The 144,179-nt window shown below is 40.6% G+C and overlaps 5 protein-coding genes and 1 long non-coding RNA gene across 8 annotated transcripts in view; 4 read left to right on the top strand and 2 right to left on the bottom strand.

The window, feature by feature from the left end:
• Positions 1-12,652, top strand: part of skd (mediator complex subunit skuld) — a 320,744-nt gene extending 308,092 nt beyond the window's left edge. For both annotated transcript variants that reach the window (XM_070079690.1, XM_070079689.1), the window contains 4 exons: positions 2,979-3,229; positions 4,226-4,646; positions 5,263-5,822; positions 9,162-12,652. In XM_070079690.1, the coding sequence (XP_069935791.1) occupies positions 2,979-3,229; positions 4,226-4,646; positions 5,263-5,822; positions 9,162-9,294 (1,365 nt within the window). In that variant the 3' untranslated portion in view covers positions 9,295-12,652. The remainder of the gene's footprint in view (positions 1-2,978; positions 3,230-4,225; positions 4,647-5,262; positions 5,823-9,161) is intronic.
• A 5,362-nt stretch (positions 12,653-18,014) lies between these two features.
• LOC128704555 (COMM domain-containing protein 8) lies at positions 18,015-36,129 on the bottom strand. The gene is made up of 4 exons (XM_053799678.2): positions 35,968-36,129; positions 31,205-31,357; positions 30,529-30,678; positions 18,015-18,361 (listed from the first exon to the last, which is right to left on the bottom strand). The coding sequence occupies exons 1-4, from the start codon at positions 36,112-36,114 to the stop codon at positions 18,170-18,172; spliced, it is 642 nt and encodes a 213-aa protein (XP_053655653.2). The 5' UTR covers positions 36,115-36,129; the 3' UTR covers positions 18,015-18,169.
• A 17,320-nt stretch (positions 36,130-53,449) lies between these two features.
• On the top strand, positions 53,450-53,766 carry LOC138851125 (uncharacterized). The gene is made up of 2 exons (XR_011390998.1): positions 53,450-53,511; positions 53,695-53,766. It is a non-coding gene; the product is annotated as an uncharacterized lncRNA (long non-coding RNA).
• Positions 53,767-65,366: 11,600 nt separating this feature from the next.
• ArgRS (arginine--tRNA ligase-like protein) lies at positions 65,367-98,514 on the top strand. 2 transcript variants are annotated; one of them, XM_070079687.1, is made up of 14 exons: positions 65,367-65,518; positions 67,063-67,212; positions 72,443-72,649; positions 74,809-74,946; positions 78,304-78,416; positions 80,928-81,048; positions 82,178-82,381; positions 83,375-83,497; positions 90,487-90,651; positions 91,173-91,290; positions 92,204-92,369; positions 94,243-94,349; positions 96,394-96,560; positions 98,264-98,514. In XM_070079687.1, the coding sequence occupies exons 1-14, from the start codon at positions 65,453-65,455 to the stop codon at positions 98,432-98,434; spliced, it is 2,016 nt and encodes a 671-aa protein (XP_069935788.1). In that variant the 5' UTR covers positions 65,367-65,452; the 3' UTR covers positions 98,435-98,514. The 2 variants fall into 2 exon arrangements, with proteins under 2 accessions (XP_069935788.1, XP_069935789.1); XM_070079688.1 differs by lacking the exons at positions 65,367-65,518; positions 67,063-67,212 and adding an exon at positions 69,575-69,786.
• A 3,147-nt stretch (positions 98,515-101,661) lies between these two features.
• On the bottom strand, positions 101,662-117,918 carry RpS3A (ribosomal protein S3A). Its single transcript, XM_070079686.1, has 5 exons — positions 117,817-117,918; positions 112,694-112,797; positions 108,666-108,862; positions 107,179-107,466; positions 101,662-101,832 (listed from the first exon to the last, which is right to left on the bottom strand). Exons 1-5 carry the CDS (start codon positions 117,876-117,878, stop codon positions 101,680-101,682), a joined length of 804 nt encoding a protein of 267 aa, XP_069935787.1. The 5' UTR covers positions 117,879-117,918; the 3' UTR covers positions 101,662-101,679.
• A 625-nt stretch (positions 117,919-118,543) lies between these two features.
• LOC128704561 (transmembrane protein 192) lies at positions 118,544-129,581 on the top strand. The gene is made up of 7 exons (XM_053799683.2): positions 118,544-118,631; positions 120,393-120,524; positions 123,045-123,158; positions 123,911-124,025; positions 126,114-126,278; positions 127,303-127,402; positions 129,235-129,581. Exons 1-7 carry the CDS (start codon positions 118,605-118,607, stop codon positions 129,356-129,358), a joined length of 777 nt encoding a protein of 258 aa, XP_053655658.1. The 5' UTR covers positions 118,544-118,604; the 3' UTR covers positions 129,359-129,581.
• The last annotated feature ends 14,598 nt before the right edge of the window (positions 129,582-144,179 follow it).

Below are 144,179 nucleotides of genomic sequence, written 5' to 3'. Positions count from 1 at the left end.
AAGATTGAATATCAGATTGGAGGGAGAGAGTATGGAGGAGGTGAACGTATTCAGATATTTGGGAGTGGACGTGTCAGCGGATGGGTCTATGAAAGATGAGGTGAATCATAGAATTGATGAGGGAAAAAGAGTGAGTGGTGCACTTAGGAGTCTGTGGAGACAAAGAACTTTGTCCTTGGAGGCAAAGAGGGGAATGTATGAGAGTATAGTTTTACCAACGCTCTTATATGGGTGTGAAGCGTGGGTGATGAATGTTGCAGCGAGGAGAAGGCTGGAGGCAGTGGAGATGTCATGTCTGAGGGCAATGTGTGGTGTGAATATAATGCAGAGAATTCGTAGTTTGGAAGTTAGGAGGAGGTGCGGGATTACCAAAACTGTTGTCCAGAGGGCTGAGGAAGGGTTGTTGAGGTGGTTCGGACATGTAGAGAGAATGGAGCGAAACAGAATGACTTCAAGAGTGTATCAGTCTGTAGTGGAAGGAAGGCGGGGTAGGGGTCGGCCTAGGAAGGGTTGGAGGGAGGGGGTAAAGGAGGTTTTGTGTGCGAGGGGCTTGGACTTCCAGCAGGCATGCATGAGCGTGTTTGATAGGAGTGAATGGAGACAAATGGTTTTTAATACTTGACGTGCTGTTGGAGTGTGAGCAAAGTAACATTTATGAAGGGATTCAGGGAAACCGGCAGGCCGGACTTGAGTCCTGGAGATGGGAAGTACAGTGCCTGCACTCTGAAGGAGGGGTGTTAATGTTGCAGTTTAAAAACTGTAGTGTAAAGCACCCTTCTGGCAAGACAGTGATGGAGTGAATGATGGTGAAAGTTTTTCTTTTTCGGGCCACCCTGCCTTGGTGGGAATCGGCCGGTGTGATAATAATAAAAAAAAAATAAATAACAAAAAAAGGCACAATACCGTGAGTGGAACGATACACAAATAACCCACACATAGAAGAGAGGAGCTTACGACGACGTTTTGGTCCGGCTTGGACCATTTACAAAGTCACACTAATAATTATATTAGCAAATTTCACTCTCTCTCTCTCTCTTACTTGCTGATGCCATTTTTCTTGACTTGCAAAACAGTGATAATGTGAATGATAGTAGTATTTTTTTTTTGGGGGGGAGGAGAGTGGGGCCACCCTACCTCGATGGGAGAAGGCCAGCATTTAAAAAAAAAAAAAAAAAAAAAAAAATTCAGTATTAATTTTTTCTAAGACACCTACCATCTCCCACCAAGGTAGGATGACCCAAAATAGTAGAAACACTTTCACAGTATGTCCACTAATACATCACTCATAATAGAGGTGTGCCAGATTATCAGTATCAGTGGGTATTGGTTAATTTTGATGGTGTGGGTATTGGCCTAAAACTTGAGTATCTGTACTGGGAAAAATTATGATATCATCCCATCTTTAGCTCATACTGAGTAGGCATTTGTAATGCTGCTTGCCTTGATTCTCACCAATTGCTGAAATATTTCAGAAACTTAAGTCTGATACATTTTAAAAAAAATTGTTGAAGCTTGCTGAAATGTTCAGTTTGAAGCAGTAATATTACTATACATGTTAACAAGTTTCAGGATACCTGGATTAGTGTATTGGAATGCACACTCTAAGTGATTGTCTTAGTGAAAACTTAGCTTAATTCTTAGACTGTCATCTTGTATAGAGATTAGGGAATATACACCTACCATCCGACTTACGACCAAGTTCGGTTCCGAGAAACCGGTCGTAAGTTGAAATGGTCGTAAGTCGAACTTTACTACTGAATATCAACATCACATTTTTGTAATGACTTTATTTTATTGTTTTATTTTGGTATTTCATGTTTTACTTTACTTTTTATGTTGTTAGTACTGTATTTTATACTGTAAGGTTTAGGATAAACACTGTGTACAACACAAATAGTTGTTTATTTCCCAGAAATTTGGCATAAAAAAAACGGTCGCAAGTTGAGTGGTCATAAGTCAAGCAGGTCGTAAGTCGGATGGTAGGTGTATTAGCTTTGTTTTTAGGTCATCATCTTGTACAGAGATTGGGGAATATGTTAGTGTAAGAAGTGATTTTTGCATTGCTCTGGAGGTACATGTAGTTGTTATGATTCACAGTGCCTTTTATTTCCTAGATTGTAATGATGAATGGACTTTGTAAACATAGCTCAGTGGTAGCACCAACTTAAAACTGAAGAACCCTGGGTTGATCGAGATGTATAGGCAACTGTTCTTTCATCTGTTGCCGTTGTTCACTTTCCAGTAAACAGGTACCTGGGTGTTGGTTGACTGTTATGGGTGTCTTCCTGTGGGGGTAGTAATATACAGTAGATAGGCTGGGTTTTGATGTTTGAAATAACCTGAGATACGGTGATGCAGCTTTTGAACTGTCGTATTGGCATGCTTCTGGCAAGACAGTGATGGTGAAAGTGTTTCTTCATTTCAGGGTCACCCTGCCTTGGTGGGAAACAGCCGAAGTGTTAGGGGGGGAAAAAAAAGGGTGAATTTTATCTCGATTCATTGGAGTATACACACAAATAAACCGCACTACTGCTACTATTTCCACCACCAACATTACCACTACCACTACTCTTATTTCCACTACCACATCTACTATTTCCACTACCATATCTACTATTTCTACCACCAGCATTACCACTACTACTATTTCCTCTTCTCTCTCTCTCTCTCTCTCTCTTATATATCTTGGCTCACTCACTCTCTTCTGTCAGTGTGACTTGTGAATAGTCCAAGTCAGACCAAAATGTCATGAGCTTTTCTCTCTCCTATGTGCAGGTTATTTGTATATTGTTCCAGTCACAGTATTCTGAATTTTTGTTCTTTATTGGAGTATATAATAAAGCTTGAGTTTAGATATGAGATGTAATACTCTCATATATGTTGCTGCAGGGGTCTAGTAATGGTGATTCAGTCTGCCTGCTTCCTGTTATATATCAGTGCCATGCTGCTTTGTATTGATATTTTTATTTCTACAACAGATTGCAGCAGAAGAGAAGCGGCTAGCGCCATATCATATCTTTTCTCCGGCATATATCCTGGCACCTATAAAGGAGAGCCGTGGCACCTACAAAGAGGCACAAGAGGCTTTAGGAGTGCCAAGGGAGAAATCCACTATACTAAATTGCACTTATTGTTTGTCTGAAGATCAAAGATGGCTACTGGCAACTGCCACAGATGAATTGGGAGAAATTTTAGAGACTGTAACCATCAGTATAGAAATTCCAAACAGGTAAACTGGCTGTAATATATGATAACATGTCACCATTTTTTAAGTATTGTTTATATTGTTTTTTGTTTTTCCTCAAAATTCCAAAGAAAGTAGCTGCCCTTTTTGAACCCTCTAGAGGCTATGACCTGGTATATAGTTTTCTTGGTTAAAATCTTGACACACCTTTATAAAAAAATAATACTGTACTTGAAATTATTTTTGCCTATTCATTCTCCCACCCTCTGCTCTGTTACCTTCCTCACCATTTTCTTGTGCTATGGTAGGTTCAGAGATTGGTAAAGGAATTTAAGAGAGTATGTACAAGAATCATTCCCATGTGTGTCTAACTGTAAGCTGATTGACCAACAACTGAGCTTCAGCTCATTTTTATGGACTCAAGAAATTGTAATGACACGATTGGAAACAGACCGCAGTACAGGTGGGGATTGAACTTGTATTTGTGGTCACAGTGGTGGCCCATAATACATTTCCTATGGTGTATAAATATACCTAGTTGGATTAATCTTATTGTAGCCAGCTGGCCCAGTGGCTTACGCACTGGCCTGGCGTTTTAAGACTCCTTGCCACAAGTTCCAACACCACCTGTACCGTGGTTCATTTTTTAAGGACTTCACAGGAAGTCTTGTCTTTCTAACCTTCAGGATCTCATTATATCTACTCTTAAAGCTAGGTGGGAGAGTTTGAGCAGGAAGGAGTAATTGGGATTGCATGCAGAGTTTCTGAAATAACAAGAGGTGAAGGAATATTATAGGTAAAGTAATATTAAATGAACAGTCGTGGAAAGTAAAGGTGGGATACTGCTGTTTCATTTCAAGGTTTAAATTAAGACTCCTCGTAAGAATCGCAGCACAGTGCATTTTCATCAATACAGTCTTAAAAAGAAGTAAATATCTATAACAAAATATAAAAGCTATATTCTTATAGGGCATTTTGAATGTTTCAGCTTGAATAATGTTCAAAGGTAGGTAGTTGTTAATTTTTTCTCTTCTGTTTTAGAACGAGAAGAAAGAAAGCTTCTGCACGTCGACATGGTCTGAAAAAGTTAATGGATTGGATACTAAGTGTTATGTCTATTGGTGTTCATCCTTGGCGTTTGGTTGTGGGCAGATTAGGAAGAATGGGACACGGAGAATTGAAAGGATGGTCGTCTTTGCTTTCTCGAAAGTCTCTGACACAAGCATCTAAAAATCTAAAGGAGATGTGCAAGCAGTGTGCTTACCTCTTTCCTGGAGATGCACCGTGTATACTCTCTGCTTGCTTAGTTTCTATGGAGCCCGATTCTTCATTTCGAATTATGCCAGATATGTTTACACCCGATGAAAGATTTGGCCAGAATAGTCAAAATTGCAGTCTGTCTACGCCACAGGACCTCACCTGTACTCACATACTGGTCTTCCCAACATCTGCTACAGCACAGGTGTGTATAAATAGACAAGAGTGTTTATCAGGGATATTTTTTTTTTTTTTGCTAGGATCAGTGTCCTAAACACTGGTGAAAAGTGAGAAGCCATGTGGACAAATATATTACAAGCATTTAGATCTGTATATTAGAGCCTCTATCAGAGAGACTTCATCAGATGAATAGTGTTTCTGAGGTCAAATTATACACAACTCTTATCTGCTCATTTTTCTGTCAAAATGATTTTTCACTTGTCATATTTTGTCCCCTTTAATTTCTTGTAAATAATAACCTTTTTTATTTTATATAATTGTATTGTAATGTATTCATTTTATCATAGTTTTTGGTTTTCACTTTTAGACTTTGGTTGTTTTTAGCATTTAAAAAAAAATTATTGCATTTATTTATCTGTTATTTCTTGCCAAATCAGTTAATTGGTCACTCAGCATTAGGTATTAAAATACTCTTAGAAATTTTTTTTTTTTACACAGTGGTCATCTCCCACTGAGGCAAATTGATCTGAAAAAGAAGAACTGTAAATTTTTCTTCTTTATACATTTGGTTTATTAGGTATTAAACATACCTTTGAAATTATAATTTGTTAGCATATATTAATAAATTTTTTTCCTTGCAGTCAGCACAGCAGAGATTCCAAGATGAGCAAGCTGTACATTTTGAAAATGTCGACTTGTTATTGGATGAAGATTTGCGAGATGATATGGGTGGCGGCATGGGTGATATTGGTATTGGAATGGGATTAAGCTTAAATGAAATTCTCATGCTTGATAACTGTCCAAATCAAGATGATCAGATGGATGATGGTAGTGGCCAGCGAGACTCGCTCTCTCAACCCGGTAGTCCAACTATGGGAGGAGGGGGTGGAACAAGTCCCTCGCAATTTTCCGGACAGGCTCGTAGCAATGGAGTGGTTTTGGTTGATCCGCAAGAAGACTCTAGTGGTTCTGTCTTGCAACAACCTCTTGCTCTTGGATATTATGTGTCGACGGCCTCCACCGGGCGACTCCCGAGATGGTTCTGGTCGTCCTGCCCACACCTTGAATCATCTTGCCCAGTATTTCTAAAGTCAGCCCTCCACCTCCATTCTCCAGGCATTACTCAGTCTGAGGAATTTTTGCATAGCACAAATAACAAAGTCCACCCTTTGGATTCTTCATATACCACTGATGTTCTCAGGTAAGATAATTTAACCTTTGTTTTATTTTAACAGGTACAGTAGATCCTTGAGCAACACTAAGGTTACAGTCCTGAAAATTGGCATTTAATTCAAATTAGCATCAGCCAAAGTGAAGAACTTTCTTTTGAAATAAAGAGACAAACTTTTTTAACCCGTAAGCGGTCCAAACGTATATATACGTTTTTTCAACATTTGAAAGTATGTAAAAAAAGTAGATCTTCTTTTTGTTTTTCTACATTTGAAAATGTGTAAAAAAAACTTTGATCTACTTTTTTTTGTTATATTTGAAAATATGTAAAAAAAACGTAGATCTACTTTTGTAGCACTACACATGTGAACGTAGATCTGCTTGGACCGTTTACGGGTTAAATTAGCCCCAAAAGCAATTTTATCTTGCTTCAAATTGTGACAGCTATTGTGCGTTAAAATGCAAGTGTGTGTGTGGAGAGGGCTGATGTGGCTCTCTACAATATCTCCACAAAACATTACTGACTACCACTTGCCTTCAACATTAATAAATATTTTTGAGTATCTTTATTGAGGAAACGTTTTGCCACACAGTGGCTTCATCAGTCCATACAAAGGAGAATCGTGAAGAACAGGAGGAGAATGAGGTAATCAGTCCCTCAACCTTGAGTCGATGTGGTCAGTCCATCAATCTTGAATAGAATACAGCATATGTGCGGAGAAGTAGCTTATATACCGTAGGCAGGAGAGGTGCAGCAGATGTAGGTGGTGTCACATTTGTTCAATGTGGAAGTAGGTCGTGCCCTAGGGTTAGGCAAGCGAAGAATTCCCAAGTATTAAGATCCCAAGAAGTTGCAGTGTCTGACAGGATTGCAGATGAATGGTTCAGAGAACCGACACGTTGATATATCAGACACGTGCAACTCTTGGGTATCTTTATTGAGGAAACGTTTTGCCACACAGTGGCTTCATCAGTCCATACAAAGGAGAATCGTGAAGAACAGGAGGAGAATGAGGTAATCAGTCCCTAAACCTTGAGTCGATGTGGTTTACCATACATGCAGTATGTAGCTCTGCTGAAGTCTCATTACTCAAGGGTTTACCATACCTTATCTTAAGCACAAATACCACTCAGCTACACCATACTATAATTTTTAGCATAACATGTATAGTAAAATTGTTTAGCATTTTTATCATCTTTCTTAAAATCTGAAGGTTATTTTATACAGTAGTTTGCTAGTAATTGCTGTACTATGTAACTGCTTATAATTACTGCATTATGTAGTTGTGGCTACAGAAATAATGCTATACTCAGTGTCCTGTCTTCAATTAATAATAGTGTATGTTTTTAATGTCCATTGGTTGTGATACTTTACTTCCTCTTTTAATCCAGTGCATTGTTTTTTCTGCTGTGAAGGAAAACTTTCTAGTATCCTTAAAAAATTGTCGGTATACTGTGGCTGGAACATAACACAAATAACCTGCGCATAGGAGAAAGAAACTTACGTCAACATATCAGTCCAACTTGTGCGGGTTATTTTTGTAATTTTAGTAAACTTTCAGCACAGTTTCTATTTTTTAGTTTACAACCTTGGCATCGTGTTCTTCATTATTTATTCATTCACATTCATTTCTAATCTTAGATGAGCTTATGTCTACTTCCTCTTAGAGGCATATATTGAAGGCTTTCAGATTTTTTGCAGCATGTCTTCAGATTTGTTAGTTTGTTCTTGTCATTTTTTAGTTGCAGACTTCATAGCAATACTGCATAAACTAATTTGAAGAGGGTTTTACAAAATCCTCATATACAGGTCGGCCATCACTAATCCGGTTCCATCATTAATCCAGCACTAATTTTTCCTAGCATAATTCCAAATTTCATTATTATACTGACTCAGAAATTGTGTAGATGGTTGTAAATTCACAGCAGCAAGCCAGTGGAGGAGAAAGCAGTGATGAAAATGAGGAAGATGTAGCAGAAATTAACCTGTTGATAGGTTAATTAAGTGTATTCTAACCTAACCACTCTAATCCAGCTAACTCGGTAGTCCGGCACACTGCAGGTCCCAGTGATGCTGGATTAGTGATGGCCGACCTGTATATGGTTTAAATTTTACTATTGTTGCAGCAGTTTGTTATATTCATGATTAAGTGTTAAACTTGTAGATCCTATACAGTGCCTGGGGAATGGGAGGTAATTATTATTACTCTTCATGCATCAGTCATCACTATGTGGTTAGCATTAATTAACTGCAAAGAAATAAACTTATTTATCTGTCTCAAGGTTAACAGAGAATTGAACCTTCACTCCTACAAATCTTATTACACCTGCAATTTTTTGCACTTTAAAGATTATACGGGGAAGTTTTTTGTGCTTCTAATGGCCATTAATTTCTTTGATTACTGCACATTGTTGTGTATGTATAAGTAATTTTACATGGTTTTTGTGCTCTATCTAATTTCTTAGTGCTCTCAGCTTTATACAGTTAAATTTAAAAGGCTGACTGCCTCCTTTGTGTGACCATCTTGTGCTGTCTGTTGAGATAATGCCTTGGTATTCATATTTAACTCCTTTCTTACAACGCACCAGCATATCCCACCGAAGCAGGGTGGACCAAAAGGAAAAACAGAAGTTTCTCTTTTTAACTTTAGTGATGTATACAAGAGGAGGAGTTACTAGCCTCTTGCTCCTGGCATTTTAGTCACCTCTTACAACACAGATGGGTTACGGAGGAAGAATTCTGTTCCACTTCCCCATTTAGCCTGATTTAACTGTTCTCTGTAATATGCATTTCTGTGTAAGCTACAAAGTGTAATTTGTTTGTATTAGGTTATTTACTAAAGATACTTAATTAAGATCTATTACACATGTATCTTTATACCTTTGAGTTTGGTATTTTCTAGAGCCAGGCTTGCCTGGTCAGTCAGGCTGTTGTTATTGCTGGTTGTCCACATATCCATCCTGGTTGATCTGCCACTTGGTGCAAGATACTTGTTCAATTGTCTCTCCAAGCCTACTATACTTGTCCTAGTAGTGTTTGTGGTATCTTTGGGTAAGATGTTGATACATTATTCTCTTGTTGTGCCCCACCCCTTGGTGGTAGATTTATATGATAATTATTGGTTGAATTTTGTGTTGGCTTAGTTCAGCAGTTCCCCATTGGAATTTTTTTCATATGGGAGAGGGAAAAGTATTATTTTAGAAGATTTAATGCAGTTGTTTCAGGAAATGCACTGTTGTACTAATTAGGACTTCCAAACTGTATGCTATCCATTATTATATTAAAAATAAGTCAGTTTTGATCCATCGTGGATCATTTTAATGCATGAAAATTGTTACAATAATGATATTAATTTATTTTAATTTTCAGATATGTTCTTGAAGGCTACAATGGGCTTTCGTGGCTAGTCCTAGATCCTGCTAAACAGGACAGAAGATCGTGCCTGCCACTACACATGCAAGTCCTGTCCCATCTCTACAATGTTATGGCAGCCCTTGTTTGATAGCCAGCCAATGAACTCTTGAAGAAATTTGGCCTGTTTTCATTCTTCTCGTCTTGCTTTCTTATCTCAATTCGCTCTGGTGCAATTCATGGGCTTTACATGGAGATATTATTAGGCCACACAGTTACATGACAAAGTGCCCTTCACACAAAATTGGTCTTGTTAAATATATGCAAGGTTGCTATTTCAAATAGTCGTATACTTTTGTATTCATATAAATTTTAATGTTTAAAGATTCTATAGTGACAAATATTCATAGAATCTCTAAAAAAAAAGTAGCTGTTTGTATTCAGAACCATTTAATACAGGGCATTATGTCCAGAAATTTGGCAACAGAAATCAATAATATATTATTATTGATAATGTAATTGATAATAGTAATAATTAAAATAATAGTATACAAATGAAAGGCCTTTCTTATTTGGTGAGGCCTATATAAATATTGATACACTAGCCAAAGCACACTTACTCATTTGTAATAAGTGTAGAGAAAGCCAGTGCCTGGGTGGACATGGAAAGTAAACATCAAGAATACTACTTAAGCAAATTATCTGAAGACAAGTGTATGAAGATTAGTGGATAGCAGTTTAACCAAAGCATTATTAAATAGGGCTGATGCATAATTTTTTTAAATGCTCAAAGAGAAGGTCATACCTCACAAAACTTGCATTATCTCTTAAGATCACTGTATATACTTAACTTATTATGGCCAGAAGTCCACCACAAAGCAATCAAAACAGACCTGCCTTATGATAATGAACAGATTTAAATTAATAGGTGGATAAACTTTTCAGGAGCACAAGTTTCATAAATTATTATGAAGTAAAATAATGCTCATTTTTCACAATGATATATTTTGGAATCACACAATGAATTACTTGCCAGAGCAAAACTAGGTGGGCCGTTTGTATCGTGGGCTGGGCGCAGTAAACCAGTGCATTGTTAGTGACTAGTATCCAAGCAGGATTGTCTGTGATAATGATAACAGATTGATTGTACTTCATAATTGGATATTTATGCCTTTTTATTATTAACACTCGTTTCAGCATAGCCTGGTGCTGATGACTTTAATAATGTAAATAAAGCAGTGGTGTTGTACAAGCTGGGTGGGTCAGATCTTTTAATGCCTTGATATGCTACTGCCCTGAGGCTCTCAGAGTAGTGTACAATGTAAGTTGTACCAATATGTGTACATATAGCCTCTTGCACCTGTAGCCAAATTGTAAATAATTATTATGGCAGGTGGCTCCTTAATGGAGCACGAGTAGGCAGTAGCATCTCAGTGGCACACAGGTTCCCCACCTCTCTCCCAGCCCCTCCCCCTCCCCCCCACTGCTCTTATGTACAGAATCTAGGTTACATGTACAGTGAGACACAAGTTTTACACCTCCTGACTGTTTATACAAGTTAAGTATTTTCCCCCTAATGCAACCACCTCCAAACTTTATGCAAATGGAGGGGTTGTGATGTATAATATTTCTGTCGGTAAATTCAATTGTTTATTTTGAGACTAACTTGAAAAAACATAAAAAATCAAGTAGCATGTAAGGTTAGATAGTTTAAAGAAAGTATTTTACAAATGAAACATTTGTACAAGGAGTGTATTTTAAAAAAGGTGAATAACCAAGTGGAAGATGGCAGAAACCTTCCATGGCAAGTATTGGCTTCACTCGTCCCAGGGCCTCAGGAGTTGGGCAATCAGGCAGCTAAGTACAGTAATCTCTTCCCTCAGCTGCAGTCTTGGTGTCATCTATCAGGTTTCTGTTGCACCAGCATTATGGCCATCTAATGTTTAAACAATATTATGGTGGTTGTTTCTACAATTGATAGTGAACAGCAGAGCTGTTTTTGTCCCCAGTTAGTTGCAATATTTGCAATGATGGGGTATTAAAATCCATGTATATGCTGCAGCCAAAGATATCAGAAACGTGCCTGAGGATGCCCAGTTGGGGCCAAAGGGATTGAGAATGAAGACAAAACTTAATGCACTTTTATGCATTCTTCTGAGGTTGGGACAGCCTTACGCCAGCCAGGGTGTGTGTGGAGCAATCTATTTATGTGCGTCTCGTTAATTCTGACCTGCCTACCTGTCTACCAAGTGGAATGTGTGAGAACCTAAGAGTTTTGTTAAATTTTTTAAGAAATTTGTATTTTACAGGAAAATTTTAGCATTTTATATGTAGAGTTTTATTTGTGTAAACAATTTTTGACTATGCAGTATTGTAGACAGAGTATTTGCTGGTGTTTCATCAGGTTATGAAAAACACTGACATTTATTAAGTGGTTGTTGATTCTCATTCCATTATTCAATTACAAAAAATATAATTTGTTTCATATATTTGAAAAAAATTATAAACACTGCAATAAGAAGACTGGATGCAATCACATGAAATAACAAGAAGTTAGCTTTGTATAGTGTAGACAGATTACAGGTCTTATTCTGCTGTGGGTCTAGTGGCAGCTCCCTTTCTTCCTTGCTCAATACTGTCATCATGTTCATTCTTATATCACATTCATGGATACAACACTTTGGCCAACTTCGTACAAAAGCATGCAAGTCATATACGTATGTCTATTGCTGCCTGAATCTTCTAAAAAAAACAACTCTTTCAAATACACACACAACTTTAGACAATGATATAGTGGAAGCTGTCTTATGGGAGTTCACAAGGACTCTTAGCACTGTGGTGCCTAACATCCCTCCCCCCCGTTACAGTACCCAGACATACACTGAAACCTTCACCCCCATTTCCTTCCCACTCATACTAACCCTACCACTCTTTGAAATGCATACCTCCTGTACTTTTAACAACCCCTTTCTTATTTCGGTGTCTGTTTCTGGGATGTTTCACCTGGATGGCGGGCTTCTTCAGTCAAATGCAGAAGTGAAAAATACATGGAGGCAGTTGAAGATGAGACTGAGGTACTCAGTCCCACAACCTTGAGAGATGTTCAGTTCCGTAGCATTGATCACTGATCAGTTCTGTGAAACCAAACGTCCTCCATCAGTGCTGAGGAACCGAACACCTTTATCTCTTCAACTGTCTCGAGTGTTTTAGTCATTTCTGTATTCACATCTGAAGAAGTGTTGCCCATGTGTCTTAATTCATTAACTTGTTGGTATTGTATATCATTGATATAAATCATGGAATGGGTGGGGATTGAACCCACACAAATGAGTCCTAAAACTTGTAGGCCAGTTGGCTTTAGTTATTAGAGCCAACTGGCCCCAGTGGTTAGCACACTTACCTCTGAGATTTAGGACTTGCTAGCCATGGGTCAGAGTCCCACCCATTCCATGATTTGTTTGCAATCATATTATTACGATTTTGTGAGTCATACCATTAATGTAACACCCTACACCACATCACCTTTACAAAGCAATTCCACCCTACACACTTCCCTACCATTACTCCCTCCCGTCACCAAACTTCCCTCCTGAACAGACTTGCTAAAAAAAAAAAATTGACAATATTATGTATACAATCACACCACATTGTGTAGACATAACTAAAGTCATTGTTATCAAAGTGTATTTATTAATTCCAACATAATCAAGAGAAGCTGACAAAAATATTTGTTTTTGGGGTCGTATGTTAATAGTAATGTACATGACTGACAACATACCCGTGACTGGTTTTGAGGGTATGCCTACCCTCACAGTTGGCCTGAGGCCACTCTGTAAGACATTACACCACTTGTGCATGAGCAGGCATTATATATTATTATATTGTTGTACCTATGCTGTAAGAAAAGCATAGTTTATTTTATAATTTTCTCACATCAGTCTGCACAATTATATAAAAAATTAATTGATTTGAAAGACCCATATTTTAATCTAATATGAACTGGAGAGTAGTTCTAATATATTGTATTTATAACTTTAGAACTGTATTCACTGTTAACACTCAAATGCGACACTTGGTCACTATTAATTTTATGCACTCAAAAATACTCTCTCTTTTTGTCAGAATGTCCTGTGCTGTTGTAATTATTTTACTTGTTTACACCATATCATACCTGTGTTTGTTATGGGTCGCTGCTCTAGCCTAAAGGCTGTGTGAATGTTCGTGCAAAAGTGACAGAGTGATTGTTGGGGAAGTAAGCTCCAACTTTCCCCACTCTCATTATTATCATTGGTATAAAATACAATTTTATGTGTAATATGAAGTTTTTTATCCTTATATCAACTTTGTAGTTTAGCACTTATTATAATAAAAAAACATTAATATACGACAAATGATACAGTTGCAGCATTGACCATTTACTAGATTGTCATGGCTATTTTCTTAATCTTGGAAGTGCTTTGATGCTGGTGATGGGCTCTTGATCCAAGGAATTGGACCTGTTCTCTCTTGGAATGAACCTGAGTGTCTCCCATCCTCAGAAAGGTTCCTCAATGATAGTAAGGGGGTTCTTGATCTAAGGAATTAGATCTGAACTCTGGATTGAGATTGATTACATAGTTAAAGTGCTGTAGGACCCTATGGGTTTAAAGCCTTCCCCTAAATAAAATATAAGTTAACTTGATCACATTCCAACATCACCCACAAAGTTTGCTGGAGGATGAAGCCTCTGAAATTCAAACCCTCTTTTTTATCTCACTGTTCCCAGGATGACCCCCAACCCTCCTACCTTCCATCCCAGATTTATACACCCTCATGATAATCTCTCTCCATTCTTTAATGAGTTGAGAGCATTTATGGATGACAGAGATTCAGTTAATTAAAGTGTCAACCTTAAATACATGGACACATTTGAGTGCAAGGAGTATGGCAAACAGTTGTCCGAAGGATAGAGGCCCAGTTATTGATGTGTGCTCCAATTTCTTTGAGCGCCATCACTGTGACAACAGCAGCACCAGTGGATGGTGAACAGAACCTCTATCTGGTTATATATTCTAGAAGAGACCCATCATGCAACTGCACCTCTATCAAGGAGGATGCCTATTGAATATAAGATTATTAACCCAAGGTCATGACACTAGGCTAATACATATATGGTTGGAGAATCTAGTGGTGTGAATCATTAGCAAAATTAATCATATAATGATGGGGCTGGCTAGGCATGGCATTAGTGAGACTGAGCATACCTCCCTGTGGGGTTTCTAATTCCAAATCTAGTTATATTTGTATGCCCCTGGAACAACACCCAAAACTATAGCCTTGAAGCCGCCATCTAATGTCCATTCTATTAAGTTTACTAATGATTACATGTCAGTTAGTTACATCAAAAGCAGAGAAGGTGGCTATGCAATGATGAGCTCTCCTTCCATGCATGAAACTAGGTAGATAAACATTATTTGATTCTGTATACAAGAATAATCTTTTCAAATGTTTTACACAAGCAGCTAGTAAGAGATATTGGGTTAGGAATTGTGATGGTGAGGCTGTTGGTCCAAGATAGAGGGAGCTCCCCGGTTACATAATTCAAGGAAAGGATTACCCAGTATTCAACACAGCAGTCTGAATATGTTATAAGTAATACCAGGCGACATGGAGATACCCTTAATGCAAGGAATGTTAGTCATCTTCCTTGCTGAGCATAAAACAAATTAATGTCTTGCTTTCATCATATTTGTCAATTAATTTTGCTTGTGTGGTACTGGGAAGATAATCTTAGCTAGATGTAGCAGTGATTAGGTCATTCACTCTATGTAAAGGATGAGGGTGTGCAATGTGACCAATTCTGTTACACTTCATTCTATTTATGTCCCTCCATGCTTGGCTAAGGGGTGTGACCACTGACAAATTTTTCCCCAGCAAGGTCAGTTTGAAAGAGCCTTAGCATTGCAGGGGTACCAGCTTTCTATAGGCTAGGCCTAGTCTGTGAGGAGTACGTTTGAGTGTTCGAAGTTTAGGATCATTGTAATAAATATTATTTTTACAAAGTTAATAGGGTTTAGAGTTCCAGGTTTCAGTGGCAGCTCTAAGAAGTTTTGAATACTGCTTACAAGGTCTCAACAGAAGAACACTCAGGAATTATACCAGTTAGTCACATGTGCAACAAAGTCATCATGCTGATCAGGGAAAATATTCAAACATTTCCTTTTGAATATCCCAGTAGGAAGGATAGTATTACCAATATCTAGCGAGGTTAGCCGTGGGAAATGATATATCTGTTATAATGGAAGACTCGCAGCAATAATGCTTAAGCCAGGGAAGTCTCCATAGATATATATGGGCTCAAGGTTACCTACAATTTGCAACATTATCATGATTATTTACAAGTGAGAACAATTGTTTACCAAAATGAATTTCCAATGGTTTTGTGTCTTGTATTATAATCACCAGTAATAAGAGCAGGTTCAGACTGAGCACAAGTTGGGAGCTCCAAATAATTAAACTTAAATGCTCATGATGATAAGTTAAATAAGTTGACAGGAGAATTCCCAATATACATCCTAGCACCATGATACTGTAGCTCCTGTTTTCTTATGTGTGAGAAGTGATTTTTTAATATATAGAATAAGTAGATTTGAGGTTATATGTAACAAATGATGGCAATTTAGGGGGTTGGGACTCGGCACTTGTACACACAATATCAATGGGTTCAATAGTTACTTTATGGTGAAGGTCAGAAAATATTTTAAGTGATAAAATATTTCAAAAAGTTTATACAAATTTTAATCCATTATAAAAATCCTGGGATCTTAGTTTCTCAGCATAATGAAAAAAAAAAATTGTTCATATAAATAGACCCCATCAATGTTACCGTGGTTCATGAGTTTTTCAAGTTCACTTCCAGTTGTAAGGCCTCATGGGAGTCTTCATTTACACAGAGCACAACACTGTTCATGTGTGAATATATGATAGGTGGCACTACCACTCACATTCCCTCCTCTACTAGCATTACACACATCACCAACATTTATCAGCAGTGTATAACAATGTCAATGTTGTTAACCTCACTACCACTTATATTGCCTCGTGGGAGTCTGTTTACAGAGGGCACGGCACTCTTTGTCTGTGAATGTATGGCAGGTGACTATCCCTCTCCACTATTATCACAGGTACCACTTCCCTCATCATTATGACCAGTGTTAAATAGAACATTATTGACAACCAGGCCATCTCCACACTCGGTATTTATCAATACATTACACTCATCATTTTTACTATCATGATGGTCACTACTGCCCTTAAGTGTTTTTTTTTTTTTTGGGGGGGGGGGGGGGGCACAGTAAACAGTGGATAACTAAAATTGTGGATACAGGGGTCCTACCATATATCCTTTACATCCATGTCTCTACTGTCCATCTATTGACCCCTTACCCCTATGATTCTCATTTCAAAAGGTCTGTCCCTGTATAATTAGTTGAAGTCTCAAGTGATTTATGGGTCATAACTAATCTCAAACCTCTAATCCTGTATAAATTATTAAATTTAAGAAGAAAAACTTTTCTTTTTCTTTTTAGGTCAGCCTGCCTTGGTGGGATATGGCTGGTGCATAAAAAAAAAACCTGACCCTCCTAATTTTCTCTTCTACAGTTGTCACTCGCTTCCTAAACCTCCCTCGTTGTGAGTGTGGATGTGGGAAATTTCAGCTATTTTGACTCGTGAAATCGTAATAACATGATTGCAAACAGACCATGGAACAGGTGGGGTTTCAACCCATGGTCTGCAGTTTTACGACTCACTCACCATGGGTTCTAACCCCACCCACTATTTTTTCACCTATCTGTTGGCTGTAGACTGCTACTGAAAAAAAAGGGTTGACAAAAGCTTCAAGAAAACTCGATTATCATTTAATTCAATGTGTCTCATTCCACTACATTATATTATCTTAACATTGTACAATAATCATTAGTGTTTCCCAAGAACATAAGAGTAAACTCATATGGGTCATTCTGTGCCTGGGAAATGGGATGTAATCAGGTTTACTCCAAGGAAGGAGAGAGCGGCTCTAATGTATATACTGAAATTTCAAATTTTTATTAAGGGGTAATTTAGATAAATTCTATTGTCAAAGATATTTATAAATTTTAGAAATTCTGTATACTTTCATTTCTCCCAATTACTATAATTTCAAAGTGTTCCACTAGTTTTTTTGACTTACAACTTGACCCATGTGTAGATCTGAATACTATATTAGGAGATAAAAGACATTTAGCTGGAAATTATTCACAGGTATTGTACAAAATAAATGGAATGTTCTCTCTACTGGGTTAAATTAAAGTCAGCCTGTGGTAAAATGGTAGAAAAATTACTTAGAGTAGAACAAACCTATGTCAGAGGATATTTTAAATCATGTAGAGATCCTTACAGAAAGGAGAATTCACTTTCCTGCTCTGATCTAGTATTCCTCCCAGTAGCAATGACTACACTGCTAGTGGGAGAATTCCTCCCACAGCAATCATTGTTATGAGACAGACTTTTCCTACACACAATTATTAAACAGTGGCCTTTTTTCAAATACAGGATGACCCAGCTGGTACGGCATCTTCTTGTCGGTGTTCCACATTTTTGCTGGATTCAAACTGAGCCAGTGTTCATTTTGTTCCACCTGCAGGTGACTCACTGGCAAGTGGAACAATGGCTGAACTGAAAACCAACAAGAATATGGGACACTGAAAAAAGGCGGTGTGTATTCAGGGCCATCTTGTACACCTTCACAAAGCTCTATACTAAGTACAGTGGACCCCCGGTTTAAGATATTATTTCATTCCAGAAGTATGTTCAGGTGCCAGTACTGAACGAATTTGTTCCCATAAGGAATGTTGTGAATTAGATTAGTCCATTTCAGACCCCCAAACATACATGTACAAATGCACTTACATAATTGGTCGCATTGGGAGGTGATCGTAAACCAGGGGTCCACTGTATTGACAATGCCTATCTTCCTTAACTAGAGTAAGTTATAAGAATGAATTAGTTTATTCAAGTGACAGTGCAGTAAGTGTGTCTTGTGCAGATTTAAGCTGAACTAACAAGCTGTCTACTTGAGGTGCAGTCATTTCAACACAGAGGTCACTGGTGCCTTTCATACTTTGAGGTGGAGATGTGTGGAGGTGGAGTGTTAGAAAGCACTCGTTCAGGTCTAGCACCTTGTCACTTGCAACACTCAGCTGCCAAAGAGAAAAATGAACAAGAATTAAAATTGTTTCACAGAAGATATTGCATCTTTCTTTCAACACACCGGCCGTATCCCGCCGAGGCGGGGCGGCCCAAAAGGAAAAACAAAAGTTTCTCCTTTTGCATTTAGTAATATATACAGGAGAAGGGGTTACTAGCCCCTTGCTCCTGGCATTTTAGTCGTCTCTTACAACACGCATGGCTTATGGAGAAAGAATTTTGTTCCACTTCCCCGAGGAAATAAACAAGAACAAGAACTAGAAAGAAAATAGCAGAAAACCCAGAGGGGTGTGTATATATATGCTTGTACATGTATGTGTAGTGTGACCTAATTGTAAGTAGAAGTAGCAAGACGTACCTGAAATCTTACATGTTTATGAGAAAGAAAAAAGGACACCAGCAATCCTGCCATCATGTAAAACAATTACGGGCTTTTGTTTTACACTCACTTGGCAGGACGGTAGTACCTCCCTGGGTGGTTGCTGTCTACCAACCTACTACCTAGGAAGATACTGTATATTTAATGTTATTATGGAGCTATCAGAAGGGAGACTTATACATAATTAAAATTTAACACTCCATAACGTATGTCTAGTTTTAAACCTTTCAGGGTCCAGAGGCCAAATTTCAAAGGGTGCACCAGTGTCCAGGAATTTTCAAAAAATAATTATTTTTTCTTACGAAATGGTAGAGAATCTTTTTCTGAAGGTAATAAAACAAAGTACGAAATTTGATGGAAAAATTGATGAAATTATGCTCTCACGAATTGCGATGTGTCAGTGATATTTATGCATCGGAGATTTGGCGGACTTTGACTCACATTTTAGGCCAATTACATTATTCCAGTCGACTAAATTCTTAGCTATTTCACTAGTATTACTTCTATTCTATCGACTGAGCACAAGAATTTGCAAAGTTAACTGTTTCAACTACAAAATAAAGTGATCGGAAATTAGCAACTTGGCCAATTTAATGCAAAGTTCAAAATACTTCAATTTCAAAACAGGGTCCAGAATAAACAATGCAGACATTCCTGGCACTAAACTAACATTTCCTCTGTTCATTAGTTACATTTTCAGGCTTTACTAATGAATTACATTTTGATTTTTTATTCACATAAACAATTTTTATTCAAACCAAACAATAGAAGATTTACTGTTATGCAATATTGTAATAATTGTATAAATAATATCAGAACATTTGTGAACATATATTAGACTCACCAGCTGGTGTGTATTAGACACGTGGGATCATTTGTTTACTCTTGAACATCGGCAAAAATTTAACATTTCCACTACTTTGAGCTCAGTTTCAAGCCATTTCCAGTACTAAAACCAATCAAAATCATCTCTATTTCTGTAATATATCTTCCATTCTATCAAATGGGACCAAGAAATCTTAAATACAACTATGAAAAAATACTGCAAAGTCGCCGTTTTAATCGAAAATTACAGTCTCAGTTTTTTTTCTCTCATTGTGCACTATGTGATACAGGATTTGTTTTATGTGGTGCACACACACCACATGTATGAATTCTCTCATATCTAGGCCAAAATTTACTGCTCACAGCTTATCAGACTGAGCTGAGCTCATGACGTAGATCTACAGTTTGGACCCTCAACAAAGCCGTAGATCTATGGCATGGACCCTCAAAGGGTTAACCCTTTCAGGGTTTCAGATGTATTAGTACGGCTTACGCACCAGGGTTTTTGACGTACTAGTATGCCTAAATTCTAGCGCCCTCAAATCTAGTGAGAGAAAGCTGGTAGGCCTACATATGAAAGAATGGGTCTGTGTGGGCAGTATAAAAAAAATCCTGCAGCACACAGTGTGTAATGAGAAAAAAAAAAACTGACCGTGTTTTTGGATTAAAACAGCGACTTTGCACTGTACAGTATTTTCATATGGCAATTATTGTATTCTAGTTTTCCTGGTCTCATTTTATAGAATAGAAGACATCTTACAGAAATTGAGATGATTTTCACTGGTTTTACAATCAAAAGTACCTTGAAATTGAGCTCAAAGTAGCAGAAATGTTCAATTTTTACCAAAGTTCAAAAGTAAACAAATCATGCTGAACATCGTCAACTGGTGAGTCTAATATTCTTTCACAAGTGCGCTGATATTATTTATACCATTTCTACACTAATGCAGTAGTCTGCATAACAATAAATCTTCTATTTTTTGTGAGAAAAATGCAAAGTGGAAAGAAAAAGAATGTAAGAGGGGCGTGGGGACGTGACTAATGAACAGAGGAAATGTTATTTTAGTGCCAGGAATGTCTTTCTTGTTTATTCTGGACCCTATTTGGAAATTGGCCTCTTTTGAAATTTGTGTGAAATTAGCAAAATTCTGACCACTGTACTGGATAATTGAAATCAGTAAATGGGTGGTTTCTTGTACTCATTTGATAGAAAAACGGAGTTCTAGTGAAATAGTTATGATTTTTGTGAACTAGTACACTGGAATTGGCTGAAAATAGGGCTCAAAGTGGGCAAAATCACCGATGCATAAGCATCGTCGAGACCGCTAACTTCGCAAGAGCATAATTCCATAAGTTTTCCATCAAATTTCATAATTTTGGTGTCATTATGATCGGGAAAAGATTCTCTATCTTTTCATAAGAATTTTTTTTTTTTTTTTTTTAATTTGGGCGACCCTGAGAACAAGTCTGGGAGAGGGCCTGGGGACCCTGAAAGGGTTAAGGGACATTTAGGATTTTTATCAGTCTAACATATGTGGGATATACTGTGTGTGGCTGGATTAGCAATGCTCTAGTCTCACACACAGTGTCCATGGTTCATTCCTTGGTACGGGTGGAAATGTTTCCTTACACCTACTATCCCTGTTCATCTAGCAGTAAGCAGGTACCTGGGTGTTACTTGTCTGGTGTGGGTGGCATCCTGGGAAACAAGATTAAAAGACCTTAAGAGTAATGGACAGAACATACCGCCTCCAGGCTGAGGGACTGATTATCTCAAACTCCTCATTTTCCACCTTTCCCTGCATTGGACTGAAGAAGCCACTGGATGGCGAAACATTTCCAGAATAATGATACAGTGGACCCCCGCCTAACGATATTATTTCAATCCAGAAGTCTGTTCGGGTGCCGTTATAGACCGAATTTGTTCCCATAAGGAATATTGTGAATTAGATTAGTCCGTTTCAGAACCCCAAAAATACACCTACAAAAGCACTTACAAAAATACACTTACATAATTGGTCGAGCTGGGAGCTGATCGTTAGGCGGGGGTCCACTGTGCTCAAATGTTACACAAATGTCTCATTTCTTAACCCCAATGCACTGACTTCCTTGGGTTATCCTGGATGGCTAACCCTCTGGGTTAAGAATCTCAACAAATCGTACCTTATCTCAATGTTGCTCTAGGGAAGGTTATCAGAACTGTGATGTATAAAACTGATAAAAGTTCATGTGTTTTTGTGTCACTCAAGCTTGGTGGAAAGCATTTAATATTAAAAAAAAAAAAAAAAAAAGGAGAGAGACACTGTAGATAATGATGGAACATCGTACAAACACAGATATTATTAGGAACAACACAAGGCTGTAATACTGTCAAGACTCGTCAGTAAGGGGAACCAACCCGCATGGTACCAAACACATACACAGTACATTGATCTACGTATTTTAACCTCAGATCAAATCAAAATATAGAGAATTAAACTTCATCCATGTCATTATCACCAGGTGGGTTAAAATTTATTTCTTTGCAAGTAGTACATTGAGATTATGTATTTACAATAATGGGTTGAGGTGCAAAGAGAGCCTCTATTATACCTAGGCTATCAAAACTTTGGAGTCCAGTCCCTGGACCAATTATGTACCTCTGTAATCTTTTGACTACCGCCCACAGGATGGGTATGGGGTGCATAATAAACATATTAAACTAACTAACTAACTATTATACCTAGGCATTTGGGCTGACTTAATTTAATGGCTTACTGACTACTTAACACTTAAGAAATTTATCATAGCTGTACAATAGCTCTATTAATTATAAATGAATCTAATTTATATAAACCAAAGGATATATTCATATATTCAAAAATGTTTTTTTTATGAGACATGATTCAATTATATTCCTGTCAACAATGGACAATATATTCAAAAGTAATTATTGAAATTATATTATGGGAATATAACAATGTGATTTGCTAAGAGTAGTTTACAGTATGAGAATGCTAACAATTTGGTGTAGGGCAATACTGTTTTGGGTAGGTATTTGTAGTAGGTATTTAGGTAGGTAGTAGGTTGGTAGACAGCAACCACCCAGGGAAGTACTACCGTCCTGCCAGATGACTGTGAAACAGAAACCTGTAACTGTTTTGCATGATGGTAGGATTGCTGGTTTCTTTTTCTGTCTCAAAAACACGCTAGATAACAGGGATATCTTGCTACTCCTACTTACACTTTGGTCACACTTCACAGACACGCACATGCATATATATATACATACATCTAGGTTTTTCTCCTTTTTCTAAATAGCTCTTGTTCTTCTTTATTTCTTCTATTGTCCATGGGGAAGTTGAAAAGAATCTTTCCTCCGTAAGCCATGCGTGTCGTATGAGGCGACTAAAATGCCGGGAGCAATGGGCTAGTAACCCCTTCTCCTGTAGACATTTACTAAAAAAGAGAAGAAGAAAAACTTTATAAAACTGGGATGCTTAAATGTGCGTGGATGTAGTGTGGATGACAAGAAACAGATGATTGCTGATGTTATGAATGAAAAGAAGTTGGATGTCCTGGCCCTAAGCGAAACAAAGCTGAAGGGGGTAGGGGAGTTCCAGTGGGGGGAAATAAATGGGATTAAATCTGGAGTATCTGAGAGAGTTAGAGCAAAGGAAGGGGTAGCAGTAATGTTGAAGGATCAGTTATAGATGGAGAAAAGAGAATATGAATGTGTAAATTCAAGAATTATGTGGATTAAAGTAAAGGTTGCATGCGAAAAGTGGGTCATAATAAGCGTGTATGCACCTGGAGAAGAGAGGAATGCAGAGGAGAGAGAGAGATTTTGGGAGATGTTAAGTGAATGTATAGGAGCCTTTGAACCAAGTGAGAGAGTAATTGTGGTAGGGGACCTGAATGCTAAAGTAGGAGAAACTTTTAGAGAGGGTGTGGTAGATAAGTTTGGGGTGCCAGGTGTAAATGATAGTGGGAGCCCTTTGATTGAACTTTGTATAGAAAGGGGTTTAGTTATAGGTAATACATATTTTAAGAAAAAGAGGATAAATAAGTATACAAGATATGATGTAGGGCGAAATGACAGTAGTTTGTTGGATTATGTATTGGTAGATAAAAGACTGTTGAGTAGACTTCAGGATGTACATGTTTATAGAGGGGCCACAGATATATCAGATCACTTTCTAGTTGTAGCTACACTGAGAGTAAAAGGTAGATGGGATACAAGGAGAATAGAGGCATCAGGGAAGAGAGAGGTGAAGGTTCATAAACTAAAAGAGGAGGCAGTTAGGGTAAGATATAAACAGCTATTGGAGGATTGATGGGCTAATGAGAGCATAGGCAATGGGGTCGAAGAGGTATGGGGTAGGTTTAAAAATGTAGTGTTAGTGTGTTCAGCAGAAGTTTGTGGTTACAGGAAAGTGGGTGCAGGAGGGAAGAGGAGCGATTGGTGGAATGATGATGTAAAGAGAGTAGTAAGGGAGAAAAAGTTAGCATATGAGAAGTTTTTACAAAGTAGAAGTGATGCAAGGAGGGAAGAGTATATGGAGAAAAAGAGAGAGGTTAAGAGAGTGGTGAAGCAATGTAAAAAGAGAGCAAATGAGAGAGTGGGTGAGATGGTATCAACAAATTTTGTTGAAAATAAGAAAAAGTTTTGGAGTGAGATTAACAAGTTAAGGAAGCCTAGAGAACAAATGGATTTGTCAGTTAAAAATAGGAGAGGAGAGTTATTAAATGGAGAGTTAGAGGTATTGGGAAGATGGAGGGAATATTTTGAGGAATTGTTAAATGTTGATGAAGATAGGGAAGCTGTGATTTCGTGTATAGGGCAAGGAGGAATAATAACATCTTGTAGGAGTGAGGAAGAGCCAGTTGTGAGTGTGGGGGAAGTTCGTGAGGCAGTAGGTAAAATGAAAGGGGGTAAGGCAGCCGAGATTGATGGGATAAAGATAGAAATGTTAAAAGCAGGTGGGGATATAGTTTTGGAGTGGTTGGTGCAATTATTTAATAAATGTATGAAAGAGGGTAAGGTACCTAGGGATTGGCAGAGAGCATGCATAGTTCCTTTGTATAAAGGAAAAGGGGACAAAAGAGAGTGCAAAAATTATAGGGGGATAAGTCTGTTGAGTATACCTGGTAAAGTGTATGGTAGAGTTATAATTGAAAGAATTAAGAGTAAGACGGAGAATAGGATAGCAGATGAACAAGGAGGCTTTAGGAAAGGTAGGGGGTGTGTGGACCAGGTGTTTACAGTGAAACATATAAGTGAACAGTATTTAGATAAGGCTAAAGAGGTTTTCATGGCATTTATGGATTTGGAAAAGGCGTATGACAGGGTGGATAGGGGGGCAATGTGGCAGGTGTATGGTGTAGGAGGTAGGTTACTGAGAGCAGTGAAGAGTTTTTACGAGGATAGTGAGGCTCAAGTTAGAGTATGTAGGAAAGAGGGAGATTATTTCCCAGTAAAAGTAGGCCTTAGACAAGTATGTGTGATGTCACCGTGGTTGTTTAATATATTTATAGATGGGGTTGTTAGAGAAGTAAATGCAAGGGTCTTGGCAAGAGGCGTGGAGTTAAAAGATAAAGAATCACACAAAGTGGGAGTTGTCATAGTTGCTCTTTGCTGATGACACTGTGCTCTTGGGAGATTCTGAAGAGAAGTTGCAGAGGTTGGTGGATGAATTTGGTAGGATATGTAAAAGAAGAAAATTAAAAGTGAATACAGGAAAGAGTAAGGTTATGATAACAAAAAGATTAGGTGATGAAAGATTGGATATCAGATTGGAGGGAGAGAGTATGGAGGAGGTGAATGTATTCAGATATTTGGGAGTGGACGTGTCAGTGGATGGGTCTATGAAAGATGAGGTGAATCATAGAATTGATGAGGGGAAAAGGGTGAGTGGTGCACTTAGGAGTCTGTGGAGACAAAGAACTTTGTCCATGGAGGCAAAGAGGGGAATGTATGGGAGTATAGTTTTACCATGGGTAATGAATGTTGCAGCGAGGAGAAGGCTGGAGGCAGTGGAGATGTCATGTCTGAGGGCAATGTGTGGTGTGAATATAATGCAGAGAATTCGTAGTTTGGAAGTTAGGAGGAGGTGCGGGATTGCCAAAACTGTTGTCCAGAGGGCTGAGGAAGGGTTGTTGAGGTGGTTCGGACATGTAGAGAGAATGGAGCGAAACAGAGTGACTTCAAGAGTGTATCAGTCTGTAGTGGAAGGAAGGCGGGGTAGGGGTCAGCCTTGGAAAGGTTGGAGGGAGGGGGTAAAGGAGGTTTTGTGTGCGAGGGGCTTGGACTTCCAGCGGGCATGCGTGACCGTGTTTGATAGGAGTGAATGGAGACAAATGGTTTTTAATACTTGACGTGCTGTTGGAGTGTGAGCAAAGTAACGTTTATGAAGGGATTCAGGGAAACCAGCAGGCCGGACTTGAGTCCTGGAGATGGGAAGTACAGTGCCTGCACTCTGAAGGAGGGGTGTTAATGTTGCAGTTTAAAAACTGTAGTGTAAAGCACCCTTCTGGCAAGACAGTGATGGAGTGAATGATGGTGAAAGTTTTTCTTTTTCGGGCCACCCTGCCTTGGTGGGAATCGGCCAGTGTGATAATAAAATAAAATAATAATTTATACTACTATGTAGTATTAGTCAATGTATGAACTTAGTCATCTAGTCTTGAAGTTTTAAGATCTAGGTGATGGGGAGATTTATTAGTGAAGTTAAATGTTGAGTATTTAGTCTAGGGTGATTACGTAAAGCTTTTGATACAGTTGACCATGACTTGCTCCACGTAAAATTGTCACACTATGGTATAAGAGGGCACTCCCTCAACTACCTCAAGTCATACCTCAGCAACAGAAGCCAATATGTGTACGCAAATGGGGCAAGCTCTTCCGCACAACCAATTACAGTTGGTATCCCACAGGGAAGTGTCCTTGGCCCTCTTCTCTTTCTCCTATACATAAATGACCTACCAAATGCTTCGCAATTACTCAAACCCACATTTTTTGCAGATGACACTACATACGTCTTCTCTCACCCGAGCCCAGTCATGCCAGCCAATACTGTAAACACCGAATTACAGAAAATATCTACCTGGATGAGGACTAACAAACTTACACTAAACATTGACAAAACCTACTTCATTCAGTTTGGTAACAGAGCTACAGATGTACCTCTTAACATAACGATAAACGGATCACCTATCACAAAGCTAACAGAGGGAAAATTCTTAGGAATCCACCTCGATAATAGACTCAAATTTCATACACATATACAACAAATTTCTAAGAAAATTTCCAAGACTGTAGGCATACTATCGAAGATACGGTACTATGTTCCACAGTCAGCCCTCCTGGCCCTCTATCACTCTCTTATTTACCCCTATCTTAACTATGGAATTTGTGCATGGGGCTCAACAACAACTAACCATCTCAGACCACTAATTACCCAACAAAAGGCTGCAGTTAGAATGATAACAAATTCTCAATACAGGCAGCACACTCCACCAATATTCAAAACACTCAACCTACTCACCATACAAAACATCCATACTTATTATTGCACTTATTACATACATAGAACACTTAACTCTGATATTAACCCTCCCCTCAAACATCTCCTTGCCAACCTCAACAGAACACATGACCATAACACAAGGCACAGATCACTCTTTGATGTTCCTCGTGTCCATCTCACGCTATGCAAAAACTCAATGCACATAAAAGGCCCTAAAATCTGGAATTCATTACCTGTAAATATAAAAGAAACACTACCTGTTTATAAATTCAAGTCTCTTCTCAAAGTTCACTTACTCACCCAAAACCAAATAAATACTGAATAACTGAACCTTATAAATTGTATATCCAAAATGTTACTCACAATTATATCACACAAATGTTAAACCTAACTTTGTTATTTTTTTTAAATACACTACCTAACAGAATACTCCATTCTACTGAATGTACAACAATGCATGCAAGCATATGACCTGTCTTTGTAATACTCATTTGTATTTTATAGTTATCTGTTTACAATAATGTCTTATCACTGATTTCATCATTGCTTAGTTAATCTTAAGTTAATTTTAAGCCAGCCCGTAATGCAATGCATATAAGTGGCTTTGGCATGCTGCTCTTACCTGTATTTTTTGTACCTCTGTATGTATGCTAAATTTCTAAATAAATAAATAAATAAATAAATAAATTAAGTGGCTTTTGAGAAGAGTCTTAAATTGATTTTCAGATTGGGTTTCTTTAGTATTTTCTGGTAATGTATTCCAAATTTTGGGGCCCTATATGTGCACAGAGTTTTTACACAGTGTGATATGGACATGGGGTACATCAAAAGATCTGTGTCTTGTGTTATGGTCGTGTGTCCTGTTAAACTTGGCGAGGAGAAGTTTGAGTGGAGGGTTTATGTTTGAGTGTAGTGTTCTATGTATGTAGTAGGCACATGAATAAGTATAGATGTTCTTTATGGTGAGCAGATTCAGCCTTTTGAATATTGGTGGAGTATGCTGTCGGGAGTGGGAATTTGTAATCATTCTGACTGCAGTCTTTTGCTGTGTTATTAGTGGTCTTAGGTGATTTATTGCCACTGCCACCATTTGTCGTAGGGGTTCTTAAAAGGAGATATCGAGGGTTGAAGGTAGACACACTTGTTGGATGGTAACGATATATTGTCAGACTCTGATGATGGGAGATGGAACCCAGCCTCTGTCTTGTCCTAGCCTGTGTCAAACGCCGACTGAGGAGGAGGCACAGGTACGAACGTACACATGCGTATCCTGTGACGTCACACCGTCACTCAGCCTAAGGGGTCTTCTATATAAACACATGGATAATACTATAATGCTCAGCTAATCTATACAACACATGTAAGGGGGTTCAGCAACTATGCTGACAATGACTCAAGAAATCGTAATGACACGATTGCAAATAAACCATACCCCCGGCCGTCATGTTGACGGCAGTGGGTTCAATCCCGGCCGGGGGTATGGTTTATGCTGACAATCATTCTGACTGCAGTCTTTTGCTGTGTTATTAGTGGTCTTAGGTGATTTATTGTTGTTGACCCCCATGCACAAATTCCATATGTGAGATAAGGGTATAAGAGTGAATGATACAGTGCAAGGAGAGCTGATTGTGGAACATAGTACCATATCTTTGATAGTATGCCAACTGTCTTAGAGATTTTCTTAGAAATTTGTTGTATGTGTGTCTGGAATTTGAGGCTACTGTCAAGGTGGATTCCTAGGAATTTTCCCTCTGCGAGTCTTGTGATGGGTGATCTGTTTAGCACTATGTTAAGTGGAACATTCGCACCTCTGTTTCCAAACTGAATGGAATAGGTTTTGTCAGTATTCAGAGTATGTAAGTTTATTAGTCATCATCCAGGCAGATATTTTCTGCAGTTTGGCACTGACAGTGTTGGCGAGTATGACTGGGTTTGGGAGGGAGAAGACATATGTTGTATCATCTGCAAATAATATGGGTTTGAGTAGCTGTGATGCATTTGGTAGGTCACTGATGTAGATGAGAAAGAGTAGTAGTCCAAGGACACTTCCCTGCGGGACTCCTACTGCGATTGGTTGAGTGGAAGAGTTTGCACCATTTGTGTACACATATTGGCTTCTGTTACTAAAGTATGATTAAGTAGTTGAGGGAGTGGCCTCTTATACCACAGTGTGTTAATTCTGTGTGCAGCAATTCATGGTCAACTGTATTAAAAGCTTTACGTAAATCAGTGAAAATGCCCAACAGAACTTCTTTCTTCTCAAGAGCAGTATATATTAGCTCTAGCAAGTACAGTGGACCCCCGGTTTACGATCAGCTCCCTATGCGACCAATTATGTAAGTATATTTATGTAAGTGCGTTTGTATGTGTATGTTTGGGGGTCTGAAATGGACTAATCTAATTCACAATATTCCTTATGGGAACAAATTCGGTCAGTACTGGCACCTGAGCATACTTCTGGAATGAAATAATATCGTAAACCGGCGGTCCACTGTATATGATAGCATCATTTGTACTTTTATTATTCCTGAATCCAAACTGACAGGGGTTTAGTATGTTGTGTGAGATGAGGTAGTAATAGATCCATCTATGAATTAATTTTTCAAAGATTTTAGAGAGCAGTTGTAAATTAGATATTAGTCTATAGTTATTCAAGTCAGTTTGGTCACCTCCTTTGTGGATTGGGGTGAGCCCTCGCTATTTTGAGAATTGCTGGGAAGGTGAAGGATTCAATGGATTTGTTAAAGAGCATTGCAATAACTGGTGACAATACTTGAGAAGCTTTTTGGTACATAAAAGTTGGCAAGTTATGTCTCCTGCCTTGTTTTTAAGGTTGTTGATGATGAATGAGACTTCTGCTGGGTTGGTAGGGGCTAGGAATAGTGTATTTGGGTAGGTGCCCAAGAGGTAGTCTGATGGACAGGTGTTTGAGCTTGGGATTTTGCTCGCTAGGTTCTTTCCTATAGTGGAGAAGAAAACACCGAGTCTGTTTGCTGTTTCAGTTGATGGGAGTTGGGGTTCATCAGATTTTGTTAATTTGACTGTTTTGTTTTTGGATATCTTTATAGTTCCTAGAATTTCTGATATGGTTTTCCAGGTCTTTTTCATATCAACTTTAATGTTATATAATCTGTTTTCATAATACAATTTTTTAGACCTTCTTATCAGGCTGGTAAGAGCGGACGAATAACGTTTGGACTGTTCTCTAGTTATCTGACCCATTCTGTACTTTTTTTTATGTTGGTGCTTTGTGTTAATGGATTTAAGGATGCTGGGTGTTAGCCAGGGACTATTCAGTCTCTTAACTGTGATCTGTTTAGTTTTTTAAGGGCAGTGCTTGTTATAGAGGCAGTGTTTTTTTTTTAGGAAATTATTAATACATGCATTCATGTCTGTATATGTGCAGTTAATTTATATATTGTACATTTTAATCAGTTAATAAACATACCCTAACATTCCAGTCAAAATCCTTCAGATGTTGAGTATTTTTCAGTGTTTCTCTCAACATGTGGTCAACAACCTCTGCGTTTCTTGCATTTACAATATGATAAACATTTTCTGCTGTCTTCTGACCGAGTGGCGACAGCAAACTTACAACCTGAAACAAAATACAATTATGCATAAAATAAAAATTATATAATTTATTTTTAACACACTGGCAGTCTCCCACTAAGGCTGGGTGACCTGAAAAAGAAACACTTTAACCATCATTCACACTATCACTGTGTTTGCAGAGGTGCCCAGATATTACAGTTTAAATATCACTCCAAACAGCCAATATCCAAAATCCCTCCTTTAAAGTGAAGACACTGTATTTCCCATCTCCAGGATTTAAGTCCGACTAACCGGATTCCCCAAATCCCTTCACAAAATATTACCCTGCTTGCTTTCCAACAGCTCGTCAGGTCCCCAAAAAACCATTCATCTCCACTCACTCCTATCTAACATGCTCACACATGCCTGCTGTATGTCCAAGCTCCTCTCACACAAAATCTCTTTGAACTCCTCCCTCCATCCTTTCCTGGGATGACCCCTACCCCCCCCTCCACTACAGATTTATACACTGCAGTGAATGACAAACACAACTTTAATACTACAATAAACACAGTTTCACTCATACTAACCTTTTCTTGTGTTAAGTTTCCTAATGTCACTTCCTGTGCAATAGTTTTAACTTGCTGTATAGCAAGCCAGAACTTATCAAGAGGACAGTCTTTGTACATCTCATGGGAGACACCCGGTCCACCACACATATAGTCAATTACATGATGAACAAACTGTTAGGGAGATAAGAATAACAAAAATAAGTACAGAAATCAATTTAATACAGCCTCTCCTCACTTGACGATGGAGTATCATTCCTACGAATTTGTTGGTGAGGATCATACTATAATGGTAGTGGGTTTGTGTAGGAATTTTTATTGACCTAAGAAAAGCTTTTGACACAGTAGACCACGGCATCCTACTCCACAAACTTGACCATTATTATGGTATAAGAGGCCATGCGCTTGCATATTTCAAATCTTGCCTGACTAATAGGTATCAGTATGTCACCATTAAAGACACAGCATCAACAACACAGCCACTTGATACTGGAGTTCCGCAGGGAAGTGTCCTTGGTCCCCTGCTCTTCCTCATATACATCAATGATCTTCCAAACGTATCTCAACACATGAACCCCATTCTCTTTGCTGACGACACGACTTATGTCATCTCTCACCCTAATCTTGCCACCCTCAACACCATTGTTAATGAGGAGCTGACCAAAATATCGACTTGGATGACAGCCAATAAACTTACGCTTAACACTGACAAAACCTACTACTTTATGTTTGGTAGCAGAGCAGGAGATGTGCAAATTAACATTAAGATCGACAACACTCTAATTGCCAGGCATAATGAGGGCAAATTCCTAGGCCTATACCTCAACAACAACCTGAACTTCAGCACCCATATCCAACACATAACCAAAAAAGTATCCAAAACGGTTGGGATCCTCTCCAAGATACAATACTACGTGCCGCAAACTGCCCTTCTCACACTATACCATTCACTTATATATCCATACCTCACCTATGCTTGCTATCTGTGCTTGGGGTTCAACTGCAGCAACACACCTAAAGCCACTAATAACCCAACAAAAAGCCACAGTAAGAATAATCACTAAATCCCATCCCTGGCAACACACCCCTCCACTCTTCATAGATCTAAACTTACTCCCAGTTCAGAACATCCACACTTACTACTGTGCAATCTACATCTACAGGACCTTAAATTCCAATATTAACCTTGACCTAAAACTCTTTCTTGATAGTTGTGACAGAACCCACAAGCACAACACCAGACACAAACATCTCTATGACATTCCCTGTGTCCGACTAAACCTTTACAAAAATTCAATGTATGTCAAAGGCCCTAAAATCTGGAACACCCTACCTGAAAATTCTAAAACTGCAGACACATTCATCACCTTCAAAACTACCATCAGAAAACATCTTATCTCCCTGATACACCCCGTCAACTAATTACACGAATACCACCTGGTGGTTAACACTTACACTCACTCACCCATTTGACCATAAACAGAAATATCAATCTCAATCTCAAAATAATGAATCTTAACTAGTTATAAGTTGGCCTGTGATACTCCAAAACTGAAACTATGTTTTATTATTAGTTATATTATCACACTGGCCGATTCCCACCAAGGCAGGGTGGCCCGAAAAAGAAAAACTTTCACCATCACTCACTCCATCACTGTCTTGCCAGAAGGGTGCTTTACACTACAGTTTTTAAACTGCAACATTAACACCCCTCCTTCAGAGTGCAGGCACTGTACTTCCCATCTCCAGGACTCAAGTCCGGCCTGCCGGTTTCCCTGAATCCCTTCATAAATGTTACTTTGCTCACACTCCAACAGCACGTCAAGTATTAAAATCCATTTGTCTCCATTCACTCCTATCAAACATGCTCACGCATGCCTGCTGGAAGTCCAAGCCCCTCGCACACAAAACCTCCTTTACCCCCTCCCTCCAACCTTTCCTAGGCTGACCCCTACCCCACCTTCCTTCCACTACAGACTGATACACTCTTGAAGTCACTCTTTTTCGCTCCATTCTCTCTACATGTCCGAACCACCTCAACAACCCTTCCTCAGCCCTCTGGACAACAGTTTTGGTAATCCCGCACCTCCTCCTAACTTCCAAACTATGAATTCTCTGCATTATATTCACACCACACATTGCCCTCTGACATGACATCTCCACTGCCTCCAGCCTTCTCCTCGCTGCAACATTCATCACCCATGCTTCACACCCATATAAGAGTGTTGGTAAAACTATACTCTCATACATTCCCCTCTTTGCCTCCAAGGACAAAGTTCTTTGTCTCCACAGACTCCTAAGTGCACCACTCACCCTTTTCCCCTCATCAATTCTATGATTCACCTCATCTTTCATAGACCCATCCGCTGACACGTCCACTCCCAAATATCTGAATACATTCACCTCCTCCATACTCTCTCCCTCCAATCTGATATTCAATCTTTCATCACCTAATCTTTTTATCCTCATAACCTTACTCTTTCCTGTATTCACTTTTAATTTTCTTCTTTTGCACACCCTACCAAATTCATCCACCAACCTCTGCAACTTCTCTTCAGAATCTCCCAAGAGCACAGTGTCATCAGCAAAGAGCAGCTGTGACAACTCCCACTTTATGTGTGATTCTTTATCTTTTAACTCCATGCCTCTTGCCAAGACCCTCGCATTTACTTCTCTTACAACCCCATCTATAAATATATTAAACAACCACGGTGACATCACACATCCTTGTCTAAGGCCTACTTTTACTGGGAAATAATTTCCCTCTTTCCTACATACTCTAACTTGAGCCTCACTATCCTCGTAAAAACTCTTCACTGCTCTCAGTAACCTACCTCCTACACCATACACCTGCAACATCTGCCACATTGCCCCCCTATCCACCCTGTCATACGCCTTTTCCAAATCCATAAATGCCACAAAGACCTCTTTAGCCTTATCTAAATACTGTTCACTTATATGTTTCACTGTAAACACCTGGTCCACACACCCCCTACCTTTCGTAAAGCCTCCTTGTTCATCTGCTATCCTATTCTCCGTCTTACTCTTAATTCTTTCAATAATAACTCTACCATACACTTTACCAGGTATACTCAACAGACTTATCCCCCTATAATTTTTGCACTCTCTTTTGTCCCCTTTGCCTTTATACAAAGGAACTATGCATGCTCTCTGCCAATCCCTAGGTACCTTACCCTCTTCCATACATTTATTAAATAATTGCACTAACCACACCAAAACTATATCCCTACCTGCTTTTAACATATCTATCTTTATCCCATCAATCCCGGCTGCCTTACCCCCTTTCATTTTACCTACTGCCTCACGAACTTCCCCCACACTCACAACTGGCTCTTCCTCACTCCTACAAGATGTTATTCCTCCTTGCCCTATACACGAAATCACAGCTTCCCTATCTTCATCAACATTTAACAATTCCTTAAAATATTCCCTCCATCTTCCCAATACCTCTAACTCTCCATTTAATAACTCTCCTCTCCTATTTTTAACTGACAAATCCACTTGTTCTCTAGGCTTCCCTAACTTGTTAATCTCACTCCAAAACTTTTTCTTATTTTCATTGGATATGGGAGGATATTCATGGGAAGCTTTGAGTAGGGGTCGTTTTGATAAGGACCTGCCTTGTATGGGCCATTAGGCCTTCTGCAGTGTTCCTCCATTCTTATGTTCTTATGTCTTATAACCAAGTAATGCAAATTACCCCACGACACAAGATCACCTTCTGACTACAACGAGTCATCAAATAACATCAACTGGCAAAACGAGCTAGTAATTACCCTCGATAATGTGCTAATATTTTTGTACAAAAAACTCAAAACCTCTATAAACATGCATTGGCCAATAAAGACTAAGAGACGAAACCCCTCGCTTCACACACACGGAGGGCCCGGGTTCGATTCCCGGCAGGGTTGAAACATTTCAATGTGTTTCCTTACACCTGTTGTCCTGTTCACCTAGCAGTAAGTAGGTACCTGGGTGTTAGGTAACTGGTGTGGGTGGCATCCTGGGGGACAAGATTAAAGACCACAATGGAAATAAGTTAGACAGTCCTGGATGACGCACTGACTTTCTTGGGTTATCCTAGGTGGCTAACCCTCCCCTGGGTTATCCTGGGTGGCTAACCCTCCCCTGGGTTATCCTGGGTGGCTAACCCTCCCCTGGGTTATCCTGGGTGGCTAACCCTCCCCTGGGTTATCCTGGGTGGCTAACCCTCCCCTGGGTTATCCTGGGTGGCTAACCCTCCCCTGGGTTATCCTGGGTGGCTAACCCTCCCCTGGGTTATCCTGGGTGGCTAACCCTCCCCGGGGTTATCCTGGGTGGCTAACCCTCCCCTGGGTTATCCTGGGTGGCTAACCCTCCCCTGGGTTATCCTGGGTGGCTAACCCTCCCCTGGGTTATCCTGGGTGGCTAACCCTCCGGGGTTAAAAACCCGTACGAAACCTAATCTTAACCCGACTTCCAAACATCCTCCTCTAATCTATTGATAAAAAACATGATTATTATTATTATTACATGAAAAACAGTATACAGAATGGGGGGAACTGGAGCTAATAAATCAAATAATCTGAGGGGCAGAAAAACATCACTCGTCAATACTAACTAATCTAATAAGGTCAAAAAACCTGTATCAAACCAGATTTCATGTCATAAAATGTGATATAAAAATGACCTGGAAAACTTTGTCTGAAATTCTAAGGTCTAAAAAGCTGTCTCAAAACAGAGTAACTTAATGCAAGTTACCTGTACCTGTAATAATAATGTACCTGTAATAAATACTGAGGTTGTATGAGAGTCAGAGGCACCGCCACACCCCCCTCCATGTTGTTGTTGTTGTTGTTAAGGGTCGCTAAAGTTCCTGGCTTATTGAACCCGGCTTGTCGGGTGTCCGGGAACAATACAGGACACCGCATATACAACACCTCTTTGTGATGTTCCACATTAAGATAAGATTTTGTTCTGATTTTTAACCCTGGTGGTTAGCCATCCAGAATAACCCAAGATAGTCAGTGCTTCATCAAGGACTGTCTTATTTCCATTGTGGTCCTTCAATCTTGTCCCCCAGGATGCCACCCACACCAGTCACCTAACACCCAGGTACGTACATACTGCTAGATGAACAGTGACAGCAGGTGTAAGGAAACTCGCCCAATGTTTCCACCCTTGCCGAGGATCGAACCACGGATACTCTTTCTGTGAGGCGAGAGCGTTGCCTAACAGGCCACGAGACACCCTAACTTAGATTATTATTATTATAATCAAAAAGAAGCGCTAAGCCACAAGGACTATACAGCGCTGCAGGGCAGGAAGGAAGCGAGGGCATCAGGTGGCAAAAGGGAGATGGATGAGCAACAGGTTACGGATAACAGCGGGGCAGTGGATGGTGAAAGGGTAAAGGGCAGCAAGAGACTGAACCAGAAAGGGCTGAGGGGAGTGCGAAAAGTATCATCAGAGTTTGTGGAGTAAATCAGTCGTTGTCAAGAAGTCAATGAGAGAGTCAGGATTAAAGGAGGGTCCATCAGCAAGAAGGGAAGGTAAAGAGAGAGTAGGAGAACGAAGACGACGTTGGAGGTAAATTCTGCGTGCTCGTTGATAGAGAGGGCAGTCTAACAGAATGTGGCTAATCGATACTGGAACTTGACACTGCTCACAGAGAGGAACAGGGTGCCTCTCCATGAGATACCCATGAGTAAGACGAGTGTGGCCAATGCGAAGGCGGGAGAGAGTGGTCTCCCAACCTCGGCACTGATGACAAGAAGACGGCCAGTAACCTATGCTCGGTTTAATAGAATGAAGTTTGTTACCGAGCAGAGTTGACCAACGTTGTTGCCAACGGGTGCGAAGGTGGGTAGCTATTGCAGCAAAATAGTCCAGAAATGGAACACCTCGATAGGAAATTGGTAGGTCATATACTGCTGACCGCGCAGCAGTGTCTGCCTGTTCATTGCCCTGTACGTCGACATGACCCCCTAACTTAGAGTTTTAGAGATAAGTAAGTAAAGTGTATTCAGGAACATGTATACATAAATACAGTTACATAAATTTGTCATACATAGCAGCATATATGTAGATTACCTACCAGGATAACCCCAAAAATAGTCTGACTTATTTCCATTGGGGTCAGGTGGATTTCCTTGCCAGAGCACAGACACCCGGAAGACACACAAACACTATAGTGGCCAGTACACCCTGGCACTGTAGTGAACACTATACCCAGGCATTGCTGTGGGCACTACACCCAGGCACTGTAGTGGACACTACAACCGGATACTTTGTTTAATATCTTTATTATGCACCTCATACCCATCCTGTAGGTCGTAGTCAAAAGATTACAGAGGTACATAATGGGCCCAAGAACTGTACCTCAACATTAGAAGTACATAATGGGTCCAGGGACTTTGGGGTAAAGTTATGATAGCTGAACTAGTTACAAAGGTAATGAACTCCAGGTAGATCTGGTCACAATCATGACAAGTTACAGAGGTAATGAATCATTCTCACTCCTATACATGGTTACAATGAACAAATTACGAAGTAATGAGCCACTGATATGTCCACACCTGGTCACAATTGTAGTAAGCTATAAATACAATGTTAAGTGGGTCATACACCCACACGAGCGCGCGCGCTTACACACACATTTCCGAGTTGTTTCTAAATTCATTAATTTTATCGCACTCCAGTACATAATGACGCAGGGTGTGACAATAATCCATCTGGCAAAGTTTACATTTCGTTTGGTCTACATCTGGTGGTGGTGATTTAACCTGCCAAAGATACTTGTAACCCAGCCGGAGCCGGGCAGTAGTGACATCCAAGAGTCTGCTTATTTTGTTGGATGCACCATAGACATGTGGCTCCTCCTGCATGATAGAATGATGATAGATGGACTCACTGGTGTCAATCTCCCTAAGTCTTAACTCAATAAAGTTCAATTGAGGCATTTTTTGGTTAGGTTATTAAATTGCATGAAGGAGAGAGGTGAGCTGGGTGAGAAGCAGGCAACGGCTGTCGTTGTATTGGTACCGAAGGGTAAGGGGCAGCATACGCTTCGGGATTACCGGGCGATCTCGTTGTTATGCGCAGATTATAAATTGTTTGCGAAGATTTTGGGAAATCGGGTCAAGTGTGTGGTAGGGCGGGTAGTATCAAAAACTCAGTTTGGTTTGCCAGGGAGGTCCATGGGGAGGGGCATGGGTACTTAGGGATTTCGTGGAGGCAAAAGGGGGGGGAGGGAGGGAGGGAGGTTTGGTGGCGCTCGATTGGCAAGGGGCATACGATAGAGTGGATCGGAAAGCATTGAAAGCCATCCTCAGAGGTCAGGGGTTTGGGGAAGAAATAGTGGGTTGGGTTGAGGCTTTGTATGGAGGTGCAATGGCGAGGGTACAGATTAATGGTCGATTGGGTGAGAAGATTGTAATGGGTAGGGGAATTAGGCAGGGGTGTCCTATGTCACAATTATTGTTTTCGTGCGTACAGGACCCCTTTTATAGATTGGTGGAGCAGCGTATGTGTCACGTAGAGGGACCAGGGTGTGAGGTTGCGAGGGTTTGGCCAGTTTTAATTGGGTATGTGGATGATACAACTGTTCTGATCAGGGAGGGGATGTCAATGGACACATTAGACGGGGTAGTAAAAATGTTCGCAGGGGCAACTGGTATGAGGGTAAATTCAGATAAATCCATGGTTACGGGGTTAGGAGCTTGGGCCGGTAGGGTTGATTGGGGTAGTGCAGTTGTGAGGAGGCAGGTGAATTCGTTAAAAATTTGCGGTCTGATTTATGCAGACGATCTAACTGTGGCACGCACGGAAAACTCGATTTTTTTTTATATTTTATTGAAAAACGCAATACATAGTTATACATGTAGACAATGTAATCAATGAAACGTATCCATTATATATAACAAAAGAAAACTCCACATTCCCTACCGTAGCACTAAACTTATACATAAGAACTAAACTAAAGACAGCCCACAGCTTCATATACAGGTGGGTTTATTACATCCAAAATTGCAGCCATAAACACAATATGCAATATAACCCAAAAAATGTCACAGGTATTGACATTTTACATAAAACTGTATGTACGAAGACATTCTCAATTATCCAAAAATTCTTTACACACTTATTATTGTTGTATATTAAACTTCATATCAAATACATAATACGTAACACCTCAATAATTACGAAACAAATAAAGGTTTGAAAATAATCTCCACACCTCACCACAGAAAAACTAAACACAGTACAATATAACAAATGATTCATCCCACCTCACTTCCATACACTACATTCGTCCCACCTCACTACCATACACTACATTCATCCCACCTCACTTCCATACACTACATTCATCACCACAAGCGAACTTACACAATCACGTATATTTAGTAATATTTTTCAAATATAATTTCCAGTTTTAAGTAACAAACTTCTTCTACTATATAATGAAATATACATAGTCATTACTATTAAACATTAACTTAAACAAGACTATATTCTTATTCTACAGACGGCAGCAGTTCTTGCCTCACCATCCTAACCCTACTTAACACATTGTACATCAACACATCCTTATATACCCATCACTCGTCAATAATATTCATTGAACTTCACCGAATACCAATATACAACCCATACTGAGTACATGAAATTCTCTTACATACTGCTATATACACTTTATGTATGATAAAAATCACACACATTACATTATCTCATTATTAGCAGTACATTTGGTACACAGACATATTTATCACGCCCTCATGTCCGTTGCTTAATACAACCACCAATCCTGATAATACATCACAACATATGCCAAATTTAACTGATCCATAACATACATCAGTATACCATTCTGAGTATGACCGTATACTTTTCACATGCACACAAATATTGCTCATTTCCATATCATAAAAATCTTAACTTTTCCCTTACAAACCACCACAAACTTACTTAAAACACACTCCACAACTACGCTGCCATTTCACACCATATCACGGAACTCCTCATACATTCCCAAATTCTGAGACGAGCCCGATGCAACCCCTGAAAATCCAAACACATCCCCCCCCCCTTTTTTTTTCCGTCCCTTACTCCGCCAACAAACCTCTGACATTCATACTTCGATATCCTTCAGGAAAAACCCTTTCCCATCTACTTCCATATATCCCCCTATTACGACTAAGTGTTTTGTACATTGTTGCAGCCAATACCTTCTTTCGCACCATCCAATCCCCATTACCCCTCATGGCCCATGATACGAAAACAAAATCAGTTATGATGTACACCAAAGCACGCTGCACAGACTCTTCCACACCTCCCACATCTAAACTCAATGCCCTTAATACCGATATCCCTCCCCCACCCACCCTCCTCAAAATCCCACCCATCCACTCCCGTATACACTCCAAATTTTTACAAAAATATACTACATGAAAAGCTGTCTCCCTATCCCCACACACCCTACATACGTCCTCCACCATCAACCCTCTCTCCCGAAGCACCACACCAGACGGCAATATTCCATGAAGGAAACGAAACATTACCTCTCTCACTCTTGGTCTTATGCGCACCAACCGCAACCTTACCCAAATGTCTCCCCATGCATACATTGGGTATATGCCCTCAACATTTGCAATCACCCTCACCCCTACAGCACGCTCCAGAACACCTACCCGTATCCTAGACGGATCTCTAACATACAATAAAGCTCGCAGCACATCCTCACACTCTCTCATCTCTGATCCTACCCACCACCTTCGTGCCTCCTCATATAATGCTTGCACACCCTTCCCCACACGACCGTCCACTCGGATAAACCCCCTCTTCAAATATATACACTTAACCCTTAATCTTATATCTATTAAACCCAATCCACCTTTGTCAACCGGTAGCATAACAACACTTCTACCCAACCAATCACACCCAGAACCCCATATATATCGAAAAACCTTTTTTAGCATTCTAGTTATGTCCGGTCCTGCCAACGGATATACTGCTGCCACATGCCAGACCATACTATATAACATCACATTCACCACTATTACACGTTGATGTATCGTCAAATGCAAGGGTCTCAAAACATTTAACCTACCCACCAACCTATCCACTGCCCTCCCAGAATTAAGCATCCGTGCCTCCCCGGCATTCCCCATATAAATTATCCCACACACCTTTAGTCTATCCACCACACACCAACGCACAGCTGTTTCCCATCGCGCCCTCCCTACCCAATTCCCTAAGACCAATAATTTCGATTTCTCCACATTCACTTTTAAACCTGTAACACCTTCAAAACCACCAATTACATCCTCCACCTCATGTAAACTTTCCTCCCTGCTCATTAGAATTGTTGTATCATCCACATACCCTATTATTCCCATCCCACCATTCTCCACACCACGTACCACCCCTAAACATCGCCCCACAGCCCTATAAAAAGGGTCCTGTATACAAGCAAACAACAGTTGAGACAGAGGACAACCCTGCCTTATGCCTCTACCCATTGAAACCCACTCACCCAATTTCCCATTCACCTGCACACGTACACCTACCCTATTATACAAAGTCTCAATCCAACGTACCATCTCTTCCCCAAAACCCTGCCTCCGTAAGATATGCCACAGTGCCTTTCGTTCTACGCAATCATACGCAGCCTGCCAATCCAATGCTAAGACACCTCCCCCCCTTTCATTCTCCCCCTCCATACTTTCCACAAAATCTTTTATTATTCCATGTCCCTCATACATCGTCCTTCCAGGCACCCCATACTGACCTCTCGCAACAACTCTATCTATCACGCACTTCAGCCTGTTCCCCAAGATTTTTGCGAATATCTTATAATCAGCACATAACAACGACAACGCCCTGTAGTTCTGCACTGTAGTAGGGCCTTCCCCTTTTGGAATCAATACTACTACTGCAGTACGCTGCAACTCGCCCATCCTCCCCTCACTTTTCATCACATTCATCAGGTTCACTAAAAAATCCTTCAACACACTCCAATTCTTCACATAGAATTCACAAGGTAACCCATCTATACCTGGCGCTTTACCTCTCGCCATATTCTCCAAAGCTCTCCATACCTCCCCCTCTTCAATATCCCCACCCAATGCCATACGATCACTTCCACTCAGCACACAAGATACATTCTCTCCCAATCTCTCTAAATCCTCACCGTTCACTCCTACACTCCTCAAATATTTTCCAAACCAACTATCCATAAAACCACTCATACCCTCAGTAGTTCTCAACTCCTGACCCTTCGTATACCCACCTAAGTCCTCGTGTACTACCAGCTTATCAATTTCCATTGCCAACCTGCGTCTCCGCTGACCCCGTAACACACAGGCTGACGGCCTGTCACCCCAAATCGCCTCCTCTAACCCACCTTGCACCCTCGCCTCATCAAATCTCTCATTGTGCATATCCCTTATCTGCCACTTTAATGCTTCAATTTCCTCCATTGGATACACACCTGTCACAGCACCCCTCTGATAACAACCCTGCAACCGCCCCTCTAAATACTGTTGAAGCCCAAATGTCATCCATGCCTCATTCTTTCCCCTTCGCACATAGTATTGCCTGATCCTCGTCTTTGCAACCCCATCCCACCACCCCAATAAATCGCTTGCACTCTTACCCCCACCCCATAAGTCCTCCCACAAACTTTCAAAATCCCCTCCCTCCACCCCCTCACCCAGTAGTCGTACATTCAGCTTCCAGTACCCCAAATATCTCTTAGGCAAACCGTCCCAATTTAAATCAGCATAAACCGCCCTATGATCTGAATAAACGACATTCACCGTCTGCACCCGCGTCACCCTCACTCCCCTTGTCACATACAACCTATCTAATCGTGCAGCATATCCCTTTCTATGAAAAGTGTGCTCTATCTCGCAATCCCCTCCATCAACTATATCCCTCAATCCCACACCTCTCAATAGATCCCCTAAACCTGCCAAAAAACACCCTGCCCCTCTCGGTTCCACATCCTTCCTGCGCACCACACAGTTCCAGTCGCCACCAACTATTGTCACTGACGGTAATGACCGCAAATAATATACCAATACGTTATTCACAAATTCATTCTTTACCCTTACATCATTCTCAGCCGGCACATACACACAAATGACTGCCATCCGCTCACCTCTCCACCACCCATCTATTCTTAACACACGACGCCCCCCCCCCCTTCACTCCTAAGAACAACAAACGGGCTCGTCTCTCGGATCAGGATTCCCACCCCTCCCTTCATTCGCTCCGAATACATCACAAACACTCTGTACCCATCCACCTCCAATTCCTTTCCCAGCTTGAAATTATGTTCCTGCACAAAAACAATGTCTATAGCATAACGTCTTAAAAATCCCTTTACCCACAGACGCTTCTCACTCGCACACAATCCATTAATATTCACTGTCATGCACCGGAAACCTACTTATGTGATTTCACCCTCTGCCCCTTTTCACCTTTCACTGACACGCTTTCAGTGTGTCTGCTTCGTCCACTTTTCTCTCCACTGCCCACTGGTGGCTTCCCCTTATCCAACACCTGACCAGGCGTACCTTTAGTGCTCTCACGCACCACATCAACCCATGGCTTTTTCCCCGGTCTCTGTGCCGGGGTCAAAACATCATCAGAGTCAGAATATGTCGCCGCCCTCTTACGGTTGACACACTCTGCATCCATTTCCAACTCACTGGATGCCTCCCTGTGAATCTCAGCAGTCACCTCAATCACTTCCACCACTCCTGGCGAGTCATCTGCCATGTTCGCCAATCTTCCAAGTTGCTCATCTTCAATCTGAACATTACTCCTCACCATACTCAAGTTATCCTCAGCAACCTGCTTCTCAAAGGATTTTTCCTGCACGTTCACCAGTAGGCCTTCCTCTACCCGCACGTCACCAATCTGCACAGTCTTCCCGTTCTCCATGGCAGATGCCTCACTTCCCACCAACTGTGACAGTGATGGGCTGGTACCCACCAGTGGCAGCTCACGCTCCACTTCCTCACTCCAGGAAGTGCCACTTCTATGTACAGGTGCCTCATCAGCATGACCCACCTCTGGTTCTGGCTCTTTCACCATCTCACTACCTAGGTCCTTTCTCCGCTGCCATCTCCCACACTGGGCCGCCATATGGTCATATGCACCACATAACCTACACGTCTTCTGCTGCCCAGCGTAGTACACCATTACCTGTGTCCTAAATGCGGCCAGTATGACGTAAGACGGGATGGCATGCCTCAACTCCATCTTGATCGTGAACGTACCATCCGGCAAACCGGCATACGCCCCATCCGTCCATTTACCAGCCATAGCCAGGTGTACAGGTCCATACTGTTCAAATACATACCGCAGATCATTCTCGTCCGCCTCAAATGGCACATTTCGGATTTTCACCCATGTGTAATGCTTAGACACGTCGATTAGGCGAACACGTATCGCTGAATTAACATCCACGCTCCTGTCCTGGTACTTGTCAACCAGCCGTTCATACACTCCAGCTGAACTCAGCTTGACGAAAATACGATAGGCACCATTTAGTGCCACACCATACAGTTCTTGATCCGCAACACCATAGGTGTCACGGATAATTTGCGGTAAAAGCACTTGTGCAGACTGAGGCGTTATTGCACCACGCAATAATTCAATGCACACCGTGTGCAAACGCCTTCTCACAGACTGCGCCATGTTGTGAAAATATGTCTCCTCCAATGGCCAGCAGAGGGCAGTAGTCACACGTCTGCACTCTGCGCAGGTCAAGCGGCGAATGGTCATGGGGTTAGGAGCTTGGGCGGGTTTTATGCAGACGATCTACCTGTGGCACGCATGGAAAACTCGCTTAGGATGGTAGAAAGGATTCAGGGACGCTTGGGTGCATTGCGACCTTATCATTTGACCCTTGTGCAGCGTGCCATTGTTGTTAATATCTTACTGTATAGCAAAGTATGGCACGTGGCAGCCGTGTTCCCATTAACTGGGCCAGCAATAACGAACATACTTAGGAAGGTTTTTAAATTCTTGTGGGGTTCGAGCTGTGATTGGATTAAGAGAGATGTGGTAATGTTACCTGTAAGTAAGGGGGGGCTGGGATTGCTGGACTTAAAGCGGAGGGTCAAATGTGTCTTCATTAAAAGGGAGGTGATGAGGGAAAGTGTGGGTGGGGGGTGGGGGGGGTTTGGCCAGGATTCATAACAGATTGCAACGGATGTATACAGGAGTTGAGTTGCATGAGTGTGAAACTGTGTTGAGGGCTCTGGCGTGGGATCGAGAGCCAGCAAAGGTTAAAATAGGTAGGTTGTGTAGATTGTTAGCCGGGAGGGTTGTAGCGCCTGTAGAGGGAATTTTCCCCATGTATGCATGGGGAAGTATATGGAATAGGTTGAGTAGGATGAGGTTGCAACCTCGTGTTCGGGATGTAATGTATCGTTTTCTGCACGGCATTTTACCGTCGGGTGTGGTTCTACGGGATAGACGAGTCGTTGACGGGGGGGAGTGTGGGATATGTGGTGGGGAGGAGTCGGCTTTTCATGTAGTATATTTTTGTGATGGACTGAGGAGTGTCAAGGGGTGGTTAAATAGGGTGATAAATAGGATAGGAGGTAAAGGAATTTCTGTATTGAGAGCATTAAGTCTCGACGTGGGGGGTTGGGAGGAACGTGTAATCAGAGCTGTGGGATACATTATGGCAGATTATATCTATATAGTGTGGGGATTGCGGGGGAAACAGGTTACTGAGGTGAAGAGGAGGGTGTTAGCGTTAACGTTCTATAAAACGGTATGTAGAAATAAGGAAATTTATGGGAGGAGGTGGGTGAAGGATTTTTCAGAGGGATATAGGCAACTTACGTTACAGGTTTTATTAGACTTGTAATATACGAGGGAGGGGAGGGTATGATTGGAAAGTGTTGCTGGGGTAGGGAAGTCATGGGTGAAAACAGGGTTGCCTCCCTGGTAATGGATAACAAAAGTGTTTGCGAGAGTGTTGGATGAGTGATGCATGAGTGAATAATATGTGGACCACGGGTGCTAGCACCTGTGGAGCTGGCCAGTTTTTGTGTGACATGGACTATATACTTATTATACATATTGCGTGTGGTAATATTGATTTACGGTAATGACATTGTAATTTGGAGATTTGCTATAATAATTGCATGTATTTGCTCCAACTTGTTTTCTAGGTGCCTTGCACTGCATAGTGTTGATGCTGTGATCATGCACGGTGTCCAGAGATATGATGTGATATGTTTGTATTAATGTCTGTGCATTATTGTTCGTCACTGGTGAGCTGCAATTTTCAGTTTTGTTTTGAGAGTAAAGAGTTTAATGTACGTCAGATAGTGTAAATAAAGTTGGGCAACAGTGGTGTTATAGGTTTTTGTGGTTAGGTGCGTGCTAGGCACAGTCTTTGTGTTACTTATGTCATGGTTATATTTTATGTTGTATTGTACTGTTGTCAATAGCACTATGTTATGTCCATATAAGCTGTATAGAGCTTGAATGTCATAGATGAAGCTGTTATTGTTTTTAACATTGGAATTGCATGTTTAAATGTGTAGAAGCTTACATGTGATGGATTTTGAGACTAAGTTTATACATATGGCTTTGTAGTCATTTTGTATGTCTTTGTGACTTTTCTATATCATCATTGTTGTGTAATACATATTGTTATGTACTTGAACCAATAGGACAATTACATAAAAAATTGTTTTGATCATTGCTGTGTGACATTAGATTAGGCAACATTCATTGTTAGCATGTTAGGTTGTAAATAGTGGGGTGGTTGGATAACCACTAGGGGGGGGTAATATGTCTGTATAATATGTTCAGTGCAATGAATTGCATGGTCTGCAATCGATTATTCAGTACCATTTCAAGGGATGTGTATATAAAAGTGTTGTTCATATCATGTAATTCTGTTGGGTAGCTCCAACAGGTTTGGGTTAAGTGATAGGATGAGGGAGCAGGGAGGGGGGGTGTACCCACACGGAGTTGTAAGTGTGGTGTGTAATGTTAGCTGTAGGTAGGATTGTGTTAATTTATACCCTAAAATGAGTTTTATAGATTATATTTTGTAATGTCATGTTTTAAATAAAAAAAAAAAAAAAAAAGCGTTGGTTCATTCACTGCCTGACCATGGTAGAGTGCGGTTGTGCGCTGCACCCCTCTGCTGTTTTCAGGCGAGCTACCTTGTATCAACATGGCGCTGAGTGTGAGGAGGCGCGTAAATACCATTGGTATTGAGCTGCTTCGTGGGGCGATTTCACCCTCTTCAGTGCAAGTCTTACTCCCAACAATCATTAGGGAGACCTATGGAATCCAGGACGATGAGGTGTATGGTGTAGCCCTGAATGGGGCTTATAGAATCTTCGTCAAACTGAATTCCACGTCCGTGTATGAGTCTTTGGTGACGAGATTCCAAGACGTGAGTCTTGACGCTACTCCAGCTGTGAAGGTGCGTTTGATCGACGTATCTCGCCACTTTACGTGGGTTAAGATACGTAATGTCCCATTTGAGGCAGATGAGGCTGACATAAGGAGTGTTTTTGAGACATATGGAACCGTACATCTGGCACAAAAGGGCAAGTGGACGGCAGGTGCTTACATGGGACGTCCGGAGGGTACCTTTTCCCTGAAGATGACTCTGAGACATCCCATACCGTCTTACGTCGTGTTGGAGGACTTCAGGACGCAAGTTATGGTATCGTATGCCGGACAGAGACGTACGTGCAGAATATGTGGGGCGTACGACCATATGGCGGCAGAGTGCGTGAAGCTGAGGAGGGCGCCAGCGCAAACTGGTGAAGCACCAGTTACCAGCGTGATAGCTGTTGAGAGCCCAGTGCGCAAGCAAGGGCCTGGGCGCTTGTGGAGTGAAGAGGTGGAGGATTCCAAAGAGGAGAATGGCATGTGTGAGGTAAGCTGTGATGTAAAAGGATCTGTTACTACACAAAGGAAAAGTACAGAAGTGCAAGTGCAGGAGGAGGTGCAGGCTCTAGAGGAAGAGCTTCAGGAAGTGTTAAGGACATTGACACCGCCTGCAGAGGATGTTGTTCCTGAGCTGGTGAGAGAGACGGCGTTGCCTGTAGAGGAATGTAAGGATAAAAAACATAGCAAGGTTGACGGGCCAACTAGTAAGAGAGAGTTGTCGCCGTGTGCTGTGGAACGGGGCGTGGTGGAGGTTGAGGTTCATCGTGAGGGAACCTCAGAAGATAACATGGATGTAGAGGGCATCACGAGGAAGAGAGCGGCGGCGTCAGACTCAGATGATGTCCTGACGCCGGCGCAGAGGTCTGGGAGGAAGGAAGAGCAATGTCGAAGCAGTCACGATAAGAGGCATCGCAAAAAAGGGGGAGGGGTTGATGGTGTGAAGCCTTGTGCTGGCTCTGGGGCAGGAGGCCCTGGGATGAATGAAGAGAGGAGGAAGGGTTGGAAACTATAAAGAGGCCTTAGGTGTATGACTGTGAACGTAAATGGACTGTGTAATAGTGTGAAGAAGGAATGGTTTCGAATGTTTCTGTATAAATATAGGGTGGATGTAGTGTTCCTGCAAGAACACAATTTCAAGGAGGGAAGAGTGCTCGAGGTGGAGGGGTTTCAGGTCATGACTCTGCCATCTGCACGTCTGAAAGGTGGTGTGGGTATATTGATCAGGGAGGCAAGCCCGTTTGTGTTGCTAAGAAGTGAGGGGGAGGGGGGGGGGAAGAGTATTGCGCGTGGATGGGTGGTGGATGGGACAGCGGGTATCTTTTGTATGTGTGTATGCACCAGCGGAAAATGATGTGAGGGTAAAAAGGGATTTTGTATGTGAAGAACTAGTTTTCTTCTTACGTGGTTTACCTGCAGTGGCCGTCGTTGGTGGCGACTGGAACTGCGTTATTAGGAGGGCTGACGTGGAACCAAAAGGGGCGGGGCACGTGTCGGCGGCCTTGCGAGATCTTTTGAGGGATATTCAGTTGCGGGATGCGGTTGGAGGAGGGGCGTGGGAGGTAGAGCACACTTTTGTAAGACGGGGTTACGCTGCTAGGTTGGATAGGCTGTATATATCTCAAGGGGTTGGGTTGACATTTTTCCGTACAATAGAAGTAGCTTATTCGGATCATCGGGCGGTAGTAGCAGAGGTGGCGTGGGAGTCACTAGCAGGTATATCTAGGGGATATTGGAAATTAAATACAAGTGTGTTAGGTGATGAGGAGGGGATAGAGGGATTTGCAACGCTGTGGGAGGGGTTACGTGCAGAGATAAAAGGGGTAGAGGATGTGGTGATGTGGTGGGATGGTGTGGCTAAAGAACGGATTAAGCAATATTACGTAAAGGAAGGGAAACGTATCAATTCTTTAAAATATGGGCTTGCTAACTATTTGGAGGATAGATTACGGGGTTGTTATGCGAGGGGGGCGGTGGCGGGCACTTATCCAATGGATGAAATTATGGCAATTAAAGGGAGGCTGCGTGAGGTACAGGATGAGAGGTTCCAAGCGGTGCGGGTACAGGCGGGGGTGGAAGAGGTGTTATGGGGCGATAGACCTTCATCGTGCGTATTGCGTAGGCAGAAACAAAGACAGCAGGCAATGACTATTCCATGGTTGGAGGTTCATGAATCGATAGGAGGGTACAGGGAGGGGCAGGTCATACAAGCTACGGAAGGAATGGGGGCGTTTGCTGACAAGTGGTATGAGAAGTACTGGCAACGAGAAGGGGTAGAGGATGGGGTTTTAGAACAGGTGTGTGGGAGTGTGGTATGTCAGTTGCGTAACAGTGATAGGGAAGCACTGGGTGGGGAAATAACTGAGGGGGAAATATGGAGGGCTTTAAGTGGAATGCGAAAGGGCAAAGCACCGGGAATTGATGGACTCCCGGCAGAGTTTTATCAGCAGCATTGGGAATTATTGAGGCATTTTCTGGTTAGGTTATTAAATTGCATGAAGGAGAGAGGTGAGCTGGGTGAGAAGCAGGCAACGGCTGTCGTTGTATTGGTACCGAAGGGTAAGGGGCAGCATACGCTTCGGGATTACCGGGCGATCTCGTTGTTATGCGCAGATTATAAATTGTTTGCGAAGATTTTGGGAAATCGGGTCAAGTGTGTGGTAGGGGCGGGTAGTATCAAAAACTCAGTTTGGTTTGCCAGGGAGGTCTATGGTGGAGGGGCATGGGTTACTTAGGGATTTCGTGGAGGCAAAAGGGGGGGGGGGAGGGAGGGAGGTTTGGTGGCGCTCGATTGGCAAGGGGCATACGATAGAGTGGATCGGAAAGCATTGAAAGCCATCCTCAGGGGTCAGGGGTTTGGGGAAGAAATAGTGGGCTGGGTTGAGGCGTTGTATGGAGGTGCAATGGCGAGGGTACAGATTAATGGTCGATTGGGTGGGAAGATTGTAATGGGTAGGGGACTTAGGCAGGGGTGTCCTATGTCACAATTATTGTTTGCGTGCGTACAGGACCCCTTTTATAGATTGATGGAGCAGCGTATGTGTCACGTAGAGGGACCAGGGTGTGAGGTTGCGAGGGTTTGGCCAGTTTTAATTGGGTATGTGGATGATACAACTGTTCTGATCAGGGAGGGGATGTCAATGGACACATTAGACGGGGTAGTACAAATGTTCGCAGGGGCAACTGGTATGAGGGTAAATTCAGATAAATCCATGGTCATGGGGTTAGGAGCTTGGGCGGGTAGGGTTGATTGGGGTAGTGCAGTTGTGAGGAGGCAGGTGCATTCGTTAAAAATCTGCGGTCTTATTTATGCAGACGATCTACCTGTGGCACGCATGGAAAACTCGCTTAGGATGGTAGAAAGGATTCAGGGACGCTTGGGTGCATTGCGACCTTATCATTTGACCCTTGTGCAGCGTGCCATTGTTGTTAATATCTTACTGTATAGCAAAGTATGGCACGTGGCAGCCGTGTTCCCATTAACTGGGCCAGCAATAACGAACATACTTAGGAAGGTTTTTAAATTCTTGTGGGGTTCGAGCTGTGATTGGATTAAGAGGGATGTGGTAATGTTACCTGTAAGTAAGGGGGGGGCTGGGATTGCTGGACTTAAAGCGGAGGGTCAAATGTGTCTTCATTAAAAGGGAGGTGATGAGGGAAAGTGTGGGTGGGGGGGGTTTGGCCAGGATCCATAACAGATTGCAACGGATGTATACAGGAGTTGAGTTGCATGAGTGTGAAACTGTGTTGAGGGCTCTGGCGTGGGATCGAGAGCCAGCAAAGGTTAAAATAGGTAGGTTGTGTAGATTGTTAGCCGGGAGGGTTGTAGCGCCTGTAGAGGGAATTTTCCCCATGTATGCATGGGGAAGTATATGGAATAGGTTGAGTAGGATGAGGTTGCAACCTCGTGTTCGGGATGTAATGTATCGTTTTCTGCACGGCATTTTACCGTCGGGTGTGGTTCTACGGGATAGACGAGTCGTTGACGGGGGGGAGTGTGGGATATGTGGTGGGGAGGAGTCGGCTTTTCATGTAGTATATTTTTGTGATGGACTGAGGAGTGTCAAGGGGTGGTTAAATAGGGTGATAAATAGGATAGGAGGTAAAGGAATTTCTGTATTGAGAGCATTAAGTCTCGACGTGGGGGGTTGGGAGGAAAGTGTAATCAGAGCTGTGGGGTACATTATGGCAGATTATATCTATATAGTGTGGGGATTGCGGGGCAAACAGGTTACTGAGGTGAAGAGGAGGGTGTTAGCGTTAACGTTCTATAAAACGGTATGTAGAAATAAGGAAATTTATGGGAGGAGGTGGGTGAAGGATTTTTCAGAGGGATATAGGCAACTTACGTTACAGGTTTTATTAGACTTGTAATATACGAGGGAGGGGAGGGTATGATTGGAAAGTGTTGCTGGGGTAGGGAAGTCAGGGGTGAAAACAGGGTTGCCTCCCTGGTAATGGATAACAAAAGTTTTGCGAGAGTGTTGGATGAGTGATGCATGAGTGAATAATATGTGGACCACGGGTGCTTGCACCTGTGGAGCTGGCCAGTTTTTGTGTGAATGGACTTTATACTTATTATACATATTGTGTGTGGTAATATTGATTTACGGTAATGACATTGTATTTTGGAGATTTGCTATAATAATTGCATGTATTTGCTCCAACTTGTTTTCTAGGTGCCTTGCACTGCATAGTGTTGATGCTGTGATCATGCACGGTGTCCAGAGATATGATGTGATATGTTTGTATTAATGTCTGTGCATAATTGTTCGTCACTGGTGTTCTGCAATTCAGTTTTGTTTTGAGAGTAAAGAGGTTAATGCACGTCAGATAGTGTAATAAAGTTGGGCAACAGTGGTGTTATAGGTTTTTGTGGTTAGGTGCGTGCTAGGCACAGTCTTTATGTGTTACTTATGTCATGGTTATATTTTATGTTGTATTGTACTGTTGTCAATAGTACTATGTAATGTCCATATAAGCTGTATAGAGCTTGAATGTCATAGTTGAAGCTGTGTTATTGTTTTAACACTGGAATTGCATGTTTAAATGTGTAAAGGCTTACATGTGTTGGATTTTGAGACTAAGTTTATTCTTATGGTTTTGTAGTAATTTTGTATGTCTTTGTGACTTTTCTATATCACCATTGTTATGTAATACATATTGTTATGTAACTGAACCATTAGGACAATTACATAAATTAATGTTGGATCATTGCTGTGTGACTTTCGATTAGGCAACATTCATTGTTTATAGTATGTTAGGTTGTAAATAGTGGGGTGGTTGGATAACCACGGAGGGGGGGGGGGGGTAATATGTCTGTATAATATGTTCAGTGCAATGCATTGTATGGTCTGTAGTCGATTATTAAGTACCATTTCGAGGGATGTGTATATAAAAGTGTTGTTCATATCAGGTAATTCTGTTGGGTAGCTCCAACAGGTTTGGGTTAAGTGATAGGATGAGGGAGCAGGGAGGGGGGGGGGGTGTACCCACACGGAGTTGTAAGTGTGGTGTGTAATATTAGATGTAGGGAGGATTGTGTTAATTATCGACTTAAATGAGTTTTACATATTATATTTTGTAATGTCATGTTTTAAATAAAATATAAAAAAAAAAAAAAAAAATTACCAAGTGATACACATCCCCCCCCCTCCCACCAGTAGCAACTACTCACCCCTCCACCAGCAGCCCACCCTCCTACCCTTCCCCTAACAACCTTCCCCTCCCCACAAACAAGCACTGACGTCATCACCCCCTCCTGCAGGTCAGTGGCGCCATTAAGCCTTAGAGGTCAAGAATAGTGGCGCCACTAGTCACTTGTCTGCCATCCACCACACCATCAACACCTCCAGCTCCTCCAGTTACATCAACCTGAGGTAATGTAAAAAACTTTAATTATTCCAATGTTATGGTAATTTTTGATAGATCAGCTTGGAAAATGTTATTGCGATTTTTATTCTTACAGAATATTGAAGGAAACATTGTAAATATATATTAAGACTTATAACTATTAAACAGTAATGTAGTTTATCTAGTGATGTACATACTTATGTTGGCAGACATTGTGTTGGTGCTGCTGATGACATCTCTGAAGACTTGTAGCTGCCCACCACAGTGACTTTACCACACAGCAGCTGCCCACCACAGTGACTTCACCGCACAGCAGCTGCCCACCACAGTGACTTCACCGCACAGCAGCTGCCCACCACAGTGACTTTACCACACAGCAGCTGCCCACCACAGTGACTTCACCGCACAGCAGCTGCCCACCACAGTGACTTCACCGCACAGCAGCTGCCCACCACAGTGACTTCACCGCACAGCAGCTGCCCACCACACTGTCTTCACCACACAGCAGCTGCCCACCACAGTGACTTCACCGCACAGCAGCTGCCCACCACACGGTCTTCACCGCACAGCAGCTGCCCACCACACGGTCTTCACCGCACAGCAGCTGCCCACCACACGGTCTTCACCGCACAGCAGCTGCCCACCACAGTGACTTCACCGCACAGCAGCTGCCCACCACACGGTCTTCACCACACAGCAGCTGCCCACCACACTGTCTTCACCACACAGCAGCTGCCCACCACAGTGACTTCACCGCACAGCAGCTGCCCACCACACTGTCTTCACCGCACAGCAGCTGCCCACCACAGTGTCTTCACCGCACAGCAGCTGCCCACCACAGTGTCTTCACCGCACAGCAGCTGCCCACCACAGTGTCTTCACCGCACAGCAGCTGCCCACCACAGTGACTTCACCGCACAGCAGCTGCCCACCACAGTGTCTTCACCGCACAGCAGCTGCCCACCACAGTGTCTTCACCGCACAGCAGCTGCCCACCACAGTGACTTCACCGCACAGCAGCTGCCCACCACAGTGTCTTCACCGCACAGCAGCTGCCCACCACAGTGTCTTCACCGCACAGCAGCTGCCCACCACAGTGTCTTCACCGCACAGCAGCTGCCCACCACAGTGTCTTCACCGCACAGCAGCTGCCCACCACACTGTCTTCACCACACAGCAGAAAGTCTTCAACCTACAACATTCGATAAACTTCAGCATTAAAATATAATAAATATAATAAAATAAACTGTCTTTGTTGTGATAAACAAAAATGTTCGTTGAACATACCTACATACACAGTGTTCATGGAACACAAAAGAAAATAACAGAGACAAGCCTCAACTGCTGTATTTGTCAGCAGGACAACATTCACACAATTCGGGAGCTTTAAGCTCGGGGAAAAAAAAAAAATATACCTACCCCAACCCTACTAACAACAGTAGTAATGAGACTATCCGTCTCAATACTGCCATTATTAATAGTTTGAGGTATGATACATTTTTTAAATTTCATGACCTGGTGGAAAGTTTCCTGACAATGCAAAGTGTTGCGACGCTGGACAGTCCAGTGTTTTACCTTAGTGTTTAGCTAAACTGTAACGTCCACAAGTCTACTAGCCTGTGTTATAACACTGGAGACAGGAAGTGATCACGTCTTGTCAGGATGATTCTGCTGCAAGTAAACAAAAGTTGGAGGGTAAACTCCCAAACAGGTACATTACAACTAAAGCAAACCTACTCCTAATATCCCCAAGACACCTGTTTAACTGGGGAGAAAAAAAAATCTTGATAGTCAATCAGATTGGAGTAGTGCAAGTTGACTTTCATGGACTTGTCCCCTCGAGATTACCGCCGCCGCCCCTTCACCATTCAAACTATATTTTACATACATGCCCTTGTGGCTTAGCGCTTCTTTTTTTATTATAATAATAATTACATACATGCACAATTACCCAAATAAATTTTACCGTAACTAGATAATAGATGTATCTATAGGGGTTATACATAGCTTTTGGAATGTTAGACAATCAGGTTTGATCCAGGGAAGGAGTGGGTACTCGCAACTGCTTGTATCAAGATACCTTTCACTGGTACAAAAACGCCTCTTGAAGGGCATCCAAATTTAACAAGATGGAAGTGAGTGCATTTCCCTACACTCATTACACGCTAGACTAACACTACCACCATGTTCCTCATAACACTAGGTAGTGTGCTATCACGTCCCTCATAGCACACTAGACTGACAACCAACACTATGGGTTATCTAACCAGTTGGAGCTCTGCCGTCTACCAGTCTCCTAACACACTACTATGTTAGCCTGAATTAACCTACCTTACCTGCAAGTTATGGCTGGCATCCTAGACACAACCTAAGGACCACTACATTCAAGCCCCAACCCTCTCTACCTCTATTTGTCTGGGTTTCTAACCCAGCAGGGTTAATAATCACTCACTAATACCAATCTAACTCACTCCCCCCTAACTATACTCATCAGCATCAGATGGTAGTGAAATTTTTCTGCTGACTAACACTGCACTTCAGATCACATTAGTTTTCATTAACGTCTGCTGCCATAAGTGTTAGTGAAGTGTAACACTTATGGTAGCAGACGTTAATGATAGTGAAGTGTAACACTTATGGCAGCAGACGTTAATGATAGTGAAGTGTAACACTTATGGCAGCAGACGTTAATGATAGTGAAGTATATCATTAACGTCTGCTGCCATAAGTGTTACACTTCACTATCATTAACGTCTGCTGCCATAAGTGTTACACTTCACTATCATTAACGTCTGGAGAGTTTACCTGGAGAGAGTTCCGGGGGTCAACGCCCCCGCGGCCCGGTCTGAGACCAGGCCTCCTGGTGGATCAGAGCCTGATCAACCAGGCTGTTGCTGCTGGCTGCACGCAAACCAACATACGAGCCACAGCCGGGCTGATCCGGAACTGACTTTAGGTGCTTGTCCAGTGCCAGCTTGAAGACTGCCAGGGGTCTGTTGGTAATCCCCCATATGTGTGCTGGGAGGCAGTTGAACAGTCTCGGGCCCCTGACACTTATTGTATGGTCTCTTAACGTGCTAGTGACACCCCTGCTTTTCATTGGGGGGATGGTGCATCGTCTGCCAAGTCTTTTGCTTTCGTAGTGGGTGATTTTCGTGTGCAAGTTCGGTACTAGTCCCTCTAGGATTTTCCAGGTGTATATAATCATGTATCTCTCCCTCCTGCGTTCCAGGGAATACAGGTTTAGGAACCTCAAGCGCTCCCAATAATTGAGGTGTTTTATCTCCGTTATGCGCGCCGTGAAAGTTCTCTGTACATTTTCTAGGTCGGCAATTTCACCTGCCTTGAAAGGTGTCTGCTGCCATAAGTGTTACACTTCACTACTTAAACTATCAAACCAACTGTAATTCTGAACGATAATACGTTTATATTCCCAGGAACCTGAACGACGCTTAAATTTTCCAAAATGATGAAATTGTGTTAACTCAATGAATCAATATTTAACTTGGCAGTTTGGCCAAAGGCATAAAAAACGTAGAACACCCACCACAACCGCTACCCAAACCCGGAACCCACCAAAATCCCCACGGAAACCACATGCAATAACAGATTGCAGACAGCTACTGAAGGTCGTTGGTGGGTTCCCAGGTCAACAGTTCTACGTAATCTATGCCTTCAGGGGAGATTACTCTCCCCTGCTATATGCATTCTTAATGCATATAGCAGATGCTCCAGTTTTATACCTTACCTATCCTACTTAAACTAATTCTATAAGTTATTTTGATAGAAACTAAATAATTGTAGACCTACAGTGTTATATACAGCACAACTATGTAGCATACTCCAGGTATAGGCCTTACTGATTTGTAGAGCAATGGTGGTGCAAGGTGGGGATGATGGGAGGTAAAGTTAAGATCAAGGTGTTCTAGGCGAGATCAAGGGGTCTAGGTAAGATCAAGAAGAACTAGGTAAGCTCAACAGGGGTCTAGGTAAGATCAAAGGGGTCTAAAGCTTCCTAACCTATAATCAGTCTTCAGTTCTAAGCTTTACAACCCATTTCTCCCATTTTTATCTACACCCCATTCAAGTTAACTTATAAAATGCATTTCTTATTATTTCCCGACCAGAGATTTCATCTCTGGTCGGGAGATAATGGTCGGGAGATAACCTAATACTTCCCACTAAGTTACTTTTGATATCAGTTCCTTATAATCTTAACTATATTCTCCCCACCAGCCTACCACCTAATACAATTATCTGCTTCAATAACTAAACTTTAGAGGACTTGTAATCTGGAAATACCTTACAAGTGGACCCCGCCCACCTCTGACGACGTCTCCAGCTGCTGCATCTCCACATACCTGGCGTAACCCTCTCCAGGTATAACACTAAATGCTATGAGTCAGATCATTTACTAGTGGTTGTCTCCACTCCTCAGACTGGTCAATGTTGCAGCAGACAGCACTCTTCAGACTGGTCAATGTTGCAGCAGACAGCACTCCTCAGACTGGTCAATGTTGCAGCAGACAGCACTCCTCACACTGGTCAATGTTGCAGCAGACAGCACTCCTCAGACTGGTCAATGTTGCAGCAGACAGCACTCCTCAGACTGGTCAATGTTGCAGCAGACAGCACTCCTCACACTGGTCAATGTTGCAGCAGACAGCACTCCTCAGACTGGTCAATGTTGCAGCAGACAGCACTCCTCAGACTGGTCAATGTTGCAGCAGACAGCACTCCTCAGACTGGTCAATGTTGCAGCAGACAGCACTCCTCAGACTGGTCAATGTTGCAGCAGACAGCACTCCTCAGACTGGTCAATGTTGCAGCAGACAGCACTCCTCAGACTGGTCAATGTTGCAGCAGACAGCACTCCTCACACTGGTCAACGTTGCAGCAGACAGCACTCCTCAGACTGGTCAACGTTGCAGCAGACAGCACTCCTCAGACTGGTCAATGTTGCAGCAGACAGCACTCCTCACACTGGTCAATGTTGCAGCAGACAGCACTCCTCACACTGGTCAATGTTGCAGCAGACAGCACTCCTCACACTGGTCAATGTTGCAGCAGACAGCACTCCTCACACTGGTCAATGTTGCAGCAGACAGCACTCCCCAGACTGGTCAATGTTGCAGCAGACAGCACTCCTCAGACTGGTCAATGTTGCAGCAGACAGCACTCCTCACACTGGTCAATGTTGCAGCAGACAGCACCCCTCAGACTGGTCAATGTTGCAGCAGACAGCACTCCTCACACTGGTCAATGTTGCAGCAGACAGCACTCCTCAGACTGGTCAATGTTGCAGCAGACAGCACTCCTCAGACTGGTCAATGTTGCAGCAGACAGCACTCCTCACACTGGTCAATGTTGCAGCAGACAGCACTCCTCAGACTGGTCAATGTTGCAGCAGACAGCACTCCTCAGACTGGTCAATGTTGCAGCAGACAGCACTCCTCACACTGGTCAATGTTGCAGCAGACAGCACTCCTCAGACTGGTCAATGTTGCAGCAGACAGCACTCCTCAGACTGGTCAATGTTGCAGCAGACAGCACTCCTCACACTGGTCAATGTTGCAGCAGACAGCACTCCTCACACTGGTCAATGTTGCAGCAGACAGCACTCCTCAGACTGGTCAATGTTGCAGCAGACAGCACTCCTCACACTGGTCAATGTTGCAGCAGACAGCACTCCTCAGACTGGTCAATGTTGCAGCAGACAGCACTCCCCAGACTGGTCAATGTTGCAGCAGACAGCACTCCTCACACTGGTCAATGTTGCAGCAGACAGCACTCCTCAGACTGGTCAATGTTGCAGCAGACAGCACTCCTCACACTGGTCAATGTTGCAGCAGACAGCAGTTAACACACTGGTCAATGTTGCAGCAGACAGCACTCCTCAGACTGGTCAATGTTGCAGCAGACAGCACTCCTCACACTGGTCAATGTTGCAGCAGACAGCAGTTAACACACTGGTCAATGTTGCAGCAGACAGCAGTTAACACACTGGTCAATGTTGCAGCAGACAGCACTCCTCACACTGGTCAATGTTGCAGCAGACAGCAGTTAACACCTGCAACAAAACACACATTATAACCATCAACATTACATACATATATACACAAACATTATCATCTAATATAAACATTACTCTCGTATAAACATTAATGTTTAACACAGTAAAGTTATCTTTATCTTTAATCAATATTTCTTTCACATTAACTTAACTAACAAGTTGTTAACATGTTAACCTACATATGGATCACAAGGCGCAAGTTCCTTGGATCAAGAGGCCTTCACTAAGCTAGTTTCCAGTAAGGGAAAAAATAGCCCAGAACTAGATACACCATTATGGGTTATGTTTGATCCGAGGAAGGGGAGTAGCTCCAGTTCCTCGCATCAAAACCCTTCCGCTAAGGTCAATCACCCCCCCCCCAAGATAATTAATACTATTCAAATAATAATTTGGTGAGTAAACCGGTGGCGGGGACCAGGAGCTGCAGCTCATCTCTGCTGTTGTACTGAGAAATACGTCACCAGACAATACTCACGTTATTTAGGTGTGTTAACAGGTTGAGGAAGCGGTAAAGCCGACGGAGCAGCAGGAGGAAGAGCAACACGTCTCTCCTGTACAACCATTGAAGTTCAACTGACTCTTAGTAACCTTGAGGTTGGTCACTGTCCTGACCTTCACTATAACACCATCACTGATAACCTGACTAACTCTGACTACCACCACTAGATGGCACGACTACACCACCACTGTCCTGACCGTCACTATAACACCATCACTGATAACCTGACTAACTCTGACTACCACCACTAGATGACACTACTACACCACCACTGTCATGACCTTCACTGTAACACCATCACTGATAACCTGACTAACTCTGACTACCACCACTAGATGTCACTACTACACCACCACTGTCCTGACCTTCACTATAACACCATCACTGATAACCTGACTAACTCTGACTACCACCACTAGATGGCACTACTACACCACCACTCTCCTGACCTTCACTATAACACTATCACTGATAACCTGACTAACTCTGACTACCACCACTAGATGGCACTACTACACCACCACTGTCCTGACCTTCACTGTAACACCATCACTGATAACCTGACTAACTCTGACTACCACCACTAGATGGCACTACTACACCACCACTGTCCTGACCGTCACTATAACACCATCACTGATAACCTGACTAACTCTGACTACCACCACTAGATGGCACTACTACACCACCACTGTCCTGACCTTCACTATAACACCATCACTGATAACCTGACTAACTCTGACTACCACCACTAGATGTCACTACAACACCACTATTGTCCTGACCTTCACTATAACACCATCACTGATAACCTGACTAACTCTGACTACCACCACTAGATGGCACTACTACACCACCACTGTCCTGACCTTCACTATAACACTATCACTGATAACCTGACTAACTCTGACTACCACCACTAGATGGCACTACTACACCACCACTGTCCTGACCTTCACTATAACACCATCACTGATAACCTGACTAACTCTGACTACCACCACTAGATGGCACTACTACACCACCACTTCCACCACTAGATGGCACTACTACACCACCACTTCCACCACTAGATGTCACTACTACACCACCACTGTCATGGTGGAGCACTCAACCCATGTTTACCTGGAGAGAGTTCCGGGGGTCAACGCCCCCGCTGCCTGGTCTGTGACCAGGCCTCCTGGTGGATCAGAGCCTGATCAACCAGGCTGTTACTGCTGGCTGCACGCAAACCAACGTACGAGCCACAGCCCGGCTGGTCAGGTACCGACTTTAGGTGCTTGTCCAGTGCCAGCTTGAAGATTGCCAGGGGTCTATTGGTAATCCCCCTTATGTATGCTGGGAGGCAGTTGAACAGTCTCGGGCCCCTGACACTTATTGTATGGTCTCTTAACGTGCTAGTGACACCCCTGCTTTTCATTGGGGGGATGTTGCATCGTCTGCCAAGTCTTTTGCTTTCGTTGTGAGTGATTTTCGTGTGCAAGTTCGGTACTAGTCCCTCTAGGATTTTCCAGGTGTATATAATCATGTATCTCTCCCGCATGCGTTCCAGTGAATACAGGTTCAAGAACCTCAAGAGCTCCCAGTAATTGAGGTGTTTTATCTCCGTTATGCGCGCCGTGAAGGTTCTCTGTACATTTTCTAGGTCAGCAATTTCACCTGCCTTGAAAGGTGCTGTTAGTGTGCAGCAATATTCCAGCCTAGATAGAACAAGTGACCTGAAGAGTGTCATCATGGGCTTGGCCTCCCTAGTTTTGAAGGTTCTCATTATCCATCCTGTCATTTTTCTAGCAGATGCGATTGACACAATGTTATGTCCTTCAAGGTGAGATCCTCCGACATGATCACTCCCAGGTCTTTGACGTTGGTGTTTCGCTCTATTTTGTGGCCAGAATTTGTTTTGTACTCTGATGAAGATTTAATTTCCTCATGTTTACCATATAGGAGTAATTGAAATTTCTCATCGTTGAACTTCATATTGTTTTCTGCAGCCCACTGAAAGATTTGGTTGATTTCTGCCTGGAGCCTTGCAGTGTCTGCAATATCTGCCTGGAGCCTTGCAGTGTCTGCAATGGAAGACACTGTCATGCAGATTCGGGTGTCATCTGCAAAGGAAGACACGGTGCTGTGGCTGACATCCTTGTCTATGTCGGATATGAGGATGAGGAACAAGATGGGAGCGAGTACTGTGCCTTGTGGAACAGAGCTTTTCACCGTAGCTGCCTCGGACTTTACTCTGTTGACGACTACTCTCTGTGTTCTGTTAGTGAGGAAATTATAGATCCATCGACCGACTTTTCCTGTTATTCCTTTAGCACGCATTTTGTGCGCTATTACGCCATGGTCACACTTGTCGAAGGCTTTTGCAAAGTCTGTATATATTACATCTGCATTCTTTTTGTCTTCTAGTGCATTTAGGACCTTGTCGTAGTGATCCAATAGTTGAGACAGACAGGAGCGACCTGTTCTAAACCCATGTTGCCCTGGGTTGTGTAACTGATGGGTTTCTAGATGGGTGGTGATCTTGCTTCTTAGGACCCTTTCAAAGATTTTTATGATATGGGATGTTAGTGCTATCGGTCTGTAGTTCGTTGCTGTTGCTTTACTGCCCCCTTTGTGGAGTGGGGCTATGTCTGTTGTTTTTAGTAACTGTGGGACGACCCCCGTGTCCATGCTCCCTCTCCATAGGATGGAAAAGGCTCGTGATAGGGGCTTCTTGCAGTTCTTGATGAACACAGAGTTCCATGAGTCTGGCCCTGGGGCAGAGTGCATGGACATGTCATTTATCGCCTGTTCGAAGTCATTTGGCGTCAGGATAACATCGGATAGGCTTGTGTTAACCAAATTCTGTGGCTCTCTCATAAAATTTTTTTATGATATGGGATGTTAGTGCTATCGGTCTGTAGTTCTTTCCTGTTGCTTTACTGCCCCCTTTGTGGAGTGGGGATATGTCTGTTGTTTTTAGTAACTGTTTTAGTAACTGTTTTTAGTACTGGGTGAGTTTATCAACGATCTACTGAACCATTAACAGGTTTACTCTGATCATAAACCATACCCCCGGCCGGGATTGAACCCGCGGTCATAGAGTCTCAAAACTCCAGCCCGTCGCGTTAGCCACTAGACCAGCTAGCCACAATAAGATTCATCCAACTAGGTATATTTCTACACCATAGGAAAGTTAGCACAGGCACCTCTGTGACCACAAATGCAAGTTTTTACAGACGAATCTCCAGCTAGCGTGGCCGTGACGAACTCTAGCTCAAGTCCCTTCACTGCCGTCAACATGACTCAAGAAATCGTAATGACACGATTGCAAATAAACCATACCCCCGGCCGGGATTGAACCCGCGGTCATAGAGTCTCAAAACTCCAGCCCGTCGCGTTAGCCACTAGACCAGCTAGCCACAATAAGATTCATCCAACTAGGTATATTTCTACACCATAGGAAAGTTAGCACAGGCACCTCTGTGACCACAATTGCAAGTTTTTACAGACGAATCTCCAGCTAGCGTGGCCGTGACGAACTCTAGCTCAAGTCCCTTCACTGCCGTCAACATGACTCAAGAAATCGTAATGACACGATTGCAAATAAACCATACCCCCGGCCGGGATTGAACCCGTGGTCATAGAGTCTTAAAACTCCAGCCCGTCGCGTTAGACACTAGCTGGTCTAGTGGCTAACGCGACGGGCTGGAGTTTTGAGACTCTATGACCGCGGGTTCAATCCCGGCCGGGGGTATGGTTTATTTGCAATCGTGTCATTACGATTTCTTGAGTCATGTTACTCTGATCATCTTAACAATTTATATCAAATATATTTAACATCAGGCTAACATTGTTATTTATCTGGATTTTCATTCTAATCAAAGGGAAGCACTAAACCCGAAGGGGTTATACAGCACCTGGGGGTGCATTAAAGTGGAAAATAAGACCTGTTTTCTTGGATCAAGAGCTCTGAATTGACATCAAGGTACCTCCCTTGACTGTGGTAAATAGTAACATCACTGACCTTAATAATTGATGCCCAGATAATCAAGAGCCTCAGCACCATTAACAGGGGCCAGGAGCTTGGACTCGACTCCTGCAACCTCATCTAGGTGAGTACATGTTAACACACCTAGTGACGCCACTAGAATGGCACCACTATCCACCTATCACCTGATTATTGGCGCCAATTCCCCGTTTTCTATAATTTTTCCCGCCATTACTGTAAAGGGCGGCAAACTCGACGCCTGATTCAGGTACGAGACTTGGACCTGCCTCGCATGGGCCAGTAGGCCTGCTGCAGTGCTCCTTCTTTCTTATGACAGTCAGCGCCATGTTGGTACAATGAACCCAGGACACTCCAGTCGGATAGGGGCCCCTGAAGCTTAAGGTTCATTAGTTCCACAGTAGATCCGTCCATGAAGCCAGGACACTCCAGTCGGATAGGGGCCCCTAATTACAGTCCTGATAACCCAATAAAGACATGTTATCTGACTGCCTTATTTTCACTGGGATGCTTTAATAATAATAATAATAATAATAATAATAATAATAATATCTTTATTTACTACAAGTACATGTACAAGGTATACAGACCATAGTTGACATCAATGCTTCATTATCTGAAGCAGCTACCAGCTGAGCTGAGAGAGTATACCTGGAGGATATTGTCCCTTAGCCTCGGAGAAGTAAGTGAAATGTCTAGTTTAGTTAGTTTAATGTATTTATTACGCACCCTATATCCATCCTGGGATCATGAAAAACACCTAGCTCTGCTGGGTGTGTGATCTTTGTAGGATTGATGGCTGAGTGGATAAGGTGACATGTACATTGTGTTGTCTCTTGAGGTGGGACAATGTGTCGTGAGGTCGAACCCTGACCTGCCACAGTTCGGTAAATGATTCAAGTAACTTATACATTAATAGAGGATCACCAGGAGGGAGAGCTAATTAAGGAAGAGGTTTTGGTGACCCTTAACAACCCCGAGAAAGACACCAGGTGAAAGGGTTCATTAAGAAAGAAGTTTCGGTGACCCTTAACAACCCCGAGAAAGACACCAGGTGAAAGGGTTCATTAAGAAAGAAGTTTCGGTGACCCTTAACAACCCGTGACCCTTAACAACCCCGAGAAAGACACCAGGTGGAAGGGTTCATTAAGAAAGAAGTTTCGGTGACCCTTAACAACCCCGAGAAAGACACCAGGTGAAAGGGTTCATTAAGAAAGAAGTTTCGGTGACCCTTAACAACCCCGAGAAAGACACCAGGTGAAAGGGTTCATTAAGAAAGAAGTTTCGGTGACCCTTAACAACCCCGAGAAAGACACCAGGTGGAAGGGTTCATTAAGAAAGAAGTTTCGGTGACCCTTAACAACCCCAGGAAGAAGAAAGTAAACACGTTGTTGGTGTCCAGTGATGACATTATCACGAGAAATGATTGAAACACAGCTGCATGACTACACCCTCCGCTGTGAACATGCTGTGAGTATAATAATCATGCTGTACCGTCATGCTGGCAGCCACATTAATGCTGCTAAACCACTTATCAGACGCTAAATAACTGGTGGAAATATGTCAAGGACCCCAGTCGAAATAATTTTTGAGGGGGTTATCTTGGTGGGTAATTTACATGTATGTTATTATGTATGATGAATTTTGTAAGTGTATTTATGTGTACCTGTCTTTGAATATACTTAAGTCAAGGATTTTAATGGAAATAAGTCATTTTGACTTTTTTTAACGGGATGGGGGGGGGGTTATCCTGGTGGATAATTTATACATATGTTGTTATGTATGATAATTTTTTCTGTGCACCTGTACCTAAATAAACTTATTTACTTACTTATTTAAGGACCACAATGGAAATAAGTCATTTTGATATTTTTGGGTGGACAGTTATCGTGGTTAATTTAACATAAGTTTATTTAGGTACAGGTAGATATGATTATAATTATTATACATAGTTTAATATATGTATAAATTGCCCACCAGGATAACCCAAAAAAATCCGTCAAAGTGACATATTTCCATTGTTACTATGGAAATAAGTCACTTTGACTTTTTTGGGGGGTTAGGTTAAGTAATTTACACATATGTTACTATGTATGATAATTATAGATTTGTATCTGTGCCTAAATAATCTTATTAACTTATTTAAAGACCCAGGTGTAAATAAGTTGCTGTGAGAGCCATTCCCATGACCGGTTCTTCCTGGATTTCCTTCTATGCAACATTGCAAGCTCCTGATGATATGTTGATTGCAACATGAAAGGCCTAACACAATCATTCAATCTCCTGTAGTTATCTGTATTTTTTGTTGCTTGTTCGCAATTATTACAGTATGTCACTATGTAATTGTATGTATGTGTACCTGTATCTAATTAAGCTTATTAATAATCAATCCATATTGCCTCTTATATGACCTTAAGGGTTTAGTGCCCCCACATGAATTTAATGTTAATGATAAGGCACTCTCAAGGACCCCAATGGAAATAAATTGCTTTGTCTGACTTTTTTTTTAATAATTGCACTTTATATGTATCTGTGCCACCATAAACTTAAAAGATATTTTGGCTGTTTCGAAGTGGAAATTATTTTCTTAGTGGTGGAATTTAAATTAGGATGTATTTTGTTTGTGACAGTTCTTACTTAAAATATTATAAATATTTGTTCATTTCTGATTATCACTGATTATTATTCTTTCTGTGTGTATTTAAGATGCAAAATGACCACATTGCATCTTGTATCTCTTGTTCGAGATTTTTGCACGTATTTTTGCACATGTAGTATTTAATTGTGTTATTCTGTAATAAATAACGACATCGTTCAAGCCTCTCCATCTACGCCTCCAGTACTTCGGTACCACATATCCCAAAGTGGTTGGGCCACTTGCCTTGATTCCTCCTCTTCCTCTCCTTCCCATCCTTTTCCAGTTATTTCCATCCTTCCTTATCCTTCTTCCTTCCCATCTCACGACAGCTCTCATCGTCTTAATCCAAAAATAAATTCTGTAATATGTATTTCAGGAAAAGGAGACTGATAAATTGGCTGCTTGTGTACAAGCACTTGAAGACGGTCAGATGGATTTATTCACGGACGATATAACTGACAAAGAATTCATCAACCTTATTAATGAAAACAAGAAATTAAAATACCGCATCAGCATTCTTAAAAAGGTAAGATTCTCTCTATTGTGATATTTAGGGGTTTTCTTTGGTGCTTTCAGAACTCTTTAAAAGTTATTTACCCTTGTGGGTTTAGTGCTTCATTTTGATTGTAATAATAATAATAAAAGATGTATCTTTGTATGTACATTATAACCCTACTAAGGACAGGTATGGTGATTGCCACTCATTCCTCAGGTCTTGTATAACCCCCTACGGGTGTAGTGTTTCCCTATAAATATACAGTAAAACACCCATATCCACTGATTTGGTATCCATGGTTTCAGTTATCCACAGTTTACTGTGGCCCAAAAATACCTCTGAATATTGTATAATAATAGCCCCAGAGCACAAAAACAGAGAAACTGGCAGTTCTTTTGAGTCTAGGAGAAGCCATGAAATGCTTCCCATCAGTGAAAAAGTGACAATTCTCCACTTATTGTTCATTATTTACCAATTAAACTTTATAATAAGACTTATAAATAGGGTTTGTTACTATCCATGGTTTCGGCATCCACGGCAGGTCCTTGGAATGTATCCCCCAAGGATACAGGGGTCCTACTGTAGTGCAGTACTGGTATGTAATAAATTAAAAGGTGTTTTTATTTCTCGAGGAGATACGTTTGTGTTATAGAGAACAGCTTACATTAGCCGTTTTGTCCTTGAAAGGCCTATACTTATACAGATCGTTTATGGCCGACTAAAACTTGACATTGAATCGGTAGTTTGGTTAATTGAATTGTGTGTCACTATAATCAAATTGTCTAAAGATAAGATTATTAAATGTAATGGTTGTTTTAGGTATTAAATCTCTGTTTAATAATATAGCAGTGTTAATATGAAGGATAGTATTGGTAGTTCTAGGTAGTAGGTTGGTAGACAGCAACCGCCCAGGGAGGTACTACCGTTCTGCCAAGTGAGTGTAAAACTGAAGCCTGTAATTGTTTTACATGATGGTAGGATTGCTGGTGTCTTTTTTTTTCTGTCTCATACACATGCAAGATTTCCGGTACATCTTGCTACTTCTACTTACACTTAGGTCACAAGACACATATATGTACAAGCATATATATACACACACCCCTTTGGGTTTTCTTCTATTTTCTTTCTAGTTCTTGTTCTTGTTTATTTCCTCTTACTTCCATGGGGAAGTGGAACAGAATTCTTCCTCCGTAAGCCATGCGTGTTGTAAGAGGTGACTAAAATGCCGGGGGCAAGGGGCTAGTAACCCCTTCTCCTATATATATTACTAAATGTAAAAGGAAAAACTTTCGTTTTTCCTTTTGGGTCACCCCGCCTCGGTGGGATACGGCCGGTGTGTTGAAAGAAGTATTGGTAGTTTTAGTAAGGAACCTTTGTAGTATCTTCTTGTCATCCTTCTTTAAGCACTTGTGTACCCTTACCTTATGGCCAAAGATCTGTTTGAATGAATGGTGCCTTGTAGAGTCTTTCTCTGCTGCTAGGTGAGTTGCTGATGTAACAGACAAGACTAGATCTTTCTTGGCATTCCTGCTGAAGCAGGTAAAGCTTCTTAAAGTCACTCATAACTCTTTTCAGAGTGTGTGGTTTTTCTTTAATTAAAGCCATTATTGGTGGAAATGTAGTAGAGAGAATAATAATAATTTTGATTTCTACAAGTACATGTACAAGGTATACAGACCATAGCTGACATCAATGACATACTACTATATAGAAAGCCCCTTGTTATGCAGAGTATTTCGGGCAAATTAGATTAATTTTGCCCTAGGATGCGACCCACACCAGTCGATTAACACCCAGGTACACCTATTTTACTGCTAGGTGACTATGGACAGCAGGTGTCTTAAGGCAACACGTCCTAATGTTTCCACCCACACCGGGGATCGAACCACAGACCACAGTGTGTGAGCTGAGTGTGCTACAAGTTCTTTATAAATTATTACCAGGTTAACTACATTGTACATTTTTTTTTTTTTAACAAGTCGGCCGTCTCCCACCAAGGCAGTACATATAATTCATTGTTTTGGATGAAAAATTAATTATTTCACTTTTGGAATTTCTTATAAATTTTGAGTGTCTGTATCTTAGAGAAAAAAAAAAAACCTATATAGCAATCGCATTTTATACCCTTGATGTTCTTTGACCATAATCAACTTCATTTAAACTTTCTTGCTCTGTTGCAGACTTGCGATGGTGTCTCGGGCAAACTTGAAGTCATTGTGAATTGATATTCAGTGTTTTAAACAAGTTTGTGAATTTTTTTGCAAGCTACAAGACATAAGTGGTGTAGATAAGAAACTAATTAAAAGTTACTTATAGACTACAGTATTGTAGTACATAAACTTCAGTGCTAGAGTATTTTAAGGAGTATTATGACTCTTTTAATTGGCAGTTGGAAACTTATTTCATAAACCTGTTTGTCTGAACTGATAATCAGAAGTTAGTTACTGTGAATGGTGGTGAACATTTACTTACATTTGTTATTGTTGAAGTCAAAGTCTTTGAACTTGTACTGGAGCTATAATGTGCGAGATCCCTAGCAAGAGATTTTGTGCTCTTACCAAAGAGCATCGACCCCTCACCCCATCTCTCGTCTCATCCCCTGGGGTAGGATGCTTTCTCTCATAATATACTTTTTCTTTTCTCTTGAAATGCATCCATTGCTCGTAGACCAGATTTTTGTACCTTGTTGATTTTGCACCCATCATACAGACTTTTGTTTAGTATTAAAAATTCGTGAACATTTTGTTAGTGATTATTCTTGGAGAGTAGCTAATATATTTACCTTTAACGTAGTAGTTTGAGAGGAATGGGAGACCTACTGGGAAAAATCTTAGGTCAAATTTTAAAGGAAATCTGGATAAGTTTGGAAAAATGATAGATTAGCTACTTTGTTCCATCAAGGGAGGGGGCCTTGATCCTGATAAATGGCTCTTGATCCAAAGAATTCAAGCTACCATCTCTTTCCTTGTATTGGATCTGCTTATCTCTCATTTCCCAAAGTGTTTTATGACTCACGTAGGTTCAGAATTGCCCCATGTATATAATTGTAAATGTGTAGTATGTTGTAGTGCAGAATTCCATAAGCTTGGGAAATGTCATACAACAAACTAACTTCCAGACACAATTGTAAGGCTCATTATTAACCCTTAAATGGTCCAAACAGATCGACGTTCAGATTCGTAGTGCTCCAAAAGTAGATCTACGTTTTGTTTACATACCTTCAAAATTAACGAAAAAATTTTTTTTTTTACACATTTTTAAATGTAAAACAAGAAGGAAGATCTACATTTTTTTACATACTTTCAAATGTTGAAAAAACGTATATATACGTTTGGACCATTTAAGGGTTAAGAAAATAGGGGAGAAGTGTAGAAGTCTTTCAAGAGGAAACTGGACAAGTATCTTCACCATTTGCCAGATCAACCAGGCAGTGGTGGATATGTGGGGCAGTGGGCCACCAGCAGCAACAGTCCGGTTGACCAGGCTAACACCAAATGAGCCTGGCCCATGGTCGGGCTCCAGGAGTAGAGAAACTCTCAGAACTCATGAAAGGTAAAGGTATATCAAAGGCCATCATATTCCAGCAGATGATCTGGTGGCTGCTGGCCAACCTTTTTGCCTTAATACAAGGAATTGGAGCTACATTCCCCTTCCCTGAATCAAATCTGATTACAGTGCTGTACGTTTATTGATAGCCTGGTTGATCAGACCCTGTCTTTACTCCACACATTTTATTTCTGTACCACCACTGTTGACATTTGTGGGATCTAACACCACTGCATTTCGATGTCTTCTTTAGCACTTTACTAATGAATATGTTGTGTATCTCTATATGTATATGCTTCTAAACTGTTGTATTCTGAGCACCTCTGCAAAAGCAGTGATTATGTGTGAGTGTGGTGAAAGTGTTGAATGATGATGAAAGTATTTTCTTTTTGGGGATTTTCTTTCTTTTTTTTGGGTCACCCTGCCTTGGTGGGAGACGACCGACTTGTTGAAAAAAAAAAAAAAAGAAAAAAAACATCCATTATCTGATGGGAAAGGAAATCAAATTTTACCTTTGAGCCTTAACTTTCTCTTCGGTATTCTTTTTATTTTGGTGATGTGAAATATTTAATGCAATTAGTCTATCATTTACAGTACAGTATACTTAAAGTTTTCCCAATCCATAACTTACCGGTGTCTTGACCTGGATAAGTTCCCTAAGTTATAGGCCTGTGATTGCCCTTAGCAATGGGAACTTTATCTACTTCATATAGTCATACAAGGTCTGTATTATGTTGCATTTAATAGATTCATCATGCATGATGTCCATGATTTTGACTAATAAGTTTAATGATGAATGAAAGTCATAATACCATGGCTGGAACAATTCACAACTAACCCACAATTTGGAGAGGAAACTTTAGATAGCATTTTGATTTGTGTTTTTCCACTATCAAGTTGCAAGACCTGATAATGGTCCAGAAAGGACCAAAATGTTGAAAGTTTTTCTCCAGATTGTGGGTTAAGTTTAATATTCACAAATAACCTCTATTTAGGAGAGGAACATTGTGAAGATGGTTCAGTCAATCCTGGACCTGTGGACCACTGACAAGTCAGAACTCAGTTGTAACTTGACAGTGACAGAACGGACCAAAATTCCGTTATATATTTTCTCTTTTCAGCAAGGGTTGATAAATGAGACACTTGTTCGACATTTGGGTATCTTTACTCTGGAAACATTTTGCCGTGCAGTAGCTTCTTCAGTCCAGTGCAAAGAAAGGTGAGAAGTTTGAGGTAATCAGTCCCTCAGCCTCCTCATCTTCCACCTTTCTCTACATTGGGCTGAAGAAGCCACTGAAGAAGCTAGCAAAACATTCCCAGAATAAAGATTCCTAAATATTGCACAAGTCTCTCATTTGTCAACTTGTCAGTTTTCTAAATCATTTATTCACAGAATCACTTATGTGAATAAATGGTTATTTATGAATTGTAAAGTAAAAGGACACAAGTGCAACTAATGTGACATTTATTGTGGCAACGTTTCGCTCTCCAGGAGCTTTATCAAGCCATTACGTAATGGCTTGATAAAGCTCCTGGAGAGCGAAACGTTGCCACAATAAATGTCACATTAGTTGCACTTGTGTCCTTTTACTTTACATATTGTCGGTAATTCTACCAACTTTATTACATATTTATGAATTGTTTCAGCCACAGTATTGACTTACTCTTCAGGTTTAACATTACGAAACTCATACTATACCTTATGCATTAACAGAGTATAGCAAGTATGGGCGGAGAGAGAAGCACAAAGCCACAAGATGATATCTTCAGTGACCACATGTGTAATATCCTGGGACAACTTGAGGATATTTTTAGAAAGGCGGTGCTTGTAGCCTACCCTGATGTTTCTGACCCGGTTATCCAGATTCAACTCTCCAAACATGCGGATTACCAGTGCAATGCAGCCATGGCGCTAGCAAAAGTTAGTACCAGTTCAAAGTTTTCACATACTGAGCTTAGTAGTTTGACCTTGCAGTCAAACTACTAAGCTCATATGGGTTGTTTCTAGTGGTGTCATAAATCTAGAATCTAGATCCTGGCCCATGGCTGGGCTCCGGGAGTAGAAAGACTCTCGAAACTCATCAAGATGTATTAGTGGATAATACAAAATTATGCAAGTATTTTTAATTTTGATTATCAATACAATACCGACAAGATGAAAAATTACACGTTCAACATCTGGGTATCTTTACTTCGTATATGCTTCACCATCCAGTGGCTTTATCAGTGCAGTACAGAAGACTGGAGAGATAGAAGATGAGGTAATCAGTCGGAGAGATAGAAGATGAGGTAATCAGTCGGAGAGATAGAAGATGAGGTAATCAGTCGGAGAGATAGAAGATGAGGTAATCAGTCGGAGAGATAGAAGATGAGGTAATCAGTCGGAGAGATAGAAGATGAGGTAATCAGTCGGAGAGATAGAAGATGAGGTAATCAGTCGGAGAGATAGAAGATGAGGTAATCAGTCGGAGAGATAGAAGATGAGGTAATCAGTCGGAGAGATAGAAGATGAGGTAATCAGTCGGAGAGATAGAAGATGAGGTAATCAGTCGGAGAGATAGAAGATGAGGTAATCAGTCGGAGAGATGGAAGATGAGGTAATCAGTCGGAGAGATAGAAGATGAGGTAATCAGTCGGAGAGATAGAAGATGAGGTAATCAGTCGGAGAGATAGAAGATGAGGTAATCAGTCGAAGAGATAGAAGATGAGGTAATCAGTCGGAGAGATAGAAGATGAGGTAATCAGTCGGAGAGATAGAAGATGAGGTAATCAGTCGGAGAGATAGAAGATGAGGTAATCAGTCGGAGAGATAGAAGATGAGGTAATCAGTCGGAGAGATAGAAGATGAGGTAATCAGTCGGAGAGATAGAAGATGAGGTAATCAGTCGGAGAGATAGAAGATGAGGTAATCAGTCTATCAGCCTAAAAGCAGGTGGTCAGTACTTCAGATTCATGAAGATGACAGTACTGACCACCTGCTCCTAGGCTGAGGGACTGATTACCTTTTCTTCTATATTGAATCGATAAAGCCATTGGTAGGCAAAATGTCTACAATAAAGATACCCGGATGTTGCACATGTGTCTAATTCTTCAATATTATACATGCTTTTATCTCATTGGTTATCCTCTGCCTTATGGGTTTAGCACTTGCCCATGATTGTACTGACAAAAAGGGGGTCCCCCCAAACTGACAAAAAGAGTTGCATTCTTTTGTTTTATTTATGGAGTTGTTTGTATAGGATCGTTGTGTTTTATATATGTTAGTACCATGCCTAAGCATGGTTAGTACCAATTAGTACCACGCTTAAGAATAATTAGTACCAATTAGTACCATGCATAAGCATGGTTAGTACCGATTAGTACCATGCTTAAGAATAGTTAGTACCAATTAGTACCATGCCTAACCATGGTACTAACTAATTGGTTACTAAAGTGCCTCATTTGTAAGTGTAGATGTGTATAAGTTGGAGTTTTCGAGTTTGGGGTCTCCTGTATCGGCACAACTAATCTTTGTGAATATAATATACAAAATTACTGTACGGAAGGATCCTGTTAATACAGCTCTAAATATGGCGCCAGTAGTCCTACCCTTACGCAACTGCTGTACGGTGGCCCGGTGGCCTGGTGGCTAAAGCTCCCGCTTCACACACGGAGGGCCCGGGTTCGATTCCCGGCGGGTGGAAACATTTCGACACGTTTCCTTACACCTGTTGTCCTGTTCACCTAGCAGCAAATAGGTACCTGGGTGTTAGTCGACTGGTGTGGGTCGCATCCTGGGGGACAAGATTAAGGACCACAATGGAAATAAGTTAGACAGTCCTCGATGACGCACTGACTTTCTTGGGTTATCCTGGGTGGCTAACCCTCCGGGGTTAAAAAAATCCGAACGAAATCTTATCTTATCTCTTAAAAATGGCAGAGCAGCGGTAAAAGCACTGAACATAATGAACAATGGCTCAATTGAAAGCCAACAAAAATATGGAACAACAAAAATAGGTACACATGGGGCCTTCCTATATATAAAAAGATTTTTATCTGCTTATCATATTTCTTCGTGTTCATATTTGTTTTTATTTTCAGATTCTGAAGAAAAATCCACGTGAAGTTGGAGAAATGATTGTTAAGAATGTAGCTCCGGGTCCCATGATAGAAAAGATGGATATGTCTGGCCCAGGCTTCATCAACATTGTCCTCAGTCAAGAGTTTATAAGACAGCAGGTTAGACCAACACTAATAAAAAGAAGAAAGGCACAATACCATGACTGGAACAACACACAGATAGTGTAATAATGTTGGTAGAATTACCGACAATATGTTAGGCAAAAGGACACAAGTACAACTAATGTGACATTTTATTGTGGCAACGTTTCATTCTCCAGGAGCTTTGTCAAGGTCCTGGAGAGTGAAACGTTGCCACAGTAAAATGTCACATTAGTTGCACTTGTGTCCTTTTACCTAACAATACACAAATAACCTGCACATAAGGGAAAGAAACTTATGACAGCATTTCGGTCCAACTTGGACCATTAACTAGTAACACACTGACTAGTAAATGGTCCAAGTGGGACTGAAACGTCACAAATTTGTTTCTCCTATGTGTGGGTTATTTGTGTTTACCTGGAGTTTACCTGGAGAGAGTTCCGGAGGTCAACGCCCCCGCGGCCCGGTCTGTGACCAGGCCTCCTGGTGGATCAGAGCCTGATCAACCAGGCTATTACTGCTGGCTGCACGCAAACCAACGTACGAGCAACCAACGAGCTAATGTAATATCGTGAGATCTCTTAATACAGTGGTCCCTCACTTTTCGTAGTTCTCGGCAATCGTAAATTTCGCCAATCATAGGGGTATTTTCGTATAAACATGGACTCGCTTTTCATAGGTTGACTCGCGAATAGTAGTTTGTCCGGGACGCGTACGCACGGTGTGAGCCGGGGCGGCCTCCCTACCCAGCCAGTCTCGCATTGTTTACCAGTGAGTGAAGGTCCCCTCAAGTGCTCCTACGAAATATTTCATAATATTCCACTCATTTTAGTGCTTGCAAGTACTAAATAAGCTACCATGGCTCCAAAGAAAGCTCCTAGTGCCAAGCCTGTGGTAAAGAAGGTGAGAAATATGTACAGTGACAAAGTCTTGGGCCATTTTAGGGAAGTGTTTAAGAGACACCAGAAACAGAGCTCTCTCCACAGTTACTTTGCGAGACAGGACTAGAGTGACTCTCAAGGTGGTCCTAGTGGCATTAAGAAACAGAGAAGAGAAGCAACCCCAGAGAAGCAATTGGTACCTGAGGTGTTGCTGGAAGGGGATTCCCCTTCCAAACTATAAACAATCCACTCTCTCTCCTCCTCCAGTCTCCCATACACTAAGAAGAATCTCCAATAAAGGTAAGTGTTATGCTGTTAATGTTTCATTCATCATTTCCCATTGTATTGTTTATGTACTACATGTATATTTCATGTAAAAAATTTTTTTGTTTTAATACTTCTGGGTGTCAGGAACAGATTAATTGTATTTACATTATTTCTTATGGGGAAAATTGATTCGCAAATCGTAAATTTTGTTTATAGTAACGGCTCCAGGAACGGATTAATTACGAAAAACGAGGGACCACTGTATTTCAGTTTTATTTACTATTATTTTGTAATGCTGTGGTGCTAACTAATTGCTTTTACTATTAATTTAGTACTGTTTACATTGTGATGTGCCATTGTGTCCAGAATCCTTTGATCTTCAGAGTTCTGTCAGAGATTTCATTACTGTTCTATGGCTTCAAGGGAGGACCTTGATGCCAGTGAGGAAAGTGAACCTGTCCTCCATTTCTTGAACTGAACCAGATTGTCTCCCATCTCCATTGTACTACAGTAGAACTCCCGTATTCGTAGATTCGGTTCCCGTGATTTCAGTTATCTGTGGTTTACCATGAGCCAAAAATAATGCTTAATTTTGCTTAATGATGGCCCCAAAGCACAAAAGTAGTGATGGTGGCAGCTTTTCAAAGCCTAAGAGAAGCCGTGAAGTGCTTCCCATCAGTGAAAAAGGGCTAATGCTCTACTTATTGTGCTTAATTTATCAATTAAACTTCATAGGCATGTACAGCCTCTCATCACTAGCGACACACTTGTTTACTGATGACACAGACTTATGATGGGCTCTCTGACCAGTATGCATACCTAAATAATGTATATTAGTGCTGATTTTTTCTTTTCTGAAGGAGGGGTGTTAATGTTGCAGTTTAAAAACTGTAGTGTAAAGCACCCTTCTGGCAAGACAGTGATGGAGTGAATGATGGCGAAAGTTTTTCTTTTTTGGGCCACCCTGCCTTGGTGGGAATTGGCCAGTGTGATAATAATAATAATAAAAAAATACAATATACAATACACTACTGTATAAACATTGAAAAATATACCAGAAATGTTATAAATGGTGCAAAGGTGGCATTAAAATACAGTGGACCCCCACCTTACGATCAGCTTCCAATGTGACCAATTATGTAAGTGTATTTATGTAAGTGCTTTTGTATGTGTATTTTTGGGGGTCTGAAATGGACTAATCTAATTCACAATATTCCTTATGGGAACAAATTTGTTCGGTAACGGCACCTGAACATACTTCTGGAATGAAATTATATTGTAAGGCAGGGGTTCACTGTACTATTAAGGATGGTTGACACAAACACACTACCATTACAGTATGCTCCTTACTTAGTGACAAATTTGTTTACTGACATGATCTTAGAAACAGAACTCTCTCATTAAGTCAGGAGATTCTGTATATAAACTAAAAATGTCATATGTATAGGGTTTGCCACTATCCACAGTTTCGGGTATCCATGGTAGGTCTTGGAACATATCCCCTGCGGATACAGGGAGACTACTGTATATGACCACTACAGGTTTACCACTTCCCCTTTATTATAACGATAATACTTCCTTATTAGTTATTTCAGTGCTTGACATTTACAGTTACTGTTGAAAGATATAGTCAAGTGAATAAAAGGACTAGATGCTTATAGCATTATTTGTTCTCTCTTCTCTCTAGCTTATTTATAAATACATCACTCTTCAAGAAAAAAGGGGCTTACCTAGAAGTTATATCATGTTCTTATCACTATCTCTTATGTAAATCTTAGTGTCGTTAAAAATTTATTGAGGCTTGAGAAATTTTGATCCATGGTAGTAAAGGTTTCATTAAATAGTGGGCCATAAACTGGAGTCTCAGAAGGTTTTTCCATTTAGATTATTTGCCCATTTAAAACTGATTGTATTTTTGTAAATTTGTTTTAATTTCCTGGAGTTGTTATTGTATGGCACTTTACTGAATATCTTTGAGAAACACAGATAATCCACACACAGGAGAAATGAACTTGTAATGATGTTTTGATCCAACGTGGACCCTTAACTAGTCACACACTAACACACGAAGGTAAGGGTTATTTGTGTATTGTTTCAGTCACGGTATTGTGCCTTTTTAGTCTTTGAGAAGTCCAAGTACGTACTTTGTATCAACTGTGTATCATCATGATATAAATTATTGTAGTGTTCTGGTTTTTTTCTGACAAATGTTTTTTTTTTCATACAGATTACAAATGTCATCATGAATGGTGTGACTCCACCACCAGTAACACCAAAGAGAGTTGTGATTGATTTTTCCTCGCCCAACATTGCTAAGGAGATGCATGTAGGACACCTAAGGTTAGCGTACAATATTTTCATTATATTGTAATGTACAGTAGAACCCCCATATCTGCAGTTTCAGTTATCCATGTTTTTCTGTGGCCCAAAAATACCTCTTAATTTTGCATAATAATGGCCCCAAAGTGCAAAAGTAGAGAAGCTGGCAGTTCTTCAAAGCCTAAGAGAAGGTGTGAAGTGCTTCCCATCAGTGAAAAATTGATAATTCTCCAATTATTGTGCATAATTTTTCAATTAAACTTTATAATAGGGATGTATAGGACTTGTATGTAGGGTTCACTACTATCCGCAGTTTCAGTGTCCACAACAGGTCCTTGGAATGTATCCCCCGCGGATACAGGGGTCCTACTGTATAATATTCTTTTTAAAAAGTAAAAAGACTGAATACCGTGACTGGAACAATACACAAATAACCCGCACATAGGAGAATGAAACCTACGATGTTTCGGTCCGACTTTGTCCAAGTTGGACCGAAACGTCAACTTAAGTTTCAGTTTCCTATGTGCGGGTTATTTGTGTATTGTTCTCTTTATTGAGTAGGCACATGGATTTCAACATTTTTCATTTTTTAAGACACTGGCCATCTCCCACCAAGGTAGGGTGACCAAAATAAGAGGAAATACATTTACTGTTACTCAGTCAGTTTTGTAAGTTCAGTGATAACACAGTTCTGAAGTTTATGTTGCTTCTTTTACCCCTGTTACCAGTCTTCCCCATCCTTCAGAAGGCCACCAGCAGCAACAGCCTGGTTGACCAGTCAAACACCAGATAGGCCTTGCTCATGGCCAGGCTCTGATGAGTTACTTTGAATAGTTACTCCTGTAAGTCATCAAAGGCAGCCAAACATGAATTCTGGAAGTGAGAAGTACAGTGCCTGCATTTTGAAGGATAGGTTGGGATGACTTGTGAATGGTGGCTCGTGGCTCAGTTGGAAGTGCACTTACCTCGCATACTGAGTGTCCGTGGTTCGATTTCTGGTACGGGTGGAAATGTTAGGGATGTTTCCTTACACCTGGAGCCCCAGTTAAGATAAGATAAGATTTGGTTCAGATTTTTAACCCCGGAGGGTTAGCCACTCAGGATAACCAAAGAAAGTCAGTGCGTCATCAAGGACTGTCTAACTTATTTCCATTGGGGTCCTCAATCTTGTCCCCCAGGATGCAACCCACACCAGTCGACTAACACCCAGGTACCTATTTGCTGCTAGGTGAACAGGACAACAGGTGTAAGGAAACGTGTCGAAATGTTTCCACCCGCCGGGAATCGAACCCGGGCCCTCCGTGTGTGAAGCGGGAGCTTTAGCCACCAGGCCACCCAAGTTCACCTAGCATTAAGTAGGTATCTGGGTGTTAGTCAACTGTTGCAGGTGGCATCCTGGAAGGTGGTAGTATACCTTAGATCAGAAATTGGTGAGCTTTTTTTGGGTATTACCCCAAAACAAATTTGTGTACAGAGAAATTACCCACTAGACTGAAAATTGTTTGTTTGAAAAAATATAACTTTCACAGTTTGCTTTGCTTATTAAATAATAAATTTTTCTGTGATTTTATTTACATTCATTGAGCCTTCATTACCCCTGAGATTTTCACTTTTACCCCATTTGGGGTAATTTACCCCAATTCCCCAACCTCTGCCTTATATACACCTGGGCTTTGAAATAAGCTGAGGTAGGATAACGGCTCTTAACCTGTCAAATTGATTTGTATAAAAACTAAAATACAGTAATAAAGTTATGAACAACTCTGTGAATGTAGGACTCTAAGCCATGACAAGCCAGTGGTAAAACCATCAGGCTAGTGTACTGTCCTGCTAGTTTTACCACTGGCTTACCATGGGTTTGAACCTCCATTTGGTGAGATAGGTGGGGACATTGCAGTTTGGAGAGTTATTTGAATTGTGTTCATATATTTCTGGCAAGATACCTTTTGAATGAGAGAGGGTGAATGTGTTCCCCACATTTGGTCACCCTATGTTGATAGAAGAATGTTACTGTGATAGAAAAATGTTACCCACATGGCATTGTATATGTGTCATTCCCATTATTGGGTTTGTAGCTGTTATTCAAAATTTATATTTAAAATAATTGATCATTTACAGTGATGCACATTTAATTCATAAAGAACAAAAAGGTACAGTACTGAAACAATACACGAATAGCTTGCACCTAGGAAAAAGCTTATGACGATGTTTTGGTCCGACTTGGACCATTAACTAGTCACACACTATACAGTGGACCCCCGCATAACGATATTATTTCAATCCAGAAGTCTGTTTGGGTGCCGTTATAGACCGAATTTGTTCCCATAAGAAAATTTGTGAATTAGATTAGTCCGTTTCAGACCCCTAAAAATACACCTACAAAAAGCACTTACAAAAATAAACTTACATAATTGGTCGAGTTGGGAGCTGATCGTTATGCGGGGGTCCACTGTATTTTGGATACCTGTTAAGCAGTATATGTCTCATAGAAAATTGTAATCATGATCTGGTTTTTATATTTTCCTTTTCCAGGTCCACCATTATTGGAGAGAGCCTAAGTCGCTTGCTTGAGTTTCTGGGTCATGACTTACTGAGACTGAACCATCTTGGTGACTGGGGTACACAGTTTGGTATGCTTATTGCTCACTTACAGGTATGTTTCCCCCTTTCCTTTTTTTTTTTTCTTTTAAACACTGGCTGTCTCCCACTGAGGTAGGGCAATCCAAAAAGAAGAGGAATCATATTCATCATCATTTATGGTATGAACCTTGGTAATAGATACCATCAAATTGGTTTAGAAAGACACATGAGCAGTCATTAGGACTCGCTTGCCCTGAGTTCAATCCCCACCCGTACTGTGGTTTGTTTACTAGGACATATTAGAAAATGTTTCGGTCCTGGGACTTTGATCACTTACAGGTCCCAGGACTAAAACTTTTTGTAATAAATATATCCTAGTATTTGCTCATGTGTCTTTCTAAACCAGTCATTACTTATTCAATCACTGTTTTGCCAGAAGTGTGATGGTATTGGTTCGGTTGGTCTTCTAAACTGAAACATACCCACCTCTCCTTCAGGGTAACTCACTGTTCTTCCCACCTCCAGGACTCAAGTCTGGCTAACCAGTTTCCCCAAATCTTATCATAAATGTTGCGTTGCTCACTCCTGCATCCACTAAATGATATTAAGTGGTATGGTAATGATTAAACATTCTTAAGAAGAGTGATGTTTGTGCACTTCTGGTAAGACATCTCCTGAGTGAGGGGTGAATGTATTTCTTCTTTTGGGTTTCCCTACCGTGGTGGGTAGTGACCAGTTTGGTAAAAAATTGATGTTATAAAAGTGTATAAAGGTGCTCCTCAATCTACAATGGAGTTACGTTCCAGTGAACCCATTGTAAGTCGTAGTAGTAATAGTAGTAGCAGTAGTAGTAGCAGTATTTGTTTTTGTTTATACTGCCTTTTCCCAATGTTACTTGTATGATTATTATTACATTTATCTGGAAGCACAAAATTTGTAAAGGTCATACAGTGCCTCGAGAATGAGAGGTAGTCAGGTTTACCTTGATTAATTTGATGGAGTACTCACATCGACTCCAGGCTGAGGGACTGATTACCTCAAACTCCTTCTGATCTTTTACCATTCTTCTCTGCATTGGACTGAGGAAGCCACTGGATGATGAATCATTTCCAAAATAAAGATATCCAGGAGGGTAGCTCCTGTTGTTTGGATCAAGAGACCTTCAGTATCAAGTAAATTACATGCAGCCTTTTGTTTTGCAGGACAACTTTCCAGATTTTGCCACAAAGTCTCCTCCGATCGCTGACCTCCAGGCCTTTTATAGGGAATCTAAAAAGAGGTTTGACGAAGATGGAGATTTTAAGAAGAGAGCGTATGAGGCCGTGGTAAAGCTGCAGGCGCATGATCCAGTACACATCAAAGGCTGGGAAGAGATATGCACTATTTCCAAGACAGAATTTCAAAAGGTGAGAAAAATTCTAGACCTGGAGTTTTGGAGGTTTGAAGTACAGTGGACCCCCGGTTAACGAACTTTTTTCATTCCAGTAGTATGTTCAGGTGCCAGTACTGACCGAATTTTTTCCCATAACGAATATTGTGAAGTAAATTAGTCCATTTCAGACCCCCAAACATACACGTACAAACGCACTTACATAAATACACTTACATAATTGGTCGCATTTGGAGGTGATCGTTAAGCGGGGGTCCACTGTACAATGTCTGCACTCTAAAAGTTCTTTAAAGTTTTTCCTGTGTTTCTTGGCTCCTGTGTGATTCCTTAAGCTTAAATTCAACATTTTCTGTTTCTCTGGCTAGTGCTTCCTTCCATATTTTAGATAGATTTGCCCCATTGAGCAGCTCTGATTCTTTGGTTTCACCTGTAGAGGAAGGGTGAGGATGTTACAGTTCAAGGGCCAGCTAAACTGTGTTGTCAGCATGCTTCTAGCAAGACAACAGTTGAATGAATGATTCTGAATGCGTTTCCTTTTTTCTCATGTCACCCTTTCTCATTGGGAGAAGGTTTGTGTGTTAAAAAAATGTACTACTGGTATATCTTTAAGTTTATAGTTTTGATGAGCTCTTGAGATTTTTTCTACTCTCGTAACCTGGCCATTGGCCAGGCTTATCTGGTGCTAGCTTGATCAACTAGGCTGTTGCTGCTGGAGGCCCACTGGCCCACATATCTATTGCGGCCTGGTTGATCTGGCACCTGCAATGAGGAAACATTGCCAGTTTCAACAAGGAAGCACTTTCAGTTGCAACAAGATGACGTCACACTAGGAATATTATGACTGATTTGGCAGACTTGAACAACAGTTGAGGTCATGGTTGAATACTTACACAGGTTTGGTCACCAAAACATAACACAGTGAACCATTGTTTTATTTTTGACTAGGTAGAGTATGAAAACTTTTGTTGAAATTTCTAACTACTTATTAATTGTTATTTTTTTATTTTAGGTATACGAGCGTCTTGGTGTCCGGATAATTGATAGAGGGGAGTCATTTTACCAGAGCCGCATGGAGGCTTTAGTAAAGGAATTAGATGATGCTGGCTTTTTAGAGGAAGATGATGGCCGTAAGGTTAGTTATTTAATACGATATTCTTCATCTGAAACAGTTTTTCGGTGGAGAGAGAGTGTAGTAAATATCAGTTGCCGTTTAAATTAATACCTTTGAGCCTGTTTGACTCACGAAATCATAATAACACGATTGCAAACAAACCGCGGAACAGGTGAGGTTTGAACCCATGGCAAGGGGGTTGTAAAACTCCAGGCCAGAGTGTAAGCCACTGGTCCAGTGGTTTATGCACAGGCCTGGAAGTTTAAGACTAACTCACCATGGCTTTAAACTCCACCCATTCTGTGGTAGCGGGCCTCATTTGTTCATGTAAATAATGTGGGTTTGTGGAAAAAAAATAGTTGCCCATAAATGTGCTACGATGATCAATGTAAGTTTCCCATTAGGACAGTAAAATGAATACAGTGGACCCCCGCATAGCGACCTTAATCCGTGCAAGAGGGCTGGCTGTTATGCGAAATGTTCGCTATGCGAATGAATTTTCCCCATAAGAAATAATGGAAATAAAATTAATCCGTGCAAGACACCCAAAAGTATGAAAAAAAATTTTTTTTACCACAAAAAAATGTTAATTTTAGTACACACAAACTGAAAAAGGCATGCACAATTACATGACACTTACTTTTATTGAAGATCTGGTGATGATTGATGGGATGGGAGGAGGGGAGAGAGAGTGTTAGTGTTTAGAAGGGGAATCCCCTTCCATTAGGACTTGAGGTAGCAAGTCCTTTTCTGGGGTTACTTCCCTTCTTCTTTTAATGCCACTAGGACCAGCTTCAGAGTCACTGGACTTCTTTCGCACAACATATCTGTCCATAGTGGCCTGTACCTCTCGTTCCTTTATGATTTGTCTAAAGTGGTTCACAACACTGTCATTGTAACAGTCACCAGCACGGCTTGCAATAGCTGTGTGAGGGTGATTTTCATCAAAAAAGGTTTGCACTTCAAGCCATTTTGCACACATTTCCTTAATCTTTGAAGTAGGCAATTCCTTCAATTTCTCTCTCCCCTCCTTTGAACCAGTTTCCCCAGGTCTGGCCTCTTGCTCTTGAAGTTGATCTATCAGCTCATCAGTGGTTAGTTCTTCATTGTCCTCCTCCACCAACTCTTCCACATCCTCCCCACTAACCTCCAACCCCAAGGACTTCCCCAATTCCACAATTGATTCCTCAACTGGCATAATCCTCTCAGGGTTAGCCTGAAACCCTTCAAAATCCCTTTTGTCTACACATTCTGGCCACAGTTTCTTCCAAGCAGAGTTCAAGGTTCTCTTAGTCACTCCCTCCCAAGCCTTACCTATAAGGTTTACACAATTGAGGATATTAAAGTGATCCTTCCAAAACTCTTTTAGAGTCAATCGAGTGTCTGTGGTCACTTCAAAGCACTTTTGAAACAGAGCTTTTGTGTACAGTTTCTTGAAGTTGGAAATGACCTGCTGGTCCATGGGCTGCAGGAGAGGAGTGGTATTAGGAGGCAAAAACTTCACCTTAATGAAGCTCATGTCCCCATAAAGTCGCTCTGCCACGTCTGTAGGATGACCAGGGGCATTGTCTAACACCAGGAGGCACTTAAGGTCTAATTTCTTTTCAGTTAGGTAATCTTTCACATTGGGGGCAAATGCATGGTGTAACCAGTTATAGAAAAATTCCCTAGTGACCCATGCCTTACTGTTTGCCCTCCACAGCACACACAAATTATCCTTGAGGACATTCTTTTGCCTGAACGCTCTGGGAGTTTCAGAGTGATACACTAATAAAGGCTTAACTTTGCAATCACCACTAGCATTGGCACACATCAACAAAGTAAGCCTGTCTTTCATAGGCTTATGTCCTGGGAGTGCCTTTTCCTCCTGAGTAATGTAGGTCCTGCTTGGCATTTTCTTCCAGAACAGGCCTGTTTCATCACAATTAAACACTTGTTCAGGTTTCAGTCCTTCAGTTTCTATGTACTCCTTGAATTCATGCACATATTTTTCAGCCGCTTTGTGGTCTGAACTGGCAGCCTCACCATGCCGTATCACACTATGGATGCCACTACGCTTCTTAAATCTCTCAAACCAACCTTTGCTGGCCTTAAATTCACTCACATCATCACTAGTTGCAGGCATTTTTTTAATTAAATCGTCATGCAACTTCCTAGCCTTTTCACATATGATCGCTTGAGAGATGCTATCTCCTGCTAGCTGTTTTTCATTTATCCACACCAATAAGAGTCTCTCAACATCTTCCATCACTTGCGATCTTTGTTTCGAAAACACAGTTAAACCTTTGGCAACAACAGCTTCCTTGATTGCCGTTTTCTTGCCCACAATAGAAGAGATGGTTGATTTTGGTTTCTTGTACAACCTGACCAGGTCGGTGATACGTACTCCACTTTCATACTTATCAATGATCTCTTTCTTTATTTCAATAGGAATCCTAACCCTTATTGCTGTAGGGTTGGAACTAGAAGCTTTCTTGGGGCCCATGGTCACTTATTTTCCAGAAACACCACCGAAAACACTGTAATAATACGAAATATTCCGAGTGTATGCTTGAATGTTACCGCGGAGGCTGGCTGGTAAACAATGGCACAGGCGGCACATGTGAGGCTGGCTGAGGGCGCACATTGGACGCGTCTCGGACGAAGGCCGCTGAGCGGGTTTTTGTCCACTATGCGGGGCAAAATTTTAGCGAACAAAGCGTCCGCTATGCGGATTGTCCGCTATGCAAGGCGTCCGCTATGCGGGGGTCCACTGTACTGTTTCTTCCATTGAGGTTTTTAATAACACTGTAACACCAGTATACATAATGGTAATAATATTTAGTAAATGGACACATGCAACCAATCTGACATTTTACCGTGGCAGTTTTTGCTGTCCAGAGCAAAACATTGCCACAATGAAATGTCACATTAATTTCATCTGTGTACATTTACCTAACACTGTAACACCACTTTGAGGTATTTTCAAGAAGCTTTTATTACTTTAGAGCAGCACGGCCCAACTGTCAGTCTTAATGACTCACGAAATCGTAATGACACGATTGCAAACAAACCATACCACGGGCGGGGATGGAACTCGCGGGTTCCATCCCTGCCCGTGGTATGGTTTGTCAGTCTTAAATACAGTGTTATACCATATTCAGGTCAGCCATCACTAATCTGGCATGTAGAGGTTCATTATTTCTTGTACCCTTATAAAAGTGCATTGCTCTAGACCTTTTAGCAGTTCACCTGTCAACTGAATTAACTTATCAGTAGAGACATTAGCCAAAATTAGTGGTGGATTAGTCATGGAATTGGATTACCGATGGCCAACCTGTATCAGGTAGCCTGTGCTCCCAAGTCAAAAATAGGAATAGCATATACGAACCCCAGACAGATAACACAGATACATTACTTTCATCCCAGGATGCTTGTATGACAATTCTTTGTGTTTTAAAATGGTAGAAAGCCTACCATCACATCCTTAATTAATATCAAATAAATTGTTGGAGTTGAGCCCCTGGTGTTTGGTTCAGGAGCAGTGTGAGCTACGTGTATTTACGAGTTGAACAGTCTTATCTTAAATAATAATAATACTTTATTTCAGCATGATACAATGTTTGTACAAAGGTGAATGATATTTAGGTGTACATTCAGAAAGCCCCTTAATATGCAGAGCATTTCAGACAAACTTACGACTAACTTAAGATTAATAAGGCAGTAACAATGAGTAATTTTATACATACAGTGGACCCCCGGTTAACGAACTTTTTTCATTCCAGTAGTATGTTCAGGTGCCAGTACTGACCGAATTTGTTCCCATAAGAAATATTGTGAAGTAGATTAGTCCATTTCAGACCCCCAAACATACACGTACAAACGCACTTACATAAATACACTTACATAATTGGTCGCATTTGGAGGTGATCGTTAAGCGGGGGTCCACTGTACAGTCACTTGGGTGAGTGTAAGTATAAATTTAGGAGTGGGGATAAGCCCATGCCATCGACAATAAATCACAAATATACCCAATGGAAATGCCTATTTTATGGTGAACAAGATGCCCCATTCTGATTGGGAAAAAAATAGTGTCTTTGATGCTGTAAAATACAGTAAGGCACTCTTGACTTTTTTGGGTTATCCTGGTGGGTAATTTATACTATATACGATAATTGTACTTATGGGTTCCTGTACCTAAATGAACTTGTTTTTAAATCAGTTTATTTTAAATAAGAAGTACTGAATTTTGACATATTATGCCTCGGTGGGAGACGACCGACTTGTTGAAAAAAAAAAAAAAATGGAGGATAAAGGTTTTAAGTGCTGTGGGCTTAAGCATTCAGCAGGCTTATGTGAGCATATTAGATCAAAATGATTGGAGATAATTTTTTATGGCTTGACATACTGTCGAAGTGTGAGCAAGGTACAGTGGACCCCCGGTTAACGATTTTAATCCGTGCAAGAGGGGTAATTGTTATGCGAAATAATCGTTATGTGAATGAATTTTCCCCATAAGAAATAATGGAAATAAAATTAATCCGTGCAAGACACCCAAAAGTATGAAAAAAAATTTTTTTTTACCACATGAAATATTAATTTTAATACACACAAACTGAAAAAGGCATGCACACTTACATGACACTTACTTTTATTGAAGATCTGGTGATGATTGATGGGATGGGAGGAGGGGAGAGCATTATCTTCTTACTGTTTAGAAGGGGAATCCCCTTCCATTAGGACTTGAGGTAGTAAGTCCTTTTCTGGGGTTACTTCCCTTCTTCTTTTAATGCCACTAGGGCCAGCTTCAGAGTCACTGGACTTCTTTCGCACAAGATATCTGTCCATAGTGGCCTGTACCTCTCGTTCCTTTATGACTTGCCTAAAGTGTTTCACAACATTGTCAGTGTAATAATCACCAGCACGGCTTGCAATAGCTGTGTGAGGGTGATTTTCATCCATGAAGGTTTGCACTTCAAGCCACTTTGCACAGATTTCCTTAATCTTTGTAGTAGGCAACTTCTTCAATTTCTCTCTCCCCTCCTCTGAACCAATTTCCCCAGGTCTGGCCTCTTGCTCTTGAAGTTGATCTATCAGCTCATCAGTGGTTAGTTCTTCATTGTCCTCCTCCACCAACTCTTCCACATCCTCCCCACTAACCTCCAACCCCAAGGACTTTCCCAATGCCACAATGGATTCCTCAACTGGCATAATCCTCTCAGGGTTAGCCTCAAACCCTTCAAAATCCCTTTTCTCTACACATTCTGGCCACAGTTTCTTCCAAGCAGAGTTCAAGGTCCTCTTAGTCACTTCCTCCCAAGCCTTACCTATAAGGTTTACACAATTGAGGATATTAAAGTGATCTCTCCAAAACTCTCTTAGAGTCAGTTCAGTTTCTGAGGTCATTACAAAGCACCTTTCAAACAGAGCTTTTGTGTACAGTTTCTTGAAGTTGGAAATAACCTGCTGGTCCATGGGCTGCAGGAGAGGAGTGGTATTAGGAGGCAAAAACTTCACCTTAATGAAGCTCATGTCCCCATAAAGTCGCTCTGCCACGTCTGTAGGATGACCAGGGGCATTGTCTAACACCAGGAGGCACTTAAGTTCTAATTTCTTTTCAGTTAGGTAATCTTTCACATTGGGGGCAAATGCATGGTGTAACCAGTTATAGAAAAATTCCCTAGTGACCCATGCCTTACTGTTTGCCCTCCACAGCACACACAAATTATCCTTGAGGACATTCTTTTGCCTGAACGCTCTGGGAGTTTCAGAGTGATACACTAATAAAGGCTTCACTTTGCAATCACCAGTAGCATTGGCACACATGAGAAGAGTAAGCCTGTCTTTCATAGGCTTATGTCCTGGGAGTGCCTTTTCCTCCTGAGTAATGTAGGTCCTGCTTGGCATTTTCTTCCAGAACAGGCCTGTTTCATCACAATTAAACACTTGTTCAGGTTTCAGTCCTTCACTTTCTATGTACTCCTTGAATTCCTGCACATATTTTTCAGCCGCTTTGTGGTCCGAACTGGCAGCCTCACCATGCCTTATCACACTATGGATGCCACTACGCTTCTTAAATCTCTCAAACCAACCTTTGCTGGCCTTAAATTCACTCACATCATCACTAGTTGCAGGCAGTTTTTTAATTAAATCGTCATGCAACTTCCTAGCCTTTTCACATATGATCGCTTGAGAGACGCTATCTCCTGCTATCTGTTTTTCATTTATCCACACCAATAAGAGTCTCTCAACATCTTCCATCACTTGCGATCTTTGTTTCGAAAACACAGTTAAACCTTTGGCAAGAACAGCTTCCTTGATTGTCTTTCTGGTGCCCACAATAGTAGCGATGGTTGATTGGGGTTTCTTGTACAGCTTGACTAGGTCGGCTATACGCACTCCACTTTCATACTTATCAATGATCTCTTTCTTCATTTCTATTGTAATTCTCACCCTTATTGGTGTAGGGTTGGCACTAGAAGCTTTCTTGGGGCCCATGGTCACTTATTTTCCCGAAACAGCACCGAAAACACTGTAATAATACGAAATATTCCGAGTGTATGCTTGGATGTTACCGCGGAGGCTGGCTGGTAAACAATGGGACGGGCGGCACATGTGAGGCTGGCTGAGGGCGCACATTGGACGCGTCTCGGACGAAAATCGTTGAGCGGGTTTTTAATCGGTATGCGCGGCAAAAATTTTGCGATTAAAGTAAGCGGTATGCGAAATAATCGCTATGTGATGCCATCGTTATGTGGGGGTCCACTGTACAACTTATGAAGGGATTCAGGGAACCTGATTAACCGGACTAGAGTCCCTAAGATGATAAGGACAGCTCCACTGAAGGAGGAGTGGGAATATTACTCTTCAGAGGATGATTTGAATTGGAACATTTAAGTATTTTTGATAAGACGGCTGTTGAATGAGAAATGATGAATGTGTTTCCTTTATTTTGGGTCATTCTACCTTAGTGGGAGACAGCTATGTTAAAAAGAAATTATCCAAATCTAAAAGTGCTAAATGTATTCCAGGTCATGTTTGCTGACGGTGCAGGCATACCATTAACGATTGTGAAATCTGACGGTGGATTTACATACGATACATCAGATATGGCATGCATCAAGAACAGAATAGAAGAAGAAAAGGGTGACTGGCTCATTTATGTTACCGATGCCGGTCAAGCTCAGCATTTTAAGGTAGAGTAATTTTAATTTTGGGGGGAAGGGGCTAGTAACCTCTTCTCCTATATCAATTATTAAATTTAAAAAGAAAAACTTTTGTTTTTCTTTTTAGGTCACCCTGCCTCAGTGGGATACAGCCACTGTGTAAAAAAAAGATTAACTTTATTATGAAATTGGCAATTTGTAAATTCCATACAGAAATAACCCGCACATAGGAGAAAGAAACTTACGACGATGTTTTGGTTAATGGACCATTAACTGGTTAATGGTCCAAAGTGGACCAAAACATTTTCATACTTTTCTTTCTCCTATGTGTGGATTATTTGTGTATGTTCCAGTCATGGTATTGTACCTTTTTTATTTATAGATCTGTGTGGTGAAAGTGTTGAATGATGATGAAAGTATTTTCCTTTTGGGGATTTTCTTTCTTTTTGGGTCACCCTGCCTCGGTGGGAGACGGCCGACTTGTTAAAAAAAAAAAAAAAAGGAGATCTATATAAATTGTTATTAATTATTAATTAATTTTTTTGCTGCAGAGCTTTTTAGCATGTGCTGTTAGAGCAGGAATTTACAACCCATCAGTGACACGTGTAGATCATGTTACATTTGGTGTTGTACTTGGAGAGGACAAGAAAAAATTCAAGACAAGATCTGGTGAGTATCATAAGGGACTGGCTTGCTTTCTGTATTGAATTAAAAGATGGTTTTTAGGTAAAATAATGTCTGCCAGACTTGAGTGCTGGAGGTGGGAAGTACACTCCCAGTACTCTGAAGGATGGTGGAGGTGGGAAGTACAGTGCTTGCACTCTGAAGGATGGTGGAGGTGGGAAGTACAGTGCCTGCACTCTGAAGGATGGTGAAGGTGGGAAGTACAGTGCTTGCACTCTGAAGGATGGTGAAGGTGGGAAGTACAGTGCTTGCACTCTGAAGGATGGTGGAGGTGGGAAGTACAGTGCCTGCACTCTGAAGGATGGTTAAGGTGGGAAGTACAGTACTTGCACTCTGAAGGATGGTGAAGGTGGGAAGTACAGTGCCTGCACTCTGAAGGATGGTGAAGGTGGGAAGTACAGTACTTGCACTCTGAAGGATGGTGAAGGTGGGAAGTACAGTGCCTGCACTCTGAAGGATGGTGAAGGTGGGAAGTACAGTGCCTGCACTCTGAAGGATGGTGAAGGTGGGAAGTACAGTGCCTGCACTCTGAAGGATGGTGAAGGTGGGAAGTACAGTGCCTGCACTCTGAAGGATGGTGGAGGTGAGAAGTACAGTGCTTGCACTCTGAAGGATGGTGAAGGTGGGAAGTACAGTGCCTGCACTCTGAAGGATGGTGAAGGTGGGAAGTACAGTGCCTGCACTCTGAAGGATGGTGAAGGTGGGAAGTACAGTGCCTGCACTCTGAAGGATGGTGAAGGTGGGAAGTACAGTGCCTGCACTAGGAAGGATGGGTGGAGATATATTGCAGTTTTTGAACCGTAGTATCAGAAAGCTTCTGGCAAAACAAACCCTACCTTGGTGGGAAACAGCTGATGTGTTAATAATAAAAAATAATAACTCGTGCTTTTTCTCATAGGTGACACTGTACGATTAGTTCAGCTTCTTGACGAGGGTCTCCAGCGATCAGAGGAGAAGCTCAAGGAGAAAGAGCGCCACAAAGAATTAACACCGGAGGAGTTTGTTAAAGCACGGGATGCTGTAGCCTATGGCTGTATCAAATATGCCGATCTCTGCCATGACAGGTACAGTAGTGAAGCAGCTTTCAAAATTTTAAATTACGTATTTGAATTTTGATGATGAATGACTATCACTGAATTGAACCACGGTCCATGCGTATAGAAGCCCCAGCGCTGTAGCCACTCAGTCACAAATGTTACGATAGGATGATTTTACACCCATTACTTCTGTAACTTGTTTATGTCAACTATTGGCTGTATCAACAGCATCACCTGTTGGTTGTATCAACAGCATCAACTGTTGGTTGTATCAACAGCATCAGCTGTTGGTTGTATCAACAGCATCAGCTGTTGGTTGTATCAGCAGCATCACCTGCTGGTTGTATCAACTGCATCAACTGTTGGTTGTATCAACAGCATCACCTGTTGGTTGTATCAACAGCATCAACTGTTGGTTGTATCAACAGCATCAGCTGTTGGTTGTATCAACAGCATCACCTGTCGGTTGTATCAGCAGCATCAGCTGTTGGTTGTATCAACTGCATCAACTGTTGGTTGTATCAGCAGCATCAACTGTTGGTTGTATCAACAGCATCACCTGTTGGTTGTATCAACAGCATCAACTGTTGGTTGTATCAACAGCATCAACTGTTGGTTGTATCAACAGCATCAACTGTTGGTTGTATCAACTGCCTCAACTGTTGGTTTTATCAACTGCATCAACTGTTGGTTGTATCAACAGCATCAACTGTTGGTTGTATCAACAGCATCAACTGTTGGTTGTATCAACAGCATCAACTGTTGGTTGTATCAACAGCATCAGCTGTTGGTTGTATCAACAGCATCAACTGTTGGTTGTATCAACTGCCTCAACTGTTGGTTTTATCAACTGCATCAACTGTTGGTTGTATCAACAGCATCAACTGTTGGTTGTATCAACAGCATCAGCTGTTGGTTGTATCAACAGCATCAACTGTTGGTTGTATCAACTGCCTCAACTGTTGGTTTTATCAACTGCATCAACTGTTGGTTGTATCAACAGCATCAACTGTTGGTTGTATCAACAGCATCAGCTGTTGGTTGTATCAACAGCATCAACTGTTGGTTGTATCAACAGCATCAACTGTTGGTTGTATCAACAGCATCAACTGTTGGTTGTATCAACTGCCTCAACTGTTGGTTGTATCAACAGCATCACCTGTTGGTTGTATTAACAGCATCAGTTGTTGGTTGTATCAACTGCATCAACTGTTGGTTGTATCAACAGCATCAACTGTTGGTTGTATCAACAGCATCAACTGTTGGTTGTATCAACAGCATCAACTGTTGGTTGTATCAACAGCATCAACTGTTGGCTGTATCAGCAGCATCAGCTGTTGGTTGTATCAACAGCATCACCTGTTGGTTGTATCAACAGCATCATCTGTTGGTTTTATCAACAGCATCACCTGTTGGTTGTATCAATAGCATCAGCTGTTGGTTGTATCAGCAGCATCATCTGTTGTTGTATCAGCAGCATCATCTGTTGGTTGTATCAGCAGCATCACCTGTTGGTTTTATCAACTGCTGGTTGCATCAGCATTACCAACTGTTACTTGTATCAACAGCATCAGCTGTTGGTTGTATCAACAGCATCATCTGTTGGTTGTATCAGCAGCATCACCTGTTGGTTTTATCAACTGCTGGTTGCATCAGCATTACCAACTGTTACTTGTATCAACAGCATCAACTGTTGGTTGTAAAAATCATAATATTGTATGCTCTGGTTGAGCAACAGTTTGGCTTGCTATATTCATGTACCATGATGTGATTCCCCATCCATTCTTTTACTTACCGAACTTAAATATACCTGTACTCGTGTATTGTAAGTTGGATGATTTTAAGCCGTATATGATAAATTTTATCATAATTTTATCCATTTTTTTTTCTTGTTTTTCAGGTCGCGAGACTACATATTCTCGTTTGACCGAATGTTGGATTTCCGTGGCAACACTGCGGCATATTTACTCTATGCTTTGACAAGGATACGCTCCATAGCCAGAACCGGTAAATCCTCTCTCGTACATCCTTTATGGTATAGTAAATCCTCATATACATTCTTTATGGTATAGTAAATCCTCTCTCATACATTCTTTATGGTATAGTAAATCCTCATATACATTCTTTATGGTATAGTAAATCCTCTCTCATACATTCTTTATGGTATAGTAAATCCTCTCTCATACATTCTTTATTGTATAGTAAATCCTCATATACATTCTTTATGGTATAGTAAATCCTCTCTCATACATTCTTTATGGCATAGTAAATCCTCTCTCATACATTCTTTATGGTATCAGTAAATCCTCATATACATTCTTTATGGTATCAGTAAATCCTCATATACATTCTTTATGGTATCAGTAAATCCTCATATACATTCTTTATGGTATAGTAAATCCTCATATACATTCTTTATGGTATCAGTAAATCCTCATTATGGTATAGTAAATCCTCATATACATTCTTTATGGTATAGTAAATCCTCATATACATTCTTTATGGTATAGTAAATCCTCATATACATTCTTTATGGTATAGTAAATCCTCATATACATTCTTTATGGTATCAGTAAATCCTCATATACATTCTTTATGTTATCAGTAAATCCTCATATACATTCTTTATGGTATAGTAAATCCTCATATACATTCTTTATGGTATCAGTAAATCCTCATATACATTCTTTATGGTATCAGTAAATCCTCATATACATTCTTTATGGTATCAGTAAATCCTCATATACATTCTTTATGGTATAGTAAATCCTCATATACATTCTTTATGGTATCAGTAAATCCTCATATACATTCTTTATGGTATCAGTAAATTCTCATATACATTCTTTATGGTATCAGTAAATCCTCATATACATTCTTTATGGTATAGTAAATCCTCATATACATTCTTTATGGTATCAGTAAATCCTCATATACATTCTTTATGGTATCAGTAAATCCTCATATACATTCTTTATGGTATCAGTAAATCCTCATATACATTCTTTATGGTATCAGTAAATCCTCATATACATTCTTTACGGTATCAGTAAATCCTCATATACATTCTTTATGGTATAGTAAATCCTCTCATATACATTCTTTATGGTATCAGTAAAGATACCACATGGTTACACTTGTCCTCTTCATCAGCTAGGTGGTATTGTATACCAGTAATGTATTGATGAATACTTTTTCTTGAGTAGAATAATAATATGCTGATAAAATTTAATATCAATAAAGGCACCTCCATTTCTGTTTATATATTGCTGAATTATATTTATTGGTAATTGTTGTTGCTGGTGTATTAGTATTGTATTAATATGTAAGTGCTAAATTTGTAAGGGCCATGCAGTGCCTGGTGAATTGAAATAGTTTGATCTGAGGGAATGGCAGCTCCACTTCCTTGGATCATGAGAGCTTCACTCATGTAGGCACCTCCCTTGAAGGGTCTGTGCATATATACTTGTGAATAGCTAAGGTGTAATGATCACTTGTCAGTGCTAAATAATAACACACATGGAGACACACACAAGAGGTTGATTGATGTGTATATTTCTGCCCCCTTCTGGGATCCATCTACTGAAGAGGACCCCAGAAAGGGGTCAGAATATACAATAAGACTGCTGTATCCGCATATCTGGTTTCCTCAGTTTCATTTATCCACTGTTTACTGTGGCCCCCCAAAAAATTAATTTTGACTAATAATGACACCAAAGGGCAAAAGTAGTGATGCTGACGATTCTTCAAAGCCTAAGAGAAGTCGTGAAGTGCTTCTCATCAGTGAAAGTGCTAATTCTCGACTTATTGTGTGTAATTTATCAATTAAACTTTACCATAGTTATGTATGTCTAACGAAAAAGTACTTAAATATAGGGTTCGCTGTTATCCACGATAGGTCTTGGAACACATCCCCCATAGATATGGGGGGACTACTGTATATGCAAATCAATCAGCCTCCTGTGTTTCTGCTTCCATGTAGGTTATTATTGAATATATATACTTGTATAAATGTTTTGATTATACCAACACTGAAAATTCATTTAACCAGCCGGTGTGAACAGAGAAGAGATTGTAGCCGAAGCTAAGAAGAAACCCATTGAGCTGGACCATGAGAAAGAATGGAAGTTAGCTCGTACAATTCTCAAACTTCCTGATGTTCTGGTTCGAATCACAGACGATCTGTATCTCCATCCTCTATGTGAATACCTTTACGAGGTGAGTCAAGCTCAGATTTTTTTTTTAATGCCACAGTAGGGCAACACAAAAAACGAGGAAGTACATTCATTATTTTTATAATGTTAATTGTATTATTTATGACTATTATTATATTCATGAGGAATCCCTAAACCCATAGGGGTCATGTATTATTATTACAATTAGAAGTAAGTGCTAAACCCACAAGGAAGGGTCATGTAGCACCCAGGGAATGGGAGGTAGTCAGGTGGGATTGAGGAAAGGGGGAACTAATCAAGTCCTTGGATGAATAGTCCTTCAGGAGTATAAAGGTACCAACATTGAATATCCTACAAGGAAGAGTAGGATTTTTGCTGCAGTGAAGGGGCTCTTGATCAGATGAATTGAATCTAAATACTTCCTCACCTTCTCCTTTTGGCCTCCTGAGTGGGGATATTTCCCATTTTGTGAAATCCATCTCCTAGACAGAAGGAAAAAAGAATCACTATTGGCCCTATTCTAACATGGCGGCTTGTGTTGGTAATTGCACTGGGGTAGTTAGGTCACTGTCTAATAGAAATAGGATCATTTTGGAGCATATTAATAAGCATCTTCAAAAAGTTTTGGAAATCATTCCGGTCACATATGGTAGAAATAGGGCATCAAGTAATAGCAACTCTGCATACAGTTGGGTAGACCTGTAGTTATATGTTTGTCTAGTGTTTTCCACTGTTGTATTGCATAATTGGAAATTTGAGTTGTTAATTGTATTTCATGTAAAATTCTTAAATAGTGTTTCTTGTGAATAAGTGGTTTAGAAAACCAACAAGTTGATAAATGAGACACTTGTGCATTATTATTATTATAATCAAGGGGGAAGCGCTAAACCCGGAGGATTATACAGCGCCTGGGGGGGGGGATGTGGAAGGCATTCAGGCTTAATTCGGGGAACTGGAGCACAGATCCAATTCCCTAAATCAAGAGCCCCTCACCAACATCAAGGAACCTTCCTTGAGGGGGACACTTGTGCAACATTTGGGTATCTTTATTCTGGGAACATTTTACCAGCTAGTGGCTTCTTTAGTCCATGCAGAGAAAGGTGGAAGATGAGGAGTTTGAGGTAATCAGTCCCTCAGCCTGGGGTTGATGTGTTCAGTCCCAGGTTGGTTTTCTAAACCAACTGTTCCGCCTCATCTGTCATCAGATGAGGTGGAACAGTGGCAAGCAGTCACTAGTGGACAAAACCACTAGTAGAAGTAGGCCGTGCCTATAGGATAGACAAGTTTTGAAGAATTCCCTGTCGTCTTGAATCGAGGTAAAGTGAGCCAAAAGATGAGATTAAGACACATGTGCAACATCTGGGTATCTTTATTGTAGACATTTCGCCATCCAGTGGCTTTATCAATACAAATTCCAGGACATAACTTGAAGACAGTAGAACTATGTACAGAAGATGAGGTAATCAGTCCCTCAACCTAGCAGTAGGTGCGAAGAGCACCATAGTCGTGGAATCTCCACGACTATGGTGCTGTTTGCACCTACCCAGATGTTGCACATGTGTCTTAATCTCATCTTGTCGGTATTATATACCATTCGTACACAACGAGCCAAAAGATGAAACTGTCTTACCAGAGGCATGTTGTCATCACAGTTCAGGGGACCCTCTGAACTGCAACATCTTCACCCCTCCTATGTACACATATAGAATATTCTGATAAGTGATATAAATAATTTTGTTTTCCCAGGTTTCAACGGTGTTTACAGAGTTCTACGACAACTGCTATTGTATTGAAAAGGATGAGACAGGAAAGATTGTCAAAATAAATCATTGCCGCCTGATGCTGTGCGAGGCCACTGCTCAAGTCATGGAGAAGTGCTTTGCCATTCTTGGTATTGAAACTGTGGACAAAATGTAATCATGTATGGCAATAGTTTTTGCTAATTATTGTATTCATACAAAAAAATATTAAACTTGCATGAGGTTTCCTCAAAATAATTTTATATTTAAACCTTCATAGATAGCTTTTATAAAAGAGAAAAGATAAGACACTACGGTAGATGTCCAATTTTGTCAATAGACATTATTATAATCATGGGTGAGCGCTAAACCCACAGGGATTATAGTGCCGGTGTGGAGGGTATTCAGGCTTAATTCAGGGAACTGGAGTACAGATCCAATCCCTGGATCAAGAGCCCCTCACCAGCATCAAGGAACCTCCCTTGAGGGGAGCTGTCTTGACAAAAATGTGCAGACATCAAAATTCAAAAATTATTCAGAAAAGATGGGTAAGTAGATTGCATTTCTTTTGCCACTCGCCTGCCTTGGTGGGAGACAGCCAGCATGATAAAAAAAATGTATATTTATTTCAAGAAAAATAAGTCGTCCCTCAAATTACGATATTAATGTTCTAGATGTATCATACCTCCAAACTATGGTAACTCAAACCCCAGAACACACGGTTTTACAGTAAATGGTTGCAAGACCCTGGAAGTACAACTTTTACTGTAGCTTAGACAGTCAGTTATTATTATTATTATAATCAAAAAGAATTATTATTATTATAATCAAGGGGAAGCACTAAACCCATAGGATTATACAGTGCTTGGGGGAGGGATGGAAGGTATTCAGGTTTAACTCGGGGAACTGGAGCACAGATCCAGTTCCCTAGAATCAAAAAGAAGCGCTAAGCCACAAGGACTATACAGGACAATCAGTTATAACGTTTATTATACTCATGGGGGAGCACTGAAGTTATAACTTGTAAACACTGTATATACCTTCATCTGCTTCTCTCTTATCCAGTCCTTCCATTTCTATGATCATTTCTTTGCTTTTTTTTTCCCAATAGCTTAAATTTGTCACCCACTTTAAGTAATGAAGACTGCAAAAACACTCAGAATAACCTCAAACTAAAGAGTAAACAAATGAACTAGCACAAACTGCTATTGGCCGAGATGCTACCATAGACATTCAGCCTCATTGCTGACTGGCTACTAAGCCATCCTCATACCCCCACTCCTATCAAGTCAGACACTGTCAAAAAGGCGAGCCAAGACCAACCCACACAAGAACTGATTACTATTGGTTCAATGCTGGTTGGCTGTGGGCCACCTGTCTCAGTGCTATATGACCCTTGTGGGTTTTGCACTTGGTTTTGATGATAATAATGGAGGGCCAGCCAAGTGTGCTAACCATAATAGTAATGTGTTAATACTTCAAAGAAAAGATGTATATGTACCCAGTTGTGTTGCCACTAACAACTCAAATTACCCTGAGAGTAAATCTTAACTCCAGGGACCAATGTACTCATGGGGGAGCACTAAACCCATAAGATTATGCAGTGCCTGTGGGGACGGGGGGGTTAATGGAAGGCATTCAGGTTCAATTTAGGGAACTGAAGCACAGATCCAGTTCCCTAAATTAAGAGCCCCTCACCAGACCCTGGTAATGAGAAATATTACAAGGAAGCACCAAACCTGTAGGGACTATAGTGCCTGGGAAATGGGAAGCAATCAGGTTTTATTTATCCTTGATGTCTGAGAGGGCTCTTGATCCAAGGAATGGAACAATCTCGCCTTCCTTGGTTCGAACTAATAAACTCGCTGGGTTCCTACAGTGCTTTGGTGAATGGGTGGCATTTAGGTTTGATCCAAGGAAGGGGAGGGCAGGTACAAGTTCTTGGATTAACCCTTTGAAGGTCGACAGGCCCTCTCCGAAACTCATTCTCAGGGTCGGCCAAATTTAAAAAAAAAAATCTTATGAAAAGATAATCTTTTCCCGATCATAATGACACCAGAAGTATGAAATATGATGGAAAACTTACGGAATTATGCTCTCGCGAAGTTAGCGGTCTCGGCGATGTTTACGCATCGGCGATTTTGCCCACTTTTCGGCCAATTCCACTGTACTAGTCGACAAAAAACATGAATATTTCGCTAGAACTCCATTTTTTCTATTGAATGAGTGCAAGAAATCACCCATTTACCAATTTCAACTATCCAGTACAGTGGTCAGAATTTAACAATTTTGCCAATTTCACACAAATTTCAAAAGATGCCAATTTCCAAATAGGGTCCAGAATAAACAAGAAAGACATTCCTGGCACTAAAATGACATTTCCTCTGTTCATTAGTCACGTCTCAAGGCCCCTCTTACATTCTTTTGCTTTCCACTTTGAATTTTTATTCTCAAAAAAAAAAAAAATAGATTTACCGTTATGCAGACTACTGCATTAGTGTAATAAATGGTATAAATAATATTGGCGCACTTGCGAAATATTAGACTCACCATTTGACATGTATTGGACGTTTGGCATGATTTGTTTACTTTGAACTTTGGTAAAAATCGAACATTTTTGCTACTTTGAGCTCAATTTCAAGGTACGTTTCATTGTATTATTATTTTAATCAAGGGGGAAGCGCTAAACCTGGAGGATTATACAGCGCCTGGGGGGGGGGGGATGTGGAAGGCATTCAGGCTTAATTCGGGGAACTGGAGCACAGATCCAATTCCCTAAATCAAGAGCCCCTCACCAACATCAAGGAACCTTCCTTGAGGGGAAGTTTCATTGTAAAACCAGTCAAAATCATCTCAATTTCTGTAATATGTCTTCCATTCTATGAAATGAGACCAAGAAAACTAGAATACAGCAATAAATACCATATGAAAATAATGCAGTCGCTGTTTTATTCCCCAAAAAAACGGTCATTTTTTTCTCATTATGCACTGTGTGCTGCAGGATTTTTTTTATACTGTGCACACTGACCACATAGACCCATTCTTTCATATGTAGGCCTACCAGCTTTCTCCCACTAGATTTGAGGGCGCTAGAATTTAGGCGTACTAGTACGTCAAAAACCCTGGGTCGTAAGCCGTACTAGTACGGCTGAAACCCTCAAAGGGTTAAGAGCACCTCCCCAGCAAAGGCTACACAGTGCATGGAAATGAGAAAACTGAATATAGTCTAATGAGGATTCAATTCCTTGGATCAGAAGCCTTTTACTGGTCTCACATGCCTCACTTAAGGGGGACGTTTACCCTCAAAAGTAAACAATGAGAAAACATTTGAACACACTTTAAATACAAATATTCTTAAAACCTCATATCTGAGCATGTATTAGAGGTATTTAATAATACAAATGATTCATTCTTTACATTTATTTAGACCTTTGATTGAACTGGAGGTTCATAGTTGTCAGGTCGGTCCACCTTGGAACCAACATCTTCACCAGTGGATGTAACAGACTTGCCACTTTCTCCGTGCATCTCCAGCAATTTACCCAGGTCAAAACGTGGCTTCTTCAGAACTTTAACCTGTAAAATACATAGAATCAGCATCAACTACAAGACAGTGCCTAACGTCCATTACATCTTATTGATTCTTGGGTCACAGTTCCGAAACTGAGAAAGAAACAATTAAGAAGTGAGGCTAGTAACCCCCTCTCCTGTATAAATTACTAAAGAAATCTTTTTCTCAGGTCACCCTGCCTCAATGGGAGATGGCCAGTGTGTGAAAAGAGAGAGGTATAAGAACACTTCAAAACAGAGAAGGGCAAAGATAAATTTACACTAATTCTACAAGTTTAAAAGATTACCTATCATCAGTGTTCATGAAAAAATATTACCTACAATTTTACCCAAGTGCAAACATTTAACAAGCTTGTGTTTCAGACCAGTACAGTAGTACTCCACTTTAAGTACCAAGTCTACCAACCTATGTACCTATGCATTATTACAATCATAACTATGTAGGTTGGTAGACAGCAACCACCCAGGGAAGTACTACCGTCCTGCCAGATGACTGTTAAACAAAAAGCTGTAACTGTTTTGCATGATGGTAGGATTGCTGGTTTTCTTTTTCTGTCTCATAAACACGCTAAGATAACAGGGATATCTTGCTACTCCTACTTACACTTTGGTCACACTTCACAGACACGCACATGGATATATATATATACATACATCTAGGTTTTCCTCCTTTTTCTAAATAGCTCTTGTTCTTTTTTATTTCTTCTATTGTCCATGGGGAAGTGGAAAAGAATCTTTCCTCCGTAAGCCATGCGTGTCGTATGAGGCGACTAAAATGCCGGGAGCAATGGGCTAGTAACCCCTTCTCCTGTATACAATTACTAAAAAAGAGAAGAAGAAAAACTTTATAAAACTGGGTTGCTTAAATGTGCGTGGATGTAGTGCGGATGACAAGAAACAGATGATTGCTGATGTTATGAATGAAAAGAAGTTGGATGTCCTGGCCCTAAGCGAAACAAAGCTGAAGGGGGTAGGAGAGTTTCAGTGGGGGGAAATAAATGGGATTAAATCTGGAGTATCTGAGAGAGTTAGAGCAAAGGAAGGGGTAGCAGTAATGTTAAATGATCAGTTATGGAAGGAGAAAAGAGAATATGAATGTGTAAATTCAAGAATTATGTGGATTAAAGTAAAGGTTGGATGCGAGAAGTGGGTCATAATAAGCGTGTATGCACCTGGAGAAGAGAGGAATGCAGAGGAGAGAGAGAGATTTTGGGAGATGTTAAGTGAATGTATAGGAGCCTTTGAACCAAGTGAGAGAGTAATTGTGGTAGGGGACTTGAATGCTAAAGTAGGAGAAACTTTTAGAGAGGGTGTGGTAGGTAAGTTTGGGGTGCCAGGTGTAAATGATAATGGGAGCCCTTTGATTGAACTTTGTATAGAAAGGGGTTTAGTTATAGGTAATACATATTTTAAGAAAAAGAGGATAAATAAGTATACACGATATGATGTAGGGCGAAATGACAGTAGTTTGTTGGATTATGTATTGGTAGATAAAAGACTGTTGAGTAGACTTCAGGATGTACATGTTTATAGAGGGGCCACAGATATATCAGATCACTTTCTAGTTGTAGCTACACTGAGAGTAAAAGGTAGATGGGATACAAGGAGAATAGAAGCATCAGGGAAGAGAGAGGTGAAGGTTTATAAACTAAAAGAGGAGGCAGTTAGGGTAAGATATAAACAGCTATTGGAGGATAGATGGGCTAATGAGAGCATAGGCAATGGGGTCGAAGAGGTATGGGGTAGGTTTAAAAATGTAGTGTTAGAGTGTTCAGCAGAAGTTTGTGGTTACAGGAAAGTGGGTGCAGGAGGGAAGAGGAGCGATTGGTGGAATGATGATGTAAAGAGAGTAGTAAGGGAGAAAAAGTTAGCATATGAGAAGTTTTTACAAAGTAGAAGTGATGCAAGGAGGGAAGAGTATATGGAGAAAAAGAGAGAAGTTAAGAGAGTGGTGAAGCAATGTAAAAAGAGAGCAAATGAGAGAGTGGGTGAGATGTTATCAACAAATTTTGTTGAAAATAAGAAAAAGTTTTGGAGTGAGATTAACAAGTTAAGAAAGCCTAGAGAACAAATGGATTTGTCAGTTAAAAATAGGAGAGGAGAGTTATTAAATGAATGAAAAGAAGTTGGATGTCCTGGCTCTAAGCGAAACAAAGCTGAAGGGGGTAGGAGAGTTTCAGTGGGGGGAAATAAATGGGATTAAATCTGGAGTATCTGAGAGAGTTAGAGCAAAGGAAGGGGTAGCAGTAATGTTAAATGATCAGTTATGGAAGGAGAAAAGAGAATATGAATGTGTAAATTCGAGAATTATGTGGATTAAAGTAAAGGTTGGATGCGAGAAGTGGGTCATAATAAGCGTGTATGCACCTGGAGAAGAGAGGAATGCAGAGGAGAGAGAGAGATTTTGGGAAATGTTAAGTGAATGTATAGGAGCCTTTGAACCAAGTGAGAGAGTAATTGTGGTAGGGGACCTGAATGCTAAAGTAGGAGAAAATTTTAGAGAGGGTGTGGTAGGTAAGTTTGGGGTGCCAGGTGTAAATGATAATGGGAGCCCTTTGATTGAACTTTGTATAGAAAGGGGTTTAGTTATAGGTAATACATATTTTAAGAAAAAGAGGGTAAATAAGTATACACGATATGATGTAGGGCGAAATGACAGTAGTTTGTTGGATTATGTATTAGTAGATAAAAGACTGTTGAGTAGACTTCAGGATGTACATGTTTATCGAGGGGCCACAGATATATCAGATCACTTTCTAGTTGTAGCTACACTGAGAGTAAAAGGTAGATGGGATACAAGGAGAATAGAAGCATCAGGGAAGAGAGAGGTGAAGGTTTATAAACTAAAAGAGGAGGCAGTTAGGGTAAGATATAAACAGCTATTGGAGGATAGATGGGCTAATGAGAGCATAGGCAATGGGGTCGAAGAGGAATGGGGTAGGTTTAAAAATGTAGTGTTAGAGTGTTCAGCAGAAGTTTGTGGTTACAGGAAAGTGGGTGCAGGAGGGAAGAGGAGCGATTGGTGGAATGAGGATGTAAAGAGAGTAGTAAGGGAGAAAAAGTTAGCATATGAGAAGTTTTTACAAAGTAGAAGTGATGCAAGGAGGGAAGAGTATATGGAGAAAAAGAGAGAGGTTAAGAGAGTGGTGAAGCAATGTAAAAAGAGAGCAAATGAGAGAGTGGGTGAGCTGTTATCAACAAATTTTGTTGAAAATAAGAAAAAGTTTTGGAGTGAGATTAACAAGTTAAGGAAGCCTAGAGAACAAATGGATTTGTCAGTTAAAAATAGGAGAGGAGAGTTATTAAATGGAGAGTTAGAGGTATTGGGAAGATGGAGGGAATATTTTGAGGAATTGTTAAATGTTGATGAAGATAGGGAAGCTGTGATTTCGTGTATAGGGCAAGGAGGAATAACATCTTATAGGAGTGAGAAACAGCCAGTTGTGAGTGTGGGGGAAGTTCGTGAGGCAGTAGGTAAAATGAAAGGGGGTAAGGCAGCCGGGATTGATGGGATAAAGATAGAAATGTTAAAAGCAGGTGGGGATATAGTTTTGGAGTGGTTGGTGCAATTATTTAATAAATGTATGGAAGAGGGTAAGGTACCTAGGGATTGGCAGAGAGCATGCATAGTTCCTTTGTATAAAGGCAAAGGGGATAAAAGAGAGTGCAAAAATTATAGGGGGATAAGTCTGTTGAGTGTACCTGGTAAAGTGTATGGTAGAGTTATAATTGAAAGAATTAAGAGTAAGACGGAGAATAGGATAGCAGATGAACAAGGAGGCTTTAGGAAAGGTAGGGGGTGTGTGGACCAGGTGTTTACAGTGAAACATATAAGTGAACAGTATTTAGATAAGGCTAAAGAGGTCTTTGTGGCATTTATGGATTTGGAAAAGGCGTATGACAGGGTGGATAGGGGGGCAATGTGGCAGATGTTGCAAGTGTATGGTGTAGGAGGTAGGTTACTGAAAGCAGTGAAGAGTTTTTACGAGGATAGTGAGGCTCAAGTTAGAGTATGTAGAAAAGAGGGAAATTTTTTCCCAGTAAAAGTAGGCCTTAGACAAGGATGTGTGATGTCACCGTGGTTGTTTAATATATTTATAGATGGGGTTGTAAGAGAAGTAAATGCGAGGGTCTTGGCAAGAGGCGTGGAGTTAAAAGATAAAGAATCACACACAGGGTGGGAGTTGTCACAGCTGCTCTTTGCTGATGACACTGTGCTCTTGGGAGATTCTGAAGAGAAGCTGCAGAGATTGGTGGATGAATTCGGTAGGGTGTGCAAAAGAAGAAAATTAAAGGTGAATACAGGAAAGAGTAAGGTTATGAGGATAACAAAAAGATTAGGTGATGAAAGATTGAATATCAGATTGGAGGGAGAGAGTATGGAGGAGGTGAACGTATTCAGATATTTGGGAGTGGACGTGTCAGCGGATGGGTCTATGAAAGATGAGGTGAATCATAGAATTGATGAGGGAAAAAGAGTGAGTGGTGCACTTAGGAGTCTGTGGAGACAGAGAACTTTGTCCTTGGAGGCAAAGAGGGGAATGTATGAGAGTATAGTTTTACCAACGCTCTTATATGGGTGTGAAGCATGGGTGATGAATGTTGCAGCGAGGAGAAGGCTGGAGGCAGTGGAGATGTCATGTCTGAGGGCAATGTGTGGTGTGAATATAATGCAGAGAATTCGTAGTTTGGAAGTTAGGAGGAGGTGCGGGATTACCAAAACTGTTGTCCAGAGGTCTGAGGAAGGGTTGTTGAGGTGGTTCGGACATGTAGAGAGAATGGAGCGAAACAGAATAACTTCAAGAGTGTATCAGTCTGTAGTGGAAGGAAGGCGGGGTAGGGGTCGGCCTAGGAAGGGTTGGAGGGAGGGGGTAAAGGAGGTTTTGTGTGCGAGGGGCTTGGACTTCCAGCAGGCATGCGTGAGCGTGTTTGATAGGAGTGAATGGAGACAAATGGTTTTTAATACTTGACGTGCTGTTGGAGTGTGAGCAAAGTAACATTTATGAAGGGATTCAGGGAAACCGGCAGGCCGGACTTGAGTCCTGGAGATGGGAAGTACAGTGCCTGCACTCTGAAGGAGGGGTGTTAATGTTGCAGTTTAAAAACTGTAGTGTAAAGCACCCTTCTGGCAAGACAGTGATGGAGTGAATGATGGTGAAAGTTTTTCTTTTTCGGGCCACCCTGCCTTGGTGGGAATCGGCCAGTGTGATAATAAAAAAAAAATAATAAAAAAATAAACTATGTGCTAAAGGGTAATACAGTGCTGCTCCTGGCTTTTATACTTCAGAAAAATTATTTTTTTTTAAACTGAAAAAATTAAGACCCTACAAACTTGGGGCATATAGCACGTACCTTACGAATATGCACTTCTTTGAGGGGGAAAATAAGGTTGCAAGCTTTTCGGATATCATCAGCCATTGAATCAGGGATTAGTTTGTTGACCACCTCCTTCAGCTCACTACTGGCCACAGCACGCGTGATAATGTCCACCATTTTCTTGCGGATGTTCTTTACTTGAGTGTGCTGGGCATAAGCTGTCTTTCTGGTTTGGCTGGATACCTTTTCGGTAAATCCAATGCAGAAGACGCGAAGGATGTAGCCATCAGTAGTCTTGACATCAGTGTTGGCCTCGATGCACGTCTGTAAACAAAATTGACTAATTATGGACTGAAAAGATGACAATATCAAAGAGCACAAAAAAAAAATATTCTTGTATGGGAGATGGGTTTCACTTTATTTTTTTTTTTTTTTTTTTTTTTTTTCAACAAGTCGGCCGTCTCCCACCGAGGCAGGGTGACCCAAAAAAGAAAGAAAACAATTTTCTTCTTATTCTTTTTAGTAATCTTTACAGGAAAAGGGGTTACTAGCCCATTGTTCCCGGCATTTTAGTTGACTTTTACAACACGCATGGCTTACGGAGGAAAGATTCTTATTCCACTTCCCCATGGATATAAAAGGAAAAGTAATAAGACCAAGAACTATTAAGATAAAATCAAAGAAAACTCAGATGAGTGTGTATAAATAAATGTGTACATGTATGTGTAGTGTGACCTAAGTGTAAGTAGAAGTAGCAAGACATGCCTGTAATCTTGCATATTTATGAGACAGACAAAAGACATCAGCAATCCTACCATCATGTAAAACAATCACAGGCTTTCGTTTTACACTCACTTGGCAGGACGGTAGTACCTCCCTGGATGGTTGCTGTCTACCAACCTACTACCTAGTTATCCAATAGTATACAGCAATTCTGCAAAAATTTTCAATTCTGTTTACTGTTAATTAATAGTTCACGAGTTATGCTGCACAATTAAAAGTCAACTGCCAGAGCTTGATCATTTCTCATTAAAGATGTTAAAAGGACAAACTAATAAATAACTAACATATGTGAATGTTTAGTTTAAATAATTGATTGGTAGTTTGTACAAAATTTCAGCAAAATCTCTAAAATAAAATACGATAAACACTTTCCACAGCAATTAACAATAGCCATTTTTAAGTTTTGAAAACTTCTATTAATATTTTTGGCCAACACACTGACTGGCCATCTCCCACCAAGGCATGGTGACCCGAAAAAACAAAAAAAAATTTCAGCATCATTTGCACTATCACTGTCTTGCCAGAGGCACATACATACAATAGTTTAGATGTCCCTCTAAACAACAAATATCCCAAATCCTTTCTTTTAGAGTGGAGACACTATACTTCCCACCACCAGGATTCAAGCCCAGCAAACCAGTTTCCCTGATGAACAAATTATTGAAAATGGGTCACCATGAGCTTAGTTCTTCTGTGGGTACAAATAGGTAGCTAACTGCAATAGGAAATTACATCCTTACCTGCCATTTCTTGACCATGGAACGCAGCTTATCAGTTGTCAAATTGAAGCCATGGAAGTTGCAAAGCACATTTTTTCCTTGCACTTCTTCTGCAATGAGCCGAAACTTACGGAAGCTCCTTTCAGCATCTGCTTCACTCTGGAGATCAGCAAGAGAAACTTCAAACACTCGACCTTTCAGGCCTTCAGAAGCAATCTCTGGAAGAAAAGGGGTCACATCATTGATAAAACACACACACGATACAGAAAAGCAACGTTTTTTTTACACACACACACACACACAAAAAAAAAAAAAAAAAAAAAAGTCTACAGGTCAAACAACCTGTCATTTAAGCAGAGAAGGCATCTACTCTAGTACAGAAGATACATTATTTGAAAAGGCAGATTTATAAGCAAAATCACTTAAACTTTGTTATAAAAGACAAAAGGCTCATAGTCCGAGAGAGAGAGAGAGAAAAAAAAAGTGCTTTCCTATGAGCCTTCCTGATTACTTCCTAAGCAGAGATTGTGCATTCATACAGCAGATGTTTTCATAGCTATATTTCTCACTCACCCTTTATTACTGTGTGCACTTGCTAAATCTCCAGAAAAAACACACATACCAGTTCCCACATATTCATTCTTACTAACTGCCAAGTTGCACAAAATGTATATACAATGCTCACCCGCAGCAACGTCAGTCGCAGCTGCCCCCAGCTCCAAGAACCTCACAAAGAACTAGTACCTAAAGCTATGTACAATGAGGATAACTAAATAATGGTTCTTGGAGATTATGGGTGATAAAATAAAATAGTTTAACTGGTACAATGGTGGGGTTTGTGTATACTGTTGTGCAAATGATAAAACCGAACCTAATGAAACCCACCTAAACCAACAGTTTTTTAAAACCTTTACTCCTCAATCAGTCTTCATGTTACTATGACTGGCCAGGCTGAAACACTGAGCACTTATTAGCTGACATGCCACCAGGGCCAAAAATCATATAATTTTTGCCCATGAAATACCGCTAATGTTTATTCCGCACACATAGCTTGTACGTATAGTAAAATTTAATGTCCGAGTACCATTAACCCGTAAACGGTTCAAGCGTTCACATGTGTAGTGCTACAAAAGTAGATCTAGGTTTTTTTTTTACACATTTAAAAAAAAAAAAAAAAAGTAGATCAAAGTCTTTTTACACATTTTCAAATGTAAAAAAACAAAAAGATCTACTTTTTTTACATACTTTCAAATGTTGAAAAAACGTATATATACGTTTGGACCGTTTACGGGTTAAGGAGCAGCCACTAATTATAACCCAAAAGTGTTGAACAGGCTGACCAGGTCAAATGTTAGTTGGCCCGAGATATTCATTTTTAAAATAAATAATGGGAGCCCTTTGATTGAACTTTGTATAGAAAGGGGTCTAGTTATAGGTAATACATATTTTAAGAAAAAGAGGATAAATAAGTATACAAGATATGATGTAGAGCGAAATGACAGTAGTTCGTTGGATTATGTATTGGTAGATAAAAGACTGTTGAGTAGACTTCAGGATGTACATGTTTATAGAGGGGCCACAGATATATCAGATCACTTTCTAGTTGTAGCTACACTGAGAGTAAAAGGTAGATGGGATACAAGGAGAATAGAAGCAACAGGGAAGAGAGAGGTGAAGGTTCATAAACTAAAAGAGGAGGCAGTTAGGGTAAGATATAAACAGCTATTGGAGGATAGATGGGCTAATGAGAGCATAGGCAATGGGGTCGAAGAGGTATGGGGTAGGTTTAAAAATGTAGTGTTAGTGTGTTCAGCAGAAGTTTGTGGTTACAGGAAAGTGGGTGCGGGAGGGAAGAGGAGCGATTGGTGGAATGATGATGTAAAGAGAGTAATAAGGGAGAAAAAGTTAGCATATGAGAAGTTTTTACAAAGTAGAAGTGATGCAAGGAGGGAAGAGTATATGGAGAAAAAGAGAGAGGTTAAGAGAGTGGTGAAGCAATGTAAAAAGAGAGCAAATGAGAGAGTGGGTGAGATGTTATCAGCAAATTTTGTTGAAAATAAGAAAAAGTTTTGGAGTGAGATTAACAAGTTAAGGAAGCCTAGAGAACAAGTGGATTTGTCAGTTAAAAATAGGAGAGGAGAGTTATTAAATGGAGAGTTAGAGGTATTGGGAAGATGGAGGGAATATTTTGAGGACTTGTTAAATGTTGATGAAGATAGGGAAGCTGTGATTTCGTGTATAGGGCAAGGAGGAATAACATCTTGTAGGAGTGAGGAAGAGCCAGTTGTGATTGTGGGGGAAGTTCGTGAGGCAGTAGGTAAAATGAAAGGGGGTAAGGCAGCCGGGATTGATGGGATAAAGATAGAAATGTTAAAAGCAGGTGGGGATATAGTTTTGGAGTGGTTGGTGCAATTATTTAATAAATGTATGGAAGAAGGTAAGGTACCTACGGATTGGCAGAAAGCATGCATTGTTCCTTTATATAAAGGCAAAGGGGACAAAAGAGAGTGCATAAATTATAGGGGGATAAGTTTGTTGAGTATACATGGTAAAGTGTATGGTAGAGTTATTATTGAAAGAATTAAGAGTAAGACAGAGAATAGGATAGCAGATGAACAAGGAGGCTTTAGGAAAGGTAGGGGGTGTGTGGACCAGGTGTTTACAGTGAAACACATAAGTGAACAGTATTTAGATAAGCCTAAAGAGGTCTTTGTGGCATTTATGGATTTGGAAAAGGCGTATGACAGGGTGGATAGGGGGGGCAAGATGTTGCAGGTGTATGGTGTAGGAGGTAGGTTACTGAAAGCAGTGAAGAGTTTTTACGAGGATAGTGAGGCTAAAGTTAGAGTATGTAGGAAAGAAGGAAATTATTTCCCAGTAAAAGTAGGCCTTAGACAAGGATGTGTGATGTCACCGTGGTTGTTTAATATATTTATAGATGGGGTTGTAAGAGAAGTAAATGCGAGGGTCTTGGCAAGAGGCGTGGAGTTAAAAGATAAAGAATCACACAAAGTGGGAGTTGTCACAGTTGCTCTTTGCTGATGACACTGTGCTCTTGGGAGATTCTGAAGAGAAGTTGCAGAGATTGGTGGATGAATTTGGTAGGGTGTGTAAAAGAAGAAAATTAAAAGTGAATACAGGAAAGAGTAAGGTTATGAGGATAACAAAAAGATTAGGTGATGAAAGATTGGATATCAGATTGGAGGGAGAGAGTATGGAGGAGGTAAATGTATTCGGATATTTGGGAGTGGACGTGTCAGCGGATGGTCTATGAAAGATGAGGTGAATCATAGAATTGATGAGGGGAAAAGGGTGAGTGGTGCACTTAGGAGTCTGTGGAGACAAAGAACTTTGTCCTTGGAGGCAAAGAGGGGAATGTATGAGAGTATAGTTTTACCAACGCTCTTATATGGGTGTGAAGCATGGGTGATGAATGTTGCAGCAAGGAGAAGGCTGGAGGCAGTGGAGATGTCATGTCTGAGAGCAATGTGTGGTGTGAATATAATGCAGAGAATTCGTAGTTTGGAAGTTAGGAGGAAGCGCGGGATTACCAAAACTGTTGTTCAGAGGGCTGAGGAAGGGTTGTTGAGGTGGTTCAGACATGTAGAGAGAATGGAGCAAAACAGAGTGACTTCAAGAGTGTATCAGTCTGTAGTGGAAGGAAGGCGGGGTAGGGGTCGGCCTAGGAAAAGTTGGAGGGAGGGGGTAAAAAAGGTTTTGTGTGCGAGGGGCTTGGACTTCCAGCAGGCATGCGTGGCCGTGTTTGATAGGAGTGAATGGAGACAAATGGTTTTTAATACTTGACGTACTGTTGGAGTGTGAGCAAAGTAACATTTATGAAGGGGTTCAGGGAAACCGGCAGGCCGGACTTGAGTCCTGGAGATGGGAAGTACAGTGCCTGCACTCTGAAGGAGGGGTGTTAATGTTGCAGTTTAAAAACTGTAGTGTAAAGCACCCTTCTGGCAAGACAGTGATGGAGTGAATGATGGGCCACCCTGCCTTGGTGGGAATTGGCAGTGTGATTAAAAAAAAAAAAAAAGTGTACTTACTGGTTCCTTGCGTCCTGTTAACGAGAGTTTTACCAATATTCCTGTTGAAGAAGAGTGCCGGTGACTTAACATCGTACCAGTCCTTGCGTGTAAATGGGTCGATACTGAAAAGAAAATAACAATGGGATGATTTAGGGAATAAGCAGTATGATATATTTATATTTTTTCCAACCACTGATTTATAAGAATAAAGAAATGCTGCGGCATGCCCACTGGCCCACGCCAGGCAGGTCCAACGTATAAAATACATGATAATTAACCTGCACCCCCAATAAAATATATAATAAAAAAATCTCACAGGATCCAAGGTATTTTGGACAAAACTGTACTTTTCGAGAGTGACGAGTTGATTACATCGACTCCAGGCTGAGGGACTGATTACCTCAAACTCCTCCTGACCTCCAACCATTGTTATATTGGACTGATGAAGCCCATCTGGCAAAAACGTTCCCACAATATTTGATACCCAAGTGCTGCACACGTGTATAAATTTATTATTTTGAAAAGCCTATACCACGGTATTAATGGGAATTTAAAAAATAAAATACAATCGTAACCGTCTACTCGTGAACTTGGGAAAGTAAGTAAATGCGGTATAATGCGATCTTTTATCGACTATATTTTAGCCACACAGTGGGCTTTATAAAGCCACTGACAATGTTTTGACCACACAGTGGGCTTTATAAAGGCATTGACAATGTTTTGACCACACAGTGGGCTTTATAAAGGCATTGACAATGTTTTGACCACACAGTGGGCTTTATAAAGTCACTGACAATGTTTTGACCACACAGTGGGCTTTATAAAGGCATTGACAATGTTTTGATCACACAGTGGGCTTTATAAAGCCACTGACAATGTTTTGACCACACAGTGGGCTTTATAAAGGCATTGACAATGTTTTGACCACACAGTGGGCTTTATAAAGGCATTGACAATGTTTTGACCACACAGTGGGCTTTATAAAGGCATTGACAATGTTTTGACCACACAGTGGGCTTTATAAAGTCACTGACAATGTTTTGACCACACAGTGGGCTTTATAAAGGCATTGACAATGTTTTGACCACACAGTGGGCTTTATAAAGCCACTGACAATGTTTTGACCACACAGTGGGCTTTATAAAGGCATTGACAATGTTTTGACCACACAGTGGGCTTTATAAAGGCATTGACAATGTTTTGACCACACAGTGAGCTTTATAAAGGCATTGACAATGCTTTGACCACACAGTGGGCATTATAAAGCCACTGACAATGTTTTGACCACACAGTGGGCTTTATAAAGGCATTGACAATGTTTTGACCACACAGTGGGCTTTATAAAGCCATTGACTATGTTTTGATCACACAGTGGGCTTTATAAAGCCACTGACAATGTTTTGACCACACAGAGGGCTTTATAAAGGCATTGACTATGTTTTGACCACACAGTGGGCTTTATAAAGCCATTGACTACGTTTTGACCACACAGTGGGCTTTATAAAGGCATTGACTATGTTTTGACCACACAGTGGGCTTTATAAAGCCACTATGTTTTGACCACACTGGGCTTTATAAAGCCACTGACCACGTTTTGACCACAGTGGGCTTTATAAAGCCACTGACCACTGTACATTGCAGAGTCACTTGTTTGCACAGAACTGCTAAATGCCTCAAATGATGTAGTGGAAGTTTTAGCAGTAAAGGTCGAGAACCAAAACCTAGTCATTGTGATAGTCTACAAGCCTCCGGATGCAACATCCCAGCAATTCCAGGAACAGCTGTTAAAAATTGACCACTGTCTGGAAAACCTTCCAGCTCCTGCACCCAACATCTTGCTCCTGGGGGATTTCAACTTAAGGCACCTAAAATGGAGGAATATAGCAAATAATATTGTTGCAGTAATAACACCAGGAGGCAGCTCTGATGAAAACTCACACTCACGCGAGCTTTTAAATCTCTGCACAAAATTCAATTTAAACCAGCAAATAATAGAGCCTACTAGACTGGAGAATACACTAGACCTCATCTTCACTAACAATGATGATCTGATAAGAAATATCACCATATCAAAAACAATATACTCAGATCACAACATAATTGAGGTTCAGTCATGTATGCGCGGAGCCCCAGACCGACATAATGAGATTAGTCACGAGGGAGCATTCACCAAATTCAACTTCAATAACAAAAACATAAAGTGGGACCAAGTAAACCAAGTCCTAACCGATATAAGCTGGGAAGATATACTAAGCAACACAGACCCCAACTTATGCCTAGAACAGATTAACTCGGTAGCACTCGATGTATGCACAAGGCTTATTCCTCTAAGAAAAAGGAGGAGTAGATGTAAAACAGAAAGAGACAGGCGCTCCCTTTACAGGCGACGGAAAAGAATAACAGAGCGGCTAAAAGAGGTCAATATATCTGAAATGCGTAGGGAGACACTGGTCAGAGAAATAGCAAGCATCGAACTTAAGCTAAAAGAATCCTTTAGGAGTCAGGAATCGTGGGAAGAACTAAAAGCCATAAATGAAATCGAAAGAAACCCAAAGTATTTCTTCTCCTATGCCAAATCAAAATCGAGAACAACGTCCAGTATTGGGCCCCTACTTAAACAAGATGGGTCCTACACAGATGACAACAAGGAAATGAGTGAGCTACTCAAGTCCCAATATGACTCAGTTTTTAGCAAGCCGCTAACCAGACTGAGAGTCGAAGATCAAAATGAATTTTTTATGAGAGAGCCACAAAATTTGATTAACACAAGCCTATCCGATGTTATCCTGACGCCAAATGACTTCGAACAGGCGATAAATGACATGCCCATGCACTCTGCCCCAGGGCCAGACTCATGGAACTCTGTGTTCATCAAGAACTGCAAGAAGCCCCTATCACGAGCCTTTTCCATCCTATGGAGAGGGAGCATGGACACGGGGGTCGTCCCACAGTTACTAAAAACAACAGACATAGCCCCACTCCACAAAGGGGGCAGTAAAGCAACAGCAAAGAACTACAGACCAATAGCACTAACATCCCATATCATAAAAATCTTTGAAAGGGTCCTAAGAAGCAAGATCACCACGCATCTAGAAACCCATCAGTTACACAACCCAGGGCAACATGGGTTTAGAACAGGTCGCTCCTGTCTGTCTCAACTATTGGACCACTACGACAAGGTCCTAAATGCACTAGAAGACAAAAAGAATGCAGATGTAATATATACAGACTTTGCAAAAGCCTTCGACAAGTGTGACCATGGCGTAATAGCGCACAAAATGCGTGCTAAAGGAATAACAGGAAAAGTCGGTCGATGGATCTATAATTTCCTCACTAACAGAACACAGAGAGTAGTCGTCAACAGAGTAAAGTCCGAGGCAGCTACGGTGAAAAGCTCTGTTCCACAAGGCACAGTACTCGCTCCCATCTTGTTCCTCATCCTTATATCCGACATAGACAAGGATGTCAGCCACAGCACCGTGTCTTCCTTTGCAGATGACACCCGAATCTGCATGACAGTGTCTTCCATTGCAGACACTGCAAGGCTCCAGGTGGACATCAACCAAATCTTTCAGTGGGCTGCAGAAAACAATATGAAGTTCAACGATGAGAAATTTCAATTACTCAGATATGGTAAACATGAGGAAATTAAATCTTCATCAGAGTACAAAACAAATTCTGGCCACAAAATAGAGCGAAACACCAACGTCAAAGACCTGGGAGTGATCATGTCGGAGGATCTCACCTTCAAGGACCATAACACTGTATCAATCGCATCTGCTAGAAAAATGACAGGATGGATAATGAGAACCTTCAAAACTAGGGAGGCCAAGCCCATGATGACACTCTTCAGGTCACTTGTTCTATCTAGGCTGGAATATTGCTGCACTCTAACAGCACCTTTCAAGGCAGGTGAAATTGCTGACCTAGAAAATGTACAGAGAACTTTCACGGCGCGCATAACGGAGATAAAACACCTCAATTACTGGGAGCGCTTGAGGTTCCTAAACCTGTATTCCCTGGAACGCAGGAGGGAGAGATACATGATTATATACACCTGGAAAATCCTAGAGGGACTAGTACCGAACTTGCACACGAAAATCACCCACTACGAAAGCAAAAGACTTGGCAGACGATGCACCATCCCCCCAATGAAAAGCAGGGGTGTCACTAGCACGTTAAGAGACCATACAATAAGTGTCAGGGGCCCGAGACTGTTCAACTGCCTCCCAGCACACATAAGGGGGATTACCAACAGACCCCTGGCAGTCTTCAAGCTGGCACTGGACAAGCACCTAAAGTCAGTTCCTGATCAGCCGGGCTGTGGCTCGTACGTTGGTTTGCGTGCAGCCAGCAGCAACAGCCTGGTTGATCAGGCTCTGATCCACCAGGAGGCCTGGTCTCAGACCGGGCCGCGGGGGCGTTGACCCCCGGAACTCTCCAGGTAAACAGGTAAACAGTGGGCTTTATAAAGCCATTGACCACGTTTTGACCACACAGTGGGCTTTATAAAGCCATTGACCACGTTTTGACCACACAGTGGGCTTTATAAAGCCATTGACCACGTTTTGACCACACAGTGGGCTTTATAAAGCCATTGACCACGTTTTGACCACACAGTGGGCTTTATAAAGCCAATAATGGTAAAATACCCACAAAATACCAGGTAAATGGCCATTGATGTTTGTGACTTTATAAAAGGTCTCAGTGGGCGAAACGTCGTCAATAAAAGATTCAATTAGTACTGCACTTGGAAAAATTAATTTCCCATTAATTTCAGTGAATTTGAGAAATTTTTGATTGTGGAAAATTAAAAAATAAAAGTTAATGCAACCAATTACGGTTTTTAGGGAGTAAGATTTAGAATTATACGTAAAACATGTGGAAATACGACACTTGTACACTCCAGGACACTCATTATATTGGAACGTTTCGCCACGTATCAAATTTTATCCTAAATTAGGATTTTGTCACTCGTGGCGAAAAGTTCCACAATGTTTACATATTTCGCCAGACAGCAGCAACCATCCACTTTTCATCACCTTCCATCCGCTAAATATCCACAATTTTCGACCACTATCCCATCTTAAAAGATGGATAAACATGTGGGGAATATCTTAAATGAGGTTTAAAGCACTTACACCTTCTTCTTGGACCCTTTTTTGCCCGATTTATTGAGCCCCTTGTTCTTCCCGACGGCCATGGCTGCGGCTGAGGAGTGAGAGGAACAATGTTGTCATTTATACTTATGGTTCTGTTTTTGACTTTATTTAAAAAAAAAATAATTATTATGTGAAAAATTAGTTACATTAGTGTATTTATGGTATATTTTTATTTTAAAAATTATTATTTGAAGTGTGATTTAGGTTTGTTTTTGTGGTTGATATTTATTATATTATTTTGACAGTAAAGATATTGAAAGTAAAATTAGATATAATTTTATTAATTGAAGTTTTTTTTCGTTTGATAAATGTTATTATTAACTAGTTTTATGATTTTATTGCTATGTAAAATTGTGTTGATGTTTTGTTATCAAATTTCATTATTTCAGGAATAACTAAAGCAAAATAAAGAGAAATTAAACGTAATTTCATCACTTAAAGTTTATTTTTATTAAAAAATTTAGTATATAGTAAATTTTATGCTTTAATAATAATAATGAAAGATGTTATTAAATTTTATCATTTCAGCAATAATTAAAACAAAATTAGAGATAATTAAGCTTAATTCCATAATTTGGAATATTTTTTTGGTTAATAAATCAGGTATATAATAATTTTTATGCTTTAATAATAAAATAGAAAAATGTTAATATTTTAGGAGTTTGTTTTGATAGCGAGTTGCCACAAGTCATCAGTTGTGTCCTGACGCTGGTGGAGGGAGGTGTTGCCGCTCTTGCTCTCTCTTCTACCTTGTTTATAACACTATAATGTCGCAGGAACACTTCAATTCACATGCGAGTATCACATTTCCCTCTTTATTATCTTTCTTTGGTCACTTAACTTTAAGTTAAGTGGTGAAAGTGACCTTAAGTGTGCCTTATATAGTTGTGTTGACTTAAGGGCCTCTCAAGGTGCCCTGATGATTCTCAAGGCTCTTGATCCCAGGAACTGGAATTGTGACCTTCCCTGGATCAAACCTGATTGCTTACTAATCCATCAGGTGCTCTATGACCCCTTGCGGGTTTAGCACTTTCTCCTGGTAAAAAAAAAGTTATTTAATACGTGTCCCAGATGGGCTCTTGATCCCAGGAACTGGAATTGTGACCTTCCCTGGATCAAACCCGAATGTTTACTAATCCTCCAGGTGCTCTATCACCCCTTGCGGGTTTAGCACTTTCCCCTGATTACAAAAAAAATATTGATTAAAAATTTTTTTTTTCCATTTTAGGCTCAATTTTATTTATTTTTTTTTTTTACTAATTACAACTTTCTTGCATATTATATGTATATTACCAAACATTAAACCCCCTAAGAAAAGCCAAAAAATAATTTTATTGGAGTTCTTGGTTCGTACTTTTTCCACTTGGCAGCGCTGTATGACCCTTGCGGGTTTAGCGCTTATTTTGATTTGTAATAATAATGATCATTTTTCTTTATTCTTGGGTCATTAACCGGTTGATATTTCATACAGAAATGTCCATGGAGATTTCTTCCTTTTTTCGTGAATTTTCCGATAATTTATTCCCCAAAAATACTCTTGTGGGTTTAGCACTTAGTTCACATTGTAATAATAATAACTTAAGATAAGAACATAAGAACATAAGAACGAAGGAACACTGCAGCAGGCCTACTGGCCCATGCGAGGCAGGTCCAAGTCTCCTACCGGCTTAAGCCAATGCACCCAACCTAGACAGGTCAGGTCACATTGACTTAAGGGAGGAACACGGCAAATGACCTAGTAGCACAAGATAATCAGGTCCAACTCACACCCACCCACATCCACTCATGTATTTATCCAACCTATGTCCAGTATAAAAGTCTCATTTTTAATCGCTGTAAGTGCAATATATGCACTATAGGGGGGAAATTTTGTCGGAAAAATTGGTCGAAAACTGAACTGTACGATAATTGGACCGGACGAAAACTGGGTTCCACTGTATATGAAATAATTGGAAAGGTCCGTGGATGCGTATTTGTTTTGTGTTATTGTGGAACTTGTTGATCAAGATATTAGAGTAAATTCCCTTTAATTTGGGGTGATTTAGCCCAATTTTTTTTATAATAAACTAAATATTCACCAAGAAGTGCAGTAGGCCTACTGGCCAAGCAGTGCACTAGGCCCACTAGCCAAGCAATGCAGTAGACCCATTGGCCAAGCAGCACAGCAGGCCCACTGGCCAAACAATGCAGTAGACCCATTGGCCAAGCAGTGCAGTAGTCCCACTGGCCAAGCAGTGCAGTAGTCCCACTGGCCAAGCAGTGCAGTAGACCCACTGGCCAAGCAGTGCAGTAGACCCACTGGCCAAGCAGTGCAGTAGCCCCATTGGCCAAGCAGTGCAGTAGACCCACTGGCCAAGCAGTGCAGTAGACCCACTGGCCAAGCAGTGCAGTAGACCCACTGGCCAAGCAGTGCAGGGTTCTGGATCTCTTTCTCTAAGTTTATTTAGGCACATGTACACACACAGTTATCATGCATAGTGCAAATTACCCATCAGGATGACCCAAAAAATTCTGACAGGTAACATTTTGTGTCTAACGTGTTCACTGATGCACAGGGCTCCGTGGGGGCTGGAGGAGATAGCATCAACACACTCTCTGGAGATCAAGAACAGCTGATTGTTGGCCTCGAGCACCACCACTACCCTTTACCTGTTATCCCAGCACTCTATACTAAGCTCTTGTTGCTGGTAAGTCATTATAGAATTTTTTTTGACACTGCCATCTTCCACTGAGGTTATCTGAAAAAATGAGGACACCCTTTTAATGTCACTCATTCTTGTATTCATTTACTGTTCCTTTATATGTAATAGAGATGGAATGATAGCAGAATTTTTATTAATACTGACACCATCAAAATCATCAGATAGGCACTGATGGCAGTACTCTGGCATACCCCAAGTGTACAGTATTGTACAGTACTATATTCAGGTGCTCCTTGATTTATGATATTTTGACTTTACAATGGTGCAAAAGCAATTATTTTGGAGATAAAACTTAAGATAATTACCCAACATGAAAGCAACAAGTCCATAACTTGTATTCATTTATTTACTTTTCAGTACTGGTATTTAGTTACAATAATTTTTTTTTTTTTTATCAACACATCGGCCATTTCCCTGAAAGAGAAAAGCTTTCATCATTCACTCCATCACTGTCTTGCCAGAGGTGCCCTTACACTACAGTTATAAAACTACAACATTAACACCCCTCCTTCAGAATGCAGACACTGTACTTCCCATCTCCAGGACTCAAGTCCGGCCTGCCGGTTTCCCTGAACCCCTTCATAAATGTTACTTTGCTCACACTCCAACAGCACGTCAAGTATTAAACACCATTTGTCTCCATTCACTCCTATCAAACACGCTCACACATGCCTGCTGGAAGTCCAAGCCCCTAGCACACAAAACCTCCTTTACCCCCTCCCTCCAACCTTTCCTAGGCCGACCCGTACCCCGCCTTCCTTCCACTACAGACTGATACACTCTTGAAGTCATTCTGTTTCGCTCCATTCTCTCTACATGTCCGAACCACCTCAACAACCCTTCCTCAGCCCTCTGGACAACAGTTTTGGTAATCCCGTACCTCCTCCTAACTTCCAAACTCCGAATTCTCTGCATTATATTCACACCACACATTGTCCTCAGACATGACATCTCCACTGCCTCCAGCCTTCTCCTTGCTGCAACATTCATCACCCATGCTTCACACCCATATAAGAGCATTGGTAAAACTATACTCTCATACATTCCCCTCTTTGCCTCCAAGGACAAAGTTCTTTGTCTCCACAGACTCCTAAGTGCACCACTCACCCTTTTCCCCTCATCAATTCTATGATTCACCTCATCTTTCATAGACCCATCCGCTGACATGTCCACTCCCAAATATCTGAATACATTCACCTCCTCCATACTCTCTCCCTCCAATCTGATATCCAATCTTTCATCACCTAATCTTTTTGTTATCCTCATTACCTTACTCTTTCCTGTATTCACTTTTAATTTTCTTCTTTTGCACACCCTACCAAATTCATCCACCAATCTCTGCAACTTCTCTTTAGAATCTCCCAAGAGCACAGTGTCATCAGCAAAGAGCAGCTGTGACAACTCCCACTTTGTGTGTGATTCTTTATCTTTTAACTCCATGCCTCTTGCCAAGACCCTCGCATTTACTTCTCTAACAACCCCATCTATAAATATATTAAACAACCACGGTGACATCACACATCCTTGTCTAAGGCCTACTTTTACTGAGAAATAATTTCCCTCTTTCCTACATACTCTAACTTGAGCCTCACTATCCTCGTAAAAACTCTTCACTGCTTTCAGTAACCTACCTCCTACACCATACACCTGCAACATCTGCCACATTGCCCCCCTATCCACCCTGTCATACGCCTTTTCCAAATCCATAAATGTCACAAAGACCTCTTTAGCCTTATCTAAATACTGTTCACTTATATGTTTCACTGTAAATACCTGGTCCACACACCCCCTACCTTTCCTAAAGCCTCCTTGTTCATCTGCTATCCTATTCTCCGTCTTACTCTTAATTCTTGCAATAATAACTCTACCATACACTTTACCAGGTATACTCAACAGACTTATCCCCCTATAATTTTTGCACTCTTTTGTCCCCTTTGCCTTTATACAAAGGAACTATGCATGCTCTCTGCCAATCCCTAGGTACCTTACCCTCTTCCATACATTTATTAAATAATTGCACCAACCACTCCAAAACTATATCCCCACCTGCTTTTAACATTTCTATCTTTATCCCATCAATCTTGGCTGCCTTACCCCCTTTCATTTTACCTACTGCCTCACGAACTTCCCCCACACTCACAACTGGCTCTTCCTCACTCCTACAAGATGTTATTCCTCCTTGCCCTATACACGAAATCACAGCTTCCCTATCTTCATCAACATTTAACAATTCCTCAAAATATTCCCTCCATCTTCCCAATACCTCTAACTCTCCATTTAATAACTCTCCTCTCCTATTTTTAACTGACAAATCCATTTGTTCTCTAGGCTTCCTTAACTTGTTAATCTCACTCCAAAACTTTTTCTTATTTTCAACAAAATTTGTTGATAACATCTCACCCACTCTCTCATTATTATTATTATTATTATTATTATTATTATTATTATTATTATTATTATTATTATTCAGCATCACAAAAATTACCATATTTGAAATGCCCTCAGGTTATGCTGCCAGCAGGTGGTTTTCTGGTTCCAGTATTCCATCACTCTGGCTCAGGCACAGATGCATTCTCGGTGCTCCAGTACCTCCATGTTGTCATATGGGCCTGTGTTATGGTGAGTCATTAAGATGAGTATAAATTTCTGTTGAACTTGTCCTTCTAATGTAGTACAGATGCTCCTCACTTTACAATGGTTTGAATGTTCAGTAGCGATGCACATTCAGTATTTGTCAAATATTGATGACTATGTATTCATTTATTTACTTTTCAATACTAGTATTTAGTTAGTTACAGGAATTATCAATTTATTTACTTATTCAGTGACAGTGGTTATTTATTTATTTATCATATTCATATTTGACTTGTGATATTTTCAACTTACAATGGTTCATCAGAATGTGACCCCATCATAAGTCAAGAAGCACTTGTATTTTTTGCTATCTCTGCAAACCCTTCAAGGCTAGGGGTGTCTTGATGTTGGTGAATGGCTCTTGGTCCAAGGAAAGGGAATTGGGGCTATTCTTTTTTCCTTACAACAAACCTGATTTCCTCTCATACTCCCAGACCTGACTGACACAATGGATTTGCTGATTCCCCCTGAATATAATACAGTGGACCCCCGCCTAACGATATTATTTCAATCCAGAAGTCTGTTTGGGTGCCGTTATAGACCGAATTTGTTCTCATAAGAAATATTGTGAATTACATTAGTCCGCTTCAGACCCCCAAAAATACACCTACAAAAGCACTTGCAAAAATACACTTATATAATTGGTCGAGTTGGGAGCTGATCATTAGGCGGGGGTCCACTGTAATTTAAAATACACATAAACGTATGTCATGGAATATAAAAAAGTTATTTTTCAGGTTTTGACATGGTATATAAAGGCTGAACATAAGAAGTCTCGAATCTTCGGGTACCACGACTTCTACAACTTGACGAGGCACCTCCATAGAATCACATTTTATATTCTTAGTGGAGGTAAGATATGAATATGATGTAAACCTTTCATAAGTTAAGACTGAGCTTGTTGAAGAATAAGTTATAATGCCATGGCTGGAGCAATTCATAACAAAAGTTTTCTTTTTAAATTCAGTAATTTATACAGGAGAAGGGGTTACTAACACCTTGCTCTCAGCATTTTAGTTGTCTTTTTATGACATACATGGCTTTTGGAGGAAGAATTCTGTTCCACTTCCCCATGGAGAAAATTTGAGACACCATATTTAAATCTTTAGAATACGTTTCAGCGCTTAGGGGGTTACTGGATCACAACTGCTGGGAGTTCCCTCTACACCTGCACCTTTGCCTCTTCCTCAGTGATTTCTCTCACAGCCAGTTCTCACACAATGTGAAATAAACATTCAAATTTAAATGCTACCCATTTTTCCTTGACTTCTTTGTCAGAATTTATTTTTAATACCAGCTGTCTCCCACCAAGGTAGAGTGACTTGAGAAAAAAGCAACACTTTAACCATCACTCACTCCATCATTGTTTTGCCAAACATGCACTAATACTGCAGTTCAGAGGCCCCTCTAAACTGCCATATTCCTGACCCCTCCTTCAGAGTGAAAGTCTTCGTAAATGTTACGTTGCTTACACTCCAACAGCACATCATAAAAACCACTTGCCTCCACTCACTCCTAACACACAAACACCTGCTGGATGTCCAAGCTCCTCACATACAAACCCTCTTTGTATCCCCTCCCTCCAACCTTTCCTACGATGACCCCTACCCTGCCTTCCCTTTTTTGTGGTAAAATATGCATTGTACAAATCTATATATTTTAACTTATGCTAATTAAAAAACAAGAAAATACAATACATGTACTTGTGAAAATTGACACATTGTAAAATGTAAAAAAAATGGCTCTTACAAATAAGAGTTATTCTTTAAAAGTAATCTATTATGGTATTTGATGTTATAAAATGAGAGTGGGTTGGTTTTCACCTCCCTCTTTACATGAATGTACTGTACTGTAATAGTAATATACTGTACTGTAATAGTAATATACTGTACTGTAATAGTAATATACTGTACTGTAATAGTAATATACTGTACTGTAATAGTAATATACTGTACTGTAATAGTAATATACTGTACTGTACCTTAGAAAGTATGATAATCTTTTACTTGTCGTCTCCGCTCTTCTACTCTCTCTTTACCTTCCCTTCTTGCTGATGGACCCTCCTCTAATCCTGACTCTCATTGACTTCCTGACAATGACTGATTTACTCCACAAACTCTGATGATGATATCTTTCACACTCCCCTCAGCCCTTTCTACCTCAATTTCTTGCTGCCCTCTACCCTTTCACCATCCACTGCCCCGCTGTTCTCCGTAACCTATTATCCATCTCCATTTTGCCACCTGATGCCCTCGCTTCCTTCTTGCCCTGCAGCGCTGTGTAGCCCTTGTGGCTAAGCACTTCTTTTTGATTATAATAATAATAATTGCCTTTAAATCCTTGGCCACCATATAGAGAACAATTCGTGCAATAAAATTGTCTTTTTATGTTTTTCTTAATTTCTTAACACAGTAGGAACCCCATATCTGTGGGTCCAGTATCCGCAGTTTTGGTTATCCGGAGTTTACCGTGGCCCAAAAATGACCCTTTATTTTGCTTAAAAATGGCCTCAGAGTGCAAAAGTAGTGATGGTGGCAGTTGTTCATAGGCTAAGAGAAACTGTGAAGTGCTTGCCATCAGTGAAAAAATTATAATACTGCATTTATTGTGTATAATTTATCACTTAAACTTTATAATAGGTATGTATGTATGTAAACAAAAATGACTTACATTTAGGGTTTGCTACTATCCATGGTTTCACTTACATTTAGGGTTTGCTACTATCCATGGTTTCGGTATCCGTGGTAGGTCCTTGGATTGTATCCTCTGCGGATATGGGGGTCCTACTGTATTTCATATATTTTAAAAAAATTGCCTGAAGTGTACAAAAAATCTAAGAGATTTAGCATTCTAATGGTAAAATAATCAAATTTGTTGAAATATTTTCATTTTATTTTTATACATTATCATATAACCTTCAGATGTGCCCTTTTTTCACAGGTAATGTTATCCTAATTGTGGTGGGGAGCCTGGTGAAGGACTACTGTCTTGGAGACAGCATCTCCAGTTGTAGCTTAGAGATCTCCCTCACCCCAGTCAACTACCAGCAGATCATCTTTATTATGGAAGTCTTTTTTGCTATACCTTTTGTCATCAAGCACATAGGTAGGATTCTAACCATTAGTTTATTAAGCTGGGCAGTAGACTTACTGACCAAACAGGGCAGTAGACTTACTGACCAAACAGGGCAGTAGACTTACTGACCAAACAGAACAGTAGACTTACTAACCAAGCAGTGCAGTAGACTTACTAACCAAACAGGGCAGTAGACTTACTAACCAAGCAGTGCAGTAGACTTACTAACCAAACAGGGCAGTAGACTTACTAACCAAGCAGTGCAGTAGACTTACTAACCAAACAGGGCAGTAGACTTACTAACCAAACAGGGCAGTAGACTTACTAACCAAGCAGTGCAGTAGACTTACTAACCAAACAGGGCAGTAGACTTACTGACCAAACAGAACAGTAGACTACTAACCAAGCAGTGCAGTAGACTTACTAACCAAACAGGGCAGTAGACTTACTAACCAAACAGGGCAGTAGACTTACTAACCAAACAGGGCAGTAGACTTACTAACCAAGCAGTGCAGTAGACTTATTAACCAAACAGGGCAGTAGACTTACTGACCAAACAGGGCAGTAGACTTACTGACCAAACAGGGCAGTAGACTTACTGACCAAGCAGTGCGGTAGATTCACTGACCAAGCAGTGCGGTAGATTCACTGACCAAGCAGTGCGGTAGACTTACTAACCAAGCAGTGCAGTAGACTTACTAACCAAGTAGGGCAGTACAGTAGCCTGGAATGTAACCTGCTGTATAAGTAGGGCCCTACAATAGCCCAGAACCTAACCTGCTATATAAGTGGGGCTCTGCAGTAGCCTGGAGCATAACCTGCTGTATAAGCAGGCCTTACAATAGCCCAGAACCTAACCTGCTATATAAGCAGGGCCCTACAATAGCCCAGAACCTAACCTGCTGTATAAGCAGGGCCCATGTGTACTGAAACTAGGGATACACAAAGACTGGAGACCAGGAGCATACCTCTTTTCCTTTAACCATAAATAGATTAATACTATAAACATGCAAATTTGTTCTACATGCTTTTAATAATTGCCATTACTTTTCAGTGGATGTTGTGCGATTCAACGTAGCAGCTGCTCCTCCAGACACCTTGGCAGAAGATGTTGCTTTAAGGCTCACTCATCCTGATTCCTATGTGGGAGTCAGGTGAGAAATTTTTTATCTTTTAACACCTTGGTAGATGTTAATTTAAGGTTGTCATCTTGATTCCTATGTGGGAGTCGGGGGCATTGACCCCCGAATCACCCTCCAGGTAAGGTTCAGTCGTCTAGATTCCTATGTGGGAGTTGGGGGCATTGATCCCCGAATCACCCTCCAGGTAAGGTTCAGTCGTCTAGATTCCTATGTGAGAGTCGGGGCGTTGACCCCTGAAGCACCTTCCAGGTAAGGCTCAGTCATCCAGATCCCTATGTGGGAATCAGGAGGGAAATTTTTAATTTTAACTCTTTGTAAAATAATGTAAAATGGTTCAAAACATTTTAAGAGTGAATAATTTAACAGAACAGAAATTATATTCACAGTTTTTTTTTTTTATTTTAGTCCTCCCTCAAAGATGGGTGCGTTATTACCATTAAAGGGTTCTCAGTCCAAGGAATAGGAGCTATTCTCTAATTATCCAGTACAATAGTACAAATCTGTTTTAAGAAGCTATACATGATATTGGCAGTTTGGAGGGATATGTTGTGTATCTTTATACGTATATGCTTCTAAACTGTTGTGTTCTGAGCACCTCTGCAAAAACAGTGATAATGTGTGAGTGTGGTGAAAGTGTTGAATGATGATGAAAGTATTTTCTTTTTGGGGATTTTCTTTCTTTTTTGGGTCACCCTGCCTCGGTGGGAGACGGCCGACTTGTTGAAAAAAAAAAAATACATGTACATGATATTGGCAGATTGTCTCTGGAGAATCCTCAAAGCCCTCCAAGTTATGATCAAGTTAAAAACAAGTTGTCTTCCTGGTTTTTCAGTGTACAGAAAGTTATTAGTTTGGAAAAGCAATAAAAAGAAAAGTTGAACATTTGTATTGCTGTTTTTCATTCCAAAACTTTAATTTTTTTTTTCTCTCTCAACAAGTCGGCTGTCTCCCACCAAGGCAGGGTGACCCAAAACGAAAGAAAATCCCCAAAAAGAAAATACTTTCATCATCATTCAACACTTTCACCTCACTCGCACATAGTCACTGTTTTTGCAGAGGTGCTCAGAACACAACAGTTTAGAAGCATATACGTATAAAGATACATAACATATCCCTCCAAACTGCTAATTGGTTCTTATGTGCCTTATTATAAGTGTGAATGTATCAAAATACCACACTGAAAAAGTAATATCTAAGCGCTTTCACATGTTTACACACATCTTTTTCTTTCTTTGTCGTGTTCATCCCCCCCCCCCCTCACCTATATTGGCTCCCTCACTTTTGTGTTAGTGGAACTTTGTAAATAGTTCAAGTTGGACCAAAATATATAGCTGCCACTTTACCCTATCTGCTGCTCTTCCCTTGGATCACACCATATTAGCTTCCATTCTAAAGGGGCTGCATGACCCTAGTGTGTTTCTCACTTCAAAATAAGCTACCTATATTATCTATGAGGAAGTGGAAAAGGAATCGTTGATCTGTAAGCCTTGCATGTCTTAAAAGGCAACTAAATTGTCAGGAGCAAGGGGCTAGTAACCCCTTCTCTTCTATAAATTATTAAATGTAAAAAGAACGAAAATTATAATATTTTTTCTTTCTTGGTCACCGTGCCTTGGTGGGAGACTACTACATTGAAAAAAATATAATATGTACTCTTGTTTTTTTTAACACACTGGTCGTCTCCCACCGAGGCAGGATGACCCGAAAAAGAACATTTTCATCATCATTCACACTATCAATGTCTTGATAGAGGTGCACAGATATGACAGTTTAGATGTTCCTCCAAACAGTAAATATCCCAAACCCTTCTGATGTCATTATTTAAAATGTTCCATTTTTTCCAGAGGTGCAAGTAATCTTGAATGTGTTCTTGAGCACCAGGCGGACCTATTGCAAGTTCTTCGTCACAGGAACTCGGTGTTGACTCGGCAAGTTTACATGCTCTCGCAGCAGATTCAGCAGGCATAAGTAACACTAATTTTCATGTCTCGTATTTTGAGGCCATGTTTTTATTGTATCTCTTAATTGTTGTTGTTGTCAAGGAATGCATAAAAACTTGATGCAGGTGATGCCAAAATATATGGAAAGAATTTTTATCGTTGTGAGACTCGTCAGGAGTTTATACTTAGTGTGTTCTGTAACACTGAATTATAAACCACTGTCTCGTGAAATCATAATAACACGATTGCAAACAAGCCACAGAATGTATGGAGTTTGAACTATGGCCTGGAGTTTTAGAACTCACTCACCATAGGTTCAAACCCCACCTGTGTTCTGTTTCTGAGAAAGACATTGAATTCTTCAGAAACAGTAATTGCTGCCCATATGCTTTACATTCTTAATTAATATTACCGGCACACAACATTACTTAATATCTGTAAATATTAAAAGATTATTGTAATATTAATAATGATTGAAAAAAAATATGTATTTTTTTAATGAATTAAATAGGTGTTGTGACTTAATATTAAACACCTGTAGCATATTTAGTGATTGAAATTTTGTCTTTGTAAAAGTTTTAGCATAAATTATTGGAAAATATTTCTTGCGAAAATTTACCAGTAAGAACGCAGCACTGTATGACCCTTGTGGGTTTAACACTGTTTTGATTGTAATAATAATAATAGCCAGTAAGAACAGGTAAGTCACACATACAGAAAATAAAGTAATAGAATTTATTTTTTATTTATTAACATCAGACGTTTCCCACCGAGGCAGAGTGACCTGAAAAAGAAAAACGCTTTCACCATCATTCACACATAATCACTGTCTTCACAGAGGTACCCAGATGTGACAGTATAGATGTCACTCCAAACTGCCAATATCCAAATCTCTCTTAAAGTGCAGACGGTCAGATTCAAACCTAAATTTACAGATCTTTTCTACTTCATATCTTATTTTGTGTCTCATGTGTAATTTACCTGTTAATTATTGTTTGAAACTTGAAACATTGTGATAGTTTTTTTTTTTTTTTAATTGTGAGAAATTTTTTTAGTAAGGAAATACAATATTCATTTCTGTTGTGTATTGCATTATGCTAAGTGTAGCATTTACTGCAGTAGTTGATTTAAGGAGAATCATATGTGGAGTATTTTAACTCATTTGTGTGCAAAATGTTTCATATTGCTTATTAGAAAATGTTAATGGAGGTAGAGAACTAAAAAGGCACAATACCATGACTGGAGCAATATACAAATAACCTGCACATAGGAGAGAGGAGATTATAACATTGTTTTGGTCTGACTTGGACCATTTACAAGTTAGACTTCCCTCCACCCTTTTGCTCCCCCCCCTCCCCCCACCTTGGTACAGTCCATTACAGCTCAGATCTTTACTCAAACTCCTCCTCCTTCCATCTCCAATATTGTCTCCCATACGACGTCTCTGAACTCCGAAACACTTGAAGCAATCTCTGAATATATTGCAGAGACTAAACCATCAATGGACACTGATCCACCCTCTGTTCCTTCTCTTTCCTCTTCTCCATCTGCGGAATTCTTCTTCACAATGCACCGTTCCTTCGCTACTTGAACGCTTTCCTTTGCCACCGCATGTGGACTTTTCAAACCCTTCTAGTCCGTAGGTACCCTTACCTGCGGATTTCAGGTATCTTTATCGTTGCCAATCATGGCCTATTTACAGTGGAATATTCGCGGCCTCAGGGGTAATCGGGGTGAGCTTCAGATGTTGCTCTCCCAGTTTTCCCCTGTTGGTGTTTGCTTACAGGAAGCAAAATTACACCCTGCCGTTATCTATTCCATCTCAGGCTATAATTTATTGTATTCTTCAGATCCTTTTCCTGATGGGACCTTTAATGAAAGTGCCCTTCTTCTACGCACTGATATTCCATACCATCAGCTTTTTGTTCGTACTTCGCTGCATTACACAGCAGCCCGTATCCACTTGCATAGGTGGTATACACTCTGTTCTTTGTATCTCTCTCCTTCTCGGGCATTATCTATCCTGGATATTGCTTTTCTTGATTCGTCATTACCGCCACCACTTCTGTTACTTGGCGATTTTATTTTTTTTTATTATTATTATTATTATCACACTGGCTGATTCCCACCAAGGCAGGGTGGCCCGAAAAAGAAAAACTTTCACCATCATTCACTCCATCACTGTCTTGCCAGAAGGGTGCTTTACACTACAGTTTTTAAACTGCAATATTAACACCCCTCCTTCAGAGTGCAGGCACTGTACTTCCCATCTCCAGGACTCAAGTCCGGCCTGCCAGTTTCCCTGAACCCCTTCATAAATGTTACTTTGCTCACACTCCAACAGCACGTCAAGTATTAAAAACCATTTGTCTCCATTCACTCCTATCAGACACGCTCACGCATGCCTGCTGGAAGTCCAAGCCCCTCGCACACAAAACCTCCTTTACCCCCTCCCTCCAACCTTTCCTAGGCCGACCCCTACCCCGCCTTCCTTCCACTACAGACTGATACACTCTTGAAGTCATTCCGTTTCGCTACATTCTCTCTACATGTCCGAACCAACTCAACAACCCTTCCTCAGCCCTCTGGACAACAGTTTTGGTAATCCCGCACCTCCTCCTAACTTCCAAACTACGAATTCTTTGCATTATATTCACACCACACATTGCCATCAGACATGACATCTCCACTGCCTCCAGCCTTCTCCTCGCTCCAACATTCATCACCCATGCTTCACACCCATATAAGAGCGTTGGTAAAACTATACTCTCATACATTCCCCTCTTTGCCTTCAAGGACAAAGTTCTTTGTCTCCACAGACTCCTAAGTGCACCACTCACCCTTTTCCCCTCATCAATTCTATGATTCACCTCATCTTTCATAGCTCCATCCGCTGACACGTCCACTCCCAAATATCTGAATACATTCACCTCCTCCATACTCTCTCCCTCCAATCTGATATCCAATCTTTCATCACCTAATCTTTTTGTTATCCTCATAACCTTACTCTTTCCTGTATTCACTTTTAATTTTCTTCTTTTGCACACCCTACCAAATTCATCCACCAATCTCTGCAACTTCTCTTCAGAATCTCCCAAGAGCACAGTGTCATCAGCAAAGAGCAACTGTGACAACTCCCACTTTATGTGTGATTCTTTATCTTTTAACTCCACGCCTCTTGCCAAGACCTTCGCATTTACTTCTCTTACAACCCCACCTATAAATATATTAAACAACCACGGTGACATCACACATCCTTGTCTAAGGCCTACTTTTACTGGGAAATAATTTCCCTCTTTCCTACATACTCTAACTTGAGCCTCACTATCCTCGTAAAAACTCTTCACTGCTTTCAGTAACCTACCTCCTACACCATACACCTGCAACATCTGCCACATTGCCACCCTATCCACCCTGTCATACACCTTTTCCAAATCCATAAATGCCACAAAGACCTCTTTAGCCTTATCTAAATACTGTTCACTTATGTGTTTCACTGTAAACACCTGGTCCACACACCCCCTACCTTTCCTAAAGCCTCCTTGTTCATCTGCTATCCTATTCTCTGTCTTACTCTTAATTCTTTCAATAATAACTCGACCACACACTTTACCAGGTATACTCAACAGACTTATTCCCCTATAATTTTTGCACTCTCTTTTGTCCCCTTTGCCTTTATACAGAGGAACTATGCATGCTCTCTGCCAATCCCTAGGTACCTTACCCTCTTCCATATATTTATTAAATAATTGCACTAACCACACCAAAACTATATCCCCACCTGCTTTTAACATTTCTATCTTTATCCCATCAATCCCGGCTGCCTTACCCCCTTTCATTTTACCTACTGCCTCACGAACTTCCCCCACACTCACAACTGGCTCTTCCTCACTCCTACAAGATGTTATTCCTCCTTGCCCTACACACGAAACCACAGCTTCCCTATCTTCATCAACGTTTAACAATTCCTCAAAATATTCCCTCCATCTTCCCAATACCTCTAACTCTCCATTTAATAACTCTCCTCTCCTATTTTGAACTGACAAATTCATTTTTTCTCTAGGCTTCCTTAACTTGTTAATCTCACTCCAAAACATTTCCTCTGAGGGGTCTCACTGTGATTCCCGTGGCATTCAGTTAGAGGCTTTTCTTGCTACCCAACCCCTCCATGTTTTAAATACAGGTACTCACACCCATTTACTGGCTCTTACAAATAATTATCCTTTGAAAGTTATCTATTATGGTAGTTGATTTACTGTTTATCAGTGATAGTGCATGTGAGCTGGGCTGCATAAGTGCATTAATTTACCATTAGTGATGAGTGTACTGGATTACTTTAAGGAAAATGTGGGAAGATGCTTGTAAAGTTAGAGGGTTGGTAGACAGGTTTGGTAGGTTGGTAGTCAACAGCCACCCAGGGAGGTACTACCGTTTTGCCAAGTGAGGTCATTAAAAAAAAAAATGCACGTAAAGAACAAAAGGTACTATACCACGACTGGAACATTACACAGATAACCTGCACATAGGAGAAAGAAACTTATGATATTTCAGTCCAACTTGGACAATTAAGTTTCTTTCTCCTATATGTGGGTTATTTGTGTATTGTTGCAGCCACAATATTGTGCCTTTTTATTCCGGTTTCATAGATGTTAAAAGGCCTTGTTATTCTTGTGATAATTGGTTTTGAAAACCAACTTGTTGAAGATTGAGACACTTACGCAACATGTGGGAATCATTATTGAGGAGATTTTTCGCCACACAGTGGCTTCATCAGTCTAATACAAAGCAGAAAGGGGGTAAGGAGAGGGGGAGTTTGAGGTAATCAGTCCCTCAGCCTAGAATCTGTGTTCAGTCCATAACTCTTGTAGAAAGTACCATATCCTGTATTTTCAAGACTGATGGACAGAACACACAGATTCCAGGCTGAGGGACTGATTACCTCAGACTCCCCCTCTCCTTACCCCCTTTCTGCTTTGTATTGGACTGATGAAGTCAGTGTGTGGCAAAACGTCTCCTTAATAAAGATTTCCATATGTTGCATAAGTGAGGGTTTTTATCCGGAGTTTTTATAATTTAATACACATTTGCATTTTTAATACATCAGTCTTCTCCCACGAAGATACGGTGACCCAAAAAAAAATCAGTCAGCATAATTTATTGAGAGAAGTGCACAGACATCACATGGAACAGGTGGGATTTGAATCCATGGCGAGTCATAAAACTCTAGGTTCAAAACCCACCCATACTGTGGTTTGTTTGTAATCGTGTTGCGTATTACGATTTTGTGAGTCGTCACAATGCATGGTATGTGACCAATTGAATTTGGCTGCTTTGTGTTGAAACAACTTTTTCTGCTAAAACAAGAGTGCCAATGTCAACCTGGAGGGTGTGTCTAGGTTCAACGTCCCCTGTGGCCCGGTCCTTGACCGGTGGTTGTTGTAGACCAGTGGTAGAATGTTCAGCTCAACCAAAAGAGCTGATTCAATCCTGGGCCAGGCAAGACATGTGGGTAAGTCTCCTGACACCTGCTTCCCCTGTTTGCTTAGCAGTAAATAGATGCTTGGATGTTAGTGGATGGTTGTAGGTCACATCCTGGGGAAGAGGAACACTGCTTGGCTTTATTGGGTTATACGAGGTTAATCCAAAGAAAGTTTTCTTCAGCAGTTTGTTCAGTTCTCCACACCAGCATTTAGTGATCTTGTCTTTGAGTGTATCATGCACAAACAACCGCACATAGGAGAAGCTTATGACATCACTTTAGTCCGGCTCAGACCATTTAAATCGTCCAAGTTGGACGATTTAAATGGTGCGGGTTGTCTGTGTATTGTTCCAGTCATGGCATTGTGCTATTTTCTTTCGAGTGTATCATTTTGTGCCATTAATATATTCCTTGTGTTGTGGTGTAAATATTTTATATTCACCTGTAGGCTTTTTTAAGGTTAAAGTTTTATTCATGTACGAACTTTCACTTGAAAGATCATCCAATAAAAGCCTGTCTTCTGGTGTTCTCTTCACCAGGTCTGTCTTGTCTTTCTCCTCATTGCTTCACCTGATATCTCTTCTTTCTTCTCACTGTTTCACCAGATCTCTCTTCTTTCTTCTCACTGTTTCACCAGATATCTCTTCTTTCTTCTCACTGTTTCACCAGATCTCTCTTCTTTCTTCTCACTGTTTCACCAGATCTCTTCTTTCTCCTCACTGTTTCACCAGATCTCTCTTCTTTCTCCTCACTGTTTCACCTGATCTCTTTCTCCTCACTGTTTCACCTGATCTCCTCTTTCTCCTCACTGTTTCACTTGATCTCCTCTTTCTCCTCACTGTTTCACTTGATCTCCTCTTTCTCCTCACTGTTTCACCAGATCTCTCCTCTGTCTCCTCACTGTTTCACTTGATCTCCTCTTTCTCCTCACTGTTTCACCAGATCTCTCCTCTTTCTCCTCACTGTTTCACCAGATCTCTCCTCTTTCTCCTCACTGTTTCACCAGATCTCTCCTCTTTCTCCTCACTGTTTCACCAGATCTCTCCTCTTTCTCCTCACTGTTTCACCTGATCTCTCCTCTTTCTCCTCACTGTTTCACCAGATCTCTCCTCTTTCTCCTCACTGTTTCACCAGATCTCTCCTCTTTCTCCTCACTGTTTCACCAGATCTCTCCTCTTTCTCCTCACTGTTTCACCAGATCTCTCCTCTTTCTCCTCACTGTTTCACCTGGTCTGACCTCTGTCTCCTCACAGATTTACCTATGCTATCTTGTGGGTCTTCCCTCAACCTGAGTTTTCTTTTGGCTTTCTGACTTTTTAAACTCTCTCATCACTTAATAATAGTCCAGAATGAACTGAAAAATTGTCTAAACCTTCCTTTCCAAATTGTTGGTTTCCAGTTGTTCTGAAGGACTTGATTCTGTGTTCTTCTGTTGAAAGACTTGATTCTGTGTTCTTCTGTTACACTCATTATTATTGTGAAGACTTATACATTATGTTAGTTCTGCCACTTAGCAATATTAAATTTTAAATGTCACTAATAATACTCAATGGATTTTAAATTATAGTACTTTAATTTGGGGACTTGTATTTTGTAATTTACCTGTAAATATTTTTTAAGATTTTATTGAATGTAGATTTGATTGGCCCAGTATTGGTTAATAAAAAATTTCTTTCAGGTATAAGAAACAGTACTCTGACAAATCTCCAAATGCATATTTTTTAACAAATAATTAAAGGCAATATACTGTGTCTATAAGAATATATACAGTGGACCCCCACATAACGATCACCTACGAATGCGACCAATTATGTAAGTGTATTTATGTAAGTGCGTTTGTACGTGTATGTTTCGGGGTCTGAAATGGACTAATCTACTTCACAATATTCCTTATGGGAACAAATTCGGTCAGTACTGGCACCTGAACATACTTCTGCAATGAAAAAATATCGTTAACCGGGGGTCCACTGTATCTCATATTATATCATCTATATATGTAACATACAACTTTCCCATAATGTGCCTCAGCAAGTGCAATTGTATATTCATCTAGCTAGATAGTATTAACTCTTTTATAAGATTATCAAGGATAGTTTACTGTTTTAATTGCTACGTCAAGTTTGTAGTCATATTTTTCATTTATGAAAGTCTTCCATAGAAAATATTATGTTCTCTGTGTTAAGATTACAGTAGGACCCCTGTATCCACGGATTCAGTTACTGCAGTTTCAGTTATCCACAGTTACCGTGGCCCATAAATAACCCATAATTTTGCTGAATGGTGGTCTCAAAGCACGAAAGTAGTGAAGAGAAGTAGCGTAGACAAGCCATGAAGTGCCTTCGATAAGTGAAACGGTGCTAATTCTTGATTTATTGTGTGTAATTTATCAGTTAAACTTTATCACAGATACGTATGTAAACGAAAAACAACTTATATACGTATAGAGTTTACTATTACCCATGGTTTTGGGTATCCATGGTAGGTCTCAGAACATCTCCGCCGTGGATACAGGGGGACTACCGTAATTTCAAAAAAGGAAAGGTTCCTTTTACCATGCTATAGTGATTATATTATGATTATCTTTTAAATAAATTTTGACCTTTAAATCAATTTGTTTTATGTATGGTATGTTATATTTTCAATGCTTTGTTGCCCCTGGGAGTTTTTCTGCTCACAGATTCTTCCTCGGGTATTTCAAATATCCTGTCACATTAGTCTGACATGGGAGCCTCTCAAATGTAGTACACTATGATAGAATTTAGTTGTTTTTTTTTTTTTTTTATTTCCTTTTGCCTCATGAACATATAAGATAACAGGTGAATCTTGCATACTTATACTCAGTAAACACTACATAATCGGCACATAGGAGAAAGAAGCTTGTGACAGCATTTGGGTCCAGCTTGGAGTTGGACTATTGACTAGTCACATTAACACACGAAGGTAAGGGATCCTTTTTGTTCTTCAGTAAACACAATGATGTTCTTGTTTCATAATTGTTCTTATTCCTGTATTGCATCCTTTCCAATTTAAGAACGCTGGTCTGAAGCCACTGTAGATGTAATGATCCTCTGAGCCCTTAACAGATAGGTCCTCATATTCAACAATTCACACTTTCACATATGTATATGTCCAACCCATTTATAGATATCCAAGCCTTTGTGGGTTTAGCACTCAGTTTTGATTATAATAGTTATCCAAGGAATTAGCTTCCATACTCCTAATAACTGTTGCTAGGTGGGTCTTACTTAAATTCAACGCTTTTAACTCTTGAATTTGTCTAATCTGTTTTTAAAACTACGCAAACAATCTGAAATACGGGAAATATGGGAAGCATATAGGGAAATATTGTATTGTTAGATGGTATTGCTGAATATAATCATCATTAAATATTTGTTTGGAGAGATATCTGAACTGTTAAATCTGCATGCTTCTGGCAAGATAAGTGATAGTGTGAATGATGGTGTGTTTCTTTTTTGGGTCACCCTGCCTCAGTGGGAGACGGCCAGTGTGTTTAAAAAATTTATTTATACACATCATGGTAGTACTGCATGTAGAAACTTAAAATTTTGTGCAAAAACATGAGAATACTAAAGGACTGTGGCAGTCCAACTGGGCTATGCTAGGTAGGCTTTACACCCACGTTTTCAAAATCGTGAATTTGTCTTAGTTTATTTTTAACACTACCTAAAGTATTTCTTTAGTGACAAAATTTGGCAATTTATTCTGCACGTACAACTATACTGTTCATTCCAGATCTGAATTTATCCAATTTGAATTCATTGTTTCAGGATGTGTTTTGGCTTGATTCTCGGTACTTTATTTACACCCCTTTAATTTATGCTAGTCTTCCACATGTATACCTGTTATACAAGACAAGCCACACGGGATGGAAATGTTTAGCTGAAAATTTCCATCCCCCTTGGCTTGTCTTGTATTGTTAAGATAGCCTGACTGCGATTGTATTCAGTCCCCACTGGCTTATCTTGCATTGTTAAGACAGTCTGTCTGCAATTGTATTCAAACCCCCATGGCTTGTCTTGCAGAGTTAAGATTGTCTGCAATTGTATTCAGTTGTCTGTGGCTTGTCTTGCATTAAGATAGCCGCATTGCGATTGTATCGTATTCCTATAATATATCCTCTCATTATAAAATTTTCATGAGTGTAGCATCAAGAGTTTCAATATACAGTGGACCCCCGCATAACGATCACCTCCGAATGCGACCAATTATGTAAGTGTATTTATGTAAGTGAGTTTGTACGTGTATGTTTGGGGGTCTGAAATGGACTAATCTACTTCACAATATTCCTTATGGGAACAAATTCGGTCAGTACTGGCACCTGAACATACTTCTGGAGTGAAAAAATATCGTTAACCGGGGGTCCACTGTACATGTATTCTTAAGGAAGGTTCTTGTTAATGAAGGTTTGGTGTTAAATGCTTTGTAACTAAACAAGACAATCTGTCTCAACATTCAAGCAAGTAATAATGTTGGTAGAATTACCGACACTGTCGGGTATGTAGATGAATGGTTCAGAGAACCGGCAAGTTGATAAATTAAACACATGTGCAACACTTAGATATCTTTATTGCGGAAACATTTCACCACACAGTGGCTTCATCAGTCCAGTACAAAGTAGAATGGTGAAGATCAGGAGGAGTTTGAGGAAATCAGTCCCTCCAGACTGAGTGACTGATTACCTCAAGCTCCTAATCTTCAACCATCTTTGTATTTGGACTGATGAAGCCACTGTGTGGCGAAATGTTTCCACAAAGCTACCCAAGTGTTGTACATGTGTCCGTTTACCTAACATCTTTTTTAATGGCTTGTCTTGGTGCAAGTGAAGGGATCTTACCAAGGAACTGGAGGTAATCCATATTAACCCCCAGTCCTCAGGCACTGTATGATCCCTACAGGTTTAGTGCTTCCCCATCAATGTATAGAATGTTGTTAATACTGCAAGACAGTGCTGAATAACCCTTGTGGGTCTAGCCTTTTTTTCTTAATGCATTATAAGAATTACTGCAAGACAATCAATACCGTGATAATTTTTGTATCTTGGTAGTAATAGATTTTACTTATAGAGTAGAAACTCTGTATCCGCAGATTCGGTTTACGTGGTTTCAGTTATCCAAGGTTTGCTGTGGGCCTAAAATAAACCTTAATTTTGCTTAAAAATGGCAAAAGTAGTAATGGTGGCAGTTCTTCAAGCCTGAGAGAAGCTGTGAAGTGCTTCCCATCAGTGAAAAAGTGACAATTCTCCACCTATTGTGTATAATTTATCAATTAAACTTTATCATAGATTTGTATGTAAACAAAAAAAGACGTATATAAGGTTTATTGTTATCCACGGTTTCGGGTATCCGTGGCAGGTCTTGGAACATATCACCTGTGGATACAGGGGAACTACTGTATATGTATATACCTGTGGATACAGGGGGAACTACTGTATATACCTGTGGATACAAGGGGAACTACTGTATATACCTGTGGATATAGGGGGAACTACTGTATATATAAAGTCAAAAGCTACATAAAAGCAATGCAACACTAGTTTAATGTGCTCTTAAGAGTAATAGCTTTTGTATTTTCTCTTATATAATTAAAGTTAAGGGGATAATTACATTTGATATACCTGTGACCAGTTCATGAGTTGTTTTGTTCCCTCACAACTTGATCTGGGATCAGGTTTTCCCACTTGCTGCGTTCTGAATGAAATATGTTGATTTCGTGATGTAAATCATTATGAATACAATGTTTGCTTCATCAAGGAATATTTTGCTGTTTCATCGGAGTTTAGGTTGGTATGTCAGCACTTCCAGTACTGTACCTTGTTTAACCCTGTCTGCACCATACTGTTTGTATGTACCATATGTCTGACTTACAGCAGTCTGGCTATCAGTTGTATAGAAAATTTAATGAATTTTCGACACACCCTTTAAACAAACAAGTCTTTTTTAATTAATTTTTTTGGTATATTGTACTTATAAGCAGAAACAAACATGATTATTAAATCCACCAGTTTTTTTTTTAATACGTCATCTACTGAGATAAGGTGACACGAGAGAGGGGGACACTCGTCATTCATTGACGGTGAGCATTTCATGTTATTTTTGGGCCACCGTACCTAAGTGACAGATGGCCAATGTGCTTAAAAAAAAAGGGATTTAACAATTGCTATTACAGGTGGTCCTTGACTTACCATGGGGTTACACTTTGATGAACCCATCGTAAGTCGAATATGAATATGATAAGATAAATAACTGCTGTCACTCAGTAAGTATATAATTACTATAACCAACTAAATACCAGTATTGAAAAGTAAATGAATAAAAGTTAGACTTGTTGCCTTCGTGCTGGGTAATTATCTCAAGTTTCATCTCCAAAGTACAGTGGACCCTCGCTTTACGATCAACTCCCAGTGCGACCAATTATGTAAGTGCGTTTGCACATGTATGTTTGGGGGTCTGAAATGGACTAATCTAATTCACAATATTCCTTATGGGAACAAATTCGTTCAGTAATGGGACCTAAACATACTTCTGGAATGAAATAATATCGTAAACCGGGGGTCCACTGTAATTACTTTTGCACTATCGTAAAGTTGAAATGTCACAAGTCAAAGAGCACCTATTCTATAATACTGTTTTGTATACCATGATTTTCCAACATATGCTGTATATTAGCTCAGTATTAGCATGTTACAATTATAACCAGAGGACTGAGGTTCAGTCCCCCACGAGACTAGAAATGTTAACACCTGCAGTAAATACCTAAAAGTACGTACATCGGCTGTTGTGAGAGGCATCCTGGGAGAGGACCTAAGGAACCCACTGCAAAATACCCAGAAAGCCACACTGCTTAGTTTTGTTGGATTATTTACCCTCTTAATAATTCAGTGTTGTAATCATCAGTAGTTTGGATAAAGTTTAGTCCCAGCATTCCGGATTACTGATGTTTTTCTGTATTTGTTTAGCATAACCTACCATGTATATTTAGAAAACTATTTATGCATACCACACTGTGTTTAGCATGCAGTAATGTTTATGTATACTATACTGTGTTTAGCATATGGTAATATTTATGTACATACATTATTTCATGTTTGTGTCTGAATTTTTCCAAAACAGTGCTGAAGGGGACAGGATTGGTGCCAAATATGACTTTCAATTTTAATTTAGTTTTAAGTTACATACAAAATATTTCTTGTACAAAATATCCTTTGTAAGCTTCCTATTTTATTATTGAAGATTTTTTTGCCAAGCTAAAGACCCTAGTGGGTTTAGCACTTCTTTTTTATTATAATAATTTGCCAACCTAAAATGCCGCTAATTAAAATCTTATTGTGCTTGAATGACCTATAAGGGTTTAGCTTATTTTATTTGTGCAACACGCTAATAATAATGATCGTCTTTCAGATGTTGATAGTGTCTTAAGTCGCAAATATCTTTGGGAGGGTCAGTTTAGTTAAATTCTGACAACTATGCAGGAGTCCTTAATGCTGTATATCACCAGTTAACACAAGAATACTTTAATTTGTAGACTAGGGATTAATATAAACTGTGTATGTATACAGAGAGGGACCTCTCAGTGTATATTCACAGATACATATATCTGTGTATATTCACAGACATGTATATTCACAGATGCATCACTGTATATACACACACACACACACACCTTGGTGTACCTACACAGATACACACATCAGTGTATATTCACACATCTCAGTGTATATATACACACACCTCTTAGCGTACAGTATATATACTCTTGTGCATTTAGGTTAGGTGGAGTTATTGTATGGCTGTGATGATTATAGTCTTGAGAATATGTCTCCACATGATTATAAAAATAGATAACCTAACATTTATATTGCAAATGGATAATTTTGTAGACAAGTTTATTGAAATTTAATAAATTCAGGTTACTATTTTATTGTTTTAGTTACCTTTAAGCTCTTCTGTCATAAAATTGATGAGATTTATCATAATTTTGTCACAGAATTTCTTCACTTTATTTTTCATTTTGCTGTAAGTGAGTTGGCTCTTCAGTTTGCCTTGATGCCAGTGAGGGCTCTTGATCCAGGGACTGGGACTCATTCTCCTCTTGGAGCAAACTTGAATACCTGCTATGATCCAGCCACTGTATGACAGCTACAGCTTTAGCATTTCTCCTTTGATAATCCACAGGCACTGTATAATCCTACGGGTTTAGCGCTTCCCCCTTGATCATATTAATCTTCAATAAAGTAAAAGTAGAGTTTTCTCATGAATAAAATAACATAATACTTGTAGTACATGTTTACTTTGAATATACAATTAACATACTGATTATAAAAAGGACGATGAAATTTAAATTGGTAATTTTTGGAATACAGATTCGAATTTTTAATTAATGGTCAAAACAATTTACCTCCCATTTCTGAAGTGCTGTGTGATCCATGCAGGTTTAAGGCTCAATAAGAACACAAAGGCACATTACTGTGACTGGAAGAATACCAGTCAGACTGAAATGTCGTAAGCTGTCTCCTTTGTGCGAGATATTTAAGGCTCTAACCATAGCACTGAATGATCCTTAAAAGTTTTGATCCTTCAAAGAGGGTAAGGATGCCTTCATTCTTACATTTGATCAAACCTGATTACCACTTAGTCCCCAGACTGTTTGACATGGTCTGTGCCACAGTTCAGGTTGACAGTCTGTGCCACAGTACATCATAAAGTTCAGCTTGATGTAGTCCTTGCAAGACTTGCCTCTCCTGGGCCTCAGATCAAACTCCTGAAATTCCAGAGATAGAGAGAAGCCCTCAGAGCCTTCATTGTTGAATTATACATAGTGAAGGATTCTTTATCTGAGGAACTGCTGTATGACCCTAGGTTTAGTGTTTGGTTTATGACCCTGGGTTTAGTGCTTGGTTTTGAATATAATAATCTGAGGAACTGAAGCTGCGTTTCCCATTCTTGCATCAAACCTGATTACCTCCCCTGCCCCTAGGTATATAGTATACATACACTGGGGTGTACATGTATACTCAGTGTAGCTTGCCTTGATCTTCCTTTTGAGAGATGTGCCTTGATTCAAAAGTCAAAAATTTGGCTTCCTTCACAGAGAGAGAGAAACATCCTGGTGAAGGATATATACCCCTCAAGGAAGGTTCCTTGATGTTGGTGAGGGGCTCTTGATTTAGGGAATTGAATCTGTGCTCCAGTTCCCCGAATTAAGCCTGAATGCCTTCCACATCCCCCCCCCCAGGCGCTGTATAATCCTCCGGGTTTAGCGCTTCCCCCTTGATTATAATAATAATAATAATGGTGAAGGATATTTCTCAAGACAGTTTGTCGGTTTAGCGTTGAGGTTTAGTGCTTCTTTT

Source organism: Cherax quadricarinatus, unplaced genomic scaffold, assembly GCF_038502225.1.
Source record: "Cherax quadricarinatus isolate ZL_2023a unplaced genomic scaffold, ASM3850222v1 Contig3, whole genome shotgun sequence".
Taxonomy (NCBI): Eukaryota; Metazoa; Arthropoda; class Malacostraca; order Decapoda; family Parastacidae; genus Cherax; species Cherax quadricarinatus.
This window is presented reverse-complemented; position numbering and strand designations above follow the sequence as displayed.

Bases quoted from the DNA above. Each gene is read 5' to 3' on its own strand.
- LOC128704555 (XM_053799678.2), bottom strand. From the start codon at position 36,114: ATGCGGTGTCCTGTATTGTTCCCGGACACCCGACAAGCCGGGTTCAAT. The intron at 31,358-35,967 runs GTACATTATTAT...TCTCCCTAACAG, and splicing joins AACCTCAGTATTTATTACAG to TTTGTTCATCATGTAATTGA. The intron at 18,362-30,528 runs GTATGTTTATTA...TCTCTTTGGCAG, and splicing joins ATTTTGACTGGAATGTTAGG to CTGAGTGTTGCAAGTGACAA.
- LOC128704561 (XM_053799683.2), top strand. From the start codon at position 118,605: ATGTCGCAGGAACACTTCAATTCACAT. The intron at 118,632-120,392 runs GCGAGTATCACA...ACTGATGCACAG, and splicing joins AGGAACACTTCAATTCACAT to GGCTCCGTGGGGGCTGGAGG. The intron at 126,279-127,302 runs GTAGGATTCTAA...ATTACTTTTCAG, and splicing joins TTTTGTCATCAAGCACATAG to TGGATGTTGTGCGATTCAAC.
- ArgRS (XM_070079687.1), top strand. From the start codon at position 65,453: ATGACATTATCACGAGAAATGATTGAAACACAGCTGCATGACTACACC. The intron at 65,519-67,062 runs GTGAGTATAATA...TATGTATTTCAG, and splicing joins CCCTCCGCTGTGAACATGCT to GAAAAGGAGACTGATAAATT. The intron at 83,498-90,486 runs GTTAGTTATTTA...AATGTATTCCAG, and splicing joins AGGAAGATGATGGCCGTAAG to GTCATGTTTGCTGACGGTGC.
- RpS3A (XM_070079686.1), bottom strand. From the start codon at position 117,878: ATGGCCGTCGGGAAGAACAAGGGGCTCAATAAATCGGGCAAAAAAGGG. The intron at 108,863-112,693 runs GTAAGTACACTT...CTTTTCTTCCAG, and splicing joins TAACAGGACGCAAGGAACCA to AGATTGCTTCTGAAGGCCTG. The intron at 101,833-107,178 runs GTACGTGCTATA...TGTATTTTACAG, and splicing joins AAGAAGTGCATATTCGTAAG to GTTAAAGTTCTGAAGAAGCC.